The sequence below is a fragment of the Adiantum capillus-veneris genome, chromosome 21 (assembly GCF_014529385.1).
Source record: "Adiantum capillus-veneris isolate H3 chromosome 21, ASM1452938v2, whole genome shotgun sequence".
Classification (NCBI taxonomy): Eukaryota; Viridiplantae; Streptophyta; class Polypodiopsida; order Polypodiales; family Pteridaceae; genus Adiantum; species Adiantum capillus-veneris.
The window spans coordinates 59235979-59380157 of record NC_140951.1 but is presented as its reverse complement, the minus strand read 5'-3'; positions in this window follow the sequence as shown (position 1 = coordinate 59380157).

Below are 144179 nucleotides of genomic sequence, written 5' to 3'. Positions count from 1 at the left end.
TTTGTAGGGTCCATAGCTATCCCATGTGCACTAATAAGGTGTCCCAATAAAATGCCATAGGAAACTCCAAACACACACTTGCGAGCATTCAATGCAATGGAATTCTCTCGACACTTTTGAAACACATAGTGGAGGGCTTTAAGAAAATTCGCTCGAGTGGTCCCCACTCCTATGTCATCCATAAATATTTTGAGAAAGTCTATAAGGTCATCACGAAAACTCTCATGCTTGTACTTTTGATAAGACGCCCCAGCATTGCATAACCCAAACGGCATGACATGATATGCAAATGTCCCAAAGATGGTAGTAAAAGTGGTTTTAAGCTTATCTTCATCAGCTACAACCATCTGGTTGTATCCTGAGAACCCATCCATAAATCCATAAATCTCCCTCCCAGCTAAAGCATCTAAAATCTGATCAATAAAAGGCAAAGGGTAGTAGTCTTTGATGGTAGCGTTATTAAGTTGTTTATAATCAACACATATATGAAGCTGTTTATTTTTCTTAGGTACAACAACAATAGGGGAAACCCACTCAGTGTTATCCACGGGAAAGCTTAACCCGACTTCTAAAAGTTTTTTATTCTCCATATAAACCCCCTCTCTATAATGGTCCGGTAACCAACGTTGACGTTGACGCACAGGGACAACACCAGGCTTAAGTGGGATGCGATGCACAACCAACTCGGGTGGGAAACCTTTCAACTCCGTGTAATCCCATGCAAAAATTTCATGGTACTCGTGACATAAACAAATAACCTCCTCCCTTAATGGTGACTCTAAAGAAGCGCCCAAAAGCACAACTTTGTCCTCCCCTTTTATAGGAACCCTCATAGTGTCTTCCTCTCTAGCCAAAGGTGGAGTCTCCTCGTTTTCATCAAGGGCAATCTCAATAGCATCAAGGTAAATATAATAAGAACTATGTGTACAAGAAGAAGTAGAACTACGGTCATCATCAACATCACTCTCAATTTTTGAAGTAACCCCAGGACTCGTAATAGAAGAAGGGTAAGCTGGCACAACTATCCGTGAAGATCCCCTACCCAACAACAACTGTCCTCTAGGGATATCAATAACCCAATCGGTCCGCCATATCCAAGGTCTCCCCAAAAGAAGCTGGTACTGCCCAGTTCCCGCACTAAGCCGCAAAACATAACAATCAATCTCCACAGTTCGGCCTGCCACATTAATGGGCAAATCTTGGATGAAACCCTCAGCACTCACAGAATGGTGATCACCCATGCGTAACCCAGTAACAAGAACCCCATTAAAAGATAAGACAAGCTTGGAAAAGGTTGTGTAACTCAAAACATTGACGCCCGACCCGCCATCAACTATAGTATGTGGGATCACAAGTTGGTGGATCATGCACTCCACTCGGGGACACTCTTGCTCAGCAAGAAGGAAATCCACCTTTTGAACAGTAGGAAGAATAGGACTCACCCTCTTTGAATTACCCAAATCTCTATAGTACCTTCTCAAAAGGGCACGGCTAGAAGGAGAAGTGAGAAGGTATTGTGGTAGGGACATGGTAAACTCCACTCGATTAAGAGTAGCAACAAGGTCAAAAGAAGGTATAGGAGGGAATAAATTACTTGGGGTAGGGTGAATACGAACATGACGAGGTTGGGGCAAAGGGTCGAGAACGGGAACAGTAACACGGGTGGGTGGGTGGGTAGCAACATCGGGTGTAGGGTCTCTCTCCTCCTCAACAATTTTCTCTTTTCCCTTTCGTGTAATGGCATGCACAGGTAATGCAACAGAATCAATCATATTAACTGATGGATTATTGGTTGCTGTGGGTGCCAAACTAGAAGAAGCCATGGTTGGAGATCTAGGAGATCCTCTTTGTAAAAGTGTCCAACTAGGGCCTGAAGGTTTCTCATTCCCGCTACGATGGTTCATGGGGCCTGGTAGTGGTATTGTAGAATTGTTATTCATCATGTGGTGCATCTTATTATAGCAATTTTATTTAGTATGCCCCTTTCCCAAACATTTCTCATAAGTGCAGATGACTGTGGGACAGTCTTTGGAAAGATGGCCGGGTACGCCACAAGCACGCCACACAATCTTAGTGGGATTAGGCTCAAGGCGGCAAGCGGACAACAAATTTTGTTGGCGCTTCAAAAAGTTCACATCTAGAGTCATAGCTTTTATGCTTTCATTTAACTGGTTCATGTAATTAGTCATCATGTCTTTCAAGTCCCCAATACTAGATGCAGTGCTCTCATAACCATCCCCACCCTTGTGATGCATGGAAGGTGCAGTGGTAGAAATAGATTGAGGATAAGTCACAAAAGGTGTAGCTTGAAGTTGGAGTGGGGTAACAGGTGGTAATTGAAGAGGTGGTGTCGATTGTAATTGGGGTACATAAGATGGGGCTGGTAAAGATAAACTCAGAGTGGACATGGGTAAAGAGTGTGGTGTTAGCCATGGGTAATACGATGGAGATGGTGTCACAACTAGTTGTGGTTCATAAGCGCACCTGTAGAAACTCTCCACTTTAACAACAGATGTGATAGCAATATCTAAATCTTGTGGAGTTTGAGCCCTCACTAAAATTTGAATACTAGGATGCAACCCCCTAAGAAATGATTCCATGATGGTAAGCGGATCAATGTTAAAAGTGGGAGTATAATGGTCGATAAAATTCTTGAACCTGGGGGCGGCTTGCTCGATGCTTTAATGCGGATAATTTTGCTTAAAGGAGCGTAACTGCTCAAAAAATGAGAAAAAGTTTGGAGGTTTGCGAAAAGTGGCTACGAATTTTTGCTCAAAATCGGCAAAACTAGGAATAGAATTTGTTCTGCTTGGAAAACCAATTCGAATCTTCCCCTTTTAGTGTGGTGCTAAAATAAGTCATTACATGTCCCTCCTCGACAATATGTGATGTAAGACAAGCAATTCTAAAATTGTTTACATGGGCAGCAGGATCTTCCAAGGGTGACCCATGAAATGTCGGGAGTGGGATGAGTGGGGCATCAGGGCAAGCAAGATTAGCTGGTAACACTAGGGGTGACTGGATTGCAAAGGGTTGGGCCATGATGGAACTATGGACAGAAAGTGAGGTACCCGACGGACCTATCCCTGGTGGAGTTGATACTTTTGGAATCTGTTGTTTTGAAGGAGTTGCAGGGCTAGAATGCCCTTGTAATGCTTTTTCCTTTTCCCTTCTATGATATCTCTTAGCTCGCTCACTCTTTCTAAGATGTTCTCGCCACTCTTTATCACTGTGCATACGTCCCCTTCCAAGTAGGTTCGTGTCGCGGAACCTCGACTAAGTCAAGGTCCCACCCGGTATGCCACTATCTGATAAATATCTGGATGGGCAAGGCAAAGAGGACAAAGACCCAAAAAAACCCCCAGATACCCAACGAAGGTATATGATAAGTGCAATATGAACCCCCCCAAAACCCAATGAGAAAGATGGAGGGAACTTAGAGATAAAATAATGTGCTAAATGTCCGTTGCAGGGGAGCACTAGAGTGGTTGGATTATAGAAACACTTGCAAATAACAAACACGACACGGACACAAATATAGTGATGATTTGTAACAAAATGTTATAGTGAATGCTGGTGAACCAACACAATGAGAATATACACAAATTGTGTTTATATTATGATGTCTAAGCGTAAATCACTTTTATATTATGATGTCTAAGCGTAAATTGCTTTTATAAATTTTGCTTTGTTTTTATATCAAAATGGAGCGAAGAAAAGAAAACTTAGCTTTGAAATCACTGCGTCGAAAGTTGAAACTCGATTGCGAGGCTTAGAGTGATTCTCACGACCCTCAAGGATTAAATTTTACAAAGGTTCACTATTTTTGTTAAATTACAATTTTTCACGGAAGTTTGCTACGAGTGGCTATATGAAAACGATAGTGCGTGAAGTGTGCGAATATCTATGCAAGGAGTCTTCACTTTAATGGTTATCGTTGCGCCGTCTCTTGTGTGGTTTGACGGTAGTCCAAGATTCGATGGCCGTCTTTGTAATAATGCTTGAAATCTGCGAGTAAAATAAAAAACTAGTGGGAGAGAACCTCTCACCGTTTGACGTTGAGCCACTCTCTCCCCTTTAATTTGAATGCAACTTCGCACTCTCTCAATCACGCTTTGGCACTTTAACGCTCTCTCTTCCTCTCGGACCCAACACTGAGAGAACTTCTCTCTCTCTCTCTCTCACCTCGCTCGTTTGTGCTCAATGCAAAGCCCTCTCTCTCTCTCTCTCTCTTCCAATCACTCTTTTCTCTCTTTTAAACCCGTTCAGAGACTCTATCTCTCTCTTTTGTGGGGACCCTCCCTTGGAGGGGGTTTAATTATCAAGTATTGGGTCTCTTTTTATAACAAATTAACTCTGCAAAACAGATCTCTCTCTCTCTCTCTCTTTGTCGTGAACACAGGGAGACCCTCGACCTCTTCCTTTCGATTTTGCTGCAGCCCACAGGGGCTCGCTCTTTCTCTCCTCATCTGCTACAGAGAGCTACAGGCTCTCTTTCTCTCCCATGCTCGATTTCACCTGGAGAGACTATCTCTCTCTCTCTCTCTCTCCTCTTTTCTTGGCCCTTCTTTCTATCTCTCTCTCTGGCTCTCTTCATCAACAAAGGGGCAGCCCTCTCAGGCACTCTCTCTTTCTCTCCAAAGCACTGCAGAGAGACAAACTCTCTCTTTCTCTCTCCCCTTGCTCTCGGCAGCCCACAAACGAGCCCCCTCTCTTTCTCGATTTGCTACAGGGCAATACTCTCTCTCTTCGTTTTGATTCTCAGCAGGGCCAAGTCCTCTTTCTCCCTCCCTCGATTTCCCACAGGAGAGGATCTCTCTATGTCTCCTTGTTTCTCCACACAAAATGCTACAGGCTCCCTCTCTTGCTTTGTTTATGCTCAAGGCAAAGCCCACGCTATGCAAGAAGCAGAGAGGTTTCCTCTCTTGATATTCTCATCTCTTATGCACACACACACACACACACACACACTCACACAATACTTGAGGTGCTCAAGATTGCTCACAGCATGCTCTCTCTCAGCAGAGCTGGCCAGGCACAAATGGAACCCCATCTCCCTCTTCTCTCCCACGAGCATACACGAGCCCTCAAAGGCATCCCTTCATTTTATTTTATTTTGTTATCATGCCTGCTCTAAAACTCCAACCTTATAACTTTGTAAATGGAATGAGCACTTGAAATCAAAATGTACACTACAAGCATCATTTTGGTATTTCATCATTTTGGTATTTCATGTTGATACGTGTCGCGACCATCATTTGCGATCCTTCTGTAACTTTGAGTTTCTCGAGCACTGCAAAAACGACCAACCTTCCTCGACCAGGATTAAGCACAACATCTCAAACAATCACAATATTGACAGTGATAATGCTGATGCAAACAAATTCAACAGAGTGGCGGTGACAAAAATGCGTATGCATGCCCTGGTGCAATGATGCGGGGATATAAAGATAGCCTTTGCTCTTGAAAAAAAATGCAACAACTAACCTGGAAATCTTGTATAGGTGTTTTTTTGATTGTCCAGGCTATAGGCCAATGTTTTTACCAAGCTACAAAAATAGTTAAATATTTCATCTTGTAGTTAGGCGCACATAATAAAAATGCTAAATATATAGTGCATGCCATGCAGAAGTGCCATACAAAAGTATTATGGAGAGTTGGCGCTATGGTCTCTCTAGAAATTATAAGAAATGGAAAACGTGCCCTACCTATAGGATTTATATATTGGACCAAGCAAACACATAGGCACGGGGAATCGGATGCTTATACCAGATTTTTCAATGTTGTTGAGCTAGAGTTGTGGTTGCGCAGTCAAAACATTCACTGTTGTAAATATATGTCCTTTCTCTCTCACACAAAATAGGAGTTAAGACAAATACAAAAGATGCAGGATATAGATTAAACTTAAAGAGAAGCAGAGATAATTTTATGTTCTATGTCATAGACGGTGTAGGAGTTAGTGTAGTGATGAGTTCTTAGTTTGAAAGCCCCAATGGAACTTAGTGAAGCATGTCACTGCCATGAACCATCCTAAAAATTCCTACAAATCTGCCCGATAGTTCCTCACTAGCAAATTGTACACCCGTCCCACATTCCCTCCCACATCTGCCTTTCTCCAACATCCCCTTACTCTCTCGTTTCTAGCCTGCTTATGACATGTTGGGTATGAGAACTTTCAAGATGTTGAGAACCATCGATTACAAACCAGGAAATTCCAAAGCAAATGAGAGAAAAATGAAGCACATAATGCTAAGGAGGCATTAATGAGCTTGTACCATTGCACATTGGAAAAGTTCTATAGTCCAACACTCACATAATGGGTGTCTTATCTAATGATTTTATGACTAGTACCAAAGTATCTTATGCTTGTGATCCCAATAGGGTGTTTTTGACCATGCCAACTTCTTTGTTGGTCCAAATCCCTAGCCCCCTCTCTATCTCATGTGCATGTACTAGGCACATAGAAAGCGTAGAACTAGAAAATGTGAGTAACCATCTCTCTCTCTCTCTCTCTCTCTCTCTCACACACACACACACACACACACACACACACACACACACACAGAGTACTGGTAATGATACTACTATACTACTATACTAGACTAGTAGTATTGGTGTTGTATTGGTACTGGTACTTACTAGTATGGTACTGGTACTGATACATGTGCGCGCACGCACACACACACACACACACACACACACACACACACACACACACACACACACACACACACACACACACACACACACACAAGGCAACGTGTACAAGGATGCGCTGCTGCATCATCCCCCTCTTGAAGCCGGGCCCGCCATATGGCTGTGAAGGAAGGTGGCCACTTACTCCAAACCCTATAAAAAGGTGAGCTTTACATGCTCACTTAGCACTGGTGGTGTGTGTGTATACTTGGGACTTGTTAGTACATCAGAACTGTGAGAGTTTTACCTGCAAAGGGGTAGTGTTAAGTCTTGGATCTATGGCAAAGGGCAAAGATAAGCAGGCTATCGTGGAGATGGTTGCTCCGATTCAATCTCATGTGACTTTTGGCATTGAAATGGACTGCTGTCCGTACTGTTTGATGGGTTGTGATTCACTTGTTGGTATGGTAATATTCCTCATACATATGCCGATAGAAGTACTTGAATGGAAACTTCTGCTGAACCGTTTTGTATTTATGGCACTGGTCATTTTTTACTCACCTTGCGAAGTTAGGAATTTCTTTTAAATGTCTTATCATATGCATGTGTATGAGCACCCTTTCGGTGTCTGCGGTTTTGGTCTATAATTCCCGTTCGAGTTGAGGGATATCTGTCAAGTATTTTTACGTTTTGTCATAAAGCATGTAAAGAAACATTGAAAGGTTGTATCTTCTTTCAAATACTAGATAATTGTGACCTTGAAAGTTGGGTTAAAAAAAAAAGGGGGTGTAATGTTAGAAGTTTTGCTTAAATATCTGGTGTATAACCCTATATAGTGGGGTTGACCCCCTTGTGGGGTGTGAGACAACGGCCTGTATGTTCTGGTAAGGCTGCTGTGGCGGTTATACTACAGGTGATGTGCCTCTTGGTTGGTTATCTAACTTACCATTCTTGCTCGAAAACGGTCCATGCTGTTGTGTTTATGGATCTTGGGGAAAATTGATTAAATGGGCTGTCTGAATGGTTGGTTATGATGGATGGTGGCCGAATATGGTTATGGTTATGGTGAGGTTGTGGAGTATGGTAGTATGGTTGTAAATGGGATGCTCATGAGGCCGGATGTGGTTGCTTATTACATCGAAGTTATGGGCCTTTGCGGTACACGTCCTTGACTTTTTGAACAAATGAGGAAATATGGAATATCCCATCTATATGTATTATGATTTGGGGAATTAACACTTATATTTACATGTGGTCTTTGACGCCGACTAAAGGGGTGTAGGACTTATTTACTAATGTGTTTTTATGTTGCCGGTGACTCCAAAGTATACGTTGACCGCACTTATGAGTACTGTCAGTGACCCAGAAAAATAGCGGCAATTAATGCCAAACTCTGTAAAGGCAAGAAACATGTATATGTGGCCCACTTTGAGGATAAATTGCCTCATAAAACTCGTCTCCGGCCTTATCTCATGAGATCTTGTAAAGCACAAGGGGTTCCATATGGTTTTCCCCCCTGTAAATGAAACCATTTTTGAATATATGATTAGCTTTACCTTTCTTATTATTTATCTTTGAAAGCAATTAAGTTGGGTGACATCTTTAACATGTGGGATACCCATGCATCACCTGCATACGGTGCCAATGCTAACTGAAAGTTGTGTTGTTTCCAAGGATGCAGGTGAGGGTTACCTTCTCAACTATGGTTTTGAAAGTTCCTTGGCTTGAAGATGGTGGATTTATATATCTTCAGGCTCTTGATTCTGTTGTACTTGTGTATAAAGTCCATTCTTTACTATGAATGGGAATTATACAACCTTTTCATTGACATAGTTTCTAGTGTCTTTTGTAATTTGAAAGGATTCTTTGGTGCTTATGTTATATTGTTATTGGAACACACACTCACTCAGTCACACACAAATGATCCTTTTTCATCTCTTCGTATCCATTGGAGCAAGGGGTGTGTTTGATCTCAGGCACCTTGAGGAGGTTGTGCACCACACTCTGGTGTTTCATGTGTTGACACTCTACGGTGCAGTTCATCATTAAAGCCCTCTATCTCTTCTTGCATTGCATGAATGGAGACCTTCATCTTTCATTCATTGTATCCAAACCCCTTTTCCCACTTGCAATCTATCATTGAGGTTTATAGCAACATGCCCTGCTCCCTACTCCTTGAACTCCAAGGGTTGAATCACCCTTTCACACCCTTGTCTCCATCACTCGATGATATTGAAGTAGCCAGTAATCAACTATTTACTAAAAGAGATAACGGACTACATGAGAGAGAGAGAGAGAGAGAGAGAGAGAGAGAGAGAGAGAGAGAGAGAGAGAGAGAGAGAGAGAGAGAGAGAGAGAGAGAGAGAGAGACCTCTTACTCGATGCTTGAGAATCCATCTTGAGGAGGCAAAGTACAGAACGTCAATTGTAGAGGGGAGTAATGATGCCAATGATGATGGGTCGATCGCTTTATTTTTATTTATTAGTGTTTATAGACAAACCTGCTTTTCAAAAATAACATGGCTATTGCTTTTCAATGATAGCAGGATTGTTGCCTTTTGATGATAGTTATTACGCTCTTGAACGCAAGGTGGTAGCACTGTTTTTTGGGTCAATATCCAACATTGGATTAAGCTCCATTCTATGCTTAGGATTGAGCCAAATGGCTTAATCCCCCGGAATTATTTGAAAAAAGGACCTTTGACTTACCAAGTAAAGACTTGAAGGTGAAGCAAATTGCCCTTCTTTTATTATATTGTTTCAAGGAGATTTCCTTGTGATGAATAGGGTAAAGTGGTCAATAAAAAGCCACCCCCTAGAAGGGGGGACACAACTAGCCCTAGCATAAGTACATTAGCGCACTAGGTGAAGTACCCAAAATATGGAGTGGTTGGGTGGTTTAGAGCATTACACACTGCATCTTGACTGTCAAATATAGAGTTATATCCCCCGCGGTGCAACAAATGTCTTCTTGCCCCTCCGTGGTTTGCTTTCCACTCTTGGGATTGTGCTCCGCTTTGAATGCACCTCTCCAAGCCAAAAATGGTGCAACGCCCTCTAAGTGTTGCCCTCTAAGCAAGAAGCATCCTTTCTTAGACAGACTGAACTTGGTCCCTATACCCTAGTGGTAACACTGGTGGCACTTGCTATAGCCAGGAGAAGGTAGAAATTGATACTCCCCCTCTTGGTTACCCCCTTCTACGATGTTTTCTCTCTCATTCTTCTTCTTCTTCTCACTCAAGCTTCCCTCTTATTCTTCTTCTTCTTCTCACTCAAGCTTCCCTCAAGGAAAATCCACCCTCTAGCAGGTTGACCCCCCTTTCTACGACATTTCTTCTCTTCTTCTCTCAGGCAACAAGTTTCTATCTGCTTGGAGCCTCCCCTCTCTCTCTTTTTATCTCTCTCTTAGTATCTCACTAAATCTTTCTAACTCTTATGTAGATTCTGTGTGTTGCATGAGTCTAGACTAAAGTGGTTGTGCACATATGTGCTAACATGAGTTCAATACATATTCCTGTCTTGCCTATCAACATCACAAAAGGTAGAAGCTGGGATGCAAAATTTGAGCGATAGGGATTTGGAGGTTGTGGAGGACACCAAATGCAGCAAGCACGATGCAAGGGTGGTTAAATGCATTCCCTTTTCAACAAGATTTTGCATTGGGAGAGAGAATCCCAATAGCAGTTCACAAATGCTGGACTACCAAAGGTCAACGTTGGAGGTGTGAGACATAATGAGGTATGCCAAGTCTCACAAGAACATAGCTTTATCCTTTGATGAAGAGGCCACATTTACAGATTATAAGGGAGCACTTGGATCCCATATTAAAACCTTTGTCCAAGGTCCTCTCTCTCTCTCTCTCTATGGAAATCATGTCCATGGTCCCTTCTCCAACAAACCAAAAGGCATTACCAGTGCTCACCACCATGTTCTTCCTCACCTTGCTCCTCCTCCTATGCCAAGTATGGTAACCGCATGGATTCCGTGTCTATGATCGATACCTTGGTGCCACTTTCTTGCCCATCATCCACATATCACATGAGTTGAGTGTACCATCATTGACATCCTCCCCACTTTCCCTTTTGCATCCATCCATGGGCTCAAGGAATGACTAGAATGTTCTATCTTCCTCTCTTGCTTTGACATGCATGATATCCTCCGACTTCTTTCCAAATAAAGCATGCCTTTCACCTCAAGTGCATCAATACATGGCTTAGCAGCCACTACACCTACCCTTTATGCTGAAACAGAAGTGAGGCTAATACTGTTTTCATTGTGGAGGATTCTTCCTCTCTAGTTAACACAACATCGATGAATTTGGTTGAAATTTCAATGCAAGGAAGCCATCGGTAGTTAGTGGGTGTGATTCAAATCTTGAAGCCTCAAAGAATTGAATTTCAATAGTTGCACGTTTTCCATCAACCAAAGTCTGACAACAAGACACAAGTATTAGAAGATCATGAGTCATGTGCCAACGCTCTTCAACAAGCACCATGTTGCTTTATCATGGACATGTCGTCACATCCTTCCTACTTAAGAACCTAGGACAATTTTCTACCTTGGCTGTCAGACTTCAAGAAGGAGCTACTAGCATCATCAAGCTCAAGCAACATGGACATACCACAATAATATCAAGCTAAAAAATCATGTTATGTTTGTATCACATTGATTGGCATCACAAAAGGTAGAAGCCAAATGTTGAAATCAAGCAACATGGATTTTGAGGTTGCAGAGGATGCAAAATGCAACATACAAAATCAAGATGAGAGAAAAAACAAGTCCTTTTTTACAAGCAAGTAAGGGAGATTTTGAATTGAGGAGGGAGAACCCCAATAAAAGTTTGCAATTATACGGGATCACTTGGAGCAAATAGTACAACCTTTGTACAATATCCTCTGTGTGTGTGTGTGTGTGTGTGTGTGTGTGTGTGACAACCATGTCTATCATGGCCGCTTCTCTAGCATGCCAAAATGCATTGCCAGCTCACCACCTCCCCTCACCTTTATCCTCTATGCCAAGCTTTGTAAACTCCATGGAATTGATCTTTTCCTGATGATGCTCCCCTATCCCTCATCCACAAATGTGATTTTGATGTCAATCGGGCCATCAATGACTTCCTCCCCAATTTCTCTTTTGCATCCCTCCATGGGATCAAGGAAGGACTTGAGTATGTTGTCTGCCTGTTTCACTTTGATATCCGTAGTATCCTCCAAATTCTTCTCAATGCAAGCATGCCCTTCACCTCAAGTGTATCCATACATGGCTTAGCAACCACTCCATCTACCCTTTATGCCAAAACAATTTTGAGGTTGATAATGTTTTCATTGAGGAGGATCTTTCATTTGTAGTTAAGTGCAGCATTGATGAACCCAATGAAAATTCCAATGCAAGGAGGCCATTGTCGATCGAGTGTAGTCCAAATGCTAAAGCCTCTACAAGAATCAAGAGTAAATTTTAGGTTTATGTGCAAAGAGAGGTTGAAAACTTGAGAATGCAACCAAGTGTGGATGATCCCAAAAAGAGCAGACAAGGAATTGAGCTTATGGAAGTCTATTAGTAGAAAAATGAGGCATGAGAAATACATTTTGACGAAAAAGAGTTTACTAAATTCTTTGAGAATCACATTATCATCATAGATGCTCTATCTCAACATCCGTTGAGTGTCTTTATATTGTTGGATGCACTCTTTCTGAGCTCTCAACTCAATGTGGGTCTCGACAAAGGAGCACTTCAAAGTAACAATGCTGGATGTGAGGACATTGACATTGTTAGAAACTGTGCACTCAAGTCTAACAACAAGACACAAGCATAGGAAGATCAAGAATTGGGTGTGAAGTTGCCAACACTCTTCAACAAGCACTTGTTGCTCCTCCATTGTGGACATGTCCTCACATACTTGTTAAGTATGGAGCCTGATTTACCCTTGTAATTTTATGTGGTAAAAGCGCACATTTGTAAGGCCCCCATTATGAGGAGAAGCCATCATGCATAAAGGAAAATCATTCGTTGGAAACCAAAATTTTCATGGCCAAAAACCAGGGGCAACTTTAGGGGCCTCGGGGGCTTCCGCCCCCGAGACCTTTTTTTCCATGCCGGAATATTCCTTTTCGCCGGAATATTATGGCCGGACGGAGGCCAAAAAGTGGTCAGAAAACAACTGGTTGGTTGGCCGGTGGCCGGTAGTCAATGGCCGCTGGCTGGTGGCCGAATTCAATGGCCGGTGGCTGAATTCAAAAGCGGACTTGTCTTCTCAAGGGCAGCCACACATGGGCGGATTGAAGGGTCTGATTTGGACTTATTCACACAAGGGTGGCTACACATGGCTGCCTCTCATAAGAGAGGGCAGCCCTTTTGGCCTATAAAAGGAGGCCATTTCTACACACATATCATAGTGTGAAGTTGATGCAACAAGGTGAGTGTGAGGTGGTGAGAGTGAAGCAAGGCAGGAGCTCCATTAAGGGTATAATCCCTTTGTAAACTACTTCTTGTTTTGAAGTACTAAAGCCATTGAATGGCTGCTTTCCCGTGGACGTAGCCCACATTAGGTGAACCACGTATATCGTGTGTACTCTCTCTCTCTCTCTCTCTACTCTATAATCTCGTGTATGTAAATCTGTCTCTCCCCATTAAGTAATCTACTCAATTATCTATTTAGCTACGTTTTATTTCCTAACAACTGGTATCAGAGCAAGGTTTGCTCGTAGCTAAGTTATCTCAAGGAAAGGATTCCTTGAATTGAGTGGGAGTTATGGCGGAGGAAGGGAAGCTCATGATTGAGAAGTTCAACGGCAAAAACTACCAACATTGGAAGATGCAGATTGAAGACTATCTCTACCAAAAGGACCTCTATTTGCCACTAGGTGGTCTTGCAAAGAAGCCTGCAACGATGGCAGATGAAGCATGGATTGTCCTTGATCGAAAGGCACTGGGAACAATCCGGTTAATCTTGGCGTCAACGGTGGCCTTCAATGTTTCGGAGATGAAGACCACGGAGGACTTGATGAAGTCACTTGACGACTTCTACGAGAAACCATCGGCATCCAATAAGGTATTTCTTATGAAGCGCTTGTTCAATCTAAAGATGGCAGAGAATGGTTCAGTTGCAGAACACCTAAATGACTTTAACACAAACATAAGTCAACTTTGATCGGTGAAAATCAATTTCGATGACGAAGTGCGAGCTCTCCTTATACTATCATCTCTACCGGATAGTTGGGACAGCCTTGTGATGGCTGTAATTAATTCTATTTCTGGCACAAATACTCTTAAGTTTGATGATGTTGTGGGTTTTCTCCTACGAGAGGAAATAAAAAGGAGAAGCACAGGAGAATCATCAAGTGCTGCACTGTCAGTGGAAACAAGAGGAAGGCCTAAGGAGAGGTTCAAAAACCAAAAGAGTCATGATCGCTTAAGGTGGAGCAAGTCACGCACAAAGTCAGTTCTTGAATGTTGGAACTACGGCAAGAAGGGCCACGTCAAGAAGGATTGCTGGTCCAAGAAGAAGAAGGAGACAGAGTCTCAAGACAATAAGCCAACATCGGAGGCCAATGTGGCAGGTAAAGTAGAGCAAGATGCTCTAATTCTCTCATTAGACAATGTGTCTAATTCTTGGATAGTAGATTCCGGGGCTTCATTCCATGCGACATCACACAAGCAACATTTCCAAGACTACACCACATGTAATTTTGGGTATGTATACTTGGGAGATGATGAAGCTTGTGAGATTGTTGGCAAAGGTACAGTTTCTGTCAAAACTGCTAACGGAAATGAATGGAAGCTTAAAGATGTTAGGCATGTTCCTTCTCTTCGCAAAAATTTTATCTCTACAGGACAATTGGACGATGAAGGTCACAACATTGCATTCGGAAACAAACGGTGGAAGATCTCAAAGGGATCTTTGGTGGTTTCCAAGGGAGAAAAGGTCGGTACACTTTACTTGTGTACTGTTAGCACACAACCTTCAGCTTGTGCAGCAACTACAGAAGTTGACAGTGTAGTGTGGCACTACCGGCTTGGGCGTATGAGTGCCAAAGGAATGCAAATCCTTCAAACAAAGAAGCTTATACCAGGTTTGAAAGAAGTGGACTTAGAGTTCTGTGAAGATTGTGTTTATGGTAAACAAAAGAGGGTAAAATTTCAAAAATCAAGAAATGAAAGAAAAAATAAAAAACTTGAGTTGGTTCATGCTGATGTTTGGGGTCCTGCAAGTACACCATCACTTGGTGGCTCATTGTACTATGTAACATTTATAGACGATGCCACTAGAAAAACATGGATTTATGTCATGAAGAATAAATCCGATGTATTTTCCATATTTCAAAGGTGGAAAGCCTTTGTGGAGAATGAAACAGGTACCAAGGTTAAATGCCTCAGATCCGACAATGGAGGCGAATATTGCAGCCAAGCTTTTGAAAGCTTTTGTGCTAGCAATGGCATTCGGAGGCAAAGGACAACCCCAAGGACACCTCAACAAAATGGGATTTTGAAAAGGATGAACAGGACAATCATGGAGCGAGCACGAAGCATGCGGCTACATGCAGGCCTACCGCTTGAGCTTTGGGCCGAAGCTGTAAGTACGTCTGTGTACTTAATCACTCGGTCACCCTCAACGGCATTGGATGGGGGAGTTCCAGAAGAGGCATGGACATGTAAACCGGTGAATTATGCATTTCTCAAAGTGTTTGGGTGTGAGGCTTTCATGCACATAGATAGAAGCCTAAGATCAAAGCTAGATGCAAAGTCTAAAAAGTGTTTCTTCATTGGCTATGGAGAAGCTGACTTTGGGTATCGCCTATGGAATCCTGAAGATGGTAAAATCTTAAGGAGTAGGGATGTAATTTTTAACGAACAAAATATGTACAAAGATTACTTGGAAAGAAAACAAACAAAAGAAACAGGTGATGATACATGGAGCTTGAAGACGGTGAAGACTCAAGGACTACAAACGGTGACAATGTGCAACAACGTCAACCAAATGAGGAGCCTCAACCTATTCCCCGAAGATCTATAAGAGCAAGTAGACCTCCAGAAAGGTTTGTTCCTTCCTTCAACCATCTCTTGATCTCAGATTTTGGAGAGCCAGAATCATACGAAGAAGCTATGCAACATGAATCCAAAGAAGAATGGACGAAGAGCATGCAAGTGGAGATGGAATCACTACATCGCAACCAAACATGGGAGTTGGTTGAGTTGCCTAAAGGTAAGCGGGCACTTCAAAACAAATGGGTGTACAAGTTGAAGGAAGAAGAAGGTGGGAAGAAAAGGTACAAGTCTAGGCTTGTGGTAAAAGGGTTTTCTCAAAAGAAAGGTATTGACTTCAATGAAATATTTTCTCCTGTTGTAAAAATGAACTCAATCAAGCTTGTCTTAAAGTCATGATCTAAATCTCGAGCAAATGGATGTAAATACGGCATTCCCTCACGGTGACTTAGAGGAGGAAATCTACCTGCTTCAACCAAAGGGGTATGAAGTAAAAGGTAAGGAGAAAATGGTTTGCAGATTAAAGAAGAGCTTGTATGGTTTAAAACAAGCATCAAGACAATGGTACTTGAAGTTTGATTGATGGATGTTGGATCATGGATTCACAAGATGCAACTCCGATCATTGCGTCTACACGAAGAATTTGGGAGATGGGAAATTCATCATCTTAATGTTATATGTTGATGACATGTTGATTGCAAGTGCTAACATGCAGGACATCAAAGACCTAAAAGAGGAGCTATCTAAATCTTTTTTAATGAAAGATTTAGGTGCTGCAAAGAGGATACTTGGTATGAAAATATCAAGGGACAGAACGAAGAAGACAATAAAGCTATCTCAAGAAGATTACATCAAGAAGGTACTAGAAAGGTTTGCAATGCAAAATGCAAAACCAGTTTCTACACCTTTGGCTGGTCATTTTAAAGTAACGAAGGATATGTGTCCAAAGACACAAGAGGAGATAGCTTATATGTCTAAAGTTCTATATGCTGCAGGGGTAGGTTCTCTAATGTATGCTATGGTCTGGACAAGGCCAGACATTGCACATGCAGTGGGAGTTGTGAGTAGGTTCATGGACAACCCAGGTAAAGAGCATTGGCAAGGTGTGAAGTGGATACTTAGGTATCTAAAAGGGACAACAACAAATGCTTTGTATTTTGGAGGAACTGATATTTTTCTAGAAGGGTATGCTGATGCAGATATGGCAGGTGACAAAGATACTCGAAGGAGCACTACTGGCTATGTGTTCATGGTTGGAGGCACAGCAGTAAGCTGGGCTTCAAAGCTACAGAAAGTGGTTTCACTTTCTACCATGGTTTCACAGCAGTAAGCTGGGCTTCAAAGCTACAGAAAGTGGTTTCACTTTCTACCATGGAATCAGAGTATGTAGCAATGAGGGAGGCAAGCAAAGAAATTTTGTGGCTTCACAGATTCTTAGAAGAGATTGGATTCAAACAAGACAATTGTGTCTTGTACAGTGATAGCCAAAGCGCTATCCATCTTGCGAAGAAGTCAGCCTTTCATTCAAGGACAAAGCACATTGAGGTGAGATATCTACGCACTCTTTTGGAAGAGGGACAGCTAAAGCTAGGAAAGGTGCATACAAGTGAAAATCCTGCAGACATGTTTACAAAGGTGGTCAACAAGGAGAAGTTGAGCTTTTGCTCATCTTCAATCGGCATTCAAGGATAAGAAGCCAGGATGGAGAGCAGTCACACAGGTTTGGTTTGGAGATCAGTCTCCAAGTGGGAGATTGTTAAGTATGGAGCTTGATTTACCCTTGTAAGTTTCTGTGGTAAAAGCGCACATTTGTAAGGCCCCCATTATGAAGAGAAGCCATCGTGTGTAAAGAAAAATCACTCGCTGGAAACCAAATTTTCACGGTGGCCAAAAACCAGGGACAACTTTAGGGGCCTCGGGGGTGGAAGCCCCCGAGACTTTTTTTTCCTCGCTGGAATATTCCTTTTCGCCGGAATATTATGGCCGGCCTACGGCCGGAAAGTGGTCGGAAAACAACCGGTTGGTTGGCCGAATTCAATGGCCGGTGGCCGAATTCAAAAGCGGACTTGTCTTCTCAAGGGCGGTCACACATGGGTGGATTGAAGGGTCCGATTTGGACTTATTCACACAAGGGCGGCTACACATGCCTCTCATAAGAGAGGGCAGGCCTTTTGGCCTATAAAAGGAGGCCATTTCTACACACATTTCATAGTGTGAAGTTGATGCAACAAGGTGAGTGTGGGGTGGTTAGAGTGAAGCAAGGCGGGAGCTCCATTAAGGGTATAATCCCTTTGTAAACTACTTCTTGTTTTGAAGTACTAAAGCCATTGAGTGGCTGCTTTCCCGTGGACGTAGCCCACATTGGGTGAACCACGTATATCGTGTGTACTCTCTCTCTCTCTCTCTCTCTCTCTCTACTCTATAATCTCGTGTATGTAAATTTGTCTCTCTCCATTAAGTAATCTACTCAATTATCTATTTAGCTACGTCTTATTTCCTAACAATACTTCCATCTCAAGAATGCAAGACAATTTTCTATCTTGAGTGTGAGCCTCAAGGAAGAAAGTGTTAGCATCATCGAGATCAAGCAACATGGATTTACTAACAAGACTATCAAGCTCAGAAATTCAAAACATATTCCTATCATGGCTATTAGCATCACGAAGGCAGAAGTTGGGCTATTGAATTTCAGTGAAAAGGGTTTTGAGGTTGCGAAGGACATGAAGTGCAGCAAGTAGTATGCAAGAGGAAAGGAAAAGAAATTCATTTTTATAGACATGCAAGCTTTTTGTAATGAGATTTTGTATGAGGAGGGAGAACTAATAGTAGTTTGCAAATCATGCCTGCCTTTTGGAGATCAGTGATGGAGGTGTCATGCAACAAGAGGTATGCCGAGTCTAGCAAGAACAGGGCTTTGTCCTTTGATGAAGAGTCCAAAATTTCATATTATATAGGAGCACTTGGAGTCCATATTATGACCTTTGTACAAGGTCCTATGTGTGTGTGTGTGAACCATGTCCTTTATGGAGGCTTCTCTAGGCCATCCAAAGGAATTTCCAAGCATTGCATAGCCTCAATATTTACAATCCAAATGATCTTTAACTCAATGCCACTTCCCTACCTCTCCTCCTTCCCCCATCCACATACGTGATTCTCGCATCCACCATGCCAACATTGATGTCCTCCCCAATTTTTCTTTTGCATCCCTCCATGGGCACAAGGGAGGTTTTGAGTGTGTTTTCTACCTCTTTTGCTTTGACATCCACAATATCCTTTGACTTCTTTCAAAATGCAAGCACGCGTTTCACTCAAGTTCTTTGATACATGGCTTAGGAGCCATTCCACATGCCCTTTTGTCAAAATAGAGTTGAGACTGAAACTATTTTCATTTTGTAGAATTTGTCATTTATAGTTAAGTGCAACGTTGACGAACCTAGTTGAAATAATTACAATACAAGGAGGCCACCATCAATTAGGCATAATTCAAAGAGATGTGTGACATAAGGATCTCATTGAAACCAGGGGTGGCAAAACCAATGTGGCATTGATGCTTGATTTTGTATTTGTGGTTGTTGACAATCTGTTGGCCCAAAATGGTGTAGAGTGATTGCAAAATTACTCTACACCAAAAAAAAGTGAGACATGATGGTAATGTTATAGTTTTAAGAGTTTGTCTAGCTCCAACTCAATATCTTTATATGTTGAAATAGCACCCTACAAGTGCTATTTAGACATATTCCAAAGTGTTCTTGGTGGTAAAGTATTGTAACCTCTAAAATTTATGTGCTATAGAACTAAACTCCATTTTTTTTTGAAAAACCATTCTTAATGTTGTGATTATTTTTAGCATCTCACTTAGTCTCTATCCTCTCTCTCTCACTCACTCTCTCTCTCTCTCTCTCTCTCTCTCTCACTCACTCACTCACTCACACACACACACACACACACACACACACACACACACACACACACACATTGTCACTTGCCTTTATGTTTTCAACATAGTAGGAATGCTATACTAAACCCTAAAAAGTTGTCTTTTTGGCTATATTTATCCACTGTAGCCCTACACTACTCTTAAGTTGGTGTCCATCGTGTGTTAGAACCCTTATAAGGGTTATAATGGTTGCAAGGGCAACAAAAAAATGTGGTAAAAATGTTTTGGGCATAACTTACCCTGTCATGAGGCGCAATGATTAGCTCCGTTCTACTGTGGTGGGCTGCATCAAGGGCGGCTACTCAGTTTCGGTTCCCCATGGGGAGCGTGCTCTACTGAGTGCGATATGCACGCTACATGCTTTGAGTGGTGGTGGTCCCCCTTATTCTATTTAAAGAGGTGAGGGTGCATTCTGCCCCTCACTTAGCTTGGTGTGTTTTACTTGCATTAAGTAATAGGACTGTGTGTTTGTTTATTCTCTGCTGCACCGAACATGGAACTTGCTACCCAACCAACACAGGTTGGCCACTAAGCTTGTTATTAAGGTTTTCTTTTTTGTATTTAAACTGGCTAGGGTAATCACTGTCGTTTGATACCTGGTAAGGCCCATTGATTGGGTTGACAATACATTGGATGGTTTAAATTACACATGCATGGTCTCACTCTGGGTTTTGATTTAGATTGACCAAGCATATTACAACTCTGTGATTTTTTGGCTTTTCGGTGTTTTACTATTCATATAGTATTGGGGTATGTTGTTACTGCATGGCTTGGCAATGTAGGGCCCTGTTGTTGATAGCATGATGTAATATTGATGCTGCTAAATCTGTGGGATGGGGAGATTATCCTACGTATTTATTGGTTTTTTGACTATTAGATGTTGCAGGTCGTGCAATATTACAATTTGATTAATGGGGTTTTGCCCTAGATGTGTACTGCGATTGGGTTTTTAAAAAATGGTTGGGGCTTTTTGTGGATACCCCTGCTGCTTAAACACCATAATCATTCAAAGGAACCTCTATTGAGGGTGGGTATACACCGGGTGTCTTCTGGTTTTAGACTCGTTTATTGGTTACAGTGCGCACACTGTTCTGGCTTATGGTAAATTGGGGGGCTTGGCACGCCTGACGGATATTGAATCATTTTTTAGTTATTTGGTTTTGGGTTTTTGGCCCAAAAGCTTACAGATATTGGGCTTATTTTGTTAAAAATTGTCTTGTTAAGGTATTATAGTACTTTTGCATTCACAATGACAGGTAAAGTTGGAAACTAAAACCATAATGGCACTTATTCCTTTGACTTCATGGTTTGACTTGAGGTCTGTCTTGATACCACAAGGCCCTTGCAAGGGCTCCTTGCCGCTTGGTATGCTAAGAGATGTATAAGGTAAGTGATATACAAACCGGGGGAAGATTTGGATTCCATGTACCATGATGGGCATAAACTGTATCTAACCTAAACAAACATAAACGAACTTGTTACTTTTTGAACTATAAATGGAATTTTCTAACGCTTCTTTTATAGCTTCATGTGGTGGAGCTACATTAATCTAGAAAGATAACTTATAAACTGATAAAAATGTTGATGGGGATTAAGACACTTGGATTAGAAGGGTGATGTCCTAATCGAAATAATATTTTTTTGATTGAAACTTTGGGGGTTTTTTAATTAAAAAAAAGAACATTCTTTTAACACATAAATACTTTGGACTAAGCTTGTAAGTTTAGAAAAAGTTTTTAAGATGGACATGGATAACAACTGGTATAGTCCATTGATACCTGTAAAACACGTCCAAGACTAACATATCTGTTATGTTGTTTGGATGGAGGCAGGTAAGGACTCTATCTTATCTTGGAAAGTTTTTTTGGCTTATAGCGGTTGTCCCCATTTGATTAAACATACACCTAGTGTAGGGGAAGTAATTCTAATATCTGTATACTGGAATGAGGCTTCATTCTTATAAACATTGTATAAAGATAATTCTAAGACTGAGTTGTTTTTGTACTTATCTTTTCCCTTTCTCTGGAGCCAGTTGTCTTTTGAATGTAAAACTTCAATTATGTTAAAACAACTACACACACACACACACACACACACACACACACACACACACACACACACAAAAAGTCTACCCTTTGTCTCTCCTTCTCTCTCTCTCTCTCTCTCTCTCTCTCTCTCTCTCTCTTTCCCTCTACTTTGTCTTTCGAAGACCATAAGGAAACTCCCCTTTTCTTTTTACACAAACCTCCACCTAGCTTTGAAATTTGAAGGGCAACTCCACTTCTATGCTTTATTTTAAAGAGCTTTAGGAAATACCAAACTCTTGATGCTTCTATGAGTCGAGAAATGTTGAGTGAAAACCTCACGTTAGACACCTCCATTCATCGTTGTCTTCCTAGCCCCCATATAAAGAAATACTGTCATTTTTTTGAAATAGGCCTACCAAACAATGTGATTCAATGCATGTATCTTGTAATGCATCTATAGCATGTAAATCCTCATATGGTAACAACACTTTTCCATCCATAGTTGTCACTCTCTTGATAGGCCAACAAACTAGATTGATGCTGCGTACATCAAATTTTGCAGAAATAGTAGCCTCACTAGCATAGGATGTTTGAATACCAATACCGATGTTATCTTCACCTAGCTCACCAAAGTTTACAAAATGAAATGGACACATACATGACAACCGCTTCGGCTACTAGATTTGTTTTGCTTTCAACTCAAAATTGAACCCTCTTGTCCTTCCAAACCTCCCTATAGCTCATTCCATCATATTGTGCCTCCAATGCTCCCATTCCTTTGTGAGCCTCATACATAGAAACCCCTTCATAGTGCATCTCATCCATATGTTGTAGCAACCCAATACACCATTTCACAATACTGTCAAAATCATCTCCCATTGTCAATGCATACATTATTGGGAATGGAATGAGTACTTCCTTGACACCAATACATTGCCTTCCCCAATAAGCATGCTAGAACAATATTCATTTGGGTTTGTTTTACATACACTCCCAATGGAAAACTTTTGTGTGGCTACAAACATGCATACTCATCACCTTAATTAAAACCCATACCTGCAAGAAGGTTTCAACAATTATTTGTTAAGAAAACCATCACAAGATATCTTGACATTTACATGGCAAGTGTGTTAGTACAATTGCTTTGTACTTGTACATTGACCATCCTATGGCCATCTTGTTGTTTATGTAATTTCACAAGAAACTTAGAAAAAAAATTTCATGTGGCCATAGTGTGCTCTATGTAGATGCAACAAAGGAAACCCATACTGCCTTAGGAGGGTAAACTTGTCAAGCTTTCTAGATAGGTCATGGAGATTATATGTGCATTCTATGGCCCTAGGGCCAAAGGGTTCTATATGTAGGTGTGAGATGTGCCCCTCATTGCCCAAAAGGTAAGCAAAAAGGATACCCTATGGCCCTTAGGCCATAGGTTGCTCTATGTTGGTGCATGAAAGGATACCTTTAAAGCCAACAAGTATCACAAAGGGACATCTTATGACCTTAGGGGCATAGGTTGATTTTTGTGGGTATTTCATGAAGAGTACATTTAGATTCCTCAAGGTCACCTCACATTAGTGAGTACATATTTAGATGTTTTTTTAATGACTATATACACATCCTATGACCTTAGGGCCATAGGGTACTATATGTAGGTATTTCAGCAAGAGTACATATAGATTCCTCAAGGTCACCTCACGGTGAGTATATATGTAGGTGTTTCATGATGAATATGTATACATCATATGGCCTTAGGGCCATCGGGTGCTACATGTAGGTGTTTCATGATTATAAGTATGTATATCTCCTATGGCGTTAGGGCCATGGAGTGCTCTATATAGGAGTTTCATGATGAGTATGCATAGGTCCTATGGCCTTAGGGACATAGGGTGCTATATGTAGTTGTTGATAAGTATGTATACATCCAATGACCTTAGGGACATAGGGTACTACATGTAGGTGTTGCATGATGACTATGTATACATCCTATGGACTTAGGGCCATATGATGCTTTATGTAGGTTTTTTGTATTGAGTAAATATACATCCTATGGCCTTACGGACACATGGCACTACACGTGTTTGTTTCATGATCAATATATATACATCCTCCGGCATCAAGACCATAGGGCACTATATGTGGTTGTTTCATGATGGATATATATACATCCTATGGCATGAGGGCCATAGGTCACTATATGTAGTTATTTCACGATTAGTATTTAACTTAGTATGGCCTTAGGGCCATAGGATGCTATATGTAAACGTTTCACGATGAGTATGTATACATCCTATGGCCTTAGGGTAAGTCCATATGATGTTATATGTAGGTTGTTCATGATGAGTATGTATACATCCTATGAACCTAGGCCATAAGATGCTTTATGTAGGTGGTTTATGTTGAGTATATATACATCTTGTGGCCTTTAGTCCATATGATGTTTTATGCAAGTGTTTTGTGTTGGGTCAATAGGTGGGCCAAGAAGGGCACCATAATGCTGCTTATCAGGCATCCCAAAGATAGACCCTATGGACCTAGGTCCATGCGCTCATGTTGCATGTCCAAATATGCATACATTTTTGCCCATAATGTCATATAAGTGATTTACATTTGGATTGTAAGTTTAATCTTGTAAAATGTACAAAATGATTTAAAAAAAGTGCAAGCAAGAGCCTACAAGCATGTATGGGGCTACATAATTAGGGGGGTTGTCAGCCATGCAGGCTCCTGATTGGGAGCAAGTGTTTTATGTAAATCCATCAGTAGGGGATGATGCCATTTGAGCCATGCTATTGCAAAAGGGGAAGGGCAGCCATTATATGAGGCCAGTGTATTGTGCAAGCCGAGTGAAGTTGATAGCAGAGAGAAATTTCTTGGAAGTAGAGCTAGTGATGGCCAATGTAATATTTGCTTGTCGACGATTCGTCATTACTTGCTATCACAACCTTTTGTTTTCTTGAGGAGTTCTGCCTTTTTTCCATAGTTAATTAATGGTACTAACATGTCAAATGTGGTGAAGAAATGGGTAATTGAGCTGCAAGAGTTCGAGTTCTCTTTTTTAGTGGAAGACAGTACAAGAGCTACCCTAGCTGATTTGTTGACTTACAAGGAGAATCCCCTCCTTGTTAAGGAAGAGGTGGTGAGAAGGGTAGTTGAAGAAGTGACATAGATCAGCAATGCACATGTGTTGTTCTTTGATGGCTCATACAGAAAGAGCCATTATGCATCTTCAGGGGGTATAGCACTTTATGATCCAGAGGAGAAGCTAGTATGCAAGACAGGGTTCAAATTGGATGTGCATAGTAACAATGAGGCTGAATATGCTACTTTGAAAGCTGGATTACACATTTGTTTGAAGCATGGGATTAAAAGGTTGAGCATAAAAGGTGATGACTTGTAAGTTGTGAAGCAAGCGTTGGGTGTGTGGAAGAGCAAGAACACCTCATTGAAGGAAATGTGTTTCAGAATTAAAGGCCTGTTAAAAAGGTTCAAAGCATGGAGCATTAGACACATTGAACATGCTCTAAATGGAGAGGCACATGAAGCAGCTCAAAGCATGATTGGGGAGCTATTTGTGTTGAGGAACAATTTACCTCTTTATCATGGCCGGGACAGTTTGGCTCAAGAAGAGGAGTTTTTGCTAACAGGAATCATTCCAAAGGACATTCAGAAGTCTAAGAAGTATGGTTTTGTGCGTAGAGCATACAGGTACAAATTGATTGGTGATGTCTTATACATGAAAGGGGCTGATCTCGTGTTGAGATGTGTACCTTGAAGGCGCATGTGGTGGACATTTTGCTTTAAAGATCACCTTGCATAAGATCTTGCAAGAGGGGTATGTATGTCCTAGTTTGCATAAGGATGTTCACCATTGGTGTAGGTCTTGCAATAGGTGTCAAGCATTTGGGAAGAGAGTGTTGAATCCAGAGCTACGAAAAGCCATTATGGCGTTTGATGTGTTTGAAAAGTGGGGGATTGATGCAATAGTCCCGTTACCACTTGAGTCCTTGTGGAGACCACAGAATGGGTGAGTCCAGTAGTAGTCAGTCCAAAGAAGGATGGGAAGTGGAGGATTTGTGTAGATTTTAAACCCTTAAATGCAGCCACTAAGAAGAACCCATATCCTCTTCCATTCATATCAGATCTTGGATTCTGTGGCAGGTTATGAGAGGTACAGTGTATGTGATGGTTTTTCAGGCTATTTTCAATTGAAGATTGCTCTTAAAGACCGAACAAAGACAACTTTTATTACGCTGTTGCAAGTTAGGGGTGCCATTGGAGCTACTTTCGGATAAGGGGCCAGGATTTAGAGCTAAACTGCTAGACTTTTATGCGTGAAGATGAAGATTAGGCACCATCATACCACTCCTTATTATCCGTAGTGTAATGGCTTAAATGAAAGATTCAATGGTGAGTTGGTGCAAATTCTTTCGAAAGTGACATAGCACCAGGGAAAGAATTGGGATTTGGAATTGCCTAGTGCATTATGGGCTTACCGTACTTCAGTGAAGACGGGTACAGGGTTTACTTCATTTCATTTGGTATATGGAAAGGAAGCATTATTGCTTGTGGAAGTGGAGTTTCCTGTAGTCAAGATGTTAGAAAAGTTGCTTGGGCCGCCTAGTGATGCATTCAAAGAGAGGCTCTTACAGTTACAAGAGGTTCAGCTGGATAGGATGAGTGCACTGGAACATTATGGGCTCTTCTTCTTCCCGTGAACAAGAGAGAAGAGCTTATGGAGATGGTGATGAAGATCTTGTATCACTCCGTATAATATGTACATATTGACTTGAGGTAGAGGATGCAATTGACAGCACTGAAAACTGATCACTAATTGTCTTATAGGCACTGCAGGAAGCCAGAATGATGCCCAAGACAACTACTAGCACCCCCTTCTTAGCTAGGAATAGCTCCATGCTTTTTGGAACTTTTCAAAAAACAAGGCTTGGCTTTTGGTGGTCAACTCTCCCACTTACCATTCAATTTTTACAGTAAAAATTCACTAACCGACTAGTATTCCTGCAATTAATAAAACCGATACTAGACTATGTTGCACCGTGATGCTCTGACATAATTATGACTTTCTCGTATTTCCTTGGCATATTTACGATACTGCTTTTTAAAAATTAATTCTCGTAATAATCTTGTTTGATCCCGTTTTTTCTCTAGGTAGTCATTTTTAAATCTGACAGAGACTTAAAATAATATTTTTATGCTTAGGTCATCCTAAAAAGCACGTTACTTTTCAAAATTGCCAAAAAGCACAAAAAGCTAAAAATAGCATAAAAAGCCTTTTTTTTAGATGAAATTTCCTAAAATTGAACCACGGGTTTTCCTCCTCCACTGAAATAATAAAGCGGATTTGTTTTTTTACTAAAAAGCACTAAACATCATGAAAAGCTAAAAATAGTATATAAATGCTTGAAAAGCAGATTGTTTACAAAATTGAACAATAGCTTCCCCGAAACTTATAGATTAAGGATCCAACCCTACTTTTTGCAAACAAGCACCTAAAAGCATGAAAAAACTTAAAAAAAAAAAAAAAACTGAAGCAAATGTCCATATGAGCTAATGGAACATGGAAACGACATTGTTTTTCATTTTAAAACCTTACAATACTGTTAAACAGGCATTTTAACACTAGTTTTGTAATTTGACACTCAAATGTCCTAGGACATCAAAGTGTCCTGCTTTTTCATCAAACTTTGATATTTATTTCTATAAGCTAACAATTGACTTTTCATCTCTTGCTCTTTGTGTGCATAGGTTATGAGGTGAAAAAAGTACACCATTTTTTTCCACGTCAAAATATGTACTAAAGCAGAAGATATATGATAAGTTTTACAATGAAAATTCACACAAATTTTGAGTTGTTTTTGGGTTAAAAAACATAAAAACTCTATAACTTCCTAAAGAAATTATATTTTTCAAACGTATAAATCCATATTGATAGCAAATGCCATCTTGAATGGATAAAATTATATTTGAAACCTATATTTATTATTTACTATAAGTAGTAAATGATAATTTTATTTTTGTAAAATGTTGTTTAAGAGGTAATTTTCAGCCTTTTAAAGCTCTTTTCAAACAATTCATGCTATTTTTTTGCAAATTCATGTTCTAAGCTAAATCTAGGGGTTAAAACCAAGATACTACATAGTTTTTGGAAACTTTAGAAAGCATAAATACTCTAAATACATTTGGATTTTGAAATTTATGAGATACTCTTTATAGTTGATATACCCTTTTCATCTAAAAACCCAATTAAATGAGTATTCAAATATCCCAAATGCCTTGTTATCAAGGAATTACCTATACTTTACTGGTTTTGTTACATTTTCAAGTATTACATGGTGTTTTCTATCTACTATCTTGTACATAAAATATCAAGAATTTTTGGCGTGCTTAGTGTTACAAAAAAGGAAAAAGTACCTCATTTAGTTTCTTTAATGCTCTTCAATTATAATCTCCCTTGGAATTTACAATCATGCATATATATATATAACTTTAATGCACGGATATAGTGTGTTTTACTTTGTATATGATCCAATTTATAAAACATGCTTGTTTGACCCACATAGCTAGGTATAATTAAATACAGATGTAAAGTTTTTTTCTTTGAGTAAAAGACTACATAATCACATAGCATTGATATAAAAGAGAAATCTAAAATTTTCTCTTAGGCCTTTTTAAAAAAAATTTGACTCCTATGGTGCCTATTCTTTGCAATTATGTGTCAATTTGGTTATCCTTGTAGGCTCAAATATGTAAGGAGATAATTTTTAAGAACTTTATTACTGGTGTACAAATGCTTCTTAAAGGGAATTGTATAGATTCTTTATTTCAAGCACATGGGATTTTTTTGAAAATTAAGAAAAAAGGACGCTAAAGTGCTCTTTTTTGTACCAAACTAGTGTTAAACCGAAATCTAGCAAAATCTACCAAACTAGTGTTAAACCAAAATCTAGTAAAATCTACCAAACTAGTGTTAAACCAAAATCTAGTAAAATCTACTAAACTAGTGTTAAACCAAAACCTAGCAAAACGAATTGAAGATCTTACAATAGGATCAATGGTTGTGGATGCACCACGTGGCATAGTTCATCGGTTTGGAGTATCTCGACACTACGAGTGGAATGACACCCATGAAGCAAATTTCAAACCCGGGACCAAAATTTGCATAGTAAAAAAAGCACTAAAAATAGCCAAAATTGATCAATTTTCCTCAAAAAATGTGCACTATTTTTTTGCTTGATACCGATCAAGAGGCTTGAAAATCCGTTTTCGCAAAGCTTGGGTTTTCCTTTAGCTTTGAATGTGTGGTATAGAAATACACTCAAACGTGTCCGTACTCTTGCCTTTTATGTCTCTTGTGACACAATCGCGCCTGCATATTCAAGTGTGTGAGTGGTAGGTTGGACACTTGGCTCATCGGAATCGATGTTGAATCTCCACCCTCCTCCTCGTCATCTGATTTATCATCCCTAATTGTATCCCCGGACTCTGGCAATGGTTTGATGCAAACATATTTCCATTCTTCAATGTGCATTCTCTTCCTGCATCTTCTCCACAAACCACACATACACGGATCACAAAAGCATGAAAGTGATCGAAAGCGTATGGCGGTGCGGTTGTCCTCTGAATAGCCATCAGCACAATGAAATGAGTGTGAACCAACGATGCGCTCATAGTCCCATTGCAGATTGCGCTGCACTTCATCCGCGCCAATAAGCCAAAAGACTCTTTGCGTATTACACCTCTGAGACTGTTCTCTTGGCTGAAAAGTTGCTTTCAAAAAGTTGACAACATCGGCTGCGCACTTCATACGCCAGCCATCTGGTTCAATTCCTCATGCGTCAAAGTTCTCTTGACTGTCCCTACCCCATCATGCTCACCTTTTCCATGGCCAGATGCAGAGAAGTTATGCATCATGTGCAAGCCTATCATTTGATAGTACCTGGCCACAAAATAGTAAGGTCTACGGGCCTTGAATTGTGAAGCAACACCATATAACCAAACCCAATGTTGTTGCAAAGAATGTCCTCGTTCTTTCAACCACTTGTCATGCAGCAAGAAACAATGTTGTACAAACAATGTGTCATGTTGCTTGTCATCCGATATGTAGAAGTGTAGAGTCTTTTGTGTACCACCTGCTGCATTTCTTAAATAAGTGATGTGCACAAGTATTGTGACTTGGGTAGACCACCAATGCATTGACTGAATTTCATTCTGAACTTTAAAGGAATAATTCTCCGCAAAGTCAATAACAGATACTACAACGTTGCTAGGAAAATTCTGCAAACAGTCCTTGAATTGTTGGATTGCCAGCGGAAGACAAAGTTGTGCCTGATGAAGCCTGTTAGATGGGCTGAAAATAGGCTAAGAAAAGTCCCACTTTTCATCCGTTGCACAATCAAGTCACCTTCTCACTCCCACCTTCATGAACCTGTCATGTTCCAACCTCCATGAAAACCTTCACAGACACCTCCTTGATATCCTCTGCTATCTCATCTGGACAACATGTCAACCTCCGTACTCCACATTGTGAGCAGTCCCCCATCAAGCATTTCTTTGCATGGTATTCACAATTTGGAGGCTTTGGGCACATGATAGATTCGCACATACTGGTGATGTGCTGACACACTTCTTGGTTTGCAAAACACGTTCCTCTCTCATCACCTCTGCAACAAACGGAGCAAGTGCAAAGGTGACCTTTCCCTTGGTGCCCAAACTTGTTCTGCCGCATTTGATTAAGGGCCTCTTTGAAATAGAGCATCTGCACATGAACCACACAGCAGCAAGTATTTCTGTCCTTCAACTTCCGTACAAAGTATGGCTTCAATGCCTTGAAGCATCTAAGAGACACTACCACTATTGGGTGAGCCTTCTTGAATCTTTGGTACAGCTCAACCTATGGCACGGAAACAAAACGATTCAGAAAAAAACCAACTTCATGGTACTGGTAAAATTCCACTACTGCAGTAGTGCCAAAACTGGCTTTAGACAGTTCCCAATATGGTACCGTAGATTTGGTACTGTCGGTAGGCTTTAGTACTCTATAGATATTATTTGGTACTCTACATATAGGCTTTGGTACTATCAGAAGTGTGGGGTATCCTGTAAATAGACTTTGGTCCTATAGTGGTAGGCTTTGGTACTCTATAGATAGGATCTGGTACTCTTTAGAGAGGATTTGGTACTCTATAGATAGTCTTTGGTGGTATCCAATGAGTTTGTTACTCTAAATATAGGCTTTGGTACTATCAGAAGTGTGGGGTACCTTGTAAATAGACTTTGGTCCTATAGTGGTAGGCTTTGGTACTCTACAGATAGGATCAGGTACTCTTCAGAGAGGATTTGGTACTCTACAGATAGTCTTTGGTGGTATCCTATGAGTTTGGTACTCTATAAATAAACTTTGGTTCTCTATACATAGGCATTGGTACTGGATAAATAGGTTTTGGTACTCTGTCGAGAGGGTTTGAAACTCTATGGATAGGCTTTGGCACTCGATCGCTAGGATTTTGTACTCGATATACCGGATTTGGTACTCTACAAATCTGAGTTGGTACTCCATAGATAGGCTTTGGTACTCAATATACCGGATTTGGTACTCTATATATGTGCTTTGGTACTCCATAGATAGCCTTTGGTACTCGATAGACAGTATTTGGTACTCTACATATAGGCTTTGGTACTATCAGAAGTGTGGGGTACCCTGTAAATAGACTTTGGTCCTTTAGTGATAGCCTTTGGTACTCTACATATAGGATTTGGTTCTCTACAGAGAATATTTGGTACTCTACAGATAGTCTTTGGTGGTATCCGATGAGTTTGGTACTCTGTAAATAGTTTTTGGTTCTCTATACATAGGCATTGGTACTGGATAAATAGGTATTGGTACTCTATCGAGAGGGTTTGAAACTCTATGGATAGGCTTTGGCACTCGATCGCTAGGATTTTGTACTCGATATACCGGATTTGGTACTCTACAAATCTGAGTTGGTACTCCATAGATAGGCTTTGGTACTCAATATACCGGATTTGGTACTCTATATATGTGCTTTGGTACTCCATAGATAGCCTTTGGTACTCGATAGACAGTATTTGGTACTCTACATATAGGCTTTGGTACTATCAGAAGTGTGGGGTACCCTCTAAATAGACTTTGGTCCTTTAGTGATAGCCTTTGGTACTCTACATATAGGATTTGGTTCTCTACAGAGAATATTTGGTACTCTACAGATAGTCTTTGGTGGTATCCGATGAGTTTGGTACTCTGTAAATAGTTTTTGGTTCTCTATACATAGGCATTGGTACTGGATAAATAGGTATTGGTACTCTATCGAGAGGCTTTGAAACTCTATGGATAGGCTTTGGCACTCGATTTCTAGGATTTTGTACTCGATATATCGGATTTGGTACTCTACAGATCTGCTTTGGTACTCCATACATAGGCTTTGGTACTCGATACACGGGATTTGGTACTCTATAGATGTGCTTTGGTACTCCATAGATAGCCTTTGGTACTCGATAGATAGGATTTGGTATTCTACATATAGGCTTTCGTACTATCAGAAGTGTGGGGTACCCTGTAAATAGATCCTGGTTCTATAGTGATAGTATTTGGTACTCTACAGAGAGGCTTTGGTGGTATCCGTTGAGTTTGGTACTCTGTAAATAGACTTTGGTTCTCTATACATAGGCATTGGTACTGGATAATTAGGTTTTGGTACTCTAGAGAGAGGCTTTTAAACTCTATGGATAGGCTTTGGCACTCGATAGCGAGGATTTGGTACTTTATAGATATATAGATATTCTTTGGTAATGTAAACACCCTCTGCCGTACAGCAGACTACCAAATTTGGTATTGTCTGGACCAAATAAGCCTTAAGTAGCACCAAACAAGATGTACAATTACTAGAAGTTGTTGGTACCTGAGATTCATCGAGTAGATGTATAGGATGTTTGACGACACTTTTCCTTCCAATTCTCATCTTGCATATGTCTTTCTTGTTGGGTGAAACTCTGCTCTCTGATGTCCAAAAGGCATATACCAAATCTCTTATTTCATTGGTAATAACGGTTCCTCGTGGCAATTGTCTCTTACAAGCACTCAATGGCAACACTTCGTATTCATCTTTATTCTCTAGCCGTGAGCTTGCTGCAGCTATATTCCTTCGATGGATCCCTAGGATACTAGCCATTCTGGATTGGTTTACTAATTGTGAGTTTGTACTATTGTTCAGAATCATTGCCAAAGAGCTTCTCTTTACAAAAAATTCACTTGTTGAATCAGGGACCTTGATTTGAGTCAACGTGTTGCGCACACCCGATACAACAATGTCTTCGACTTTGCTGAAATTTGATGGTTGCAGCAAGGAAAATGTTTGGTGGTCCAGGAGTTGCTGGAATATTTCCTTCTTCTCATTCTTTGCGATCCCTATTGTTTGCTTGCGCCAACATCAAGCCACCGCTGCACAAATGTTCTTTCTTGATCTGGCTTCCCGTAATCCAAGAGCAGACGTAGGATGTATTTCCTTGCTTCTCTATGCGCGTTTCTTTGCAGCCCAATAATCACAAAGAAAAGCCTGATTATCGGTACATGCAGCTGGAATACTAGTGCTAATGGAATTGATGTGCATCTGTTGAACATTGCTTGGGCCACCTTGTAACTCGTCAAAAGAGAGGAACTGTGTGTCACCTTCCATCTCGTCGATAGAGAGGAGCTGTGCATCACCTTCTACCTCGTTGAAAGAGAGGTCCTGAGCATCACCTTCTATCTCATCGAAAGAAAGGTCCTAAGCATCACCAAGCCAGTAATCTCCTGCGCTACTATCCATTTGCAAATAGAGAGAGAGAGAGAGAGAGAGAGAGAGAGAGAGAGAGAGAGAGAGAGAGAGAGAGAGAGAGAGAGAGAGAGAGAGAGAGAGAGAGAGAGAGCTCGAACACAGTAGCTTGGTGGCTATGGAGGCGGCAAGGAAGGCGAGAAGGTTCAAAACTGAGAGAGAGACACACAGGGAGAGGGACGTGCGAGGGAGGTAGGGAGAGAGAGAGAGAGAGAGGTGCTGGAGTGAAAGCCCCCAACCGTAACCCCACCCCCCAGCCCCGCCGTCACCCCCCACCTCTTCTTAGGATTGCATGCTTCTAAAGTTAAAAAAACGTCCACTTTAAAAAGAAGTTTATTTGCCCTCCCCAATTCCAAAAAAATGCCCATGGTTTTTACACACAAGAATCACCAAGCATATGTTGTGTCAAGGACACTCCTTTTTGTACCACCAAACCATGCTTTGACCCCTCTATAAGCTGCCCAAAAGTAACATCTGCCTTCCTGCTTGTCAGATCCTCCTTCAAGTCATAGCTTAATTGCCCATCCCCTAGTGGAAAATCTGAAACATGAAACTTGCGACGAGCCCTCCTTTTCCTCTTGGCCTTGACATCCTCGCCTTCATGGCTCTTTCCCTTCTTCTTACTAGGACCTGGGGCACTTCTTTTTTCCTTGTCCTATGTGGTCCTCTTCCCAATAGGCATCACTAATGTATCCTCTAGCTTTGATGCCTTCTCCAAGGTGACTACACTTATCACTTTTGTCTTTCCCTTTTCCTCTTGGATTAATCCACTGGTTCCTTCCTCTCCCTTAATTTCGATGCCATAATCATTTGACCTTGTTAGCACCTGTCTTGGAAATGGATACATGTCTCCCCCCATCCTTGGTGGCTTATCACATTGCGGGCTGACGTGTCCCAACTCTCCACAATTATAACATGTGGGCGTCTGCCTCCAGAACCTACCATTGCTTTATCCAACACCATTACTGGTTCTTTCTTCACCTCCTGGCTGATTTGCAAACCTCCCTCGACCTTAATTATTTCCCACATTACTTAACATGTTTAGGCTGAGATTCTTCATTAAATCTACCCCTTGCCTCATGTCTTGCCTTAGCCCATCATCTTGCACTACTGTAGTGACCACTGGTGGCATAACCTAAGGAGTAACAGAAACCACTGGTTCATGATGAACCCCTGGTATGCAACCTTGCAAAGAGTCCATAGGCTGAAATGCAGGCCTCCTGGGCGAAGACTCCACCCCTAGTTGGCTCATTTTTCTCAGCTTCCACTCTTTGTTCCTTGCCACCTCCAATGCATCTTCATATGTTCTAGGCTTCTTTAGCTCCACTCTCCAGCGTATATTCTCCCAAAGACCAGCCAAGAACCTGTCCTTCTTCATCATGTTAGGTGGAGGTACTTGTGGTGCTAAGGCCTTGCACATCCTCTTCCATGCGAATGAAAACTTACGTATGTACGCATCTACTGGCTCACCTTCCTTTTGCACCAAACCTTGTGCTTCTTGCCACACTTTGTCAGGATCTTCTGTCTTCACAAAATTCACTTCCAATCCATGCCTTATATTGTCCCAACTTAACCTTACAGGTGGATCAGCCACATGCAACTCCTCTTCAAATGCTTTGGACCAAACTCGTGCATCACTCTTCAAAACAATCTAGAGAAGACGTAACATCTGTGCCAGATCATGAATCTGATTGCTAATGCAGGCAACCTCCATCTTTTCCAAAAAGTCTTCCACATCTTCATCACTTCTTCCATGAAATTTCAGATAAGAGAAAGCCATGGCTACCCAAGTTACGATGCTTTGAGAACCCCTTCGAGCACATGTGCAAGAACCCAAAACTTTTGACTTACGCAATCCCTAGAAACTTCAATGGAGCTTGTTTTTAGATAAGGACAAACACATGCACATCAAATGAGTTTTCATAGTTAATCATTGGAATTACAACAGTCAAAGGGCATTCCAGTATCTCTCTTGATCTTCTTGGCCCGAACATAAAGACTATGCGCTGCTGGAAAAAAATATTCCTGGACACATGAACATTTATTTGGATTCTTTGTGTTAAATGAAAAGGAGTGAATTGAGGTCTGTTTTGATTATCCATTAAAGCCAACCATGCAGCTCCCAAGAAGGCACATTGATTTTGCCAAAATTTCAGTAGCATAACAGCATAAATGGCTCAAAAGACCAAAAAACCAACCATCACAACTTGGAAAAATTTTGGCAGAGTTTCCCCAGAATTAGAGCAGTAAGAACCCAAAATATAGATTGTATATGTATGCATAACGTGCCAAAAATAGAACCCGAGCATCAAGTAGGAATCATTAGTACACAGCCTATGGCGAGGTCATGAAAAGTGTGCTCCAGCCACCTGTATCGTCGAAAGGATCTCACATTTGAGAATCCCCCAGCTCAATAAAACCTCACGCTATCGACCCTCTCACGAAAGCTTATGCAAATCTCGTATTGTCAAGTCTCAAAAATGACTATCTTCTAGACCAAGTTTCAAAAATGGCTGGGACTGCCAAATAAAACCAAGTATGGCTCCACAAAGGCGTACAATGGCAGTTTCCACAAGTAATGTACAATACCAGCAGACAATGCGCTCAAACAGGCGCCAAATAATGCATACCCATGGCAACTGCAAGTGACTTCCACTTGCCAATATATCACTTCACTCCAGCTACTTGTACCTGTGTAAATCACTTGTACCTGTACCTGTCCCTGTAACCTGTAACCTCTAACCTCTAACCTCTAACCTCTAACCTCTAACCTGTAATCTGTAATCTGCAATCTGTACTCCCGAAGCTGAAGGTACTCGAAGAAGATCCTTCATGGGGGCGCCAAAAGAATGTGAGCGGGATGGTAACACACACAACGCCTCTATAATTTCTCGACACACACTCTTAGGATGATACAAACACACACTATGGGGCACCACTCGACTTACACAACCCACCTAGCCGAGACATGGCACACACCGATGGAGTGAGAGGAGAAAGACTATCCATTTGCCCACTCCAGACAGAGAGAGAGAGAGACACACACACACACCCAAAAAACTCAGCTCAAAAGAGGATAATTTTTTATGTTTAGATACAATTGAGCTTGGGCCAACACCAATGGGGCAAATAGCTCACACAATATGGATAAAATATGTCAGATACAATCACAAATTGGAGCAGAGGCTTCGCTCATAGGAGAAACTTACACAGTCAAAACAGTAGAAAAATAGTGAGGAATTTGGAAAAATGGACAGCGCTATCGTGTCCAGAACGGCCCAAAACTCCAGTTTACAATGTCAAAGTGCTCAAATCCGACCTCGAATGAGCAGTTTATGGCCAAAACAGGCTCTAAAAACAGCAAAAACTCAGTTGTAGCTGTTCCTCCTCTTCTCTCCACGTTTTTTCTGGTCTTCTCTTAGGTTTTTCAGTTCCCACACTTATCTTTATTACTTGGACACCTTTGGCCTTTTAGTTGACCTCAAACGGACCCCGAACAGGCCAAAAACTGACCACGCAGTGCATAGTTGTCACCCTGTTGGATCCATCTGCACACCTGCTGGCACTCAACTTTTTCCAATAATGCATCCCACAACCACGTGAAGTGGACCCCAAATACAATTCTCATGATGACCTTTCTACATAATTATCACAATAAAACACCCACGTTGTGTCCGTACTTATCCACGTGCAAATATTGACCCCATTCGACCTCCTGACGCCACTAGATGCCATCTGACGCACCTGCTTACCTCATATCGTCAGCCCACGGATAGCTTCCTCAAGAAGTTTTGCGTGCTACCAACTCCTCATTATTATAGAAAAAACCCACTGGTAGTGGTGATAGTGAAAATCGATGCACTATATACATGTTGTCCTACTTGTACACATGTGGGCCCCACGTAACCACCTGGCTCTGGAAAATGGGAAATTTTTTATTTGATGCACCATTCATGTGTATGCATATATGCGCAATCAATTCTTCCAAAAAACTCCTAACACTGTGAGCAGGAGACCGGGAACATACTCTATGAGGCGCCACCTAACACTAGTCAACCGGTTAAGGGTTTAAAGACTGTGGGTCCCACTTAGAACTATGCTTCGAAACTATTCTCTAAAGCCAGTGTCCCGGTCTTTCCATAGAATCAAAAAACCTTATGTTAGGACGTGTGTGTAGCTGTTTTACCATAAATAATAAGACATAATTGAACTTTTTACATCAAACGACAGATGGCTTGAGAGAGAAGGAATGATAAGTACAAAAATAACTCAGTCTTAGAATCATCTTTGTACAATGTTTATATGAATGAAGTTTCATTCTAGTATACAGATATCATAAGTACTTCCCTTGTCAAAAGTGTTTGTGTAATCATGTAAGGACAACTGCTTAAAGGCAAAAAAAACCTCCAAAGATAAGATAGAGTCCTTACCTGCATCCATCCAAACAAGACAATAGATATGTTAGCCTTGAATGTGTTTTATAGGTATCATGTGGACTATACCAGTTGTTATCCATGTCCATCTTTAACAAGTTTTTTTTTTAAAAAACTTCAAGCCTTTGTCCAAAAATTTTACTTTATTACCCAAAGTGTAAAGTATTTTAGAAGGTCATACTACCTTTAGAACTAGCTCCATTGATGAAGCTTCATATCCACTTTGCTATAAAGAAAAGGCCATATAAATGATATTTATTTTAAGAATAATCAACAAGTTTTTTAGTATTTACAGATAAAGGTTAACCCTAATTAGGGTCCTCTCCTTACTCAAGTGTTACTTACCTTCATTCTTCGACGAGTAAGCCTATTAGCAGAGGCCTTTAGATATAAGCCCGATGTCAAGCTAGACCAAGTGTGAAAGATTGAGTGTGTGCTCTCAAAAAGGTATAGTTAGTATGCCACAAGCCAATCGGCTAACCACCAATCCATGTATAATATTGCACCACAGTAAGCAGTAGCGGCCTTTCCATATAGACTTAGCCAACCCATATGATGTATTATACCTATATTAAATAGCAAGGAACGTTACACCTCAGAAGTGCCATATTTTTCCACAACCCACCACATGGTGGTTTTAATTTCATCAGGCTGTACAGCTGATTATACCCCCCAAAAAAATCTCCAAATTTTTGCTTAAGTGCCATTATCAAAACACAGCGCAGAAAATTGGGTAATAAGGCTGTCAAATGTATTTTTGTTGGTTATAGTGCTGAAAGCAAAGGTTACAGGTTGTATCATCCGCAAACAAAACATATTTTGGTTTCATGGGATGTAGTGTTTGTGGAAGATTCTGTTTAGCCCTTGCTATCATGTACTAGAGACAGTAATGTAAGCTCACAGGACATTTATGACAGTTTGTTGCCTCTTTTGAGTGGTGGAAATACAAATGTAAGTTCCAATGAGGCAAATGTACAGCCTATGGGGATTTCTGAAAATGTTACAGATCAGCCTATTACTGATGCAGATGTACATGATGTACTTGATGAGGAAAGGGCTGAAAATGAGCAGGCTAGAGGTATGCCAAAATGACTGGTGAACACTTTGCGTGACAGTAAATTGGATGCACCTTTGTCTAGTCGTACTCGTTCAAGCTCTTTCCATGCATCTTATGCATCAGATTGTCTAGCTTACATGATGTTGAGAAGCCTCTGTCTTTTGATGAAGCACAGAATTCAGAAAATTGGATGGCTTCCATGCAATCAGAATATGATGCACTTATAAGAAATGACACATGGACTTTATGTGATTTACCTCCTGGCGAAAAGGCCATTGTTACAAAGTGGGTTTACAAGTTGAAACGCAAGCCGGATGGTGAGATCGATTGCCATAAGGCTCAAGTTGTTGCAAAAGGTTATGCATAGAAAAAAGGCATAGATTATGAAGAGACTTTTTCTCACACTTGTCGTATGACTACTGTGAATTTTCTATGTGCATTGGCAGCTCATTTTGGTTGGGATGTACATCAATCAGACATTGTTACTGCTTTCTTGAATGGTGACATATTTGAGGAAGTTTATGTAACGCAGCCTCGCGGTTTTTTCATAAAAGGACAAGAGGACAAAGTGTGCAGATGTAAGAAGGCTTTGTATGGGTTGAAGCAATCTCCTCGTGCTTGGTATGAGAAAGCTGACACTCATTTGGTTAAACGAGGCTTTCGTAACAGTCCAACAGAAAGCACATTGTATGTAAAGCATGAGGGTGATGTACTTCTCATTGTGGTTCTTTACGTCGATGATTTGTTGATCACTGGACCAAACGAGAGACATATTTCTGAATTTAAGGCTGATTTGAATGCTACTTTGAAGATGAAAGATTTGGGGCTGTTGCATCATTACTTGGGTATACAGTTTAAGGAGTGTGATGGTGGTATTTCCTTGTGTCAGAAAAGTTACATAGAGACATTGCTATGCAAGTTTGGACTTGAGGATTTCAAACCTACTGCCACTCCCATAGAAATAGGTTTGAAGTTGAGTCTACATGATGCTGGCGATCTTGCTGATGTCACTCTTTACCAAAATGTTGTTGGCTGCCTCATTTATATATGCAACATGAGGCCAGATATTTTGTTTGCAGTCTCACAGGTCAACAAATTTATGCATAGCCCAAGGTCTAAGCATTGGCAGGCTGTCAAGAGGATTTTCCGCTACCTTAGTGACACTTTACATCTTGGCTTGTTTTATCCCAAGGGGGGATCATTTCCATCAGACTTACATGCTTTTTCGAACTCAGATTGGGCTGGTTGTTTTGACACGCGAGTGTCCACAAGTGGTTTTTGTTTCATGCTTGGCAGTTCATGTATATCATGGTTGAGCAAGAAGCAACCTACTGTGGCCACTTCGAGTTGTGAGGCTGAGTACAGAGCAGTCTTCACAGCTACTGTTGAGTGTGTATGGCTCAGACTCCTTATGGCTAATTTGTGTGTTGGACAGGACACTGCCAACACTATCTACACTGATAATCAAAGCGCATTGGCAGTTGCGAGGAACCCAGTTTTTCATGCTCGCACAAAGCACATTGAGGTGCATTACCACTATGTCAGGGAGTGGCTCTCAGCAGGAGAGATCATCTTGGCTTATGTGCCAACACAGGACAATCTTGCAGATCTTTTCACAAAGGCATTGTCTCGTGAGAAGCTTGAAGCTTTCCACAAAGCTTTGGGCTTACTCCCCTTTGTGGACTGATCATGTCCTTAGGGCATGGCACTTCCCTTTACTCATGTGCAAGATGTCATTCACCGCATCACTCCAGGGGGGATTTGTTACCATATACATGTGATAGTGATGTGTGTGAACACACTAGGACCGCCGGGGCATTTTTTCCCTCTTTCGGAGGTTTTTTCCCCCGAGCATTGTATATATGCCCATCACTCTAGGGCTATCTATCTTTCCATTGCATACTAAGTAACACACTCTCTATTGTGTGCCTTGAGCTTCCTTCGTCTTCTCCAAGCTGTGTGCGTTTCTCTGCAACCCTAATTCCAACAAAGAGACTAGGGCTAAGATGCGAATGATGATTGTTGGCAAAATTATTCATCTTGAAGAAAATCTTAGTTTCTCTGCAACCCTAATTCCAACAAAGAGACTAGGGCTAAGATGCGAATGATGATTGTTGGCAAAATTATTCATCTTGAAGAAAATCTTAGTTGCTCAGATCCTCCTCTCATGTTGAAGGTACTCCTTACCCTGAAAGAAAATCTCAAACAAGAAGCTAGTAGTGCCCTTGTCTATACTAGAGAGTTCTTGGCTGGAAAGCTAGATAGACCCACAAAAAACATGTTTGATCTCCTAAAAAAGAAAAATTCTAAGGAGTTTAACCCCTTTTTGAAAACTAATTCATGCTTTATAGCAAGGACTCATCAGGAGGACCTGTCCAATGCTCACGGTTATTTTGCTCATATCTTCTTTGACCCCCCTAAGAGAACCAGGGCTATCCAAGAAGCTAGAGCACAAATTGCTCTAAAAAGAAAGAAAACTATTCCTACTTAAAGTAAAAAGATTCTAGATCAGCCCATCTCCCAGGAGGAGATTAGAGAATCCATCTCTAAGATGAAAACTGGAAAATCACCTGGGATAGATATTATCCCTAATTGTGATTAGGTGAATGTGATAATAAACATTTCTTGTGATCACAATGTTTATTATCACATTCACATAATCACACTTAACATGATCACAAAAAAGCCGATTAGTGGTGATGTGGAAACCCACCAAAACCCCATCAATGTATGTGTTTTTCCTAATGAGCTTATTGGGAAGCTATGTGAACTCTAAACCATGCCTTCCAAGAAAACAAGAAATATGAGCGGGCTTATTGAATTGGACAATTTCTATACGTTAAGGGGAAGTCACTTGAATATTTAACGTGATCGTGTATTTTGAAATGTGATCACTCAACATTATTAACATGTTCACATATTTGTGATCATGTTAATGAAATCCCTGGCTATTGCTTCACATGCTCTTGGGTGGCTGATCAAAGACACAATAAATGAGGGGATGATTAAAGGTATTAACATACAAGGGGATTCTTGTGCTCTCTATCTTCAACAATTTGTTGATGATATAAATGCTCTTATGCGGGCAGATAGTGGTTCAATTGAAGGGTTTCTTGACTGTCTTAACCTATTTTGTCATGCTAGTGGATCTATCATCAACCACTCAAAGACAGGTTCAAGTCCATTAATGGGAAGACACCAACCTTAGTAAGCAATGCAGGGTGTCAGACTATTTCATATGGCTAGGTTTTTAGGCTATTGGAAACTCCCATGGGATTTAGGGTTACTATGGAATAGAGATGGAAGTGGGTCCTTGACAAATTCACAATGAAAGTGTATCAATGGCATAACACGTAGCCTACTCTCTCTTCTAGAGTTTTTGTGACAAATCACTACTTGTTTCCTACATTAATTTACTTCATCTCCTGATGGAAACCTTCAAAGTTGCAACTCAATCAAGGCATCCAACTTGCTAGAAGATTTCTATGGTAATGTATGAACATTAAGCGAGTGATACTTGCCAAGCAAAGAAAATGGTGCAAAAAGAGAAATAAGAGGGGGGGTGGGGGGGGGGGGGGGGACCAAAAATGAACATTAAACGTGTTTTTCTTATATTAAGCTCATAAATAGTGTTAATCATATTTCAAGAGATGGAGGTTTATAAATAAGGGTTGAGGGTTAAAAAGCCAATGAGGGTACAAAAGTGAGGATTAAGAGGACGATAGAGGGATTTTTGGTACAAGGAAGTAAATACTGACACTTTTTGGTACAAAGTGCACCCATTGGGGGAGTAATATCAAGATAAGAAAAGCTTAAAAGAAGGGTCAAGGCACGAATTAAAAAATCTTGGGGGGAGACTCATTTAAGAGAGGCTAAAAAATGGGTTTTTTTTTTTAAGTGACTCAAAACTAGAGAAGTAAAGTCTAAACCCAAAGGAAGGGATAAAGAAGGATTTTAGGTATACCAAGGAGGTTTTGAAGAGGTCAGGGAGGGGCGCGGGAATTAGAGGTTAGTATTTTTTTACATTGGGCGCATTGAGCCAACATACAAGGGGTTTGGGGAGGTGGATAATTCCAATGTGGTGCTAAGGTGAAGAGTGAGAGGTTTAATCAAGGTAGGAGAGGGATTAAGGTTGCGAGTAAAGGGTGAAATGGGAATTTTGACGACAATTGGGGAGCCTTTTGAATTGGGCTTATTGTTTAAGAGAGAGGCTCTATCTTTGTAAGAGATGAGGGAAAAACAAGTTTGAAGGAGAGCTTGGGGATAGCCTCTTGCTCTTAGTCTTTAGAAGAAAAGAAATCGAATGGTAATAAATCCCTCCATAGAGCTCTCTCTAATAATATATCTTTCAAGCTCTGCAATGATAAAAGCGACCTTTTGGTGGTTGGGGTGCCAAGATTGCCAGGGAATGTAGTTGTAAGAGTTAAGACTTTTTTGAAAGCAATCAGAATCAAGAATTCTTGAACGAGAAAAGGAAGGTCCTTTGAAGAAATGTATGTAAAGGATGGAAGCTTCTATGGTAGAAATGATAGATGAAATTTTCATATGGTTTTGGAGAGGTGAACCGTAAAGCTTGAGTATTTTTTCAAGTCTAAGAAGGGAGCCCTGCCAAAAGCCAAAGGCATCATCAATGAAACTTTTGAAATAGAGGAGAGAGGGATGGGAGGGAAGGTTAATACTATCCTCCAAGTGACAAAGAAATAGGCAAGCATATACTGCAGCAAAGTTCAAACCCATGGTGGTACCTTTGATTTGGCACCAACATTTACCCTAGAAGGAGATGTAGTGGTGGTTAAGGACAAGAGAGGCCAAAGAGAGGATGCGATTCATTTTGGTGGAGGAAAAAAAATGTTGCATAAAGATAGAGAGGGCAAGCAAACATTGTGAAATGGGAATGCTTGGGTATAGTGATTCTACATCAAAGGTGAAGAGGAGAACATTTGAAGGAAGGGCAAGAGATAAGATATCCTTGATGAGTGAACAAGGGTCCTGAAGGTGTTGCTTTTTTGTGATAAGGATAGGGAGAAGTTGTAAGTGGAGCCATTTAGAGGCATGCTCTAGAACATAACCCCTATAAGAGCAAATGGAGCGTCCTACTAAGGAGGGTTTGTGTATTTTAGGAAGCAAAAAAAAGGGACAAGGTTTAGGTTCAAAAGAAGGCGGCCTCATGATGAAATCCTGTTCTTTAGAATAAATAAGAACGTAATTGGTAAGAATGGAGGAGAGAAGAGAGGAGACGAAGGAGAGGGAATCTGAGGCCACAGGCATATAGGTAGAGGAATCTAGGAGATGCTTATAGGCTTCCTCTACATACCGGGTCTTAGATAGGATGACGGGTCCTAATTTTTTGTCAGCTGGCTTGATGATAATGGAAGGATTGTTTTTTAAAGAAAGGAGGGCTTTCTTTAAAAAGGAAGGGGGTGAGAAGTGACTAGAAGAGAAAGAAGTTTTCCAAAGGGTGTTTAGGTGTGGAGAGAGAGAAGAGAATATTTTTGAGATTTAGAGAATGAGCAGGGGGGTACCAAGAGGCATTGGGGAGGGAGTAAGGATTTGAGGGTGGGGATACATCTTTAAAAAAGAGCTTGAGTTGGTAGCTTCTTTCCAAGTTAGAAAAAGAGCATAAGAGGAAGGAGAGAGTGGGGGGGGGGGGGGGGGGGGGGGGGGCGGGGGGGGAGGATTATTTAAGGCCTAAACCAAGGGGTTTATTTTCACAATGAGAGAGAGTACGATTAGAGAGGTTGTGGCAAGCCAGGTTAGTGACCTTATTTTCTAGCGCATAAACAGATTGATTTCCTAGAACTATTACCTTAAAAAGAGAAGGGTTACTAAGAGGAAGCCAATACTTGAATCTTCTTCTTGCAACACCAAAAGGAGGAGTGTAGAGGGGTGCAATAGGGGAGAAAGTAGGAAAAAAGGGAGGAGGGGTCCAAAGAAGAGGAAATAGAGGTGGTTTAGAAAAGAGCAGATGGAACCACAAAGTAGGGTGCTCAACCTCTACTTTCCACTCCATTGTAGGTTTTTTTGAAAATCTTGGTTTTTTAGGAAGGTTGGATGGGCGATGGGGAGAATTGGGGGGAAGAGGTAACCGCTTGGAGAGGGGTGGCTACAAACTAGAGAGGCATTAAGGGGGTATTTGGGAGATTTGAGAAAGTGCAAGATGGGTAGGGGAAGAAGGGCCTATGGCGGTGGGGTTTTTTCCAAGCACGGTGGTGGAGGGAGGGGGAGAGGGAGAAGGAGACATGTTTAGGGTTTAGGGTTGGGGTGGGTATTTTACAAGGGGGGATTTATGCTTAGCAAGGGAAGATGCAGATTGCGAGAAAGGAGATTTTTTGAAAGAAAAGGGTTTTTTGCCGGAAGGGGGTTTACAAAAGTTTGAAGGTGTCTTTTGGGAGAGGAGTTTGCTCATTTGAGTGGTGACCTCATGTTGAACGAGTTCACTCACGGTGTCTTCTTTGGGTAATGCCATTGCTTTGGCAAAGAGAGTTTCCTGGGATCTCTTTCTAGCATTGTGAGCGGCCGATTCAATGGAAGTAGCTAAATGTGCTTGTAGGATGGAATTTTGAACAAAAGAGTCTAGCTCCAAGAGAGAAGAATTCTTCCACATCACAAGTTGATTGGCCCAAGCTTCGGGTTGAACTCTAGGAAAGGATATGGGTGTGTGTTTACACTTACTTATGCTTGTTTGAGATTACAGCCCGGATGTTCGAGTTTACAAAATTTATCTGAGTTTACTTTTTTAAAATCGAACGGTGTCATGCACATCTGCTTTTGTGCGTGGATTTCTCCTTTGTGGATCCCATGACGCGGTCTTCATTCAAGAATATGTGTTCTTTAGTCCTGAGGGGATTCCCCAAAGGGGTGAGGCTTTAGTGATGCCTCCCCTATTTTCTAATGAAAAGAAGAGGTTTTAATGCTTCTTCTTTTTTTGCAAAACTCACAATTTGTGAGTGAATTTTATTAAGCACAACATAAAATTACAAAACAACCTCAAGCTCAAGCCGAGCCTTAAGGTGCTGATGATTACAAGTTGGATGTCTATAACCTCTCATCAAGGCTTAACCCCCGGCTTAACAAGATAAACAATACTCATTGCAAAGATAAGCAACTATATTCACATGCACTAAATTATGGAAAGGAGACTCTTGAGCCATCTATATCTAGTTATTAAATATCAAGATGAATGTGGTGGCTATCCAAGTGGCTATTGCCTTGAACTACGGGAGACAAACAAGGTGGCCTTGAGCACTTTCATGATGCATGATGCCTTAAACTACAGGCGACCAGTGAGGGTGCTAGGTCAAGTGCTACCTTGAACAAGCCCTACCTTGATATGAGGGTGTCCTTCTCTATGGGAATAGAAAAAAAAAGAGTGCTCCATCTTGTTTGCGACAAAATAGAGTTTTGTACACCTGTAGATCAAAATTATCATGAGCTGTTAAATCTTGGAAGTGCTCCTACATGGGAAAACATTAATGCAGAGACAAACCACGTAGAGTAAGGAAATCTTGAAGTAAAGCATTCCAAGCAGCAAACAAGATGAGGTTGCTGCAGATAGAGAGTGTGTGAAGGGTTGAACAACTTGCAAGATGAAAAACATGCCCTATCAACTGCAACAATCACTAGCCTTGGACACATGGCTCAACGATTGGTGTCGGAGGTATCATTTTCATTGTATTAGAGGCACCACTTCTCCCACCTAATCCAAGAACAATTGAAGGCATTGCACTAGCCCTCTCCACTGTTGCCTTGCTCCCAGTGTTTTCCCTCCCAAACTATCCTAGCTAGAGTAGAGTTGCACAACACCTCCATTCCACCCTTGCATAGACATTGAGCTCCACATGTATAGTATCTTTTGCATTATTTAACCATACATTTTTGGTATCCTTTGATGTGGTGTATTGGAATGTTCTCATGATCTGTCTACATGACCTCTCTCTCTCTCTCTCTCTCTCTCTCTCTCTCTCTCTCTCTCTCTCTCTCTCTCTCTCTCTCTCTCTCTCTCTCTCTCTCTCTCTCTCTCTCCCCCACCACCCCCAAAAGAATGCATTGGCCATAGTTGACCCAGCCCTTGGATACAATCATTGGAGATACGTTATAATAGCATAATTTTGCATTAGTTGACACTATTTATGTACGTTTTTTAAGCAGATATTGAAAACTACTTTTTCTTTATAGGACTTTATGGAAAATCAAATGGAACATGTTACCATATATATGTGGGTAGTGATGTGTTTGGCACACACTTAGGACCGTCGAGGCATTTTTTCCCCCATTAGGAGGTTTTTTCCCCCGTGCATTGTATATACGTCCATCACTCTAGGGCTATCTTATCTTTCCATTGCACACTAAGTAATACACCCTCTATTGTGTGCCTTGAGCTTCCTTCATCTTCTCCAAGTTGTGTGTGTTTTCTTGCAATCCTAATTCCAGCAATTGGTATCAAAGCAGGTTGCATCCTCCCGAGCTTAGTCGCTAGCAGCTCCAAGACATGCTCACTCATTTTCTCCGATTGAGGTTTGGCGAGCATCAGTAGGTGGAAAAAAACTTTGGGCAAGCTTGTAGAGCTTGGTCTACTCAGATTTTTGATTTGGGCTCATTTTGATCTTCGTTTAGGTAATACTACGTAGGCTATTTCATCATTTTGTGCAAGATTTCTATCAGTGCCATTTTTTGCATAGATGCAGGCATTCCCAATGGCTGAGAAAAACATAGATGTGTTCAAGATGTTTGATGTTGAGGATAGATTGGATGGGGACAATTACCCTATATGGGCTTATATGATGCAACATGTCCTTGTGTCAAATGGCATTGGAATGTTGTGCAGGGCATTCATGTACATCTTGGTTCTAAGGATGTACGCAATGTTGAGAATGTTGCAGGTTTTGGTGGCAGGATTGCTGTTGCTAGAGATGTTTTTCCTATGGCTGAGCAAGCTCATTGGGATGTTAGAGATGCACAGGCTCATTCATTGATTGCGTTGTCTATGAAGCGTACTATTACTCCTCATATTCCTCTAACAAACTCTACAAAACAGGCTTGGGATATTCTCGTTGGTCTTTATGCAAGTTGCAATAAGACAAAAATTGCATTGCTGCGTAAAGAACTGGAGTCAAAGATTATGCATGAGGAAGATAAAATGGACACTTTCTTTGCTAGTGTCAAGGATATAAATGAGTAACTTATTTCTGCACGCAAAGTCATTTTTTGACAATTCCCTTGTGCTGAGTAATTTTGATGATTTGCTAGATTCTTAACAAACTTTTGCTAGTACTTGGAGACCCAAGGAAATTTTGAAGTTGTCAAGTTTGATGCATTATTCACATTGCAAGAATCACTTTCTAGAAAAAATAGGGCTAAACAGCGTGCAGTGGAACAGGATATTATTGCTACTCAAATAAAAGGTAGTAACAGCAATGTAACCACTTCTCATGGCTCTTCTGTGAGAGTGGAAAATATTTTGTTCCTAATGCTTCTTCTGGCAGCACTTTGTCTAGGAATTCTGGTGATAAGGGCAAAAGGAAGATGTGTTTCCATTACTGTAAAATCTAATGATCACTTGATTAATAAGTGTCTGAAATTGAAGGAAAAAGAGGCTAAGAAGAAAGAGGTTGGGTCAACTACAAGGTCCAATACAAGTGCAACTATTGTAGAGTCTTCTTTGAAAGGAGATTGTGATGCTGATGTAGATGCAGCGTGGCCTTTTAGTGTCGAGTGTACTTATGATCCTACTATCTACGATGCATGCATGTCAGCTACTGTAGATTCACATGTGTGGTATTTTGATAGTGATGCTACAAAGCACATTACTTTACATCATGATTTGTTTACCTCTCTTGAGTGTGTCCTTCATGAGAATATCGTCACTTGTACCAACAATGCCTCTTATCCGATTCAGGGAGTTGGAAAGATTGTGCTTACTATTGCAAATATCAGTTCTTTCACACTTGTTGATGAATTGTATGTACTTGGGATTGAAAAGAATCTTTTATCTATGTCTGCACTTGCTAGACTTGGTCTTGTTGTCAAATTTATGGGTGACATATGTAAAGTTCATGATCTCAATTTTGGTGATGAAATTGTTGCATCTGGCCTTTTGTGTTGTGGGTTGTAAAAGCTCACTTTGTATGAAAAGTGTGGGCAAAATTTTGCAAATGCAATTGTGGATTATAAGGCTGTTTTAGATGCAAAACTTTGGCATGCACGTTTTGGGCATCTGAATTTTGTCAGTTTGCTACATTTGCAAAAATCTACTATACTTTCTTCTTTTTTGCCTCTCGAAGAACCTGTCAAACATGTTTGCGAAGGTTGTATTTTGGGTAAGATGCAGCGTTTAAAGTTTCCAAAGAATGGTTCAGTTAGGGCCATATGCAGGCAGCAGCTTATGCATAGTGATGTTTGTGGGCCCATGCAAACACTGTTACCTTTACTTTGTGACTTTTTCATTGATGATTACTTCAAGCATACATCGGTGCATTCGCTGAAAATTCTAAAGTGCTTATGTGCTTCAAACAATTTCTGGCTATGGCTGAAAATGTCTCAAAACCTACAATGGGAACCTTTCCATTCAAATCCAGAGGGGAGTATATGTCTCATGAATTTAATGCATTTCTGGATAATCATGGGATAAAACACCAATGCAGAGTACCGTATACGCCTTAGTAAAATGGTTTTTCTGAGAGGAAAAATAGGTCACTTCTGAAAATGGCATGATGTATGGTCAAAAGTCAAGCTTTGCCTCATTTGTTTTGGCTTGAGGCCATCATGTGTGCCACTTATGTACTTAACAGGTGTCCTACAAAAGCCTTGCAGTCTATCACTCCATATGAAGCATGGCATGGTAGAAATCTTTCTATTGAGCACATGGCATGATAGAAAGCTATTTACTGAGCACAAGCATGTTTTTGGATGTTTGTCTTATACTTTGGCGCCACAAACGTAGCACAAAAAAATGGATGATAAGTTTGTCAAATGTATTATGTTGGTTATACTGCTGAAAGCAAAGGTTACAAGTTGTACCATCCGCAAACAAAGTGTATCTTGGTTTCACGAGATGTTGCATGTGTGGAAGATTATGTTCATCCCTTGATGTCATGTACTAGAGATAGTAATGTAAGTTCACTGGACATTTATGACACTTTGTTGCATCTTTTCAGTGGTGGATGTTCAAATGTAAATTCCAATGAGGCAAATGTACAGCTTATGGGGGTTTCTAAAAATGTTACAGATCAGCCTATTACTAATGTAGATGTACATGATGCACTTCATGAGGAAAGGGGTGAGAATGAGTAGGCTAGAGGTATGCCAAAATGGTTGGTGCATACTTTGCATGACAATAAATTGGATGCACCTTTGTCTAGTTGTACTCATTTAGGTTCTTGCCATGCATCTTATGGATCATATTATTATGCTTTGGTTGTGTCTAGCTATGTTATGTTGAGGAGCTGTATTTTTTTATGAATCACAGAAATCAAAAAAATGGATGACTGCCATGCAATCGAAATATGATGCACTTATATTCTGGCTACCATGCAATCAAAATATGATGCACTTATAGAAAACGACATATGGACTTTATGTGATTTGCCTCTTGGAAAAAAGGTCATTAGTACGAAGTGGGTTTACAAGTTGAAACACAAGCAGGATGATGAAATTGAACATTATAAGGCTTGACTTGTTGCAAAGGGTTATGCACAACAAAAAGGCATAGATTATGAAGAGACTTTTTCTCCCACTTGTCGTATGACTACTGTGAATTTTCCATGTGCATTGGCAGCTCATTTTGTTTGCAATGTACATCAGTCAGACAATGTTATTGCTTTCTTGAATGGTAACATATTGAAGGAAGTTTATGTAACGCAGCCTCATGATTTTCTCATAAAAGGGCAGGAAGTTAAACTCAAACATTATACATCAGCTCATTTTGGTTTCGATGTACGTTATTGCTTTCTTGAATGGTAGAATACTTGAGGAATTTTATGTAACGCACCCTTGCGATTTTGTCATTAAAGGGTAGGAAGATAAAGTGTGCAAATGTAAGAAAGCTTAGTATGGGTTGAAGTAATCTCCTCTTGCTTGGTATGATAAGGTTGACACTCATTTGGTCATACAAAGCTTTTGTAACAGTTCAAAAAAAAACTCATTGTATATAAAGTGTGAGGGTGATGTACTTCTCATTGTTGTTCTCTATGTGGATGATCTGTTGATTGCTGGACCAAATGAGAGACATATTACTGAATTTTAGGCTGATTTGAATGCTACTTTCATAATGAAAGATTTGGGGTTGTTGCATCATTACTTGGGCATACATTTTAAGCAGTGTGATGGTGGTATTTCCTTGTGTCAGACAAGTTACATAACGACATTGCTATGTAAGTTTGGACTTGCCACTCCCATAGAAATAGGTTTGAAATTGAGTCTTACATGATGCTAATGATCTTGCCTATGTCTTTCTTTACCAAAAATGCCTTACTTATGTATGCAACACGAGGTCGTATATTCATTTTGCAGTCTCACAAGTCAATAGATTTATGCATAGCCTAGGTTCTAAGAATTAGAGAGATGTCAAGAGGATTTTTTGCTACTTGAGTGGCACTTTACATCTTGGCTTGTTTTATCCCAAGGGGGAATCATTTTTGCCAGATTTACATGCTTTTTTGAACTCAAATTGGGCCGATTGTTTTGACACACGAGCGTCCACAGGTCGTTTTTGTTTCATGCTCGGTTGTTTTGAAACATGAGTTGTTTTGACACACGAGCGTCCACATGTCGTTTTTGTTTCACGCTCGGTAGTTCATTTATCTCATGGCTCAGCAACCTACTATGGCCACTTCTAATTGTGGGGATGATTACAAGGTAGTATTCACAGCTACGGTTGAGTGTGAATGGCTCAGATGCCTTATGGATGATTTGGGTGCTGGACAAGACACTCCCAACACCATCTATACTAATAGTTATAGCACATTGGCATTTAGGAGGAGCCCAGTTTCTCATGCTCGCAAAAATCACATTGAGGTGCATTACCAATACGTCAGGGAGAGGCTCTCAACAGGAGAGATCAACTTGGCTTATGTGCCAACATTGGACAACCTTCCAGATCTTTTCACAAAGGCATTGTCTCATGAGAAGTTCAAAGCTTTCCATAAATCTTTGGGCTTACTCCCCTTTGTGAATTGATCATGTCCTCAAGGCAATGCACTTCCCTATACTCTATTGTCCTTCGTTCACACCACATTACTCCAAGGGGGGATTTGTAACCATATACATGTGGTAGTGATGTGTGTGAATACACTTAGGACCGTCGCGGCTTTTTTGTCCTCACTAGGAGGTATTTTCCCCTGTGCATTGTATATACACCCATCACTCTAGGGCTATCTTTCCATTGCAGACTAATTAATACACTCTTTGTTGTGTGCCTTGAGCTTCCTTTGTCTTCTCCAAGCTGTGTGTGTTTTCCTGCAACCCTAATTCCAACAAAACTCACGTCCAAAGGGGGTCCACCAAAGTGTCCAAGAGTAGGAGTTTTTGCTTTGTTGGACTTTATAGGAATCAAATGAAAATCTTGTCCAAAGGGGGTCCAATAGTAGCATTTGCATGGCTTAGCTTGCACAAACTACCTTCCAAGATAAAAAAAAAGTGACGTCAGCAAGTGACCCTACAAATGTGAAGACTCTTGACATCCCTCAAACCGGTAACTTTGAACTAAATATTTATATTATTTAATACATGTTAAAAAATTCAAAACAATCAACTACTTGATCCCGAGGCATGGTGTCATGCAGCAAAGCATGTTGGATTTCAAAAATGGTACGCATTGAGGTATTGTGGTTAGCAATTGAAAGAGAGGCACAAAGTGTATACAACTCAATAAGGGGCATTCATTTGAAACCTATTGAGGGTGTAAACCTGGACTCATTCTTAGAAGATGGTAAGCAACAACACAGGAATAACTCTTTTTATTATGATCTTGGAGAGAAAAAGGAAGCATCAATGGAGGTGAGCAAGCATTGACACACGCAGAACAATAATGCCTTTGCAGGTAATAAACATTGTCTGAGCCTTAGTATATTAATATAGACCTAACAAAAGTATAAGTTTCATGGAAAATCATTTTGAGACCTAATAAAACACAAATTATTTTAGACAACTTAATAAATGTAACTTCAACAAAAAAGGTTCTCAAAGTCTATACATGCTAGTCGATGAGAAGTATTTAGATACAATCTTCAACCCTCCGCAATGGGCACATATCTTCAAAAAAACCATTTACACAACCATCCTTCTTAGAGGATAGCAAGCGCACCATTCCTCCAAATGTCTATTCATTGCTTGTTTCTATAATGAAGAAGGGCCATCCACCGACAAAAATGGCCATTAGATTAGCATGAAAGGACACTTGCTTTGATCCACTCCAGGAGAGTGAATGGAAAAAACAAGAGGATGGCACGCCATGGAGAGGTAAAATCAAGCATTATTGTTAACTATGGTGAAACATAAGTAGAAATTCACATAGACAAGGGAACATCTACATGAATAGAGACAAGACAAGGATCCTTCTCCTTCACTTATTATGCGGAACAAGATTACAATGGGTTTATCTAGGGAATTGAACATCATAAATTTTGAGACGAGATTGTGTGAGACTCCCAAGATAGCCACACAAATATTCAGGTCAAAAACAGACTTTAGACTTTTAACCTTTTAAGTAAGGGCTAAAATAAGTAATGGTTGGATATGCTCCACAAATACCATTGGACTACCCAGTTCCATGCTTTCTTGTATCGCCTTAGTGGTTAAAACCACTATTTGATCCACCAACATTGCCTATTTTTCCTCCATACTCTCAACCTGCTCCTTTACGGTTCTGTTCTGAGCACGCAATTCCTTTGCTTCTAGCATTATCTCCTTGTCCTCTGCTTTGAGAAACACCTTAGTGAGATCTCTAATTGGCTTCTGCATCCAATCACCAAGCATCTTTTTGACATCTCTCCACAGCCCTTTCAGCTTCTCTTGCAACCAGTGCTTTAGTTCTTCTACCTCATCTGTATTCAAGACTAGTCCTTGCATCTTTGTACTCTCCTCCAATACTTCCTTCTCTAGAGCACTTAAAGCATGTACCTAATCCTGAAAAGTGTATTTTCCACCTGTACCTTTTTGAATTCCATCTGCAACTCGATCATCCATGCCATCACATCCGTCTCAATAGCATCCATCTATGCCTAAAACTCATTCAAGGTAACCTTGAATTTTCTCAACCTTGGACACCTTCATCTTCTTAGTCTCTCTTTCCAATTTTTCCACACACTTCTGCGATTCCCTATAATTTTGATCCGCCATCTACATGGCTTCCAATGTATCTATTTTTTGTTCTGCTCTATCCTTTGTAGCCTCCATGTCATCCTTTTTCTTCAAAATGAAATTCTCAATAGACTGAACACAGTCCATTGCATCCTCCACATCATGGTAGAAAATCCACCATTAGAGACATCCAATTCCTGCACATGAGCTTCAACAAACTTAGGTTGCTTTTTCTTCTTGAAAAACTTAATTTTCTTCCGCGACTTCTTTCCCTCAGTATTTTCTACATCCAGAATGGTGAGGCGGTCTGGGGCGCGCAACAAGAAGAGTGGCCTCCAAGCACTCTTCTAGGCTCCCATGCTGCTCAATTGGGTTGGGGTTGGAAAAAAACAACAAACACACACACAAACCCGCAACCTAACCCTACACAAATTTGGGGCACCACCTAGTTTTGGATGCGAACTAGGACGCATAGAGAGAGAGAGAGAGAGAGAGAGAGAGAGAGAGAGAGAGAGAGAGAGAGAGAGAGAGAGAGAGAGAGAGAGAGAGAGAGAGAGAGAGAGAGAGAGAGAGAGAGTGCTCGGGCTGCTTTGAAACGTATCGACAATGATCAAGCAAACACAATTATATATTTAAGAAAGAGAGAGAAAGGGGGAGGGGGTGCTTGTTGCATTAATACCTTCTTACAAATCTGTCATGACAAATCAAAGTGAGATTAGTATTTGTTCAACATAGCTTGCGTAAATTTCACCACAACACATCACAAGAAAAGCCACCCCAATCACTGTCTTAAGGCCAAGGGAGTCCTCTCCACCCTGTCGCCCTCTTACAGTATGTGAGATTTATGACTAGATTGATGACAACACCAGAGACAAGCTATCAAGAACTTAACAAAAAACACCAAGACACTTACGCATCATTGTTGTCCATTACTTCACGTTGGAAGGGAGACAAAGTATCCAAGCTTAGACCAAATCCACCCTCCTTGATTCAGCAAATGTTGGGCTTACACTAGTAGGAGGAATGATAGATTTCCTACTCTCAATTGAATGATCACTCTCTCTCTTCTAATGGCATAGAGTTCCCTTGCTAATCCCCTATTACAACACATGCACATGCATAAGACAATGAGCTTCCACTCAAGAGCTCCTTCTAGAGAGGTTGAGCTTGGCTTCTCAAGCTATAGCATAGTGCTCTTGCTTATGGCTCCCCCCTTTTTGTGCTAGCTACACCCTCCTTTTATAGCAATTTTGAAGGTTAGGGTTACTCCTCTAACCATGGTTGGGTTAGATTTTCAGCAATTTATCTAATTTCTTTTGCTTGGAATTATCAAGAAGTTGGTGGGGAAAGAGAGAGGAGAGAAATGGAGGTGATAGGACTTTTCATAGTAGGTTAGTGTTAGTAGAGTTAGTATTAATTTACAAATGGAATTGGATATTTACAATGGGAGTATCCATGTAGGATACAAATAAGGAAGAAAAACTCTTAAGAGGTAAGAAAAGGTGGATTTCTTACAAGGTTGATGCTCCAAGTGTCTTGAGTAGGGTCAATTTTGACGCTTGTTGACGGTCCACTAGCTTTGACGGTACATTTTTCTCCACTCTTGACCTCCCTTGAGAGACAAGGTAATTGAAGCTGAGTAATCAACCACCATGATGTTGTCTTTTAAGAGAAGAGGCTGAATTTTGTGGTTTTTTTGATAGATATGGGTAATTTGGAGGAGGAAAAATGAGACTAGGTGGTCAATTTTGGAATGGAATTGTGTGTGGGAGGTATGAGTTCACCATGGTTTCTCTTATTCTTCAAGGTTGAGGAGAAGGTGAGTAGGGTGCAGAGAGGAGTGGTGAGAGAGGTGGGGATGATGAGTGGAGAAGTGTGTGTGAAAGAGGAAAATGATAAAGTGGAAGAGAGAGTGTGGCTGCATAGCATGGGAAAACTGGGGTCCACTAATAAAATCATAGCTCATAGCTCGTAGCTCAAAAAAATATGAAAAAATTTGAGGCAAAAGCTCAGCCCACGAGCTACAACTTTTGTTTGTATCACTTTTTCAAATTCGGAGAGCAAGTGAACTTTAAAAATTCAGCAAAACCGACCGTTGTTTTCCACTGCACAAGGTCCTTGTGGGGTCCTTCTTTGGATGATTCTTTTGAATACCTCCAAGAGTGAGCCCTCCATAGTGCATGTATGCATGCCACCTACCCTTGACCTTATTTGGTAGGTCTATAATTGAAGATATTATTGAGATCATGATATAAGTGAATAGTACAACTAAGAAAATCAAATATTGAGGGGTCTAAAAAATATGTACATGTCAAATATAAATAATATAAGTGGAAAAAATATAAAGGGGTCAAAAGAAATCTCTCTCATTATGAGGCTACCATAAAAAGATAAATATTTTTGGTGTTCTAATTTTTTAGAAAAAAAAACAAAATAGATGTAGGAAGGGAAAAATCACAATAGTGAAAAAATATACACATAAATAAAACTAGTTTTTTTGGATTTTTGTTGGGGTGGAGTTACACCAAATATAAGAGAAGCTTACATGAAAATATTTCTATATGGAATAAAGAGTATGAAAATGGTAAGAAAAATTGTGGTAATGGTGAGGCAATGTACATAGCATAAATAACACACACCTAGGTAGAAATATTTAAATAAAATACCAAAATAATTATCAAAAATCCCTATATTTAGGCCATATACAATGAAATATTTACACACAAAGAGGCCATAATATACTTTTATTTTTTTATTTTTTTTATTTTTTGGGCTCAACTAGACCAGTGACTAGCTAGCTGAGGGTTTTTTAAGAAGATATGGGAAAAGCCCCCTAAGTCACACGCACCTATATACAGTGAAAGGGTGAGGGTAACCACAGTGTTTGAGTGATTTGATAGGGTGAGATAACTCACTATGGCAATTACAGAGAGCCGAAAAACGGCTATCATTAGCCCTCCCCCAGGATGATGGTATATTCATGTACCATCATAAAGCATCTTTTCCAAAGAGAGTGCTTCAGAGTCCTTGACGAGATCTTCATTGTTTGGCCCCTCAGAATTTTGGTTGGAGTTACACTCATGCTTCATGTAACAATACTTACATGAGACAGCGGCCTTTGGACAGATATTTGGTAGATCCTTTGGTAGAAGGCGACTCAAATAGGGCTTCAAGCGATACCCGTTTACCTTCCTGGAGTGCTCTTTACCATTCAAGTCCATAAGCTGATAGTAACTAGAATTGAAAGCCTTCTTGACTATGTATGGCCCTTGCCATCTAGTTTCAAACTTGTCATCAAAACGATTGTCAAGTCAATTGTCATACCTTAGCACAAGCTCTCCTTCCTTGATGCCTTTGTCCTTCAGTTTCTTGTCGTGCGTTTCTTTCGCTTGTGTGGCTTTCCTCTTGTAGCACTCATATGCTGCTTCTCTTTTCCACTCAAGCTCCACTAACGTAAGAAGTCAATCCATCCATACCTCTTGATCATCTTGTGCTCCTTTGCCATGAAGTCGCATTGTTGGAATGTTGAGCTCGATAGGCTGCAAAGCCTCTTTACCATAGACCAAGTGAAATGGTGTGAACTCCATGGCTTCCCTATATGTGGTTCGATATGCCCACAAGGCACCATCCAAGAAGTCATCCCATAATTTTGTCTTGTTTTGCACCATCTTTCTAATGATTCCTGCAATGACACCATTAGCCTTCTCCACCAAACCATTTGACTGTGGGTAGTATGGTGTGCTATGACGATGTAGAATGTGAAGCTCTTCACAAACTTCTGTGAGAAATCCCTTTCTAAACCCTGGACCATTATCAGAAACAATCTCCAAAGGTGTGCCAAATCTACAACAAATGTGAGTGTAGACGAATTTGCTCACTGTCCTCTCATTTACCTTTGCCACACTTTGTGCTTCCACCCACCTAGTCATATAGTCTACAGCCACTAGAATGTAGAGTTTACCATTTTTTGTCCTAGGCAGAGGACCCATAGCATCAATGCCCCACTTTTCAAAGGGTCCATTTGCAAGCACTATTTGCCTCGGGCCATGCACCAACCTTCTATTTCCATTTATCTGACAATTGTGACAGCTTTTACACCAATGTTGAACATCCACATGCAAGCTTGGCCAAACATACCCCGCAAGCAAAATCTTCTTCACAGTTGATTCTTGGGCAAAATGACCACCACATGCCTCTTCATGAAAACCTTTTAGAATGGCTAGAATTTCCTCGATAGTTGGTACTCTTTTGCACACTTTATCCTTCCCTCTTTGATAGAGGGAGCCTTCTAGGAAGAGATACATGCTTGCCTTCTTCATGAGTCTCCTCTTCTGAGCCTTCGTGAAGTCTTGTGGAAACTCGCCCTCCAAAATGTAGCTAATAATGGGAGTCAATGACTCCAATCCCTGGTATCTCGGTTGCTTGACAGTTGCTGCCACCATGATGACCTGCACTTCTTTCTCAACACATGTAACTACTTGCTGTGCAAGTAAATCGGCATCTTCATTCTGTTTCCTACGAATATGATATAGTTGCACTTCTTCAAATTGATTAAACAATCTACGAATGGCATGAACTTTTGTCCGTAAGCTTTCATTCTTGCATGCCCAAATACCTAAAATCTGTTTAACAATGAGAAGTGCATCTCCCTTTACCATGAGGCGTTGTATCCCTTGGCCAATGCACATCTTCAAACCATGAAGTAGTGTGTCGTATTCTGCTTCATTGTTGCTAATTGAACATGGTAGATTGACCTTCTCTTTCATGACCACCTCTCCACTTGGGTTGAGCAACACTAGCCCTCCCCCTGCTTTTCCTGTGGCTCGACGAAAAGCTCCATCAAAGAACAAGGTAAAAGCATTAGGAATACTTTTTGGTGGTGGCAATGGTAGGGTCTTTACTTCAGGCACCTTAATCTCCTTTTCATGCACCCTATAAGTGAGAATCCGTGCCAATTGTGCACGCACACTATCTTCTACCTTGAAAGAGTATTGAAACTCTTGCAACTCCATAATCCACTTTGAGATCCTAGTACTAAGATTCATTTGAGATGACACCCAAGGGAACAAATTCTCTGCGGTGAGGATTACAAAAGGTTTTGGTAGCAGGTAGGATCTAAACTTTCTCACCGCAAACATGAGAGAAAGCATCATGAGTTCTGCTTCTGTGTAGTCTCTCTCCAAAGCATTCATGACCCTACTAGCAAAGTAGATGGGTCGCATCCTTGTACTGTGGGGATCTTGTTGTAGCAACACAGCACCAATTGTTTCCCTTCCAACACTAGAGCTAACAAAGAATGTGTACTCCCAACAAGGAGGCATGAGTGTTGGTAGCTCTGACAAAATGACTTTAATGTTACAAAAGTACTCTTCAAGCTCATCAGACCATGCAAATTCTACTTGTTGTGTCAACTTTTGCAAAGGATGAAGCAACTCCAAAGCTAAGTGAATAAAGTGTGACATATACTTCACTTTTTGAATGAATGATATGACCTCTTTGAGATTCTTGGGTGAGGGGAGCTCAATAAGAGCCTTTGCCTTTGAAGGATCCACCTCAATGCCTTTATAGGAAACTTTGTGACCAAGCAAGATCACTTCATCCTCAGCTATGTGGCACTTGTCGGGGTTGAGTTGACCTCCCATGTCGTAGAGCTTCTTTAAACCTTCTTCTACCCTTTGTAGATGCAATGATTTTGAGCTATAAATGCAGAAATCATCAATGAACACCCTAATTGACTTTCCAAAAAATGCTTGAAACACCATGTTCATGAAACGTTGGAATGTTGCAGGAGCATTTGTCAGACCAAATGGCATGACTCTAAAAGCATGACAACCCCAAGGAGTGATAAAGGTTGTTTTCAATTGATCTTCCAATGCGATACCTATTTGAAAGTAGCCTGAGTAGACATCACACACAGTGTACTTCTCATGACCAGCTACCTCATTTAGTATCTCATCCTGAAATGGGAGGGGAAAGTGATCTCTTTTGGTTGCCTCATTGAGTGGACGGTAATCCACACACACCCTCCACTTTCCGTTTTTCTTAGGAGTGACAACAACGGGAGAGACCCACTCTGAATTCTCCACTGGATAAATGAAACCTGCTGCTAGAAGCTTTCTTACCTCCTTGAGTAAAGCCTGCTCCTTGATGACTCCTAGCCTTCGTAGCTTCGGAGCTTTAGGTGTGGCCTCTGGCTTCAACTCAATTTTGTGTTGAACAGCATCTACTCCACGCACATCGGTGTAGTCTTTAGCAAAAATCCTAGAAAATTTCCTTAGCACACATTTGAACTCCTCTCTTTCATCCTTTGTAAGTGTTGTTGATAGAATACCTTCCAGCATCCCTTCATCTTGAACACCTTCGTTCTCTTGAGGACCTACCTCCTCCAAGCCTTGACAAGAGGTCTCTTGGTTGCTTGGCTTAAACCTTACCCCCATGACTTCGATGGAAGACTCCTCTTCAGTAATGCTGCCGCTACTTTCTTCTTCTGAAGTGCTATCGGTCCAACCTTCTTCCGTCTCACTTTGAGATGATTCTTCATGGAGCTCCTCTTGGCGTTGCTCCTTCATGTCAAAGACAACCTTCTTATGATTGTCATTCCTGCAAATTAATTTCCCACTCTCCCAATCCTGCAAAGCTCGCCTTTTCATTAGCCATGGTCTTCCTAGGATAAATGGATAACCACTTCCCTTGGTCGACATAACATAAAAATCCACCGCTTTCTTAATGCCAAAGGCCTCTACAAAGACATTTTTACAAATGCCTACACACCTAGCCTTGCTATTGTTTGCCATCTTGACTTTGATTCCAGGTGTCTCCTGGATGTGCATGCCTAGTCTTTGCATGAGTTCCTCTGTCATGATGCAAATTTGTGCACCCCCATCCACTAGACCTTTCCTAACCAATCTTCCTTTGATGTAACAGTCTAGCACCGGTGTAATGTCCTCATTCATTTCAGCTTGTGCAATTTTTACAACAGGAAAACTCTCTTTTACCTTTCTCCTAGTGCTAACTGCCTTTGTTAAATCCCTCCTAACTTGTGGGCATAATGCAAGAAACTGAGGCCATGAGATATCAGGACCCTTACCTCACATGTCTTCCAACAGGTTGTATGGAGCCATACCATGTCCAAGAGGGAAGTCTTGGAGATTGATACGACGTCGAGTCCTCTTAGCTTCCTTGGTCTCCTTTGCCTTCTTGCCTTGTCCATGGTCACTCTGTGATGGGACACCCTCTTTCTCTTTACCTTTTCCTCGGCCACGCTTAATGCCATTTGCTTCCATGTCAACCTCATTTGAGTTTGTCACCTCTACCACATGCACAGTTGGATCTGGCAAAGGTGGAACTCCTTCTACCCCTTGTGGAGGTGGTCTTGGTCCATTTGGTCTTTGTAGAAGCCTTGGTTGTTGACCAGCTCCTTCTCCTGCATTCATCACTGGGTAATTCAAGTTAGGTCTCCCTGGCTCTCCACGGGGCCAAGGACAATTATACATCCCATGTCCAGATTCTCCGCAATTCCAACATTGCAAGACTCTCCTAGGTCGTGGATCTCGCTCTTCAGACTTCTTTGCTTGTCCCTTCGGACCTACAGCTTGTGTAAGGTGAATTGACAGGCTGCTTAAAGATTCATTTAACTTCTCAATCACTTCCGCCGTTACCTCAGGAAGCTCCCTCGATGTTGATGCTTGTGACTTACCTTTGGGTCGAAGACCTTCTATTGGAACCTCTCCCCTTAAGCACTTGAGTTTCCTATATTTCTCAGCAGCCCTAGTTTCAGCTGCATCAAAGGTAGCAGGTGCACCCGCCTCAACTTTTACCTTAAGGTCAGGAAAGAGTCCGGCTATGAACCTCTCCTTCTTTAGAAATTCTGCACCATCACCAAGGTTAGCAACATTTCGTATCCATAGAGCCCAAAGACGTAGAAACTCTTGCTTGTACAAGTAGTAGTCATCTAAGTCTTTTTGTTTATGAGAAACAATGTCTTGCCATAATTTTTGAGTGTTTTGGGGATCAAAGAAGTATTTTTTCAAACGATTCAAAACTTATGTGTAATTCCCCTTAACTTCCTCAGGCAAAGAGTCAAACCAAGTGCTAGCATCTTTCCTAAGGACCACCTCAAACATTTCTACACGTTCTTGATTAGTTACTATCCTCTTGATACGGCAAGACATCTTGAAATTTGCTAAAAATAATTCTGCATCCTCTCCAGGCTCTCCAAAGAAAAGAGGATATCCAAACATTTGGCGTTGGCTCTCCATTATTATGAAAGATTACAACACGAGTTACAATAAGGGATACAATAGAGATTTAGAACCACTCGCCTGCAAATGAAGAAGTAAGAAAATACCACTCTAGGTTTTCTTCTTCAGCTATCCAAGCTTCAATGAGGTCTCGATTTGTTTGATCAAAACAAAAAGGTAGACTATTGATGAGCTCTAAGAAGGGTTGAAATTCTTCAAAGCTAAGGCGATCAACAGAAATCTCTAGAACTTCATTTTCTGGATCCAAAAGAGCAACCACGTCCCAAGTGATAAATTGCACTTGCTCTACAATTCCCAACGCACAAGCGGTTTGTATAAAAACTAGATCTTCATGCTCGTCGAAGGCCGTGAGAAAGTAGCAATTGACTAGGAGCTCCTTTCCTTCGAGTTCCACATAGTCGGAGTGAGGCAACCTTCTCACAATTTCATAAAGAACATCCTCATCAAGTCCAATCAAGTTTGCAAGATTTAAAGACTCCACTTCTGCTACAAAATTCCTGGACAAAAACTCCTTAGGATTATGGTTAAATCATTCAAAAGCATAAAGAGATTTACAATGTCTCTATGAACAAAGTGTCATAGAAAGTAGAGAAGGATGAGAATTTATACAAATTTGCAATCTTCTCTATGCTCTCTTTATTAAGACAAGCTCTGAATAGCTCCCTATCTCCTTTGTTGAAAGCGAAAGGAAGACTATTAATAAGACGCAAATGAGGGAAAAATTCACCAAATGTGAGTCTATGAAGCATGAACTCTGGCCGCAAGTTTCCTAAAGAGTCTTCCTCAATGGTGAAATGCACTCGCCAAACGCCAAATTTCACTCTATTTACCAATCTTAGGGCGCACACTAGTTGGATGAATGCGCGGTCTTCCTTAGTGCCCAACAACAAGAGGAAAATGGAATCCACGCGTAGGACCTTCCGTCTTAACTTCACCACCCTCTTGTTATGAGGGAGACGCCTTACTACTTGCTCCTGCAACTCAATTGGTAATAGAGCTAGATCTCTAAGGATTGAACTTTCACTGCACACACATTCCTAGTTAGAACAAATGATCGTTTTTTTGTTTCTTGTAACAACTTGGACAAAGAAAAAACAAACATACACACTATTTTGCCGGGCTGCACTTCATTTTAAAATAAAATGAACACATGTACATCAAAAGAAGTGTGGTAGTTGATGAGAGGTAAAATGACAGGGTTTGGTGATGCAAGAATTTCTCCTACTCTTTGGGCGCCAAACATGAACACCATACGTTGTTGAAAATGGATTTTCCTACTAATTGCAATGTTTATTCTAATGTGTGGAGTGAAATGGAAGGGGAAAACCTCTATTCCTGGGCCATTATCCATGGTCTATGCATGACCTAATGCTTAAAAAAAAACAAAAATATAGACGTCCAAACTAAGGTCGTACCTAATAAGAGGCAAAATAAAAGGATTTACTGAAGCGTTTATCTCGGCCAACCTAAGAGGACCTAAAATTCTACGAATGACACGTTGAAATTGCAACTTAGTACTAACAATTATGTGTACCTTTTGCCTTGCAATGGGAATGAAGGGATCATACAAATTCTCGTGATTCATGCAAGCTACTTGATTATGCTAAAGGTTGAGCCTTCACAAAACATACACAAGCCTGTCCTCAGTGGGGGCACCAATTTGAGGCGGTCTGGGGCGGGCAACAAGAAGAGTGGCCTCCAAGCACTCTTCTAGGCTCCCATGCTGCTCAATTGGGTTGGGGTTGGAAAAAAACAACAAACACACACACAAACCCGCAACCTAACCCTACACAAATTTGGGGCACCACCTAGTTTTGGATGCAAACTAGGACGCGTAGAGAGAGAGAGAGAGAGAGAGAGAGAGAGAGAGAGAGAGAGAGAGAGAGAGAGAGAGAGAGAGAGATAGTGCTCGCGCTGCTTTGAAACGTATCGACAATGATCAAGCAAACACAATTATATATTTAAGAAAGAGAGAGAAAGGGGGAGGGGGTGCTTGTTGCATTAATACCTTCTTACAAATCTGTCATGACAAATCAAAGTGAGATTAGTATTTGTTCAACATAGCTTGCGTAAATTTCACCACAACACATCACAAGAAAAGCCACCCCAATCACTGTCTTAAGGCCAGGGGAGTCCTCTCCACCCTGTCGCCCTCTTACAGTATGTGGGATTTATGGCTAGATTGATGACAACACCAGAGACAAGCTATCAAGAACTTAAAAAAAAACACCAAGACACTTACGCATCATTGTTGTCCATTACTTCACGTTGGAAGGGAGACAAAGTATCCAAGCTTAGACCAAATCCACCCTCCTTGATTCAGCAAATGTTGGGCTTACACTAGTAGGAGAAATGATAGATTTCCTACTCTCAATTGAATGATCACTCTCTCTCTTCTAATGGCATAGAGTTCCCTTGCTAATCCCCTATTACAACACATGCACATGCATAAAACAATGAGCTTCCACTCAAGAGCTCCTTCTAGAGAGGTTGAGCTTGGCTTCTCAAGCTATAGCATAGTGCTCTTGCTTATGGCTCCCCCCTTTTTGTGCTAGCTACACCCTCCTTTTATAGCAATTTTGAAGGCTAGGGTTACTCCTCTAACCATGGTTGGGTTAGATTTTCAGCAATTTATCTAATTTCTTTTGCTTGGAATTATCAAGAAGTTGGTGGGGAAAGAGAGAGGAGAGAAATGGAGGTGATAGGACTTTTCATAGTGGGTTAGTGTTAGTAGAGTTAGTATTAATTTACAAATGGAATTGGATATTTACAATGGGAGTATCCATGTAGGATACAAATAAGGAAGAAAAACTCTTAAGAGGTAAGAAAAGGTGGATTTCTTACAAGGTTGATGCTCCAAGTGTCTTGAGTAGGGTCAATTTTGACGCTTGTTGACGGTCCACTAGCTTTGACGGTACATTTTTCTCCACTCTTGACCTCCCTTGAGAGACAAGGTAATTAAAGCTGAGTAATCAACCACCATGATGCTGTTTTTTAAGAGAAGAGGCTGAATTTTGTGGTTTTTTTGATAGATATGGGTAATTTGGAGGAGGAAAAATGAGACTAGGTGGTCAATTTTGGAATGGAATTGTGTGTGGGAGGTATGAGTTCACCATGGTTTCTCTTATTCTTCAGGGTTGAGGAGAAGGTGAGTAGGGTGCAGAGAGGAGTGGTGAGAGAGGTGGGGATGATGAGTGGAGAAGTGTGTGTGAAAGAGGAAAATGATAAAGTGGAAGAGAGAGTGTGGCTGCATAGCATGGGAAAACTGGGGTCCACTAATAAAATCATAGCTCACAGCTCGTAGCTCAAAAAAATATGAAAAAATTTGAGGCAAAAGCTCAGCCCACGAGCTACAACTTTTGTTTGTATCACTTTTTCAAATTCGGAGAGCAAGTGAACTTTAAAAATTCAGCAAAACCGACCGTTTTTTTCCACTGCACAAGGTCCTTGTGGGGTCCTTCTTTGGATGATTCTTTTGAATACCTCCAAGAGTGAGCCCTCCATAGTGCATGTATGCATGCCACCTACCCTTGACCTTATTTGGTAGGTCTATAATTGAAGATATTGTTGAGATCATGATATAAGTGAATAGTACAACTAAGAAAATCAAATATTGAGGAGTCTAAAAAATATGTACATGTCAAATATAAATAATATAAGTGGAAAAAATATAAAGGGGTCAAAAGAAATCTCTCTCATTATGAGGCTACCATAAAAAGATAAATATTTTTGGTGTTCTAATTTTTTAGAAAAAAAAAACAAAATAGTTGTAGGAAGGGAAAAATCACAATAGTGAAAAAATATACACATAAATAAAACTAGTTTTTTTGGATTTTTGTTGGGGTGGAGTTACACCAAATATAAGAGAAGCTTACATGAAAATATTTCTATATGGAATAAAGAGTATGAAAAATGGTAAGAAAAATTGTGGTAATGGTGAGGCAATGTACATAGCATAAATAACACACACCTAGGTAGAAATATTTAAATAAAATACCAAAATAATTATAAAAAATCCCTATATTTAGGCCATATATACAATGAAATATTTACACACAAAGAGGCCATAATATACTTTTATTTTTTTATTTTTTTATTTTTTTGGCTCAACTAGCCCAGTGACTAGCTAGCTAAGGGTTTTTTAAGAAGATATGGGAAAAGCCCCCTAACTCACACGCACCTATATACAATGAATGGGTGAGGGTAACCACAGTGTTTGAGTGATTTGATAGGGTGAGATAACTCACTATGGCAATTACAGAGAGCCGAAAAACGGCTATCAATGGGAGATTCCATTTTTGGTGGAATACCCTCTATCTTAGTAATATCCACCTTGCTTGGCTATGTTTTTGCCTAGCTAAGTCTCCTTTTCTTCTCAGCACCAGACTCCACTATGATCTTCCGCACTTTTTGAACACTTCTTGAAACAAAAACATATAAACCTACTAAATAAGGAGTTCATCGATTTAAGTGCATATTTTGATGCTTATCCATCTGATTATACACAGGTAATCTCTGAAAAACCCCAATCCATTGGCACATTCCTCTTTGCTATGAAAAATGGTTGAAAAGCATCCTTGCTAATGTATGTATTATTGGCCATCAAGCATACTCGTTCAAGATAACACGTAATATGCCTCCTTCATAGCAAATCCAAATGTTGCACCATATAGTAATTTTTCAACCCTTGTGCCCCAAATTCTTTGTGCATGACCTGATTGTTACCTTCATCATCGGGGAATCTTCCACCAAAGGCAAGACAAACACATTGGACACTACCTTAGGAATTATTTTCACACCTTCTAACGTATCCCCTTCTCCTCGCTGCAACAAACCCATAATATCTGTTGCATTGTCTGCTACCACCCCCAAGCTTTCCATGGTTTGATTGAAATTTCCCATAAACCAATATGCTTCAGCCATGCAGCCATACTTGGGTTAGCTGTGTTAATTTGTGACTCCACCAAGCTACCTTGCACTTCATCACCCCCTTCTTCTACATCTATGACTATTGCCATCGCACATGCCATTGCAATTCCCATTTTCACCATTGCTTCCTCCTTTGCCTTATGTGATGTTTCCATGGGGGAAGATATACCTAGTGCAAAAGTGTCACCCACTGCAAAACTCTCACCCGAACTAGCCCACAGTTTTAGAAGTTATCTCGGATAGGGCATATCCGCTTCCACCATATTTAACTCCCCCTGTAAATATCCCTCCTTGGGTATGCTCCATGTAATCAACTTGAGCAAAAATCCATTTATTGGATTTAGTACATTTGTACCAAAATAATCTCTTAATCTAAATGTGCCTTGCCCAAGATCTGCAATGATCCGATACGGCCCAATGTATCGTAATTTAAGCTTACCAAGATAAGGCACCAATTTGGATTTATATACCATAACCCATTCATTCACTTTAAACGCCTTGAACTTCACATGTCTACTCACCCAAGCTTGCCATTGTTTCAGCATGACTTCCACATTGTAAGAGCTAATAGCCCGATACTCCTCCAACTTTAGTAATTGATTTCTTCTATGTTCCAAATACTCTTCTGGACTCATCCAATGTTGTGCTACTATCCTCATGATCATAACAAGATACTTCATAGGGACTACTGCCTCTCTAGACCATACACTAGCCTCCAATGATTCATACCTATTGCAACTGTATAAGTTGTCCTGAAGGACCATAATGCAGAATCAAGTTTATCATCCCAATCCTTCTTGTTGTCATACACAAACTTCTTTAAAATATTTAGAAACCCTTATTAGAACTTTTCACATGTCCATTTGCATGTGGATGATACGGCATCGACTTCTTATGCATCATCATTTATATAGCAGTCAACTCTTCAATAATTGAATTCATAAAATGTGTTTCCAATCAAAAACTAGTTCAATGAGATATCCAAACCTCTTGATAATATTTTGATAACCTAAATCTTGGTACACTAGCTGCCTTATTATCTTTCAATGCTTTTGCCTCCACCCATATTGTGGCATAATCTATAGCCACTAGTATGTATCTACTCCCAACCTTAGGCTTAATGTGTCCAACAAAGTCGAGCCCCCATTTCTAAAATGGCTCCAAGGGAATAATTGGATTATCCGACATCCAATCAGTAGGTGTTGGTTGACCTATTTTCTAGCACTACCAACATCCTTTCACATACACATGTGCATCTCTGAGAGCTGTTATCCGCCATACAAAAGCCTGCATTATATTTTTTCATGTTATTTCTCCTAAGAATTGTCCTCCCAAACTTCCATATTGAGCCTCTTTTAACACCACATTTTGTTCCTCATCAGACACACATCACACAAGCAATCACCAAACATGGTCGAGTCCTTAAAAGAAACTGCCTCCTTTGGTCCACTATCAACCCCTATGGATCCCTTAAAAAGGCCAAAAACTAATCATACCATCCTTCATTGTGCAGTTGGGTGGGAGTAATCTCACTTTGAACTTGAATATTGAATATTTGAGCATCAGATGACTCATTTGAAATTCCTTCAAGTGGGTCACCATGCTCCACCCTGCTTTAAAAATCCACCACATCATGCAACCTTCCTTGTGTATGAACAATAAGAAAATAAAACTCCTTCAATAACAACATCCATCTTGCCAATCTTCCAATTAGTTGAGGTTTCCTCATAAGATACATCAACGCCTGATTATCCACATGAAAAATTACTCTATTTCTCAAAAGGTAACGACAAAATTTTTGCACAGCATATACCATTCCCAAGGCTTCTTGTTTCCTCATAAGATACAGCAACACCTGATTATCCACATGAAAAATTACTCTATTGATAAAAAAGGTAACGACAAAATTTTCACACAGCATAAACCATTCCCAAGGCTTCTTGTTTCGTCACCGAGTAATTCTTCTCTGCTAATGAAATTAGCTTACTTTCATAATAGATAGGACTGAACCATCCATGCCTTACCTCTTGCATTAAAACTATACCCACTACAACATCTGAAACATCAACAAACACATGAAAAGAAAATTCCCAATTTTGGGAATGCAATATAGGGGCTACCACCAACATCTTTTTCACTTTCTTGAATGCTCTATCCTATGCAGGTTCCCAAAAATAATCCACATTCTTCTTTGTGAGACTAGCCAATGGTGCCATAACATCCTCTAGGTATTGTAAATTCAAATCATGCCACTTAATCTCCTTGTTAAACCTCTGCAACTCTTTCAAATTCCTTGGTATAGGTACTTTTCGAATTATTGTAATTTTATCAGGATCAATAGAAATACCCTCTATTGAAATCACATTTCCCAACAACTTTCCTCTAGTCAATGCAATGCTATATCTAAGGAAATTAAGGACATCCAAAACATCCAACAATGGATCAAACATTTCCTTAAATGCTCCAAATGTTCCAGCTTCCTGCCATAAACATAGAAGTCATCCATGAACACCTTCATGAAATCTGTGAGTAAGGTTCAAAAGTCTTATTTGATGCCTTTGAATACTCTTGTGGTCCATTGTTCAATCCGAAGCTCATTACCTTGCAGGCAAAAGCTCCCCATTCTGTAATAAACGTTGTTTTTGAAATATCCTCCTTTGCCATTGAAATTTGATTATATCCAAAAAAAACCATCTAAAAAGCTATACATCTCTTTGCATGCAACCTCATCTAAGAGAGTATTAATAAAGTGTAATGGAACTGGATCTAATAATGTGGCAACATTTATTTTTTTCTAATACACACATATCCTAAGCTTTCTTGTCTTTTTAGGCACCACCACAATGGGTGATAACCATTTGGCTGACTCGATTGGTTTTATCAATCCTACATTCAACAACTTCTCCAATTCTTCCTTAACTTGATTTTCATAGTTAGGATTAATTTTGTACCTCTTCTAAACCACTAGGAGAACATCCTTCTTAATGTTGATGTGATGTTGACATACTTTCAGATCCATTCTTGACACATCCAAATACTCCCAAGCAAAATTACTAAACTCCAACAACAATTCCCACAACTGCTTAAAATCTTCATCAATGTAAACATTTACTTTGGTCATCTTTGGCACTTACTCAATCCCCAAATTCAAGTCCTGTAGATCATCCTCTTGAACTCAAGTAATCCGCTCCATAGTATCTCATACACAACTTCTACCTTCTTTATTGCTTGTTCTAGATCTGCTTTTGATTCATTCATATTCAACTCTTGACCTATCAATTCTTCATTTGTGACCTGTTGAACATCCTCCCCATCCAACTTCTTTACATTCTCACTCTAGCATTAGTCCACATCCATTTTTCCCATCATCCAATATCTATCCATAATTTTGGCAACATCAATTTCAAATACAAGAATCCTATCGAACTAGACTGAAGAAATAGATCCTCTTCATTATCTGTAACATTTGCCTCCAACTAAATAAATTGCACGTATAATGATTTTATTGTTTTATCCACTTTGATTTCATTCTTCATGCTACACTTGATTTACTTTTTCCCCTTACAAAAAATCGCCTCATTAGTTTCCCAATCCTTCTTAAGCTTCACGACTTAGAACAGAGGTCACCCTAGTAACATGGAATAAGCATCCCATGTATCCATAATTCTTAAGACCACAAACTTAACTTGGAAGGTCAATTCCAAAATTATAATCTCTTGCCCTCTCAGCAACCAAATTGACCAAATCCTTCGCTAGACCACCATCTTTACCTCCCAAAATCCTCCGATGGTCTGCCATCCTTCATTTTCTTGTATTCCAATTTCGGGAGGATATTAATCCCTGAACCCCCATCCGAAAGCACATTCTTGAATCTCTTATTTGATATTCCACTTGAACAGTAGGTACTGGAAAATCAACATCCTCTGCTTCCAATCCATAAGACTCAATATCTAACTTTTCTTGTTGAAGTATGTCCATCTTCCTCATCATTATTTCCTTAAACATTGCAGATGTATCCAATAGCTGCCCAATTGTGATGTGCAGCAGTCATTCAGTAATTCTTGAAAAAACTCATCCATATCTTGGTTATCTTCTGCAATATCATGCTCAACCTTTTTTTAGAACTTTCTGCAACTTCTTCATAACTTCATCCCGAACCTCCTTCTAATCTTCCCAATTCAATGGTGGCTTGAGCTTAGCTTTAGACCTCATCACTACCATAACTTTCCCTTTAACACTTTTTGTTAAACAAGTGGAGCGGTCATAGGACATCAAGATTCCCTTGGTGCTAGTTTTTTCCTCGGGGATTATCTCCGTAACTACCAAGTTTGCTTGTGGTACGGGCGGATCTTCTTGCCTTATTATTGGATGTTCAAAATCAGGAGGCCCCCTTGGTGGTGGAACTTGATTCCCATAGTTCCTCAACCATGGAGGTAAACCCCCTCTTCCTCTACCATGTTGATATTGTGGTGGCATGTTATTCCGCCTTGGTGGATATCCTATTTTCCCTACCGGTTGGAGGTCTCCAATTCCTCCTTTGATCCTGTGGATACCAATTTTGGTTCGTTCTTTCCTGCTAGGTCGTTGGTACATTTCCTCTGAACTTTGGATTATACCAACAATTTGTTATCTCATGTCTCGACTTAACACAAATCTCACAAAATGGCTTGGTATCCTTACTATCTTGAGTCCCCATATTCTTCAATTGTTGAAGCAAAGAACTAAGCTCTCCTACTTCCTCTTTCTTCTTTTTCAACTTCTCACAATCATTTCTAAATTTCTTATCTTGCTTCCCCTTCTTCTTTTCCTTTCTTCATTTTTTGGAATCCTCATTCTCATCCTCAAAGTCTTCCTCTAAGTATGTTCCCGATCTGAATCATCCTTCTCATCTTTTGAATCCAAATCCAAATCCATATTTAATCCCCCTATTCCTATAAGCCTCAACCTTTTTTCAACTCTGACTACCAAATCAACTGACCCATCAACTCCTTCGGCCACATCATAGCTTGCCAATGCATTCTTCAACTCCTTTCTTAATCCCCGCATAAAATATCCTTCCACCATGTCATTGGTTGTTCATTCATCCACTTCCAAACTATTCAAGATTGTTTCAAAGTTTTGTGCATTATCCTCCACTTTAAGCTTCTTATGTTTTATTGTTTTGATCTTTCTCAACAATTCATTTAGCATCTTCTCTCTTTGGTATCATCCTAAAAATGCAACCTTTAGTGCATCAAAAGTTGCAAAAGTATTTTCTCAGAACTTGTAAAGCCACTGCAAGGCCTCCCTTCCAAGGTTGCATGTAACTGCTGCAATTTCTCTGGATCCCCATATAGGAGGTTGTATCTGTTGGCCACCCATTTTGTTCAGAACTAATCAATATGGAAATCAGGTTCTTCATTCTTTTTTCCGTTGAATGTCTCAAATTTTCATCTTTAGATTCGAGATTTGGTTTGGTGCTACAGTCATATTCCTTGGTACAGGTTAGTTCCCTAAAGTTTTTGGATTAAACACCAACTACCCTCTTGATGTAAGTGCCGCTTATCTAGCAATTGGGGAACAAAGAGCATGGTGCCTTGCCCTCTGTTCTCTTTAAAATACTTTCTCCTCCATATCTACCTAAAAATCTTCTTCAACCTCTTTGTCTATTGGTGTCCAATCTGCATCCTCCCTATCATACTCAAATGGGTCGGGTTGGTCAGATGGATAGCTATGCTCCTCCCATCCACTGTTCTCATCTCCCCCTTTTGCTGGCTTTGGGCTATAGAATGCGTGAAATACATCACCTAACCTTTTATTTCCTAGTGAGTGGCATAAAATGGTAACCATCTTTTTGCAACATTTGTCAGCCTACTCAACGTCCTTTTCCTCATATGTGTATATATTTTTCTACGCTATTAAATTATCTAGAGTAAATTCCCCCTCTTCGTTTAACCTTTGTGGTGACACATACATTATACTCTTTCCAAAAATGTCACCTTAGTCATATATTTATATTACCACCCTTTTCTTTTTTGCTTTGTAAATAGAATAAGCATACAATAACCAACTATATACCCCCAAACTTTCTTACCTCTTGTGAATTAGTAGTAGAAAAATAATATATCCATCTTCCACCCCATATAGATAAATTCCCATGGAATCAACTCTCCACTTGTCTTTACCAAAGATTATGGTCCCTCTCTACAAGTCTTCTATGCCCCCTACATAGGTGGCCCAATATCTCTTAAGAATATACATATAGTTTCTCTCCTTTCAAAAAGACTCCAATTGTATATTATTTTCACAAGAAAATAATATTGGGCCCTCCTCTATTTGTTTAAGCATCATAGCCTTTTGAAAAAGCATGATTCCCCTTGGATGCATACAAGCAAAGGGCCCATACAAGAAGACTTGGAAGCAAAAGGTTCCCTAGCCTAGTGTGGACCTTCCAAAATGAATTCCTTGGTGAATGGGCGTGAAGAATATTCCAAATTCATATCAAACATGTTGAGAAGGTCAATTTTGCCTTTTGAAGCATGTCATTCCGAGCTACAGGTAAAAAGTTATGGTCAAAATAGTGTAAATCTATCAGACTCGCAGCAAAAGGGAACTGTAAATCAAGTAAATCAAGAGGGTGAGATCTTATTTTTCCCCTACTCATCTTTTAGAAGAGCAATGAGTGTTCAAGGTCACTTGCATGTGATGGGACCAACCTAAAGATGCTTTCTAAATGCCAAGACAGACAAGTTGAGATACCCCGCAGGAGCCACCCGTAGGGCCTCATGGTGGGGCCCACCTACATTATGCACCCCTATGGAGCCTTCACGGTCTAAAATGATATTTTTGGTGAATAAATAGTCCCTTTTATGTCCAATATTCAATGAGTGTTCAAAGGACACTTAATTAGGTCTAATCACTTACTCTAATTAAGTGTAGCATAATCCCACTCCTACACAACTATAAATAGCCCCCCTTGGAGAGACTCAAGGACACACACCTATATTTTCAACTTCATGTTGTTTCTTGATTAATAGTAGAGAAAACCCCAACTCTCCCTCTTTCACATCCTCCCTCCTAACCCTCCTCTTTGGAGGAAGTGCAACTCTATTCTCCACTCTTTCCATTCTACAATCTCTTACTCCATCAACCCAATAAATCATTTGTAGCACCTCAATAACTTGTAAATACATCATGATCTCTCTCATGGTTATGTTAATGATCATGAAATCATCTTCAAAACTTTCAAGTGTCGCAATTCGTGATGGTTAGCCAGCGTCTGTCCTCCCCTTAAAAGGTGTGCGAGAAATCAAGTAAGTGTTTTATTCTCAATTTACCATTGGTTTGTTTCTCCACACTTATTCAATTGGTCTAAAGAAATTTCTCACTCCAACTCTCTTTTGCTTCATTACATATGCATGTGGCTACCTCTCATGGTGATTTTATTTGCGTCACGGCATTGTATAGATGGAGATGAGCTCTCTATGCAAAGTGTGTTAGTTTGATGTAAGTGATTCTCTTGTGTGTTTGAGAAGCAAGTCTTGTGCGCATGATTTTTTTGATGAGTGCTTGAGAGAGGAAGAGTTTGGATGTATTATGGGTATTCTTATGGGGAGAAGGTGAATGCTATTCCACAAATTGCATATTTCATTTTGATGCACGGCATTGGGTTGCATAATCGTTGATGGTGTTCAAGTGTCCAAAGTGTATATAGAGTAAGGGGGTTTTCAAAGTGTGTTGCTTGAGTGGGTGAGTGCAAGTGTTATTTTGATTGGTTTTCTTCTCCACTCCCAAAAGAAGGTGGTGCCCCAAGTAGTGTGCGTACCTCTTTACGAACATTTTGTGAGGGTAGGCCCATTGGTTTGGGTTTAGATGCCCCATTTCAAAAAGCTCGCCCTCATAAAGTGGTGCCTTCACTGAGGAACATATTTCCAAGTTACCTTCAAATTTTTTAGTGATGAACAATGGAGTTCCCATCTATCCATTTCATTTTTCACAACACATTAGAGTAAATGTTCACATAGATAGAAAAGTCTTTTTCCAGCAACGCATTGTTTTTATGTTTGGTGCAGAAAGACTTAGAGAAATACTGGCATCACCCAATCCAATTATACTTCCAATCATCAATTATGAAACTTCTTTTGATGTTCACGTTTTCATTTTGTTTTAAAGGCAGGAACAAGGAGTGGTGAAGGGGTGCTCAAGGGCCATATGAAGGAACAAGGTCTTCAAACCAACAACGAGGAGTAGCACATGAATCACGATCAAAACAATGAACCTTTTAGGCCTATTGCTCGGCAATCCATTCATATAATCATTGCAACTAAGTTTAGGTTTCAATCTATCATAAGGAGGATATTTGGATCCACTCGCCTCAATGAAATCAATGCTTCAATTAATCCATTTATTCTACCTATGATAAAGAACGAATTAACAATGGATGTGTACATTTTCATTTTAATGTAATCAGATTTATAGTGTCAACAATCTTGTGCGGCCCGTAAGAGAAAAGTTTCTTTTAAAAAAAGAAATCTCAAAAAGTCTAAACAAAATGTCAAGTTCTTTTCCCACGTTCTATGCAAGAAGTGGGGAAGATGCACAAGAGTTTCTTGACAAATTGGAGATAGCACATCTCATATCCGGGAGAGATGAAGAGGAAGTAAAGCTACGAGCCTTCCCGTTGGTTCTAAAAGCAGAAGGCAAACCATGGTATGAGACCTTGCAACCCCAAATCAAGTCCAATTGGGAGAGACTGCGAGCAAGCTTCCTCTCCAAGTTCGGACAAGGTGATACTTCTGAAGGACTATGGAAATGTCTTATTGGACATAAGCAGGTATCACTTGAAGACTATCCCTCTTATGAAGCAACCTTTGTCAATCTATGGGGTAGGTGGGAGGCTACATTAGAAAATCATGGTGGTGCACCTAACTTTCTAAAAAAAGAGAGATTCATGGTTGGCTTGTATCCACTTTTAAAGGTTAAAGTAGAGCTAAAATTCCCATCCACCTTCGAAGAAGCACGTGAGGTAGCCATTATCAAGTTTAGAAAACTACACTTCCAAGCACATAGAGCAAGGGGTTTGAATGAAGTGAGTGAGAGGGAGTCTTCACAAACCATGGAAGCACCAATTAGGGCCCCTCTTGCACAATCTTCACAAATAGGAGATAACTCTCAACAAGAGGTTTTACAAAGGCTAACTCAACAGCTTGAGAACCTCGCTCTGAATCTAGTACAAGGCCTACCTCAACAACGACAACCAAGAGAAGGGAATCGCAATCAACGAAGACAAGCTCAAGAGTTGCGATGTTGGAATTGCAATGAAATGGGCCATGGCATGTACAATTGCCCACATCCAAGGCGACTTCCGGGAGACATATATCCCCCCAAACCGCCTCCTCTCACTGTGCAGCAAGAACTAGCTCAAGGTCCACAAATTCTTCGTCGACCACCACCACCAGCAAATATACCTCCCGTCCCACATGAGGAGGAAGAAAGAGGAGTCAACATCATCAAGCTAGAAGAGGTAATAGATGAGCATACTCTAAACTTTGATGTTATTCCGGCAGAAAAACGCACAAGAGCACATGATAACGATGAAGACATGAGAAGTGAAGGAACAAATTCAACCAGAAGGGACAAGAAGAAGAAGTCAAAGATGGAAGAAGCTGAAAGTAGCAGGAAGAAAAGATCAAGGCGAAGGGAAATTGGTATCAACGACTTCCCATTGGGAAAGGAGCTAGAGCCCTACAACATCCTGGAGGATTTACAAACCCAAAAGCCAAACATTTCATGGCCTCAACTTCTACACTTATCAGCCAAAGTAAGAAGGCAATGGCCAAAGTTGGTAAGTACAAGAATTCCAAAAAAGAAAGCAAATCTTTCCATTAAGGTTGTGGCCTCAAAGCTACAAAAAGATGTGGAACCCATTGTGGATGCTTACATAAGGGGTAAAAAGGTGTCTAATGTATATGTTGATGGTGGAGCCCAAATGTGTGTGATCACGGAAAAATCAATGAACAGGTTAGGGCTTGAAATTACAAAGTCCTCTAATTGTCAAGCTAGGCTAGCCAACAACTCAAGTGTGAAGTGTTTGGGGATCATTGAAAATGTAAAAGTCTCTGTATGTAACATAGATGCACGAGTGGATATGTATGTCATGCCAGCTAAGGGGGAGGGCTATCCCATCATCCTAGGGAGGCCTTGGCTCATTGCTGTGAATGCAGATCAAAAATGGGGAAGTGGTTGATTGATTCTTAAGAAGGGTCAACCGGTGGAAAGAAACTAGATATCAACTATGAAACCACGGTAGATGAAGAGAGCGAGGAGGAGAGTCCTTACTCAAGTGATGATGAAGCATCAACCAGTGAAGAGGAGTCTTCTTTGGAGGTAATGGGAATTGTATTCAACGCCAACACTCAAGATGTTCCTGTAGAAGAAAAGCCAACAGACAATCACACACGAGGGGATGAAAGATGCCACCACCTTGAAGAAGGATTTGAGAAGATGCTTGCAAAAGATCTTACTTGTGAGGAGAAGAGGTCCTACATCAATATGTTAAGGAGGTATCCCAATTTGTTTATCACTGACTACTCACAAATAAGAGGTGTAGATGTAATAGAGCATCGAATTGAATTGAAACCAGGGACCAAACCCGTGGCTCAAAAGTTAAGGCGACTAGGATCTGTGCAACAAAAGGCTCTCCTACAAGAAGTGAATCGACTCTTGAAGGCTGGCTTCATCTATCCAGTATCCAACTCCGAATGGGTATCACCTATTGTAGTCACTCCCAAGAAGAATGGTAAGTGGAGGGTCTGTGTGGATTACAAACCCCTCAACACTGCGAAAAAGAGGGACCACTTCCCTCTCCCTTTCCAAGATGAAATTTTGAATGAAGTAGCAGGTCACGAATGCTACACTGTGTGTGATGGGTATTCAGGATATTTTCAAATTAGACTAGCAGAAGAGGACCAACCAAAAACCACCTTCATCACACCTTGGGGATGTTTTGCAATCAGAGTAATGCCTTTTGGGCTCACCAATGCTCCTAGCACCTTCATGAGATTCACAATATTTGTATTTCAGCCATTCTTTGGAAAATCTATAAGAGTATTTATGGATGATTTCTGTATTTATAGTTGTAGATCACTTCATTGCCAAAAGGTTGAAGAGGGGCTTAAGAGGCTCCATCAATTTGGGGGACAACTCAACCCAGAGAAGTGTCATATCGGTGAATCTCAGGTGGTTTTGCTAGGCCATGTGGTTTCTTCACAAGGAATTCAAGTGGATCCCTCTAAAGTACAGGCCCTTTTGTCATTATCTCCACCAACAACAACTAAGGAGCTAATGACCTTCAACCACAAAGTGAGGTACATGTCTCGCTTCATCCATCTCCTAGCAGAAGCCATCGCCCCTTTGCATAGGTTGGCAAGCCAATCTACATTTGAATGGGGGAGGGAACATGCAAAATGTTTTGAGGAAGTGAAGGGCATTCTTAGCTCTCTCCCAATCCTAATGCCACCAGATCCAAAGGAGACCTACTATGTCACTCCAAGTGTAGGTTTCAAAGCAATTGGTGTTGTTTTGATGCAAAAAGATCCTAAAACATCATACATGAGGCCGATCTATTTTGCAAGCAAGGTGATGACTCCGGCCGAGAAGGGATACACTGAAATGGAGAAAGTGGTCTTTGCAATCTTGTTTGCGGTAAGGAAGTTTCGATCGTATCTTCTCCCTGTGCCATTTGTTTTTCTCACCTTAGAGCACAATCTACCATATGTAGTACAACACATGAGCCTCTCATCTAGAATAGCAAAGTGGGTGCTTGAACTCCAAGAATTTGAATACACTTTCCTTGTAGAAGATAGCACAAGAGCAGGACTTGCAGACATTCTCACCTACAAAGTGAGAGAAAGGGAAGGATCACGACTACAAAGAGAGGAAGGCTCAAAACTGTTCAAAGTGAAGGAGATTGATAATGCCCATACTTTATGCTTTGACGAAGCTTATCAACGCCAACAAGACAAAGCAGCAAGGGGAATCATCATTTTGAACCCACAAAAGGAGGTAATGGTTAGAAAAGGTATCACTCTACCCAGTGTTCACTCTAACAATTAGGCTGAGTATGCTGCTCTAACTCTTGGGTTCGAAGAATGCAAAGAATTAGGCATACAAAGACTTATTATAAAAGGTGATTCTTTGCTAGTGGTCAGGCAAATCCAAGGGACTTGGAGGTGCAAGAATCGTACATTGTTTGAGTGGCTTAGTAGTGTAAGAGCTTTGATGAAGGGTTTTAAAGCAACACAGGTACAACACATTGTGAGAACTCATAACAAGGAAGCAGACTTACTCGCAAATGAAAAGCTTCAAATGGCGGTAGGAGGTGTGAAACTAAATGAACCCAAATATCAAGGTCAAGAGGAGCTAAAAGACATTATCTTCTTTCTACAAGCAGGTGAGTGTCCCAAACACTTAGACAAGGTGCAAAGACATAGACTAGTTAAGAAGGCCACACCTTACCAGTTGATCGGGGATGATTTATATCACAAAGGGAAAGATTTGGTCTTGAGGAGAGTACCAGGTGTGCAAGAGATAGAGAAAATTCTTCTTTCATGTCATGATGATGTCTGTGGTGGTCACTTTTCTCAAGATATTACAAGTAGAAAGATTTTACAAGCAGGGTTTATTTGGCCGAGCTTACATCGTGATGTCCAATATTGGTGTAAGGCATGTAAGCCATGCCAAATTGCTGGGGATAGACGACTAACATATGAGCCTCGAATCCCAATAATATCTTATGGCCCTTTTGAAAAGTGGGGTGTGGATGCAATAGGTCCCCTACCTCGTACTTCTACAGGGAAGGTTTTCATCATCATGGGTGTTGACTACATGACACGATGGGCGGAAGCAACAAGCACAACCCGAATCACAGCTGAAGAGGTATCAAAGTTTATTTTTGATCATATTTGTAGTAGGTTTGGAACACCCCTAGAAATCTTATCAGATCGAGGCCCGGGTTTTAGGGCTGACCTTCTGAATGATCTCTTGAGGAGGTTAAAAGTGAAACACCTGCATTCCACACCCTACTATCCTCAATGCAATGGATTGGTGGAAAATGTGAATGGAATGATATGTAAGATCATTTCTAAGCAGGTTGTGGACCGGCCTAATGATTGGGATCGCCATTTGACGGCTGCTCTTTGGGCGTATAGGACATCTTTCAAGGTATCTACCCAATTCACCCCTTTTCATTTAGTTTATGGACAGGAGGCACTTCTCCCCATTGAGGTAGAGCTCTCAAGCTTGCGCGTTCTTGCAAGAGTGGCAAAAAAACCAAAAGAGGTTCTACATGAAAGGATCTTAGATCTCCAACGACTTGAGCTAGATAGAGAAGAGTCCATTGATCACTACATCACCAAAGCGACAAGCCAAAGGGATAAAATCAACAAGAAGCTCAAGGGGAAAGGATTGAAGGAAGGAATGTTGGTTCTTCGCTATGATAACCGACTTGATACTCGACTTGAATTTTTTTTTTTGCAAAGATGGGAGGGACCTTTTATGATAAAAACAAAGTTTGGAAATGGTAGTTACAGATTAGCAGATTTATCAGGAAAACTCCACAAGACCAGAGTCAATGGATGGAGATTAAAGCCCTACTTTCAACGTATCAATCCGTTGATAGGCAGTCATCTGCCTACATCGTCTAAGCTCCAAATTGACATGGCTCCCTTCGGCTTGGCAAATGCTCCACCTATTTTTAAAGCTTTGATGTGCAAATAAGAACCAACCTTGGAATCTGAACATACCCAAGGCAACCCTCCCATCTCCGATTTATGGGAGTGAGGTAATGAAAAGCAGGTCTAATGGAGTAAAAGAGTACATGACACTCCTCCTATTGAAAAAAAAAAAAGTGGAAAAGGAAAAATGACAAAAAAAAGAGAAAAAAGAAGAAGAAAAAGAAGCAACACCGTCCTCCTAAAGATATGAATATCTCTAGGCTTGGGGGAGGGCTAATATGAGTGGCATAAAATGGTAACCATGTTTTTGCAACATTTGTCAGCCTACTCAACGTCCTTTTCCTCATATGTGTATATATTTTTCTACGCTATTAAGTTATCTAGAGTAAATTCCCCATCTTCGTTTAACCTTTGTGGCGACACATACATTATACTCTTCCCAAAAATGTCACCTTAGTCATATATTTATATTACCACCCTTTTCTTTTTTGCTTTGTAAATAGAATAAGCATACAATAACCAACTATATACCCCCAAAGTTTCTTACCTCTTGTGAATTAGTAGTAGAAAAATAATATATCCATCTTCCACCCCATATAGATAAATTCCCATGGAAATCAACTCTCCACTTGTCTTTACGAAAGATTATGGTCCCTCTCTACAAGTCTTCTATGCCCCCTACATAGGTGGCCCAATATCTCTTAAGAATATACATATAGTTTCTCTCCTTTCAAAAAGACTCCAATTGTATATTATTTTCACAAGAAAATAATATTGGGCCCTCCTCTATTTGTTTAAGCATCATAGCCTTTTGAAAAAGCATGATTCCCCTTGGATGCATACAAGCAAAGGGCCCATACAAGAAGACTTGGAAGCAAAAGGTTCCCTAGCCTAGTGTGGACCTTCCAAACCGAATTCCTTGGTGCATGGACGTGAAGAATATTCCAAATTCATATCAAACATGTTGAGAAGGTCAATTTTTCCTTTTGAAGCATGTCATTCCGAGCTACAGGTAAAAAGTTATGGTCAAAATAGTGTAAATCTGTCAGATTCGCAGCAAAAGGGAACTGTAAATCAAGTAAATCAAGAGGGTGAGATCTTATTTTTCCCCTACTCATCTTTTAGAAGAGCAATGAGTGTTCAAGGTCACTTGCATGTGATGGGACCAACCTAAAGATGCTTTCTAAATGCCAAGACAGACAAGTTGAGATACCCCGCAGGAGCCACCCGTAGGGCCTCATGGTGGGGCCCACCTACATTATGCACCCCTATGGAGCCTTCACTGTTTAAAATGATATTTTTGGTGAATAAATAGTCCCTTTTATGTCCAATATTCAATGAGTGGTCAAAGGACACTTAATTAGGTCTAATCACTTACTCTAATTAAGTGTAGCATAATCCCACTCCTACACAACTATAAATAGCCCCCCTTGGAGAGACTCAAGGACACACACCTATATTTTCAACTTCATGTTGTTTCTTGATCAATAGTAAAGAAAACCCCAACTCTCCCTCTTTCACATCCTCCCTCCTAACCCTCCTCTTTGGAGGAAGTGCAACTCTATTCTCCACTCTTTCCATTCTACAATCTCTTACTCCATCAACCCAATAAATCATTTGTAGCACCTCAATAACTTGTAAATACATCATGATCTCTCTCATGGTTATGTTAATGATCATGAAATCATCTTCAAAACTTTCAAGTGTCGCAATTCGTGATGTTTAGCCAGCGTCTGTCCTCCCCTTTAAAGGTGTGCGAGAAATCAAGTAAGTGTTCTATTCTCAATTTACCATTGGTTTGTTTCTCCACACTTATTCAATTGGTCTAAAGAAATTTCTCACTCCAACTCTCTTTTGCTTCATTACATATGCATGTGGCTACCTCTCATGGTGATTTTATTTGTGTCACGGTATTGTATAGATGGAGATGAGCTCTCTATGCAAAGTGTGTTAGTTTGATGTAAGTGATTCTCTTGTGTGTTTGAGAGGCAAGTCTTGTGCGCATGATTTTTTTGATGAGTGTTTGAGAGAGGAAGAGTTTGGATGTATTATGGGTATTCTTATGGGGAGAAGGTGAATGCTATTCCACAAATTGCATATTTCATTTTGATGCACGGCATTGGGTTGCATAATCGTTGATGGTGTTCAAGTGTCCAAAGTGTATATAGAGTAAGGGGGTTTTCAAAGTGTGTTGCTTGAGTAGGTGAGTGCAAGTGTTGATTTGATTGGTTTCTGTTAACCCTCACGGCACACGGATACCCTATGATCTATAAACGTTGTATTATTTAGAGTCAGGTACCGGGCTTGTCGGACCAATAGGAAAAGGGTAGGAGTGATCGCCGATGAGAGGCGCACTCTAACTGGGACATTCAAGGGATTAGTTGGCTAAGCATGGGCGCCCAAGTGTGAATGGGGTGAACTCATATAAAAGCCAACTAAACCTAATTTTTACTCATTCTCTCATTTGTGCAATAGAAGAGTGCTCTTGCTCTATCTCCATCTCCATCTTCTTCTTCTTCACCTCCTTGTGTGTGTGTGTGTGAGAGAGAGAGAGAGAGGGAGAGTGTGTGTGCGATCGAGCATTACGAAGGCACGACGGGGGCGAGGCGGTTGAGCGCGGCACGACTGCAGCTTCTTCTTCATCGCGGCGAGGAATCCACCACGAAGGCGAGCGTAGAGCGGTGAGTGACACACCCTTTGCTACCTTGAGCTTGCTAGTTTAGGCTTGTTGTGTGCTTGGAGCCGTTTGTGGCTCGCACACGGTGTATTGACAAGTCCCTTGCTTCGACAGTGCGGCAAGGAGCGCACATTTTTGGCGCCGTTGCCGGGGATATGCCCTACACTAAGCTCGGTTAGCACTTTACGCTTTCTTGTGGTGCAATCTCTATCATAGGAAAGGCAGGGAAGGAGTGTGTTTAGTTGTGTGGAGATTTCTGTTTTTTGCGTTTTCTACGTTTTCTGGTTTGCATTGCACAGTTAGCATTTTTTGCATTTAATTTTCAATTTCTGCATTTTCTGCGTTTAATTTTCTGTCAAGTTCCAATTTCAGCAATTTTTTGCATTTTCTGCATTTTCTGTGCTTTTTCAATTTTCTGCATTTCTTGCGTTTTTTCAATTTCTGCAATTTCTGCATTTTCAATTTCTGCGTTTTCAATTTCTGTATTTTCGGCATCAAAAAAATATATATATGTATTTTTTTTTCTGGAAAAAAAAAATTCCGAAAAAAATTTATTTTTTTAAAAAAAATCGGAAAATAAAAACGCGAGTGAGCGGGCGGTGAAATTTTTCGAAAATAAAAAACGTGAGTTATAAAAACGTACGGGTTGGTTTGTATAAAAGTTAGATTGGGATCGAGATCATTTGCCCAAGCCCAAGCCCAGGCCTCAGTCCTCAGTCTTATGATATGTACTAGACTCACTCTTATATATATACCCTACTCCCTCAAGAGAGAATGAGAGCATGTGGGACAAGTCCTCCACTCTCCTCCCTTCTCTTCCCACTTGCACCCTTAGACTTTCTAGTTTGGGCCTATTTCCTTACTGTAAATTGACAGTTTTAGGGATTCCGAGGGCATAGAGTGACCAAACGGAGGGCTGTAAAGCACGGCACGACCCTCTGACCGATACGCTCGTTTTGAGCTATCACACGGCCCATTCCACGACACGCTCTAAAAAATCTAGCAAAAAAAGAAACAAAAAACACGCTAAAAACTAGTCACAAGGCCTCCTAGAGCAGCTTTTTGACACCTTAGGGTATCAAAAGCACATGCACTTACGCTCTGGGCGGGTGCTAGAACACGAGCATATTGAGGGTGCCTCTGTTCATACGGACACCCATTACCCATCCACGATAAGCTCTAGACCCTCAGCGGGGACACAAGGTAGCACCACCCAAGACCCTAAAATAGCCGCTAGTGATTCCTCCTCCGACTCAGAAATCATGGAAGCATACCCTACCCAAAACACTGAGAGAGAAGGCCATGTACCTCCCGAATCTCCACAGCCTAGTACTAGTATGTTCAGCCGTTTCATGGAAACATTAGGTAGAGCTACTCGCTCGGAACCTGATGCAAATGAAGCACACGAAGGGGGTGGGGAAGTGGAATCTCCTTTCACATCGCACGTGGACCCCACACCCCCAAAGAGTGTCCATGTGGATATCCTGCCAACTTCTTACCAAGAAGGCCCTGTTGAGCTGCCTCCTTCAGAAGTTCCCTCTAGAGTACCGTTGGTGACAAGTAAAACCACGGGGAGCAACATTGCTTCTACCTCACAAGAAACCGTTAACACGTCGACTCTAGAAGGATTGTTCATTAATGATCATTGGACATACGACCTCCACATTGAGGTGTTGACGGATCTACACTCTGGCCACGCCTACCATGTAGGATGGATAGAGATTGTACAATCCACCTCTAGTGCCACGAGCATCGAAGATCAACAGAAAATGATCTGTAATGTTATCCATGGCATTATTCAATCAGAAAGGCAAAACCGAGGGGTAAATATACTCTCAACTGGCCCCATGAGATTTCTGGATACGAGCAAGGCTCAACAGCCTACTCTATCACAAATGGAGACTCCTCTAATGAGCCCCATGGACCCATCTTACGTCATTTCACCTGGGGTCTCTATGCAATCTGAGCCTCCGAGCGACAACTTTAGCTCCCCTAACTTGGCTCAACCCTCTATTAAGGAAAACACAGTGCTCACTCCAGGGATAAGCCTGACAGAGAATGTACCGATGACATCTACGGTTAGCGCAGTGCCACTACCTAGTGTCGTAGTACCTAATATGGGGCCTCGACCGTATGTGCCTCTAGCCCCTTATGCACACATGGCCCCCGCACCTCCAATTGTACCACTTGCTTATGCTCCTCGAGTGCCGCTCCCTAGCCCTTATCCGAGTGGACCTATGTCCGGTTATGTTCCATATCCTGCATCATCCACACATATGACAAGACCGGTACCCGTCCCTCTCCCACATATGATTCCAAGAGTACCTCCACCAGCCCTGCCTCCTCACATAGGTGACTTGGCAGCGTTTGCTCAAACCATAGGTCGATCTATCGCGGAAAATATGCGTCATGCATCTGATAGAGAGCCTAGAAGTAAGGCAGTACAAATTGCCAAACTCACGCAAAAATTCAATGGGGACGAAGATGCTAGAAAACACATTGAAGTGTTTGAACAAGTATGTGATTCCTTAGGGGAACGCAACGAACTACATAAGTGCAATGCCTTAAGCTTGACCTTAAGTGGGAAGGCTGGAGATTGGTATAGAACCCTAAGGGTGGACGAGAAAACAATCTACCCTACCCTTCGAAGGTTGTTTCTAAAGGAGTACATACGAGAAGCTGTGCTTTGGGGTGTAGCATCTCAGCTACAGAAGGCCGAACGTAAGGAAGGAGAGTCAGTAAGGGACTTCATTGGTCGTCTAAAGCACTTAAACTCTCGCTGCCCTGTAAATGAGCGCTTCAACAATAACCAACTGCTTGATCGATTCATTCGAGGGTTGAGGAATGAAGGGATCTATAATGGACTAGTGATTAGAGGTATCACAACCTGGGAAGATGTCACTGCCAATGCAATCCAACTAGAGGACAACTTGATGATAGCAGGCATGAGGGTGTCTACTGACACGAGATCCACTAACTCACAAGCCATTGAGTATGAACCCATGACTGCAAAGCCCATTGCCAATGAGCCAAAGGTATTTGAGACATTCTTGACAAACCTCACCAAGGCAATCCAAGAGTCTCTTAAGGATAATCGACCCCCTCAAAATAGTCACATGTATCCAAGAAGGGAGCAACAATGGTGTTCCATTTGCTTAGGTCCACATAGCACTAGTGAGTGCCCTACGTTTAGAGTAAAATTTAATGGAACTTGCAACGCATGTGGTAGGTATGGTCACCAAGGTAAGGATTGTTTAATGATCAAACGTATGATGGCAAATAGACCACCTGTAGCCTGGACGGATGCGCCTCGAGCTCCTGTATTGATGCCTGCTCCACCTGTTGAGCAACTACCACAACACATGGTCCCTAGATCTCAAAATGTTGTACAAGCTACACCGCTACCACCTCCTGTGCTAGGACCGCAGCCCCCGCATCCAAGAGTCGCCCCTATGAACCAAGTGGGTTGCGAGTCATCAAATGCTTATGCAGATGGCTGTGAGGAGGAAATAGACACTAGTATTGCCTACGGTCTTGATACATTGGAAGAGTGTCCTATATACTACATGGAAGATTGTTGGGGACAAGTCAAGCCGGTTTATCAAGCTGCTGCTCTCGCATCCAGAGGTCAAAATATCAACACCCAGGCTAGGAGGCCACCTCTTCAATGCTACGAGTGTGGTGGACCACATCGGGCAGCGGAGTGCCCTATTAGGCTGCAAAAGAATGCTGCACAGATGCAAATGAATCAAGGGAGCATGTCTGCAATGCCAATACTCACATGTAATCGTTGTGGCATAGATCACTTGATTGCCCAATGCCCCTATAACCCAAATGCGCCTAAAATCACACCCCTAAATTTGGTCAAAATTGCTAGTGTGACATCGCCAATACCACCCGTCGCACCCGCTTATGCGATTACACGGTCCATGCTTCAAGGGCCACGCCATATCCTCGAAGAGAGAGATACCGCGTCAGTTATCCAAGCAAAGAAAAAGAAGACACGAAGGAAGAAGTCGCTGAATACGGAAAATTCAAAGCCAAGTTCCAAAACAAACATACGAATAGGAGATGACCCCGTGTATATGAATGACCTCGAGGATGATTCAGATTCAGTCGAGACAATGGAGACTAGAACCAATACCACAAAGGGAAAGACCGACAAAGAAAACCGTAACATGGAACCAAATGAAAACCGAATAAGAGAAAACCATAAAGAGCCTCTAAAAACACCACAAGTGTTTCCAAATCCAATCCAAGACCCCCAAGATAAACCGCAGGGGCAAAAAGGGAAAAATTGTAAAAAGAAGATTGGGACGTACCCAAACCCAGTAGATGAGATTGAGCAGGTGAAACATCTAAGAGGTTTAGTGGAGGAGACTCAAAGGAAACTAGAACCAGAACCCATGCATGTCAAAATTCATGACACAGTGTTTCCCACGCAAGTTCATCCACCCCACATGAACCTTAGACCGTTAGCCATATCTAGTATCATCCAAGAAGGGAGTGAGGACGGGACATCAGAAAGTGAGCATACACCTTTCTTGTTGGAAAGGATGTTTAACGAAGGAATACCTGATCCCATTGAGGAATATGAGATTCCATCCTCACCAGTTCCTAGTCAAGGACCTACACCCTGCAAAACGCCAATGAATGTTGCCAAACTAGTGGACTTCATGTCTTCTGAGGTCCGAACCACGATCATAGCAAAGCTGTATGGAGATCCTGAGTTATTCCTTGCACTTCGAGCATTCCTTAACGGAGAGCTACGAACGGGATTACCGCAGTTTGCGCAACCAAATAGGCCTGACTCGATTATGATTGATGAGGAAAATCATGTGCAATCACTTGACTTAGATGGACACGAGTCTGTGATCGAGGTACCCATTAGCGAATTAGGGCAGTATTTTGAAGGCGACGAGTCTAATGCGACCCTACCCATCACTACCAAGGGATTAACTATAAAGGGAATTCTTGATGGTGGTGCGGGAGTTAGCATCGTTACAAAAGATTGTTGGGAATCCATGGGAAAACCCCGCCTCAGTGTTACTAACATTGTGGTAAAGATGGCAAATGGTACCATAGCCAAACCTATGGGGATGCTCAAGGATCTTAAGATCAAAGTTCTAGGACACAAGGTACGACATACGTTCATTGTAATGGATTTCTCTAAACACCTTATGTCATATGAAATGATTTTAGGACGACCATTCATGAGGGAAGCACAAATGGTTCATGATTGGTCTAAAAATCATGTCTATTTGCAATTCCAAGACTCTGTCCTTAGAGTGGATTTGGTGATTGGTAAGGTACACCCCTTAGGGAGTAAAACCATTATTGATCATCGCTCTGACACCACAGTTCACTCAGCCCTACTACAATATTGTTACACTTGTAAGAAGGATACAGACATTGGCCAAGATTCTCCTTATATGGATATCCTACCTGGGATGACTGATTCGGACAATGTGAATTGGGTCCACCTAGCAGCAACCATAGACACTTGGGGAAATAGGGGGACGACCTGGGTAACACCTAAGGGGGATGAAATGCCTGTACCCTTAAATATGCTACAAGCAATGCATATCGCTTCCGACAAGACTCATCCTAATGTAACGAAGAAAACATACAAGTGGGTCCCTAAAGCTTCTTTAGTGACCATAGCTAGTGCAAAAAAACAGAAGCCTTGTAAGAAACGTACCACTCGCTCCAAGAAAAGTAAGAAAATGTTGCGATGGATCCCTAAACGACTATTGGAAGCCCAAGGCTACTATCAAGGAAATGATCAAATCTGGGTGCCAAAACGTAGATTGTGCTCTTACCTATCACCTGACCCAAGTGAGCCCAATCCCGTAGCTCCAAAACGAATCAATGATCATGGAAAGAAAAAAATCACAGAATACTACACACCCGCTCCCGAGCTAGTTTGGGTACCAAAGAAAGAACGGTTTGTTCCACCTAGCTCAAGAAGGGGGGAGTCCCACGAAGCTTCTAGCTCCTCATGTAATACATCCATAGAGGTAAAAGCTTCTACACAGCCTCCATCTAGAGTAGTGGACCTCCATGAAGCTACAAAAGAATCCACACCTCCCAGTGATCAAGAATCACCTGATGAACCACTTCAAGTTCGATCCTGGGAGAGTACCTTACCACCCTTGCAGCTTGACGAGGCACCTAGGGTAATAGAAAACTACTGGCAAAAATCCTCACCTATTACCAACTGGAACAATTGGTTTCAAAGGGTGACAAGCTCATTTCAAATGGTATGATCTACCCAAGGAAGGGGGGAGTGTTTGCTGACAGTCATCATTCACTTGCTTCCCTCTCAACCTTTCTCCCTGACCTCTATATCTCCAATCTTAGGGAATGTACATATAAAGCTTTATACAAACAGAAAAAAAAAAACAAAAAATAAAGAGCAAGAGCAATTAGCAAACGAGTATGCACATTAAAATTTAAAACATTGACTTAGACCTACACATTCACATCTGGTACAGTGAAACAGAAACCTATGCCATAAAACACCTTTGATCCTCATCACTTGAGTAATGGAGGGTAGGTAAGATTAGTACGATAGGAGTGTTTCTGTTTTAGAGTTGAGAGATTAGCGAAGTTCTCTTTTCCTACTAATGTGCCTCCTGGAGGTATTCCTTTTGTTTCATAGTGTGTACATGAGCGTGTTGCTATTGATAGGATTTGGACCTTCATGGAACCTTTCTCTCGTTCACCCTTCAAATCAAGCGCGACCATCAACACAAACAAGTGTTTCTTGTCCATTAGCATTGCCCTTATCTTTTTGCATCTATGATTGTCTGCTTTGATTGTGATTGGTAGCATAATATTCAGCGCATTGGCTTAGTATCAAACATTTAATTCAATGTAATGTTTTGTCATAATCACTTGTCTAGGTTTAAAAATCAAGCAGTCCGACTAAGCTAGTTTGACCAAGCTAGGTATTAGAGATCTTCTCTTAATACCATGGGGAATGCCTTCCTAATAAGCAATGGTTACTTAGGTTCTTAATCCGATTTAGGCAGCATTGTATGAAATGTACTAAGGCTTTCTAGTGGGCTTAACCCTAGTGACCTTTAGTTTAAGTATTATAAAGGGAGTTTACTAATGTGATGAGCCTGGGGAGGGTAACAGTGTTATATGACCCCCCAAAGTTACAAATTAAAATGCTAAAAATGAACAAACAAAAAATCAAAGTGCCACAATGTAAAATTTTAAGCTGGAAGAGAAATCCCTGCTTAAATTGGTACTTCACTCACATGTATCGCCTATGGTACTAGAGCCCTAGAGGTTCCCAGTGTGGGCGCTTTTCCTTGAAAAGCAAAAAATCCAAGGCATACAAAATAAGCACACACATCATAATTGAATCAATGTGAAAAGACTTTGGGGGGTCAAAGAAAAAGTAATCAGCCAGGCGATGATTTCATGAGAAATTCCTTTTATGGTAGCTTAACTACAAGGTTTTCTAGGTATAGCCTCTAGTCAGCCCTCGAACATCAAATACTTGGCTCTCGCGATTAAACAACTTAATTGACCACAGATACTTAAGAAGCTTACCCATGGTATTAATATTCGATCTCTAGTGCCTTTCGACCGTCAAATTAGCAACCCCAGACTTGTTTAATTTTCTACCTTTACATCTGTTTATGCATTTGATTACATTGCAATTTAATGTTCATTGCTAACAAATTGTTTGAAATTCTTTGACCAATCAATGTGTCTACCTAAAACTGCATATGCTTTTTAAGAGAATGCAATTACTGTGCCAATGTTGTTTGATTTTGCAGTGACTGAAGAAGGCTAAGGACATTCATCTCAAATGCTCTTCCACCTCGACGAAACAGCTTCAACTCAATAGCTTCCGAGGACGGAATCTACATCAGGAAGGGGGGCATGTTAACCCTCACGGCACACGGACACCCTATGATCTATAAACGTTGTATTATTTAGAGTCAGGTACCGGGCTTGCCGGACCAATAGGAAAAGGGTAGGAGTGATCGCCGATGAGAAGCGCACTCTAACTGGGACATTCAAGGGATTAGTTGGCTAAGCATGGGCGCCCAAGTGTGAATGGGGTGAACTCATATAAAAGCCAACTAAACCTAATTTTTACTCATTCTCTCATTTGTGCAATAGAAGAGTGCTCTTGCTCTATCTCCATCTCCATCTTCTTCTTCTTCACCTCCTTGTGTGTGTGTGTGTGTGAGAGAGAGAGAGAGGGAGAGTGTGTGTGCGATCGAGCATTACGAAGGCACGACGGCGGCGAGGCGGTTGAGCGCGGCACGACTGCAGCTTCTTCTTCATCGCGGCGAGGAATCCACCACGAAGGCGAGCGTAGAGCGGTGAGTGACACACCCTTTGCTTCCTTGAGCTTGCTAGTTTAGGCTTGTTGTGTGCTTGGAGCCGTTTGTGGCTCGCACACGGTGTATTGGCAAGTCCCTTGCTTTGACAGTGCGGCAAGGAGCGCACAGTTTCCTTCTCCACTCCCAAAAGAAGGTGGTGCCCCAAGTAGTGTGCGTACCTCTTTACGAACATTTTGTGAGGGTAGGCCCATTGATTTGGGTTTAGAGGCCCCATTTCAAAAAGCTCGCCCTCACTAGGAAATTCCCAAATTCATTAATATGGTGTTCCTTCATTGATTATGCGGAACAAATTTACAACGGGTTTATCTAGGGAATTGAACATCCTAACTTCCGAGATCGCGTGAGACTCCCAAGATAGCCACACCAATATTCAAGTCAAAAAAAAACTTTTGATTTTTAACCTTATAAGTAAGGGCTAAAATAAGTAATGGATGGATATGCCTTTTATAATTATGATCAAGTAGAATTGTATTTGTCAAATTTCTCTAACCTTTGTATGGAAATGCAAGATGCGTGGATCATGGGCATGGATTCATGTGGCAACTGATTCACTACACATACCAAACTGGCATTTTGGTACAATACAAAGGAGATTATAGGATGCTAGCATTTCTTGGGAGACATATGGGCCAGATGGTGACAATCTTTGAAGAGGATGTAGAGTACACTAATAAGCCTCATAGAATCTTAGACCAATAAGTGGTTCGTCTCAGAGAGATGCAAGAGCGTGGAAAGAGGCAAGAGATTGAGATGGCTCATATGGAAGAGGAAGAGCAAACACTCATTAAGAGCCAAGAATTGTAAAGTTGCAACCATAAACCTAGAACTTAGATTAGGAATTCTTATGTGAGCCCTGATCAGCTCTACCTATGAACTTCTTGTAAGCCCATGTGGCCACATTTGATTGCAATTGATTGAAAACTTATTCCTACAAGATGTGCATTGCTTTCAAAGTATTATATTTAATCATTTTTACTACTTGATTCAAAGCTAAAAAATTAAGTGTTTTATGTGCTCGATGGTGAGAGAGAGAGAGAGAGAGAGAGAGAGAGAGAGAGAGAGAGAGTGCGAGTGTGTGTGTGTGTGTGTGTGTGTGTGTATTTTATGTTTTAATCCTAACCACAATTGGAATCATATGCTTAAGTATAATTTAGATTGAAGTTTCAATACATAATAAATTATCTTTATGATCATAAATTACAAAAGAACATAGCATAAATTAGCTTTACAAAGATAAATTCACAAAGAAATTGGATTTTGTAGGAGATGCTTTTTGCCACAAGCATTCCTAGCTGAGGGATGAGAGACTCACCTGCCAACCAACCAGACAACACATAGTTAGAATTAATCATGTATTGAATGGGTGACAGGTGTAAGCGTCCCCCCATCCACATGTTATAGTTGTCACATCTAGCAATGCGTAGCATCTTGCATTCTCCAATAATGAGGTAAATTATCCACAGAGAGAGAGAGAGAGAGAGAGAGAGAGAGAGAGAGAGAGAGAGAGAAATAATCACCATTTAATAGAGATGAGTTTTAACTCCCAACAATCTCTTATTTTGTAATCACACAAGTTGAGAACATCTTCTCAAGACATTGACTTCACAAGAAAAATATTATTGTGAGTATGCATGTATCTATAGATGTAGAGGGTGTGTCCATGAAACTTATAGATTTAAAACCATCACCACGTTTGTAGTATATAATCCCCTATTGTATTTATCACAAAACCCTACATTTCATTGTATGGATGTAACAAATAAACCAATATACATACGCACTATGCACTATGCCAACATTTCTCACTCTGTGTGTGTGTGCACGCACGCATGCGCACATGTCGATTAGAAGTATATTTACTTATAATCTCTAGCTTTGCTTACTTACATTTGAATGAGTGATTGTGTGTGCACATGCGCACACATGAACGCACATGCTCACGGGATTTTATACATGTGCATGCATTTTGTTAGGTATAGTGTATTTTCAAGTGAGGGTGTGTTTTGATTTGCTTGCTTGCTTTTGTGTGTGTGTGTGTATGTGTGTGTGTGTGCACGCAAGTATGCGCACATACGTGCACACGCACGTATACCCATGGATGTGCGAATACATATGAAAATATTTGTAAAAAAATTGCAACAATTTCTTCACAAAATTTAAAATTGATGACAAAACGATGAATTAAACAACACCTTTGAAGTTGTGGCAAGAAGTAATGCCATGTTGCAAATCACCTCCAAGACTGTGATGTCCAAGGGGTACCTTGCTGAGTGACTGATATAGTGCTACAATTTATACTTTGATTGGCTTCACAACATATGTAGCTATCATAGAATTATGCTAAATTGAAAGTAAGCAAATAGTCTTTCAAGCTCTACTATGTAGTACAACTCAAGCTTGTGTATACTCAAGGCTCTCTTGGTTGGCAGCCATCACTCTTCTTCTCCTTTTATCCTCATATGTACTCAATCTATTGAAGAGTAGAGTGACCTATTATTAGATACACCAATTTCTGTTTTGCATAGAGACAATATTGTAAAAGTGTGTGTGTGTGTGTACATGTGAGAAGGAGAGAGAATGATAAAAGACAACAAAGCTGCAATCCGTTTCCTCCTCTTTTAGCAATACCCTTTTCTTTAAAAATCAATGCCTACGAAGGAGTTGTGTGTGTATGTGTGTCCAAAACTTCTTTTGTTTGGTGTGCATGAGAGCTAGAGGGAGAAGTTTTTAGAGGGTAGGGAAAGTAGTTTACCATCTTTTGTCTTTGTTTGAAAATAAAAAGTATAGGTGATGGTCCTACATGTTTCCTTGTCAATGCAACCACTACATTTTAAAACAAGTGAAAGATATTCAAAAAAGTATTTGGAGATCCTATTTGTACCCATACCAAGCTCCTAATGGCTCTACTTTCACTTTTCAATACACAGAATCTTCCCAAGATGCTTCAGCATCTCCAATTAGCTTCAAAAGCATTCCTAATGCCTAGGATTTGACCTCAGCACGTAGAGACTATAAAGAGAAGCTTAACCACTAGGCTATTCGCCTTGGCTGCCCTTAGGGGATCCCTTGAGCACTAAAAAAAAAGGAAATACTCCCCCCCCCCCGGCCCTTTCTCCTTTCCCTTTTTTTTTCCCCACCCTTCCCTTTTCCTTTCTTCCCCCCTCCCCCCCCCCCCCCCCCCCCCCCCCCCAAAACTAATTAATGGTTTCTAAAAAACTTGTTTTGGGGACCTACTTGGGAAATACTCCCCCCCCCCCCCCCCCCCCCCAACAAACTAATTAATGGTTTCTAAAAAACTTGTTTTGGGGACCTACTTGTACCCTTCCAATTTGTGTAGAAAGAAATTGAGAGCTTTCTCAAGGCCTTGAACGGCTGCACTTATATGACTTTCTTTTTTGTGCATCTAGTGAAAAGGTAGTTTTAATGAGCCTTCAAAATGCAAACTAGGGCCACCATTCAAATTTGAGGATTGGGTGAGAGTCACACCCAAAAAAAAAGCAAATAATAATAAGATATCCACCAAAAAAAGGGGGGAGGGGAGGGTCTCCTAACTTTGAGAGTGAGTATGTGTGTGTGTGTTTTTTTTTTTTTGGAGCTTTGTAAAACGTCAAAAGCTAGAGAGAGAGTGTGTGTGTGTGTGTATACATATGCAAATCATACTCTCACCATTTTTGTGAATCAAATAAATTGATATAAGTTTAATATTTATTAATACAATTTCATATAATAATTGTAAAAAAAGTGGTGATGGTCTAACTCACTCTCTATAGAACATGGGTATGTGTGCATGTGCGTGATGCATTTTTGTACATGAGGTCCTTTTCAATTTTTTACTTTTATTTTCTTTTTTTGTGGCCCTCCCCCATCCCTAGGGAAAGATCAACATGGTGGGGGGTGAGTCCACCATGCGGATCTCCCCCCCCACTAAGAAATTCTATTAGCATATTTTTATCAATCTTTAAACAAGGAAATTCATTACGTTTCAAAAATTCAAGAATGTTACTTGTAATTCTATTTTGATTAAAACCATTCTTTGTAAACAATGATATAAGATGCATTACATCCGTGTATGCTATTGAAGTGTTTGATGCATTATAAATAATTGACATTACTTGAGATATACACACTTTATCTACCATTTTCTTAGGTCTATTGCTAAAAGCATGTATAAATGAGACACTTGAACAAGGAAGCATTTCTTTTTTCCAAGCTGTGGATGTTTCATAATTACCAATAAAGGGTTGAGTAAGTGAAATATAAGTGTTAAGTAAGTGGTATCATAAGTGTTTGTGGTATTCTTTATGGTAATGATATCCAATGGGTATATGGTCCCCACATTTGTGTGATCAATGTGATTTGTAAGTCCTAAACTTTGCAGCACAAATTCATTGTTAACAAACAACAAGTCATCCATAAACCTAAATGAGAGAAGGAAAGCTTTTAGTCTATTACTATAATTTAATCGCGATAAACGTCGAATAAAATCTAATTCAAACCATGCCAAATACAAATTACACCACAATAAGGAACAAGAATATCCCGTAGGGATTCCCTTAATTTGTTTGACTACATTGAAACCTAATTTGGTATAGCAATTATGTAAGACAAATGCATTGATGCTAATAAAATCATCAAAATGAATAGATATCTCTTTTTGTTTCTTAGTGAGAATATAAGTGCTTCTAGAATTTTTTAACCCTTTATAACCTAAGGTGTTTATTACTTTCAATATGTTTTTAAGAGACTCAATCAAGCTATTGGGACCATAATGAGGAATAGCTTCATAGCAGGATTTTATATCGAAAGTATGTAGGCTAAATATTGTTTTAGGTAAATTAATTAGACAATCATATTGATTTTGAATAATCCAATAAGCATTGGTGTGAATGTGTGTGAATGTATATATTTTGTTGTGTAAAGACTCAATGTATTCTAAAAGGCCATTATTTATTGTCTTTAATAACTTAGTTAGAACTGATGTAACATTGGAAAACATGCATCCATGTGCATTAGTGATCCAACGAAAGTCATTTTTATGAATTTTAAAATTTCCCGTTAGGTATGGAAATGCATAATGCAAAGGTGAATCAATACTATTATTCAGAGAGAATTTACAAATTACTTCAAATATAGTATTTTCCTCTACCATGGAGTATTCGAATTCACTAGAAGATATCCTTAATTTAGCGGCATTTCTAATGAGTTTTTTACAAATAAAAGTGGGTGTTTGGACTGACTTATCCAATCCACAAATGAAAAGATGAGTAGTAAGATAAGCAATCTCATCTAATAAATCTTTATTTCTATACCAAGATTTTTGATTCTGTCTATGATTGGGAAAAATGGCAGAGAATTCTCTCATAACTATCTTTGTTATAAATATATGATGTGCTACAGACTCATTGATGCACATTAATTTAGACACTTTTGGCCAACAATCACATAATTCATTAATGATTGCTTTTGGATTCAATGGTTCATATAGAATATGATTTAAGCCTTTACTAACCACTTCTTTAAGCAATGGATGTCTACATATCTCTTGGTTTGTAGTTACTACATGGCAACCATAGTAATCAAAATTTTTGAGAAATGGTTTAAATCTTTTTGAAGTGGAACAAACACATTCTACTAGTGGGAAAGAGAAGTTGCAAAAAGTTTCTAAGGGTTTGTATAGTAAGTAGGATAAGTTTTTAGTGTATTTCTATGCAAACCCAATGTTTAATTCCTTAAATGTTTTGTTGATATTAAATTCTTTCAAAACCTCTTTAAACACAGTTTCAGGGGATAAAAAATCAAAGAACTTATTAACAAATAGGACATGAACAAATCTCTTACTACGTTTCTTCTTGGTGGAAAAAGAAAAGAGATGATTAGCTTTTCTAGTTAAGAAGCGAACCTGGTCATCATCATCATTGAAATCCAAAGCTTTCGAAGTTTCTCCCAATTCCTCTGATCCACGAAACTGTCTTGGCTTTTTGGTAGTGGATTGCTTACTTCTAGGGGTATAAGGAAGCCTTTTGAATGAATATTTGTTTTTAGAAGGATTAAGAATAGACTCAATGGTGTTTGCAATAGGAGTATTTACTAGCTTTGGAAGTAATGGAGTACTGGGACTATAGAGGACTAGGCCACGGGCTGCCTCTAGCATATGCTCATGAAACCAAAAGTATACAATAAGAGCAGTTCTTACCTCAATGGGAATAGTTGCTACCCACCCAATGAATATATAGACTTGTGCTGGTCCAGAAGAGAATGAGAAACATTTGGATAAATTTTGAAGACAAACCATAAAAGATGGTCTAGCCAAAGGATAGAGGCTGTGCAAGATGAGTTAGGGTCCGCCCTCTTGCATTGACATTTTAAAAAGGGTCTAAAGGTATTCCAACAATTCTTAAGGAATTTTTTTGGATCCTTGGATTTCTCTTGGTTAATGGGCCCTTTCGTTCGTGCTATAAGTGCCAAATTAGAGCATTTAGAAGAATCTATATCAGAAAGCTTGATTTGGCTAAGCTCAAAAAAGAAATCAGAAGATAGTAAGTACTTTGCTTGGATAGCAGTGGCTTTACAATTCTCTACAAGATCAGGGGAGATGCTACAAATAAGGGCTAAGAATTCTAGTAAGAAAGGAGCCCTATGATTGATGAGCTCAAAATCCCATAGCTTGTGATCAAGTCGAATAGAGTCCAATTCGACTTGTCTAGGAGGAATTAAAGGAACTAAACTAGAGAAAGCTACAGAGATGTTTTTAGACGGAGATAAGTCAGAAGAATGAAAAGCTAGACTAGACAATGCTTCTTTCTCTTCAAGGTCCAATAAGTCTAAATCCAAGAGAGGGTTGACACCTTCCACTTGAGATTTAAGCTCTATAGGAATAGATGGAATACCATTTATTTGTAAAAGCTTATTTACAATATTAGGTAAGGATGAAAAGTAAAAATTCAAATCACAAGAACCTTGGCAATCTATTAATGATAACGAGATTAATAGCTTATTAAATGCCTCAAGACAATCACTGGGTTTTTTTCGTGATGTTACAAGAAGAGAAATCCAATCATTTATAAATGCAATGCTAAGGGCAAACAGGGTTTTGTTTTCACATGATAATTTTTCAAAATCTAGGAGTTTCTTATGAAAATCAGGGCCCTTAAAACAAGATAAAATGCATTGTGTACCAATGGGAGGAATGGGAATAGGAGCTTTAGCAACAGCATACCCAAGTTTAACCAATGATGGAATCCATTTCTCCTAAATAATACATGTAAACAGTTAGATCTCTAAACAAATTTCAACTAAATTGACACTTAAGCATATGATACTAGCCCGACCAAAGGCTAGTTAGGCAGCACGGTGTGTGTGTTTTATGTTTTAATCCTAACCACAATTGGAATCATATGATTAAGTATAATTTAGATTGAAGTTTCAATACATAATAAATTATCTTTATGATCATAAATTACAAAAGAACATAGCATTAATCAGCTTTACAAAGATAAATTCACAAAGAAATTGGATTTTGTAGGAGATTCTTTTTGTCACAAGCATTCCTAGTTGAGGGATTAGAGACTCACCTGCCAACCAACCAGACAACACATAGTTAGAATTAACCATGTATTGAATGGGTGACAGGTGTAAGCGTCCCCCCATCCACATGTTATAGTTGTCACATCTAGCAATGCGTAGCATCTTGCATTCTCCAATAATGAGGTAAATTATCCACACACACACACACACACACACACACAGAGAGAGAGAGAGAGAGAGAGAGAGAGAGAGAGAGAGAGAGAGAGAGAGAGAAATAATCACCATTTAATAGAGATGAGTTTTAACTCCCAACAATCTCTTATTTTGTAATCACACAAGTTGAGAACATCTTCTCAAGACATTGAATTCACAAGAAAAAATATTATTGTGAGTATGCATGTATCTATAGATGTAGAGGGTGTGTCCATGAAACTTATAGATTTAAAACCATCACCACGTTTGTAGTATATAATCCCCTATTGTATTTATCACAAAACCCTACATTTCATTGTATGGATGTAACAAATAAACCAATATACATACGCACTATGCACTATGACAACATTTCTCACTGTGTGTGTGTGTGTGCACGCACGTGCACATGTCGATAAGAAGCATATTTAATTATAATCTCTAGCTTTGCTTACTTACATTTGAATGAGTGATTGTGTGTGCACACGCGCACACATGAACGCACATGCGCACAGGATTTTATACATGTGCATGCATTTTGTTAGGTATAGTGTATTTTCAAGTGAGGGTGTGTTTTGATTTTCTTGCTTGATTTTGTGTGTGTGTGTGTGTGTGTATGTGTGTGAGTGTGCACGCGTACATGCGCACGTACGTGCATACGCACGTATGTACCCATGGATGTGCGAATACATATGAAAACATTTCTACAAAAATTACAACAATTTCTTCACAAAATTAAAAATTGATGACAAAACGATGAATTAAACAACACCTTTGAGGTACCTTGATGACTGATATAGTGCTACAATGTATACTTTGATTGGCTTCACAACATATGTAGCTATCATAGAATTATGCTAAATCGAAAGTAAGCAAATAGTCTTTCAAGCTCTACTATGTAGTACAACTCAAGCTTATGTATACTCAACGCTCTCTTGGTTGGAAACCATCACTCTTCTTCTCCTTTTATCCTCATATGTCCTCAATCTGCCAAAGAGTAGAGTGACCTATTATTAGATACACCAATTTTTGTTTTGCATAGAGACAATATTGTAAGAGTGTGTGTGTGTGTGTGTACATGTGAGAAGGAGAGAGAATGATAAAAGACAACAAAGCTGCGACTCGTTTCCTCCTCTTTTAGCAATACCCTTTTCTTTGAAAATCAATGCCTATGAGGGAGTGGTGTGTGTGTGTGTGTCCAAAACGTCTTTTGTTTGGTGTGCATGAGAGCTAGAGGGAGAAGTTTTTAGAGGGTAGGGAAAGTAGTTTACCATCTTTTGTCTTTGTTTGAAAATAAAAAGTATAGGTGATGGTCCTACATGTTTCTTTGTCAATGCAAGCCACTACATTTTAAACCAAGTGAAAGATATTCAAAAAAGTATTTGGAGATCCTATTTGTACCCTTCCAATTTGTGTAGAAAGAAATTGAGAGCACTTATGACTTTCTTTTTTGTGCATCTAGTGAAAAGGTAGTTTTAATGAGCCTTCAAAATGCAAACTAGGGCCACCATTCAAATTTGAGGGTTGGGTGCGAGCCACACCAAAAAAAATAAAAGCAAATAATAATAAGATACCCACCAAAAAAAGGGGGGGAGGGGGGGTCTCCTAACTTTGAGAGTGTGTGTGTGTGTGTGTGTGTGTTTGTTTGGAGATTTGTAAAATATCAAAAGCTAGTGTGTGTGCGTGTGTGTGTGTGTAGCTATTTTAAATCTTACTTAATAAGACAAAATTGAACTTTTACATTCAAAAGACAACTGGCCAAGGAACAATGCACTGATTTGTAAAAAAATAACTCAGTATTAGAATTATCTAAGTACAATGATTGAAGAAAGAGATCCTCTTTCAGTGGGGTTGGTAGTAAAAAAACTTTCCTGTTCTTCAGTGGATATTTCATAACAATAATGTTGCTTGCCAAAGAAAAGAAACCCTCCAAGATAAGATAGAGTCCTTACATGCATCCATCCAAACAAGAAAACAATTCAGTTAGCTTTGGATGTGTTTTACAGGTATTAATAGACCATATCAGTTATCCATGTCCATCTTATCGGTTTTAGTTACTTTAGACAAGCTAGGTTATTGGTATTTTTAGCAATCTTTTCTTATTCTTTTTTAATGTACTTTCTTACATGGTGAAGTCCATTAAGAGTCAAAACTATTTCAAGATCTATATCTCAGTAACCATATACTTACCTTCAAATTTAGAACAAATAGTATCAAAGGTACTCCTTTAGCTAAGGAGATGTGAAATCCGACTTTTTGTCTATTAATGGTACCAAATGAGGGTGATACCTACCTCACTTTTTTTTAACAAGCTATCAATAAGGTGCTAGCATAACCTGTTAGCATGACTGCTAGGTATACTCTTTTTCGAGTTTCTGTTGAAGCCAAAACACTGCCATATACTTACCTTCATCAACTGTATGAACAGAGAACCACTTCATAAACCATAAGCAAACCCAAAACATTGGGTTATATCCAATCTTTATTTTCAAATATAGATGATGATCCTTTCCTCAGAATGTGAGCAAGCACCGAGATAAAGAGTACTTAGTGCCTCGGTTTTTATACAATCTAGGAATCACATCATTTAAAAAAAAAAACCAGTTATGCCGATACTAGGGAATGTGAGAACCCACAGTAAAGCAGGTTTGAACAGCGCCTTAAAACCCCACTTTTCTGCGAAAAAAAACCAGTTATGCCGAAATAAGGTACAGCATGCAGATGGTGATGCCCTACAGTGTTTTAATAGGAGACCCATATCATATCGCAGCTTTCCAGCCTTGCTGCTCATAGTTCCTTTCCAAAAGAATAGCAAAAAAAGCCTATCTATCAATGTATGCCAAATCCTTCCAACCAATTCCTCTTTTACTGGCCTATTATGTGCCAACTATACATAGTATGAAGAGCCGATAGGCCCCGGCAGTTTACCAAATTAATCAGCATCACTATTTTACCCCAAAAAAATACATAGCAGAGAGATGTATGTGTTGCATGCAGTCTCTTTTCAGAAAACCAGTAGGCAGAAACACCTCGACTGTAATCCAGCAGTGGATATCAATTCCTTTTAGCAACCAATTCCTATGCAAATAACATGCTGTAGTTGATGTTTAAGAATAGCCAATAAGCCAAACCACCCATCATGCTTCCATCCACGTACTTATTCATTTAAGCATCCGGCTGCTTTTTATAGAGCCATTTACAAAAGCCTGTGGCGAGACCCGGCTATCTATGCAGAAAAAAACACTGCGGAAATAACCTATATATGGTATTCTCCTGCACATGAATTAAAAAAACCTCCTTTCCTATGTTTATATGTAGTTAATGAGTTCGACAGTTTCTAGTTACTTTCTTCCACAAAGTAGCAGAACACCCATTAATCATCAGTATATGCCATGGTATTACCTCTATTCCTTTTCAATGCCCGGCTCAAGAGGAGCCAGTCAATCCCAAAAAAACAGTCGGTCTCTGACAGTAAGTCATAAAGGAGGCAAAAGAGAGTTTAGGTAAACCATAGTACCTAAGGAGAGTTGCAAGCTCCATAGCTTTAGGAAGTTCAAGTAGTAATGACACAGAGCGGGATAACCACAACCAAAAACTGAATCTCAAGCTAAATGAGGGCTAAGGAGTGCCCTCACCTTAGTATTTATAGGTTGGTTTGCACGCCTCCTCAGCGCCCGAAGTGAAAGAGCAGAGCCACCCCTTGCTGTGAGAGCCCCTCAGGCGTCAGAAGATATTATTGCCTGGGGAGAGAGCGCCAGTACATGGTCCAAGGGTGGAAGGAGCCGCCTTCCCATTGTAATGATAGCTGAGGATTTCCTCTTGCTCTTTTATAAAAGAGTCCTTATTGTTTTGTCCCATACCAAAGTCGGTGGCACAGTGTAGTAATGAGGGCCCTATTTTGCCAATAGGTGGGGGGGGGGGGGGGGGGGGGGGGGGGGTTTCTTTTAATGGAAAAAACCCATATGAGGAGGAAAAAATTAACTCCATAGTATTTACCACTATGTGTGTGTGTGTGTGTGTGTGTGTGTGTGTGAGAGAGAGAGAGAGAGAGAGAGAGAGAGAGAGAGAGAGAGAGAGAGAGAGAGAGGTATAGAGAAGAGAGATAGAGAGAAGTGTATGGAACGAGCTTTTCTTGCTAAAATTGGTAAGCAATAATTAAAAACCTCACTTGAAACCCCTACTGCAACCACATTAATGGCACTTGTGTTGCAGCAACTCCCCACTTTTGTGCTTGAGATGATAATGGAGGCATATGAGATTCCCTTCCCCTTGTCAAGTTATACACACCACACCAATCTCCCTCCTATTGTTGTTGCCCACTCTTATGGACAAGGCAAGCCCTATGTCCAGGGTGGCAATGCGCTACAAAGGCATAGTGAAAGAGCAACAGCAACAACACTAGGTGAAGGTGACCATGGCCACTGCCAAGAAGGATGCTATGAGTAGAAATTGGATTAGGCGCCACAACCATCGATAGCACATGCTAGCCATTGCCATGTTGAAAGTTCTAGCAAGGGTTAATTCCCCCCGTGCTCAAGCTCATGCTCATGGCATCCATTATGGCCCTATGGCCAAGTGTAATAGGTAAGCTACCAACATTTATTAAAGTGCAAGACCCACCCAACCTTCGTTTACAAAATAAGCCTTGTTGCACCCATGATATCCTATTCTCATCACCCTATTCATAATTTGGAGTAGCAAGATAGGGTCTTTGAGGAAACTAGGACTGGATGTTGGACATGTAAAAGAAGATGACGTTAAACATGGCATACACCACCTAAGGATGCATTGCATGTATGTATGATGTTGCAGTAGGTAAGCTACCAACATTTTTTAAAGCACAAGACCCACCCAAGCTTTGTTTACAAAATGTGCCTTGTATGCACCCACGATACCCTGGTCTCATCACCCCATTCATAAGCTGGAGTAGAAAGATGGGGTCTTTGAGGAAACTAGGAATGGATGTTGGACATGTAAAAGATGACGTTGTATTTAGTCTATTTAGTCGAGTCTGATTAGCATTCTGTGTATATTTAATGTAGTCTCATTAATATTGTGGATATTCATTTAAATACTTAGCTCATTATCGGTTACCATTATGGATTGCTTATGGACGCCCCTATTTACTTGATTGTCTTCAAATTTCACATGTATGAGTGACCCTTGTCATTTCTTTCCAATTAATGAGTCATTATCAAAAACATGGGTGCGTGATTGACGAACTAAAAAGGAAAAAGAATTAGGTGAGTTTCTATTCCAATGAGGATCATGATGCTCTTCAAGGTAATGACCATACACAAGGATGATTGACACATAATGAATTAGAGTGGATTCTGATGAGCCCCCTCCGCCCACAAGGTGGTCACGTTATTTTGCAATCCTTAGGATATCAGTATTCTATGATTCAATTGTGCCTCCTCCAATATCTGTTAAAGTTTGTCAATTTTGTTGCTGCATAGAAGACCATATCACAACACAAAACCTCAAAAGAAGAAATTGCAGAAATTCCTTGGTGTTTGGCCGTACAATGACTCTACAAGTTCCTACCTGGAAGTTGCGTAGGTTGAGATTTCTTGCATTTAAATTATACGGCTCTCAAAATAGCAACAATCCATTGATGTCCAAAATAATTGGTCTCTGCAAGCATTTTGCAAAACAAATAAGTAGTTAGACAGTAGGATGACTTTCATATTCTTTTACTTTGGTTATTATCAAAACAATCATGTCAATGTCTAGCAAAGCTCCATATTGGGTTTGACCGGTGTGGAGACATCCTCAACCTTGTTCTCCTCCCTCCTTTGTGCTTTTATTACATGATTACTCTTCTCCTCAGTCCTTCCATGTGTTTGGTCTATCACCTCCTCTTCATCTTGTCCCTTCTCAATCGATCTTATAGACTTTGAGGACTCGTGGAGGTTCATTTGATTGGGTCCCTCACTGGCCATTGTTATCTCTACAATATGGTCATCCAACAAGGTGTCTTTTGCATCCATACTTAGATGATGTGAAATAGAAAGCAGATGCTTGATAAGGGTGGCACGGTTCGATGCATGTACTATAATATGTACTTATCCCACTTTGTAAAAGAAAAATGGAAACAAAAAGGAACTGAGAGAGATTTTTATTGCAACAATCGCCATGTTATAGTAATGCTTTGCAAAATGCCTACCTTAAACATGAATGGTTATAGTGCAAAGAAGCTTTGTAGTATGTACAAAGAAGCTATGTAGTATGTACAAAGAAGAATTTTGTAGTGCTTTACAGAATTCCTACCTTTGACATGAATAGCTCTAGTGCAAAGAAGCTTTGTAGTATGTACTCAGCATGTAGGAGGCATCTCCATTAACACGAGTTTGCATTCATCTTTTTTGGAAATGTGACTTCTTCTATGGGAGCCTTGTACATTTTGCAACTTTTACACGGCTTGCCAAATGCATGCAAGAGTCTTTTTATGCAGCTGCAAGTAGACAATTTTGGAAGTAAATCAAAAATGTCACTGCATGCAAACCATATCCAGCATCAATCCAAATTCAAATTCTAAATACTCATACTCATAATTCTGGATGGGTTCCTCAAATTGAGTTCAGAGTCTAGACAGCTGGCTTATCAAGCTCAATGCAAACCAGGATCTAGTTGTGGTTGCACTCATATGGAAAAATTATTTTTGTGACTTGCAGCATTGAACAGTAGGCAAACCACTTCTCTCATGTGCCATGAGGGATCCATTTCAAGTTGACTTTGTTCAAGAAGTTGGCTCTTGGTCAAAGTACAAATCAGTAAATGGAAGTTATTCTCTAATCTAAAGCTTGAAGCCAAGTATGTTGAAGGATGTCAACGTGCCAAGTGATAGTCTCCTTGAAGCATCTGCTAGTGGTACATTTGCTATCAATCCATCTTTCCTTGATTATAAGATTTCATCGTTCCTCACATCAATTTCTTCTGTTACTGAGTTGTAGCTTTTAATCTCTTCTTCAAAAGCAACTGTTAGTTTTTCTTTATCTTTCTTCTTCCTCTCCTCTACATGTAGGTTTTCTTGCTCAGTTCTAGCCTTGATGGAGGTATAAGCAAAATGTCCATCATTTTATTGCATATACATTGGTTACAAGCAATTTATTATATCTCCATCCCAGTCTCTTCAAGCTTTTGTTGTCTTTGTCCATTCTGGTTATCATTTGTGCATGTGTTGCAACAATAGTTATATCATTGAAGCATTCAAGAAAAAAATATTTTGTTGCCTCTTGAATTGCCAACAGTGCAACAAGCTTCCATCTCATTGTGCTAAAACATGCCTCTTCACATATTGACCTGAATAGCCTCTAAAATCTTTGGTACAATAAGCTCAATGCATTTCTGAGCCTTCCTGATTTTCTTGAACAAGTTAAGGTTTCTTTGTAACCTCTTCATCCTTGGAGCCTTCAAAATTTTCATAGGCTTTTCAGGTCACTTCTTCTTGCTAGCCGACCTGCCCCCTACTTCAGCAGCTAAGCATGGACCTTTGCCAGCCTTCCTAGTAGGAGCCTTTGTTCTTGCCATTGTCTTGCTTAGGGTATAATCTCTCTCTCTCTCTCTCTCTCTCTCTCTCTCTCTCTCTCTCTCTCTCTCTCTCTCTCTCTCTCTCTCTCTCTCTCTCTCTCTCTCTCTCTCTCTCTCTCTCTCTCTCTCTCTCTCTATCTATCTATCTATCTATCTCTATCTCTATCTGTATATGTATATGTGATCCGTTAGACCAAATCACAAAAATTAAGTAGTGTTGTGCGATGCATTGAATGATCGTATGCTATGATTAGCATGTTGACATGTGTGACTCTTTAATTTTCCATAATAGCATGTTGACATGTGTGACTCTTTAATTTTCCATAATAGCATGCATGGTGCCAACAGTCTAATCAATTATTGTGTTGGCGGGGGGGAAGAGAGAGAGAGAGAGAGAGAGAGAGAGAGAGAGAGAGAGAGAGAGAGAGAGAGTTGGCGTCTATGGGGCTAACACACAGGAAGAGCCCAATTTTTGTAATACTTATTTTGACAAACTTGTTTTAATTATTTTGGGACTCGATTGAGTTTCCAAATTGTATTTTAGTAAGTATGCAGAATCTCTAACCCCACAGTAGATGGTAGGATGTAATTTTGATGAGTTAGAACCTCCAAGGCTGAGGTATAAAAGCCAATTTTTGTAAACCTAAAACAACTTTTGAAAGAATCAACTTTTGAGCTCCACTAAGTATACATGATTGCGTGTTGTGTGTTGAGAGAGAGTGAGGTCTTCTTCTTCTCCCTATGCGCTCTATGGTGGCTTCATTGCAAAGGCAACTTCACCATTGTGTTAGCAACGGCAAGAGCTACACTTCAATGCCAAGTTTGCGCGGTTTGGTTCTCTTCACGAAGAGCTCTTCCATGAGATTTGAGGTGATTTTTCTCTCCACCATGCATCTGTTTAGTGATTGTTCTATGTCAGTATGATCATGACGGGATGAGCAACACCTTAGACCTAAGCATGTCAAGAATCAATGACCTGTAAATTTTGGCTTGTCTTTATATGCAATTTTTGCATCGGTTGTTTATGGATATTAATTTGGGTTAGAGACCATAGGATGGTGTCCTTTAGGTGTGAAGAGGTTAGCCCTTGAGTTTTGTGACAATTCATTAGCTTGTGTTTTGGTGAGCATTGGCTTCATAAGGAAGGTAGTGGTTGTGTTTTCTTAGTGCCTTCATTTGATTTCCTTGGATAGTGTTTGTCTTAGAAGGTCAAGTAGGTGATTGACAACCATCTATTTGTTTCCATGCGCCTACGGGTCAAGCTTCATCCTTGGTTGACATCTTGTTGTTTAGCCTAGTTCTCACTTTGCTAGCAATTGCGAGTAGTGTGTCTTCTCGACAACATTGGTGCTGCTACCGGGGACGAGAGCCCTAGGTAGGTGACCTTAGAATAGTCCTACAATGTAAAATTACCTCCAATTATCGGAGTCATTTTATTTCACTTTAGGAAGAATCGAGGAGTGGGGCTCTTTGGATCTTAGGAGAGTGCTAGGGAGCGTGTGTCTCGCCCGCCGGGATTTTTTGTCATCGGAGTATTAGTCTTAGTTAGTGTCGGTTGGATTGTTAGTGATTTGTGAGAAGATTCAAGCGTCAGCAAGTCCAAAAGAGACAGTGAAGTGTTTTTTTCTACTCATAAATACATGTCCTTATACACGTTTTGTAGGAGTAGTTGTAATAGGACATGTGACTATGATCTAAAGCTATCCATCTTTGAATTTCATGCTTGGTTGAATTTACAATCTTGGAAAAGTTGATTTTTGGAAATAAATTCAATAAACAAGATTCAATAGACAATCGGGCATGGCTGAGTATTGGTGGCTATGAAAGAACACATATACAAGAGATCTGGATGAGAAAAGTGCAATTTTTCATCCAACAGACATCATACGCATATAATGCCTAGGCCCTAGTTGGAGACCAAATTTAATAAAATAGACTGGACTAGAGTGTTTAAAAGGGGTGTTATATCCTAATGGCACCTTGAGACTAGAGTCTTGGCCAGCATTTCGTCCCCAAAAGATAAAAGTTGTGAGTCAAAAGCAAAAAATTAGGAAACTTGTGAATCTATGCATATTTTTGCATGGGAGATTAGTAAAAGTGCCCAATAAGCAATACCAAAGACTAGGGGATTCTTGTGCATGAGTTTGGTACAAAAATTCACCAGTAGACATTTACACGTATAATGTCTTAGGTGTAGAATTAGCAGGTAAATTAGACTATTGACAACTTACCTACAATCTGCTAGTTAAGTGGAACACATGAACCAAGTTTCACTCTTTTTGGGAAATTCCTTGACAAAAGTGAGGATATTGTGAAAATTAGTGATCCAAGTTTTTTTTTGAGCACACGTACATGTTGTAAACATCAAGGGGAACTTGCGACAGAAACAGAAGTCCATTTTGAGGAGCAAAGAGACATTATACGTTGAGGATATTGTGAAAATTAGTGATCCAAGTATTTCTTTGAGCACACATGCATGTTGTAAACATCAAGGGGAGCTTGGGACAGAAACACAACTCCATTTTGAGCAAAGAGACATTATACGCGTATAATGTCTAAAGGCCATATCTTGAGCAGAAAGGTCTCATTTCAGTGAGTTGTTGTAATTAGGAACAACTTCAAAGAAAATAGACAAACATACATTGAAATTGAAGAAACTTAGAGGCTTATAAAGATCTAGAAACGGGATTGAGGAGATGAATGCTTGAATTGATCATATCTAGCTCAATAAGGGTTAGAATTGAGAATTGAGGCTTTCTGGAAGTTTCAAGTGTAGTGAAGACCTCTGGGATAAAACTCATTCCATTCTGAACAAAAGAGATTAGATGCGTATGATGTCTCAAGAGAATTTTTAGAGTCCATATCTGACAAAAGAGCTCACCACAGTGTTAAGCATCCTAAAACAAGCTTGGGGGTCAAGTTTCACCCACTTTGGAGTATTTTTGTCTTAGTAAGCTTCCCCAATAAACCGGGAGCAACCAAGGCTTACAAGTAAGAGATTGACTTATCTACAGGTGCTAGAACCCCCCAAAAAGGCTAAAAGTAGACAAGGCAACCAAGGGGAATGCATGAGTGAAGTTTGATTCAAGACTAAGACTTTAGACATCATACAAGTATGATGTCTACAAGCAATTTTAATGCCTAAATTTGGAATGTGCTAATCCAAGAGTCTTCTTTATGACCCTAGCATTCCACCTACCTTGATGGATCAAAGATTGGAACTCAAATAAGAATCTTTTCTTTGTATGCAGTAGTACTTGGCAAACAATTTGTTAGCAAAAGATTTGTAGAATCTGAAGTTTTGTGCAGACACCAAAGAACCAAGAATCCCTCAATTTGATAGTTAGTTGGGAATGCAAAGCACTCCACCATTCTGAAGAGTAGCAAAGAGAGAAGAGACAAAGGATAAACTGCAAGCAGGCTTCTAAGGCGAGAGGTTTTGGTTGATAGTTGTTGAGCAAAGAGTTTGATGAATTTGAGATCAAGAAGGTGCATCCAAGGAGAAAAGACGGTGGTAGTAGATTAGACTAGCTTAGTGTCAAATGAGGAGAGTGTGAACTAGGCAAGGATTGATCCACTAGCACCAATTATAGAGGACAATAGTCATACTAACACCTCTTTAGAGCAGTCTTTTTACCTCATGGCTGACCAAAACATCAATGTTAACCAACAAAACCAAGCGGGAAGAGGTAGCACCTCTAGGAATCCCACTCGTGCAACAAGGTATACAACCCTATACTTAGATGGACCAAATGCCCATGGAGCTCTGGTATATGCCGATGCAAGGGGACGTAAAAACATATGCATAGAGGAAAAACTAGCCGATGGAGTGGAATCCCTTCTAGTATACGATGATGGGGATAGATTTTGTGATGATGAGGGAACCCTGGGGGATTCACCATGGAAAACTTACTGCACCACGTAAGTGCAAGGGAGGGGGGTTTTTTTACAAGTCACATAAGCGTATAAGTTAGGGGCAGGTCCCCCAATAATTTATCTCCCAAGCTTAAAAATAAGGGAGGGGGTATAATATTTATTGGTTTGGGGGGGGGGGGGGGGGGAGTGAGAAAAGGGAAAAATGAGAGGAAGTTTTTGTGCTTCAAAATCATGGCTTCCCAAAAGAGTCTGCCCTTGAACTTTTGAGTCAATAGCTACAAAGATCCATGCAAGAACTTACATTTTTTTGTATCAATTGCTTGTTTTGTGATTATAGTTCATTTGTTGACGGATGAAATCTATAAAGAGTTTATATAGATGAAAATTTACACAAAGAACCTAGCACAACTATATGACCATGTTTTTTGAGTAATTTAGATGGGGCAGAATTACACAAAGAACCTAGCACAACTATATGACCATGTTTTTTTGAGTAATTTAGATGGGGCAGAATTGGATGAGTAGCTAGAGTGCAAGTTGAACAGGTACATAGTTTGAAAGTCAAACTAAAACACATTGAGGGTACATCTAGTTATCAACATAAGTGGTTCCTTATTACATTGCCAGTCACTATGCTACACGCTCTTTGACTAGTTTAATTACTCAGTTAGATCATATGAGACCTACATTTTATATGTAAGATAGGGGTATGATAATTTTCTGCATTAATTGCCGTATGACAAAAAGATACATAAAGTAGTGACAAACCAAGGAGTTGTAGGAATCTACGAGTACTAAAATGGTAGGGCCAAAACAAATTTCAAGTGTCTACGCTTTTAAGTTAAGCATGGAAAATACCTTATACTTGTTCTTGTATGAATTAGGTGAAGGGAGTCTCATAATATGTTGACAAGTATGGACGGGAGTATGCGCCGATAGAAAAAGAGAAAGTAGCGAGAATGATAGGAATTGGAGTAATTCCAACAGATCGAGTTGCAACTCAAGGCCCAAACCCTACCCCTAGCAAGTCTACAAATCCCTTTGAAGAAGTGGAAGATACGGCTAGGTTTACATCTAGTCAAGCTAAAGTGGTTGAAACACCAATTTTTCCTTCATATTTGAACCCAAACCCTGAAACTTTGCAATCCTGGTTGCTCCCACAGTGGTGATGGAACAGGAATTTATAAAGGAGAAATCCCTATCACAACAGGACCATATGTAAACCCATAGTGCACCAATGTCCACTTATTCTTACTCTTATCCCAAGGAGGGCAAAGGACCGGCGATGATGCTGACCACAGCAAGATTTCCTTATATGGAAAGGATGGAGACAAAAACAAGTTTTGTAATACAACCACTTGTTATTAGAGCCTATAGAGGATACGGGGTGGAAGAAGCATGTGATGCTAGATCGAGACATGAACAAGGACCTATAGGAGGAGAGGGACGAGAAGGTTCTACAATCAGGCTAGTAGATCACAGACATGCTAGACCCTCTCAAGTCTAAAAATGGGTTAACAAGAAATATTCAGAGGAAAGAGACCCTAGAGACCACATGGCACCATTCTTGAGAGTAATCCGAGCAAAGGAGGTTAGGGACTTTGATACCCTGTTTGTCGGATTTGGACTCACCTTAGAGGAAGATGGTGCCACCTGGTTTGATTCTGTTGAAAGACGGGATTTTGAAACCATCCATTTGATGAATTTTTGGAGGAATTCTCTCAAAGAGGAATAGCTCACAATACAATTTCAGAAATCCATAAGTTCAACCAGAAAGAGGGAGAATCTTTTAGAAAACCAGTCTTACGATTGAAATGATACATAAAATTCTTCCCAGTAGAAGAATAACCCACTCAATCTTGATATTCATCCAAGGATTGAGAAATGCGGATCTTCAAAAGGATTTGCATATGAAGAAGAGATCAACTCTGAATGAGTTGACCAAGGAAGCTCTATACTTAATAGACAATTGTGCAGTCTACAAGGAAGGACTTAGATGATGATTTTTCATCACAGCATAGTGGAACTAGGTCTGTGAATTCTGTACAAAAGAGTGAAGCAGTTGGGAGTCAGGAACAACTAATTTCATAAGTGCTCAAAAGAATAAGCCCATTTGCAAAGCCACAGGGTAAGCAAGCAAAATAGTGTGCCATTGAGCAAAAATGGACCAATCATGCAACAGAGGAGTGTTACTTTAACAAAGGATATGTGAGAGAGAGAGAGAGAGACAAGATGTCCCTCCAACCCAAGTAGCACCTCATCAAGTCCCACCAATGCCTAGGTATGCAATAAGGAACTTGTCAGGACCTGTAGGGGTTGAACAGGCACAACCAGTCTTGGGGCAACAACCACCCCTTCTAGGAGAGAGACCAGCGGGTGCAAGGTATACACCTACCATAGAGGAACCAAAGGAACTATCATTAGTGCATGTGATTGCATATTATGAAGAGCCAAGTGGATATGGGGCGAGCAAAGTATACTATACACCCGAAGAGGCGAGAGCACCAAAACCATGGAGAGTGAGTGGAAATGTTGGACATGTGCGATGAACATCAAAGTTCTCTCATCTAAGCTATATCTACTATCATTTCAACATACACACATTGGCTCACTCTGTTGATCTACACGCAGTCGTATCGGCCTACATGTAAATCCCGTTGACAACATTGTATGGTCTGTAAAGCTCCAAGCGTCATGCTAGTGTTAGCCATCGTACGGTTAACAATCCTTGCTACAAATGTTCCCACTGCAGAAGCTGCTAGGTCGGGCCTCAACAGTAACAAATCAAACATGAGACGCCGAACATTGATGAAATCTGCACAAGGCTAGCTGTACTTGCCTCCCCTGTGCTATCTGCAAAAATTGCATCCTCAAGACTACACATTGTGTATAGATGTGTCAACATCGACACTAGGGAAGCTACGTCCCTCTCACCCATAGGCAAAACTGTGCATCTTGGCACCAACTCATGAGCCTCTAACATGAGCATGTCAAAAAACTCCATATCTGTCAGCTCTGTCTGTGTCTCTAGGGAGTAGACCTACTCTACCTCTACCTGCACAAAGTCGTAAAACACCTGCTATGTCTCACTAGAGCACTACCACTCTATCTCTGTCTCCACAGAGTCTACTAGCATGTCCTGCACAGCTAAATGCTCTGTCTCTTGAGCATGATGGAGATCACTAGCAAAAAAAACACGTCTCATCTCTCGCTCAAAGCATGCTAGCAACAAAATCAAGACTTTACTGTCACGAACCTCAAACACATGCATAGGATATACTAGGCCGCTGCAGGCTCCTCTGGTAATCACTAGTGAACCGCAATGCATCTAGAAAAATTGCTCTCTAATCAGTACCTAACAACCAAAAGCTGCCAACTGTCTCACTGAGATCAAGCTCTGTCTCAGTTGAGGAATGTAGTGCACATGTTGTAGCATGTATGACGCACTACTGGGCAATGACAAACAAACATCTCCTGCACCCTCTATGTCAAACGCCGAACCATTGTCCAAGTGCACACAGCCAAGTCTCCCACTAGAAAATGTGCTAAACCACTCACAACATGGTGTGACATGGAAAACTTCATCGCTATCTAGTAACCACTCTGGAGAAACTGTGCTAACCATAGACAAATCTGCAAGAGGTACACTGGAGGCAAGCGTGACATCACTTTCACAGGCATAGATCTCCACTGGAATTGCCTCTCTAACATGTGTCAAAGCCATATGTGCATCTCGCATACATCTTCGTCGTTGTCTCATACGTCTTAAACAATGGTGTCTAATGTGCCATGTGTGACCGTAATGCCAACAACACATGTATCAACAAGAACGAGACTGCCGTCTCTCAATGTCACACATGTCTACTGCCATAAGTGAATGCCAAAATGGCACAAAGTGGGAGATCACTCGACCATTATGCTAATCAATCATAAACCAACCAGTAGCTCAATAGTGAAAATCTGTAACCTTTTCTTGGCCCTATCTCAAAATATGCATCGATATGAGAACATGAAACAAAATCAAAGGAAACCTGTAACCACTATGAGCATACCATAAATGTATGACTAGGAACCAAAGTATGGCAAGAAATCTGAAGAAAGATTGATTGAATCTCCCTTGTAAATTGAGCAAAACCTCAAGTACAATCTCAACCATAAACCATGCCAAATTGGCAACAAAGTGGGAGGTAACTTGACCACTACACAATGCTCAAAAGAATGATGAATCACATCAGAACTGATGCTCACATATGCCTAAAAGAAACTCCACAATCTGCAAACTTTGCAAGCATCAACTGGGACAAACTGCTCAACTGAGCGTAAAGCACATAACCATATACGCAAGTAGAGAGCAAACTAGCTCAAAACTCATCCCACAAGAGAAACTACCTGCAAAATATCTGCAAAAACCTCTGAAACCTGTGACTGTCTATCTATAGTTACACAAGCATACACAATCATAATCCTCACTCCTACGAGAGTGGGTACAAGAACACCAAACTGTGTCCAAACTGACAAAACTTGTCAAAATTGTCAAAGTGAGAGTAAGCACTAGATCACTGTCAAAGTGGGAATATATCGACCACTGTAGAAGATGGCATAACACTGCAAACTTTTATGGCGAGAAGAAGGGGAAAAATGAATCGAATTTCCTTTGCAAGATGAGTCAAAAATCAACGCAAACCGCAAGCCAAAAAACTGCAGATAACTGCCAGAGTGGGAGTCAACTCGACCACTAAACCATCAAAGAACAAACTGTAACTACGTGCAAACCATGGCGAGAATTTGGGAAAAATCCGGTAGAGTTTCCCCTAGAAACTGAGTAAAAACTCAAAAAATCTCACCAAATCTCATGAAAACTATACACACAGTGTCTCAGTAAACAGATCCACAAATGGTCTAAATACGTTGCCAAAAGCTTGGCAAATTGGCTCACTCCTGATCGAGTGGCTCTATGGACGTGTACATGTTCAAGAACACCTGTAAACTTGTAAATCTGCTACCTGCAAGCTATCTCATGTCAAGTTGTATCCACATATGCATACATAGCATCAAACTGCACTAAATTGTGCAAAAAACTGCTCTCTCGTGTTCCACACAAGTTGCTCGCAACTTGTAAGCAAAACCGTTGAAGAACTAGCAACTACTACCTCATCGATCGGTAACATGTCAATCAAAAACTTTGTCCAAGAGCTGTGTGCGCTCAAAAAAAAGAACCTACTCTGGAATGGTCAGTCAGAGCCGTATGTGTCGGTATGTGCCATCAAAGTCGAAACTGGAGAAAATTGTCAAAGTTGTAAAGCCAAGGATGGCCGTCGGAGCCATCTTCCACCGTCGGGTGGGACTGCCAAATGCTATGGCCACCTATGTTCGAAGTTGGTGTCGAGTCGTAGAGGCCGAGTCGGATCGGTGTTGAAACCCGATACCAATGCAGAGCAGCAAATCAATGATATCGGTGTCGTGTCTTGTCGTCGGAGTGGCTAGCCGAATAGCCATAGATGATGCTAGAAGACCAAACTTGGGTCGATGCCGGATAACGCCGGGCTTACTCGCCCGCACGTAGCCAGTGTGTTCTCACACAGTTCGCTTTCTCTCAATTTCCTTTCACTCTCCAAGCAGTTGTACACCAAACTGTCTTGAAAAACACAGTCTCTGTGTTTTGGAATTTCGATCCACTTGTACTCCAAATCAAAAAACAATTTCTTCTACAAAGTTGTAGATCTTAAAGAGATCTACATTTTGATTAAAAAAAAGGTTTTAAAATCGAAGCTTCCTAGCTCAAGTTATGGCAAAAATACTGAACATTTGTCAAGCTGTTAAACGTGAGAGACCTGCTTCTCAGTGTCCCTAGCTCACAAAAAACTTGATCTCTCTCTCCCCTTTTGCCTGGTGGAGTGTAAGCTCCCGTTACCTTGATCTTTGAGATCTACTTTTTGAATTTGTGTCGAACCACCTCCGATCTGACGCCACCAAGCATCGAACTCCGTCGCCACCGAGAGATCGTCGTTGCCGCCTAGCCGTAGATCTAATACCAATTGATGAGTGCACATGTGCGCAAATGCGTGCGTGCATGCGCGGTGCGGTGGGTGCAGGGAAGGGGGAAGAGCACAAGCCGGTGTCGGTGGAGCAGCCTCACAAGACTTAAGATGGAAGCTCCTTATTCTCATATGTAATGAAGAATAAGGGTATGTACACACGTGGACGGGCATCAGGACAGTGGACGTCCCGCAGGCAGGTGAAAGGGGGAGCGCCCTTACCCCAACACAGAAAACAAAAAAGTGATACCTATACAAGTTGTCACGAGAGTGCAAGCGCAGAGGGTGAGAGAAGAATCATTGATTAAATAACCCCAAATAGATATGCCTAGTGTCAAGAGGAAAAGTCAACAAAACACGTGGAAGGCTAGGAAAGCACGTATGAAGACCAAGAAGGAACGTGAGCAAATGGCCCTAAAGGAAGAGATAAAAAGAACCAGGTAAAAATTAGAGAGATTGGATGGTCAAACTAATCCAGGAATAGGAATTCCAAAGACCAGAGAACCCAACAGAGGATCAATGCTAGTTGAAAAATTGAATGAGCCCCTTGATGCACTTATGAAAGCCTATGAAGTGCAACTTCACATGAGCTAGAATAAGGAACACAAATGGATAACTTATCCCTATGCAAACTTGGAGATGTGCTCGAAAATTATCCAAACTCCCCAAACTTTGCTGGAACCACCTGAAGGTAAACCAAAGACTGGGGTAGAAGTCCCAATTCCAACACCTATCACTCCATTTGGGCATGAAACAAAAAAACAGATAAGGAATCCCCATTGAATTAGAAAATCCCACGATAGCAATGAATACCACAGATCCAGCGTCTAAGGAATTCCATTCTACAATACATGAGGCCTATAGAGAGGACCACGACTTAGCCGAGATTTGGAGACAGATAAGGGAAGCAAAGGAAGCAGTGGGGCTGAGTCAGAGAGTTAACCAAATCAGTATAGGGAGTGATGTTATTCTTCCACCATTAGAGGAATTTGAAGCAAGAGCCCAAGTGGATCTGGATATTTGCTCTTATTGGGGGGATATAGGACCCTTATGATCTTTAGATAGTCAACCTCAATCTTTGAAAACCCTACCTTCATACATGGGTGAGTACAAAGCAAGGTCTGATGTGAAGGTCGTGCCACACAAAGACTTTCTTCAAAAAGGATGATGGACTCAAAAGGGCTGATAGACATATTATCAACACCGTTGACTTACACCATCACATTAATCAAGCTTCTTAGGATAAGACCAAACATGTGGGCAATTGTTGGGAAATTCTTAGAGAAGTTTGGAGTCAAGGATTCAAGAAGGGATTTGAGAACTAGAAAAACCTCAATTGAACACAAGGCATGTGCCCTTAAAGTGTAACAACAATGGAAATTCTCGATAGCAGAGCTGGTGTTGCTATTGCCACCAAGGAGATTTGGAAAAAATGGGGGAAACAGCCTTGAAAGCTACCAGGATGAAATTGCAACTAGCCGATGAATATATTGAGAGGCCCCTAGGCCTTCTAGAGAAAGTGATTGTGAATTATTGCGATATTGATATGAGCATACTTTTTCTATAGTGGATTTTGTCAAGAAGAAAAATTATGACATCATACTTGGATGACCCTTCATGAGACAACTCAAGATGGTTCAAGACTGCAGGTATGATCACATATACCTAAGGCACTTGGAAACCACAACACGCCTAAATCAAAGACCACAGATACAAAAACATGAATAGAACACCAGTGGAATAATTTGATTTAGGTACATTAGCAGGGTTGGAGCTTCCAACTTGGTTAGGCAAGCCCAAAGAGCTATAGATGTGCAGCACATCAAATTGTGGAAGCTTGTAGTGAGAAGAGATTGTATATTGGAAAGAGAACTTGAAGATGAGGAATACATTCCTGAGCCTTTTCCAGAAGAGGACCCATATACTAGCAACCCTAGATGTGTGTGCTATTTCATACGCCCCACTGTAAAGTTCTGTGATAAGGACGGAAATGATGTGGTTCCTTACTATATGGTCAATATGGTGCAAGGGGGAGACCGAGAGAAACCCTCACAACAACCTAGGAGTGATGAGATGGAGAAGCAAGTAGAAGAAGAGTTTTACAACTCTCCAAAGCAATTTGAATGCAAAGATGATGCGGACAATGAGTGCTCAGACAACCTGAGGGACCAAGAGGAAACAGGAGTAGATGTCCGGTTTTACGAGTTTTCAAACCAAAAACCTAAATGTCAAGAGCACTACAAGAAAAAAAGAGCTAAAAAGAGAAAGAGAGAACCCATGCCTAGATAAGGGACAATTTTTTTTATGCTTGTAAAAGTTGACAATTGTATCAAAAGAGCAAAATATTAGGGAAATAATCTCAGACCCTAGATCCAAAAACAAAAGCAAGGATGAAAAAACAAGCTCAAGAGTCTGAAACAAAACCCAAGGAAACAAAGGAACTTGGGTAGGATAAAAGTGGAGAGACTAAGCGGACCAAGGTAGAGAGAAAAGAGAAGTACAGAGAGATTAAGAAAACTCTCAGGAAGTATGGACAACAGAAGTAGAGAGTGGTGAAGAAAAAAACGAGAAGAATGAGGACAAAATGAGTGTGCCATCCCACTACAAAAAGTTCACCATACAAGACAGGAAAATAGTGATGATGCAACCTCTCCGGGGGCAAAAGGACAAGGAGTCCTACAATGGACCCAAGGATGCAAAAAAGATAGACTTGGCAAAACCAGGAGAAGAGACATGACCAGCCTACATTGCAAGAGAAATAGCACGAAAAGACTCGAATTCACTCAATCCAACTGAGGAGTAAGCCTAAAAGTTGTATGAACCAGTGGTTAAGCTCAAGGATACTTCAAGGTAAAAATTTCAAGAAGTTGACCAAAACTCATATTATTTACTTTTTCTTGACTTTTTAGGCCAAACTGTTAAGTATGGAGCCTGATTTACCCTTGTAATTTTTTGTGGTAAAAGCGCACATTTGTAAGGCCCCCATTATGAGGACAAGCCATCGTGCGTGAAGGAAAATCACTCACCGGAAACCAAAATTTTCACGGACAAGAATCAGGGGCAACTTTAGAGGCCTCGGGGGCGGAGGCCCCCGAGACTTTTTTTTTCGCCGGAATATTATGGCCGGACGGCAGCCGGAAAGTGGTCGGAAAACAACCGGTTGGTTGGCCGGTGGCCGGTAGTCAATGGCCGATCGCCGGTGGTCGGAAGTCAATGGCCGGTGGCCGGTGGTCGGAAGTCAATGGACGGTGGCCGGTGGCCGAATTCAAAAGCGGACTTGTCTTCTCAAGGGCGGCCACACATGGGCGGATTGGAGGGTCTGATTTGGACTTATTCGCACAAGGGCGGCTACACATGGCTGTCTCTCATAAGAGAGGGCAGCCCTTTTGGCCTATAAAAGGAGGCCATTTCTACACACATTTCATAGTGTGAAGTTGATGCAACAAGGTGAGTGTGAGGTGGTGAGAGTGAAGCAAGGCGGGAGATCTATCAAGGGTTTAATCCCTTTGTAAACTACTTCTTCTTTTGAAGTGCTAAAGCCATTGAGTGGCTGCTTTCCCGTGGACGTAACCCACATTGGGTAAACCACGTATATCGTGTGTACTCTCTCTCTCTCTCTCTACTCTATAATCTCTTGTGTGTGAAATCTATTATTCTCCATTAAGTAATCTACTCAAAAATCTATTTAGCTACGTTGACGGGAGCAAAGCGAACCCCGAACCCCCGACGGCTTCTAAAACATCGGGGACCGAATGGCACGCCTCGAGCCTATCATGGTAAAGCAAACAGGGGGCACCACCTAGCTTCAGCGGCTAGGACGCAAACAACACACCACCATAACAAAGTTTTCATCCAAGAGAGATGGATGCTTGGGAGTAATGATGAAGAGGAAAGGGAATGAGATCAAGTGAGAGAGAGAGAGAGAGTGAGGGAGGGGGTATAGCGGCTTAGTACTTACGCATCACAAAAGGATGGCGAATCCGCACACCCTTCACACATACACAAGCTCACTCCAAAAACACAAGACTGGGTGTCGATTCCGCACACCTCACATGGGCAAAAAATTGCAAGAAAACATACTCACAAAACCTCAAGCTTTATTTAGAGAATTAGGCGATGAAATGGGGAGCATAGGGTAAGGGAATGAGAAGGGAGAGAGTGGTAGAGCACATGGCGGATAGGTGGGAGTTGATGGCAAAGACTCGCACAAGGATTATGGCCATCATCCTTCATTTAGTTGCCCTTCATCTTCCATAGCCAAGGGTGTAGAGGTCATGCTCAAGACAAGCATGGTGATTGCGGTGATGGTGATGGTGTGGGTGTGTGTGTGTGCACTAGGCACACACAGTGCATAGTGTGTTCTTTGGTGATGTTGTGTGTTTAGTTAGTGTGATGGTGGACCCTCTTTATATAGGGAAGGAGGGGGGAGGAATTTTAGAATTTAGAAATGAAGAAATCATTATCTACATAGGCCATGTGACTGTGGGCCCCACTTGTCTGGCTGTGTGTATATGTGCCAGAACAGCAGTCTCATGAGAGAGAGACTAAGAGAGAGAGATGGGTTGATGAAAAAAGTGAGAGGTGACATGGAGAATAAAGTAATTACAAGAGGGGAGAGAGGGGAGTGTGTTCAGAGGTGAATCTGTGTGCAGATGTGTGTGAACACAAGAAAAATCAGGTAACCACCGGGTGGGGATGGGTCTGTGGACACCTTTTTCAATGAAACTGAGTGTGTGTGAGTGTGGGGGAGGTTATTTAGCTACAAGACAAGAGACATGGCGCCCTTTAGAGAGAGAGGGGGGTATTTGGGTCATGGGATATGATAGGAGAGAGAAAGAGGGGGTGGGGTATACTATTTTGGAAGATAGGGTAAGTTGCATGTGAGTTAGGGTGCCCTCATCTCTTGCCCATTCTCTGGCTCATCATGTTCTGCAGCTCGTTAGACTGTTTAATTGATAAAGCCAGTAATCAAAAAAAAATTAAGATCACACATAACTTATTGTGTGCAAGGGTGCACTCCCACCGGTAAAATCGACTATTTCCCGACTCCTTTCCCAGGCTCTTACCAAGCCCTTGAGTACTCGGATCGACAACACCTCAACTTCTCTCCTACCAACCTTGACAAACGGGGAAAGAGGGCGATCTTGAGAGAGCATGTGAGAGAGAATGCAAGCGAGCGAGTGAGAGATAGAGAGAGCGAGTGAGAGTGAGCAGGTTTTGCAATCCGACATACGCGCCTTGACATCGATGATTTGCCACCGCCTTGGCGTTCCACCATTCCGACACTTGGTTTCGACACCGTTTTTTTGCCATGGCAATTCCCCTACGGCTATTCGGCTAGCCACTCCCGTCTGGCGGCCGGGAATGACATTGACATCGGTGATTAAAGCCGTTTTGACACTAATTCTCACGTTTCGGCATTGGCTCAACATTACTCCCATTACGGGCGAATTTTCAACATCCGATCAGATACCAATTTAACGTTAACGACATTTTCCCGCGATCGATTGTTGTACTTGCCACACGCATGGGTGAGGTGCCTCTACCATAGAGGAGTGACACCCGGCTTTGGCATCCAGTGCACCAATTATGCTCTACGGCACGATTTTGACTACGACACCTTTGGCGGCTATTCGACTAGCGCATTTCCGCCCAGCGATGAAAATCGGCACATAGCGACACCGACACGCAGGTTACAGGTTATAGGGGGCTTTTTAGCCCGTTTACACACAGATTCTCCAAGTTTCCAGACACAGTGCTTTCACAGGCAGTTTAGTAGTCTTTTCGATAGCAGTTTCTCTGCGGTCGATGCATGGACAGATGCATTTTTGTGTGAACATACCTAGTGCTACTGAGATTTTTATAGAGCAGATATCCCTGCAAGGATCATTTTTACTACATGCAGTAGTTCTTGGCGCCTGTTTGACCGTAATTCACTCATGTACGTTGAGTTGCGGACACTACCCCACTATACTACGTGTGGAGCCATTTTTTGGCTAGTTTCGCAATTTTCCCAACCGTTTCTGAGACTCGGACCGGAAGACACCCTTTTTGAGACTGTGGCTAGTCCTTTTGTGTATGCATTAGCCTTTGGAGAATTGATAGCATGAGGTTTTCTTTGAGCTAGGATATTCTTGAATGTTGAGATACTTTCGGTGATACATGTAGCTGGAGTTTCCCTTTATGCTTTTGACGTCGAGTTGGCAGTCACACAGTAGTGGTTCTGTGCACTATATGCAAGTGATTGTTCTTTTGAGCAGTTTATGCATTTTTGAGTTGAGTTCTAACTCCTCATACAAAGGAGACACTGATGGATTTTTCTCGCGAGTCCATTTTATGTGTTCTTGGCAGTTCTAGTTGTTCTTACACAGTAATTACATTTTGGTTTGAGTTTTTGCTCATATTCTAGGGGAAACTCTGTTGAAATTGTCCTGGGCAATTCGCCATAAAGTTTTTGGCTACATTCTCTTGATCGTGGCTACGAGTAGTGCTTTCAAAAGAAAAGAGTACTACATCAAAAAGTTTGATGGCTCAAACTTTGTCATTTGGTGGCGGCGTATGCAAGATGTTTTGATCAACAAAGGCTTGATAGCACCCTTGCATGCAAGAAGAGAGAATGTATACATGAATGATGAGTAAGATGACTTGAATGAGTATGTTACGGTGACCATTTTCCTGCACCTTGGTGAATTCATTTACTTTACCATAATGGATAAGAGAAACGCCAAAGATTTATGGGATTCAGGTTTGGGATGGCATCAATGCCTCGAACAAGGTTTTCTTGATGAAGAAATTGATGCACATGAATATGAAAGAAGGCAGTAATGTTAGTTTTGATTTGAATGAGTTCAACAACGTGTTTTCACAGCTTACTTCAAAAGGTCTCAATTTTGATGATAAAATGAAGGCCATTTTCTTGCTATGTTCGCTACCATCATCATGGAATACTTTCAACAGAGCCATAAGGAATTTGTGCACCAATGCAAGCTAGATTTCAGTAGTGTTGGGAGTGTGTTGCTCACTGAGGATATTTGACATCAATCTCTTTATGCGAGTGGGCATGGTGATGCATATGTGGCTAGTGGCAATCGTGACAAACAAAAGAAGTGTGGTCGTAGTCGCAATCATTCACAGGATTGCAAAATGTGGAGTGTTACTACTACCATAAAAAGGGACATTTGAAGAAAGATTGCCACACAATGCAGTGTGATAAGAGCAAAGAGAAAGCATAAATCTGACAAACCTAAAAACAGTGTGAAGATTGAAGAGCTTAATGTGGTTGAGTCGCCAGCCATTGAAAAAGATTCTGAAGTGTCAAATGATGTGTTGATTTTCACATGGGATTCGAGTCCTGATGCATTGTTATATCTCATGATGAGTGTTATGCGTAGAATTTAATTGTAGACTCGGGTGCTAGCTTTCATGCGACTCCTCACAAGGAGTGGTTTTCTACGTACGCTGCCATGCATGGCACGGTGAAGCTAAGCAATTCTTATGAGCTTGATATATGCGGTGTGGGCAGCATCAAGTTCTCTATGCATAATGGCACTGAGTTTATGCTGCATAATGTCAGACATGTATCCAAATTGACAAAGAGTTTGATGTCAGTTAAACAGCTGGATGATTTGGGTTACACTACCATATTTGCTCATGGTTCTTGGATTATCAAGAAGGGAAATCTGGTCATGCTTAAAGGCCAAAAGTCTGGCTCATTGTACTCACTTTACGTCTCTTCTGTGAAAAAGATTTCTATTTATGTAGCCGAGCTGCCGTCTACAGAGTTGTGGCATAGCCGGCTAGGACATATGAGTCAAAAGGGAATGAAAGTCTTGCAGCATTGTGGTCCCTGTGTTAGATTATTCTAACTTCTCTTTATGTGCGCATTGTATCTATGGCAAACAAACTAGGTTGATATCATCAACTTTGGACAAAGAGTTAGGGAGTCCTTTAGATCTCGTTCATAGCGACTTGTGCGGACCTATGCTAATCAAGTCTCTAGGGGGAGTGTTATACTTCCTTATGTTCATATATGACTCTAGTAGAAAGGTGTGGATTTATCTGTTAGACAAGGTGAACTAGAACCTAGGAGTCCACCTCCCAACCACCAACTATATAGAATGGCCCCTGGCCCTTTGCCCTAGTTGGACTCCCTTTCCACACTGCCTATCCCGGCCTTGCCCTTGTCTATTCCGGCCTTGCCGATGTCCTGACATTACTCCCCCCTTAAGAAGAGATTTCATCCTCGAAAACAAAAGTGGGAAACTTCTTCTTAAGAACACTAATGTTTTCCCAAGTGGCACCTTCCTCAGGTCGATCTTTCCACTTTATTAAGGCTTGTTGACGTACATGATGACGCGTACGTAACTCATGATAATCGAGAGCACGTTTAGGTTCATGCGGTAAGGTAGGAGGTTCAATGAAATCTACCAAAATCTGTTGGCCAATGACATTGTCATCCCCATGTCACCGCTTACGTAAATGGCTTACATGAAACATCGGATGAATACGAGAATGTGCAGGTAGCAATAATTTGTAGGCACGATCACCTACTCACTTGAGTATTTTGAAAGGCCCACAATATCGGGGAGATAATTTAGGTGTTGGCCCAGTTTTCAGACCTTTTGAATGTTATGGCACACGTAAAAATACTTCCTCCCGTTCCTCGAAGGTAACTTGCCGACGTTTCTCATCAGTATACTTCTTATACCGATCCTGCGCTTGTCGGACATTCTGACGAGTGAGTCTCAGCATATCCATGTGGTCTTGGAGAAAATCCTTAACCTGTTGGAGCTTTTCGGTTGCCAACCCCACCGTAACAGGTGACCTAGGTTGAAACCCATACATGAGCATGATAGGACTAAATCCAGTTGTGACATGCTTAGCACTATTGTAGGCAAACTCGAGAATAGGTAAGGATTTTTGAGATTCAAAGTCAAACAACAACCTTGTAATGAGGTGAAATTTCAACTGTAAGGCAGAAATCAGGAGGAGAATTTATTTTGCAACCAGTCTTAAAAAATGGGGGAAATGCCGCTTATACACACACAAAGTTGAAGGTTGACCATCATAAAACCGTGCAGAGCTTGCATCAAAAGATGTACCCAGAGCTGCTGAGGGTCTTTCTCTTCCTCCTCATGAGCCAAAAATGGTGCTAGTGGTCGTCATCTCCCCTCTTTCTCTCACGCGTTGTCTCCTTCCCTCTCTGCATGCTGCCATGATTTAGTTCATGCAGTGTGCACACTTAGGTCAATGAAAGGAGTGGTTAGAACTGAAGTCATGACCGCCCAATAATTTTGACCATCCACTAAACCTTTTTTAAAAAAACATCCATCTAAGCACTCATTCACCCCCCCTTCTCAACTCCTTGATCGCCCGCCACGAACACCATCAACAAAGAAAAGAAAAAAATGTGGCTTTCCATCATCAACGGTCTTTGCAACCACCTTCAAAATCTCTCGATTGCCCACCAAAAGCTAAGGCCATTGCCTAGCCCAAGGTCGATTCACTTACATAACCTTTCACCTAGCTCACAACTCCTAAGAACCAACCCAAAACTGCTCAAGCAAGCCATGGTCAATTACTTTCGTCAATAAGAAGCTTCACTTCTTCTTCAAGGCAAATCAAAAATCCAAAACCGTACTACAGACTATGAAAGGTGTATTTAAGATTACATAGTCAAAAGCTTTTGAATTGCTTGACTGCCATTGCTTTGGGGACACGAGAGAGTGGATGTCGGTGTCGGAAGGCTGACCACTGAGATCATAGCATAATCCTTTATTACCCTCGAGGAATGACATCCACGGGGCACCTTCTTACTCTGGCTCATGAAAAACTTCAATACAGGTGAGCAACATTTGGCATATCTTATATAACATTGCGTAGGAGAGATCCGGTAGACTCTTGAAGAAAGACATGGCACCCTTTAGGGTTTTCACCATGTATTCCTTTGTGGCTTGTCCTTTCTCTAGAGCTAGCAGTCTTGGGTAGTTCAACCAGGTTGGCCGCTTCTTGGTCAGTGCCTCATGCTCTTGCCAAGTCCTTACTCTAGGTACAATACAAAAAGTGGGATCTCTTTTGCAGGGCTGCAGGTGCTCTTGTGAACATAATCAAATACCTCGGATTCTTGTTCAACCATCTCAACCTCCACTTTGGGTGGTCTTTATCTGCGCCAATTGCTCTATAGACTAATTGCTCAATGGTTCATCATTCTCAACCGGACTTGGTGCACCATATTTCTAGACGGCATGCCGTCACCGTTCGTCAAGCTAAGTACCCATTTATTTTTGCTTATTCCTTTATTTTTATTTCTTAGCATTACCCTGCATATCATCATATACATATACACTCACAACCCTTTATTAAAAGACAATTAAAAAAAGGGGAAAATACTAATATATAAAAAAAAAGCAAGCAATCATGGCACGATTGTTGAGCAACTCGCTAATCTGCAACAATATCTCACTTATGAACACATGCAAAGGCAAGAGCTTGAAGATAAATTACTGCATTCTGCACACATAAAATCTTCACCATCACCAAAAAAAAACAAAAGTAGCAAAAAAGCCTTCACTTTCAAGGATTTTCAATGGCCAATCTAATGGAGTCACCCAAAATCCAAACCAAAGACCTTTCAACAACAACCGCCCCAACGGTGCTACAATTAACCTCATTGAATATGTTAATCCCAATGACAATGAAGTGGGAGCTAATTATGGTGAGGGATACGATCCTAAGTATGAATATCACAATTACAACCCATCTTTAGGTACTCCTATATCTGCTCAGACTTTGTTTAAAGTGTAAGGCATAGTCAAGGGTGAAAGTGTCACCATTCTTTTAGATGATGGCAATAGCCAGGATTTTATTTATGCACGATTGCACAACAACTCTCTCTCTCCTAAATTACTTAACCTCACAAAGTCATGACTATTTCAAGATTCTTGGCACCAGACCCAACAAAGGAGAGCTACATGATATTCTCCAAGCCCGCCTTCTCGCAAAGGAACTTAGGGATTCACTTCTTTCTCGTTCTTTGGATTCCTCCTCTCTTATGAGAGAGAGTCTTCTTTTGGGAGTCTCATGAAGAGGCCTCCTAATCTCTCTCCTCTTGGAGAGGAACATAAGCACGAAGTTGTTGGGTAACTTCGGCTTGCAAAGTAGGGTTGCCCATAGCTTGATGCAACCTAGTAACAAGATAATTGATAAACATGGGGGCATCATCATTAGCACCTTCATGTGCAGAATCAAAGTTATCAATGTTCATTCTACTCTCTTGGTTATTGTCAGCCATGCTAATTATACTTATGTGTTTACTTAGTGTATCCTTTGGCAATTCAAAACCTTAGTTGCTACTCCTCTTAGCCTTTGAAAATAAGCACTTAAGTATCTATACCCATGGCTCGAATTGGTTAATTATAGAGAGTAGTAGAGTGGGTCTATCATAGCAGAATTGTCGAGGGATAGCTCCTTTCAGACTTCTTATGGCTCAATAATGGTAAAGCCGTAGGCAAGTCTAAAAAAACCCCATTATTAAGACCGAAGCTCCCGAGGTGTGCACCATATCCCACATAGTGGGCTCAACAAAACCGATAATAGATTCCAGTCCCACTTAACCTAATATAATTAACAAAATCAACCATTAATAGGCTACTTAAGGACCTCTCTTCTTAAGCAAGAAAAGAGAAACCAAATGCTCTAATACCAATGTAATGGAAATGGCCTATGAACTTTGAGGATAGCGGAATTAAGAGAATTAAAGTGATGGTTCTTGTGAGATCGCTTTGAGAACATAGAGGGTGAACTTAATTGATGGTAGCAACATAAACATAGTACTTAATTAACTTGGCATGAACAATACTTTTACAAGAGAGAGAGAATTAGAGAACATAACAATAGTTGAGTACCGGATTTACTTGGAGTCGGTCCCCCCTCCAAAAGGCGTTTGTATTATAGATTCTCCCATCAAGAGAGACTTGGTACAATACAATCTTTGCGTTCCTTGTCACCTTGGTTGTGCTATGAATATGGAAAGCTTCAAGAATCACGAGCATAACACAAACTATGCAAAAAGCATTAGCTATCCCAAGCCTCAGTCCCAAGGCCTCAAACACCTTCGAAGGTGGAGAGAGCTAGCAAGGAATGAGGGTAGGGAAGAGAAAGAAGAATCATCCATAGGAGAAAGGAATAGTTCCTCACTTATCATCACTCTTATTGCTTAGCATAGCCTAATAGCATGTAATGAAGATGAAGAAGATGGCAAACTTAAGCATTGAAGCATGGATCTTGGTTGGATTTACATTCCATAGCCAAGAGTGTTGGTGTAGGCTGTCAACTTCTCAACAAGCTTGGAGAAGGAGATGGAGCTCTTGCACTTTGCACTCCACACTATGAGAGAATGTGTGTGTGTGGGGGAGAGTATACCCTCTCTCTCTCTCTCTCTCTCTCTCTCTCTCTCTCTCTCTCTCTCTCTCTCTCTCTCTCTCTGTTATTTAATTATATCATTTGGACATGTGTCCTCTTTGCACTCCACACTATGAGAGAATGTGTGTGTGTGGGGGAGAGTATACCCTCTCTCCCTCTCCCTCTCTCTCTCTCTCTCTCTCTCTCTCTCTCTCTCTCTCTCTCTCTCTCTCTCTCTCTCTCGTGTTATTTAATTATATCATTTGGACATGTTTCCTCTTTTCTTCTTTGAGAGAAAGAACTTAATTATTTATTTTTATGCATCTAAATTCTCATTGGACCCCTTTAAAGCCTATCCAATAGAATTCAAGCATATCACGAGGGCCACATGTGGAGGATTTTGACATGTGTCTTTTATGCTTATGAATTCATTTGGTTTCAATTGAACACTTCAAGCACATAGTCAATTAAGCATGGAAATCATTTATGCCTCTTGAGAGTTTATCTTTGAATTGGACACTTCAAGAACCTTAGTCATTTAAGCATAAAAATCACCTCAATCTTTGGGCAAGGTTCGCACGAACACTTAGCAAGCCAACAAGCACCTCATGCTTGGGTAGGATTTTTACCTCAAGGTCAGCCCTAGCTTGCCTAAGGTCAAAGGACTTTTTAACACTAACTTTTGGAGGTCTTTAATGAAGCTAACTCTAAGGTGTTTTAAGCTCCATTAGGTGCACGTTTCTCTTTGATAGACTACCTTCTTTTGGACCCCTATTGAGATGTAAGCATCTCTCGTCTTGGTCCATTGCAGAGTTAAATCTAAAAGAACTTATTGCACATTGCTCTTTGGTAGACCGTCTCCTTTTGGACCTCTATTGAGATGCAACCATTTCTCCTTTTGGTCCCCTGTTGAGAAAGGTCTAGCAGCACATATCTATATCCTAACTCTTGTTTCCCTTTTATCTTCCCATATTAAATTATCAGTGTAATATGAGAAAATCATTTGGTAAAGTTAGATATTATGTTTTTTGACAAGGATCAACAATGGCCAATGCATGTTTTCTCATTCTTCTAGATGCCCATCCATTTCAAAGAATGCATGTATTGGGCTTGAAATTGTGGGGGCAGCATTGTATTCTTCTCTCCCATAATCTTTTTCAGGGCAAGGGTATACTTGTCCTACACACATGGTGCCAATGATGATTCAAATCTTTGACATAAACAAATTGATCTAATTATAAATTGAATACTTTGATGCTACTTATAGGATGAAGAAGTTGTGACATCAAAGCAATAGGAACATTGTACGATGATTTCTTTCCAACTCTCCTATCAATCTCTCCCTACATCCAACTATAAACAGCACATGGTAGCTTTGCCATGAGCCTCCTTCGAATCAAGTCCCATTGCCTGCACCATCCACATCATGACTGTGTAAGAGGTATCCACATAACCTATGTTATTCAATCGGCATGGGATTGAAAAACAAAGCTTCAAGACAAAATGATTTCAAAGCTGGTCAAGTACCACCATCAAAAGGATCTTACTTGTTTATACACATGACAATGCGCAACATATCAGCCTCGTTCGAAGAGTCTACTATCACTAGTTCAACTTGAACTGTTGGGTACAGATTGATGTCTTTCTTGTAAGCAACACCTAAAGCCAACAAAAAGCACACATGGTAAGTGCAATGAACACATATGTCGGTTTAAACCATTAACACTATTACTTACTCTCTTTTAGTATTCCCATCCATGCGGCAACCTATGATTTCCATCCCAAGTGTACAACATTTTGCCGGACAAGTCAGCCCAGCAAGTGTCTTTAATTTCGGCCTCAAACTCATAGATAGTGGTTGCTTGCCATAAGGGATCCCATCCTTGCAAGATGTCATCATCTACATTGATGGAAGGATGGCCTGGTGCATCAAGGGAGCATGTAAAGCATCCCTTAGGCTCGTAATACCCCTCCATCAAGAATGTATCGGCCAATGGTTTTAGCCAATTAGGGTCCTAGCTAACTGTGTTGTTTTCTTCAACTTAGTAAATCGACATAGAGGAACCCAAGGTAATGGAGTCCCGCGCTCCTACTACATGGTCCAATACATGTCAAAACCCACACTTTGCAATAGTTATTGCTCCATTACACTTAAATTCTCTTATGCACCTTTGAGTTTTTAAGATGTTTTGACAACATATCTTGGCAAGCTATAACATCTTTGTTAATTGGAAATTCACCTCCATCATTTGCTCCTGCTGACATGTATGACTCCAGTTCCCTATCATTGATCTCTTCTTCAAAGACTTCAATATCAACAACTTTAGAAGAGGCTCCCTCTTGCACTTTTGTTTTTCCTTTTGCACGTTGTTTTTGTTGTCGTACCGGGTGGCGATGACACAGTGCTAATTGGCTTGCTCTTGGAAAGCAGGACACTAGCAGATGGAGACATTTATTGTGGTTCTTTACTTGTTGTCCTTGAAACTCGCTTAAAAACAAGCAACACAATACTAGTCCTTTAACAATTTACATGCAAGCAAATGATAATCTAAAACCATTTGAGATAGCATAAAATAATACCATATCGCTTTTAGACCACGCAATAAGATTTTTCTTTGCCTTCTTCAGGGTAGTCATTTCTTTGTTCGTCAAAGGGACATGAGGGAGAGAAGCATCCTTGCCATCATATACTTCTATCATTGACACGTAATAACAACCAAGCGGCAATCTGCTCCCATGAAGATGAGCCAAGTTCAATGTCTTATCGATTTGGCATGAATCAATTGCCTCCCCATTGTAAATGAACTCAACGTAAGTTCCAACATCAAATTTCTTGGGAGGGCCATCTTAAATCTAAATAGAAAATGTGGCATAAGGGCTCTAATTTGTAAAACAATGTTGAAAATGTTATCTCTATCTTTCTTCTCTCTCTATCTCTCTCTTTCCATCCCCGTCCTTCTCTCTCTCTCTCTCTCTCTCTCTCTCTCTCTCTCTCTCTCTCTCTCTCTCTCTCTCTCTCTCTCTCTCGTGCAACCATTTTTTGACCTAGTAGACAACAGCTCACTCTTTTGATCATAACTTCTTCATCCAAACTCCGATTTGAGTGATCTATATTCTCAATTGAAGAACACGATGCCCTCTACGCATTGATGTAAGATAGAAATTTTTAGAGTTATAAAAGGCATTTCTGAAGCAGCATTTTTGAAGTGAGCAGGTTCAAGCAAGTTGACTCTCATCTCTTATTTTACATACAATGTCTTTCGACACTCGCAAGGGTTCTTCTTCTTCAACAAGGTCCACAACCACTGTATAAAATGATCCAAAATCTCCTAAATGTGGAGATAGCAACACAACCACTCAACCAACGACATCAAAAGCCATGATCACGGCATACTTGGTATCATTGCAAGAGACCGTAAACAAACAAGGTGAAGACTTATGGGAACTTGCAATGGACAATGGCACGTTAAGGGTTCTTATGGTTGAGAATGATAATCTCAAGAGGACACTTGAGATGCAAACAACACGTTTGATGCAACTTGAAGAGAAAGTCAAGGAATGTAAACGCTCTTTTGTGGACTTGAATGCTTTGAAGGAGCGCATGAGCAAAGTACAGCATGACCATGTATTGAAAGAGAAGATATTTCACACCATGAGCCGAGATGTATGCTACATGAAAAATATATGCACAAACAAGCCTTGGCTTATGTATGTGGTAGCAATGTGGTTCCTAATTTCTCCCTCATGCAAGCTATGGCTGAAACAAAGAATGTTGAGAATGTGGATGTGGAGGAGTTGAAGGAATGGGAGCGACGTTCCAAGAATTTTGTTATTCGTGGAATTCCCAAAGAGAAGTTAGAGACGCCTCCTTCTCTTGCCATTGTTATCAAAGATTTCTTCAAAACCCACTTTGGGATGTCCGGAGTTATGGTTTATGGAGCACGTAGAGTGGGTAAGCAAGGAGCTCCTCGCTCGTGAGAACGGCCAATTGTATGCACCATGCTAGATGAGACCAAATGAAAGATTATCCTTGATAATAGTTGGATCTATTTAAGGGATACAAAATGTTTTGTATGTGAAGGTCGCATTATTAAGCAACAAAATATACGGCGCAAGGCATATGAGAAAAAGAATAAGAAAAACAAGGAGACTCTCACGAAGAAAATGTGCCCAAGGAGGAGGCAAGTCCCTCGAGCAAATAGGGATGTGTGACCTATGAGACTGTGTTACAATTGAAAATATGCTTTTGAAATTGCAATGGATACCCATGAATTGCGAGGGTTAGCATTGATGAACTACCAAGTAAAGTCAATGTTGTACTTCTTGTTGAAACAGTGGGAGTATGATACACAAAGGATTAACGGTTTGGAGGATTACAATTTACATTCACTGATGTGGTCAAAGAGTCTCAAGAAACAAAGAGGGCAAGGAGGAGTAGCATGTATGGTTAAGAAAGGATTGAAAGATTTTGTATCAATTGTGAAAGATGACAAGTACAAACGTTATATATGGCTGAAAATTATGACACCAAAAAGAGCACCCATTTTTGTAGCCGGTTACTACATTCCTCATCATGATTCCCCCTTTTAAGCTTGCATGGTTAGAGATCGTCCATATTTTGATTTAGAAGAGGACATTGCTTATTTCAAAGATGAAGGTGATGTTATTGTATTTGGGGATATGAATGCTTGCATAAAAACATTGCAACATGATACTCAACAATTTGATATGCCATACATTTCAAGGGAGTTGGAGGAAGTTCACTTGTATGATCGTACTTCAATGGATGAGAAAGAGCCGGATCACTATGGAAAGTTACTTTTATGTATGTGTAACAGCACGGGTATGTTCATTGCCAATGGTGTATCTTTGTGGAGTGGAACCAATGGATTTATATGTAGAAAACATAATGGGGATAGTGTGATTGACTATATGCTACTCTTTGAAGCCATCATGTATCGCATAAAGAGTTTTATGTTTGGCCAAAGGACCCTGGAATCAAACCATCGGACCTTATGTATTGACCTTGCATGTGGAGAATCAACTAAGAATAATAATCTCAGCCAAAGGAAAGAGAAGTTATCACTATGTATGGATTTCAAACTGGCACCAATGTACATTGAAATGGTTGAGCAAAAGTTATGGATGCCAAAGCTTCACTATGGCGTATCATTGGAAACTAAATGGGAAGCTTTCAAGAAAGTTATTTGTTATTGTGCCAAAGAATGCTTTGCCATAAAGCATCTCCATGGATAGATCACGCAGAAGATGGTTTAATAAAGAATGTCAAGATGCTCAAAAGTCCTTGATAAAGCTTGATGCAACTATGGACAAAGACAACTATCAAAGTCATTTGCATGCATACAATGCATTGATTCAAAAGCAGAGAAGAAGATGGGAAGTAAAGCATCAACTTTTTCAAGTCCAAGAAAAGGCATGTGCATGTGGAAGATATTGGAGAAACTTGAGGTGCAAGCGGGTTGAGAATTTTGGTAACTTTAGTCTTGTGAATATACACACACATTGTAGGCAATTATATGAGCAACCAAATGCTGAAAAAATGTCATTTTATGGTTCACTCCCATGTATGCGCTCTTTTTTTTACTATTGAGGATGTATGTGGTGGGCTTGAAAAGTTGGCCACTCGTAAAGCCGGAGATCTTCAAGGTATCAAGCCAGAGATGATCAAATGGATGGGATTTTACCCATGAGTGGATGTGTGATATATTCAACCTTGCACTTCAACACGGTATGCCTTATGATTGGAGTACGAATTGGGTCAAGCCTTTTCATAAAGAAGGGGATGTGAAGAATGTAAACAACTATCGGACTATAATGATTGGGTCTCTTATGGCAAAGTTGTTTGGGTGCATAATAGAGATGAAATTGAGTCATTGGGCTGAAGAGAATGACAAGTGTGCAAAAGGACAAGCGGGTTTTTGTCGATTCCATAGCACCATTGATCATCTTGTCACTTTGTGTTCTCATGGAGGAAAGTCGGTTCAAAGGCAAGCGATTGTATTGTTGTTTTATGCCTTTGATATGATTCCACGTAACAATTTTTGGAGAAGCATGGAAGAACTCCAAGTGCCAAGTGAGTTTATGCTTGCGGTTTCTTGAATCTATGAGAAGGTGATGTGTCAACTATGCATGAGAAGAGGACTTTAAAAAAAAATCATAAACACTATTGGGGTTAAACAAGGATGTCCGTTGTCACCAACTCTCTTTGGTCTATGCATCAATGAATTGGAACAAATGGTACTTGACTTTATGCAAGAAGAAGGCATTGAAGAGGTCAGTATTTGCAATGTGGTAATCATGCTTTTGTTGTATGCGGATGATGTAGTGCTTCTAGCACACACTTTAGAAGATGGACAAATGGTTGTCCTTGACAACTTTTGATTGCATAGTGGGCTGATTGTGAATGAATCCAAAACAAAGGTTATGCTTGTGAAAACAAACAATAAGGAGAAGCCATGCATTGTGTACAACAATGAGACACTTGAAGTTGTTGAGAGATTTAAGTACCTTAGCCTTGAGGTTCCGTCCAATCACAAGTGGCATGAATGTGCTATCTGTTGTTGGGAAGGGGGAAAGAGAGCATATTATGCAGTTGAGAACATGTGTAATGCGGGAAACATCAAGTGTTGGGTTCTCAAGAAGTACCTTTTTGACACATTGGTGACACCAGTTCTTTTTTATGAAGTGTGGAACGGAAGCATCTCAAAGTCTACTTGGAAACAGTTTGAGAATGTCCCAAAACATTTTCTTAAAAACTTTCTCCAAGTTAATACACAAACACCATATATGCTCCTACTTCTTGACTAGACATTCTTAATTTCCTCGCTGAAAGAGGAAACCTTACTCGCCCTTACATGCTTGAGCCTATCCCCTTGTCAGCGATACACACTATCGCAACCATTCGGCTTAGCTCCCACTCCCTTCAATGCGAGACAGGGCGTTGCAGAAATGGAGAAGAGTCAAATCGATTGTGCACATTATGCTCACTGCAAGTTTGAGAGTCTAAGTACCACACACTACTAGAGTGCTCAACTTTTGGTCACATCCGAACTTGCTTCCCTCACATCTTTACCCATGACTTAGACCCACACACTTTCCTCTCCTAGCAATAGTGTGGGCTCGCCATTGCGACTCTCATTACCACAATTTTGGAGCATCAAGAGTCACTCATCAGCCACACACATATTACATCACATGTAACTTTGGTCCATGGGTCATATTTGACCTTCAAGGATGATAATCAAATCTATCTCTATTTTTCTCTCTCTTCTTCTATATCTCTCTCAAGACCCTCCCTTCTCCTCTCTATTATTACTCTCTCTCCCACCCATTGTCCCTCCCCCCCCCCCCCCCCCCCCTCTCTCTCTCTCTCTCTCTCTCTCTCTCTCTCTCTCTCTCTCTCTCTCTCTCTCTCTCTCTGAGTCTCTCTCTCTCTCTCTCTCTCTCTCTCTCTCTCTCTCTCTCTCTCTCTCTCTCTCTCTCTCTCTCTCTCTCTCTCTCTCTCTCTCTCTCTCTCTCTCTCTCTCTCTCTCTCGCCATGAGTCAAGTGGGTGCTAGAGAAAGAGAGAGAGCGAGGAAGAGGAAGAGGAGAAATAGGGTAGAGAGACAAGTTTGAAAACTTTACCTAAAGTTCATCCAACACTTAAAATTTGCAATGTGCAAAACAACATTCTCTCAAGGCCTTTATATAGGCATACACATTCAAACCTTTGATCTCACCCCCTTCCCTTCCCTTCTAAATCTCTATCTCTCTCTATCTATCTATCTCTCTCTCTCTCTCTCTCTCTCTCTCTCTCTCTCTCTCTCTCTCTCTCTCTCTCTCTCTCTCTCTCTCTCTCTCTCTCTCTCTCTCTCTCTCTCTCTCCGCCTTCCCCTCTTTCACTCTCTCTTGCCATGTTGACAAGTGGACGCCCACTTGTCAACAATTGCTTGAGGAGGTGCCCCATTGGTCTGTGTTCGGTGGTGGTGCACCGGCATGCAAGGCCGAACGACAGAGGCAAGAGCTACTGGACAATATGGTTGCACTGCATGGCGATCCTCCCGTTGGCTCTACTTCCACAGCTCCTATGGTGTCTTAGTTGCACTTTGAGGTAGAGGATGAGCACATGTTCGACATGTGTGATGAGTTACTAGCTCATGAGCGCGACGTGTGCAAGGAGGATTGTCAGCCCTGCACTCAAGGGCAGCAAAAATGGAGGATAGATTGATGGAGAGTGTCCGAACACCTCTTTACGACGGTGCACAGTACTCGGTGCTTCGAGCATCGTTGGAAGTCCTCAACTTGCAAGCGAAATTCGGTTGGAGCATGGAGAGAGAGAGAGAGAGAGAGAGAGGGGGGGGGGGGGGGGGGAGAGAGAGAGAGAGAGAGAGAGAGAGAGAGAGAGAGAGAGAGAGAGAGAGAGAGATTGAGGAGGGCCCTTGAAAACTTCAAAACAAGCCTTCACAAAATTACATACAATTTTAATTTAGCACTCTCTCTAGCTTTCTCTCTCTTTATCTCCTTCCATCCTTCAGAGAGAGAGAGAGAGAGAGAGAGAGAGAGAGAGAGAGAGAGAGAGAGAGGACGAGGACCGTAAAAAACTTCAAAACAAGCCTCACAAAAATGCATACAATTTTAATTTAGCACTCTCTCTAGCTTTCTCTCTCTTTATCTCCTTCCATCCTTGATAGAGAGAGAGAGAGAGATTAGAAAGGGAACGAAGGGGGGTGAGATAAGGATGCATCGATTAACTCCCAAGTTAATGAGGCCTTCTTACAACGCCAATGTATCACGGCTTGGAAGGAATCTAGAGGTTCTCGCTTCATCCATTACACCACACACATTGCCCCAAACTACAAATCTCTCTTCTTCTTCTTCGAACGCGGTAACCGAATCCATCCCTACATCCTTGAGCCCATCCCATTGAGCGCGATTTGCACTCCATCCGTCTTAGCTCCCACTCTCTACGCTGCGAGATAGGACATTGGGGCAGTGGCGAGGAGTCTTATCGACTTTGCACCTTATGCCCTCGTCAAGTGCGTGAGAGTGAGTACCACACACTACTTGAGTGCTCAGCTTTTGACCACATTAGGTCCTCCTTCTCCCATATATTCAGCCATGAGCTCTCCCTACATACCTTCCTCTCCCAACCACGATGTGGACTCTATTGCGACGCTCATTTCAGCCATTTTTGAGCATCGAGAGTCACTTATGACCTCCATCACACCATGTGACATGTTCATTTGGTCCCATAGGTCATATTTGACCTCCGACGAAAATAATAGAACTCTCTCTCTCTCTCTCTCTCTCTCTCTCTCTCTCTCTCTGGGTGCTAGTGCCCACTTAACGAGAGAGAGAGAGAGAGAGAGAGAGAGAGAGAGAGTGCTAGTGCCCACTCTCTCTCTCTCTCTCTCTCTCTCTCTCTCTCTCTCTCTCTCTCTCTCTCTCTCTCTCTCTCTCTCTCTCAGTGCAGCCGTTTTTTGACCTAGTAGACAGTAGTCCACTCTTTTGATCATAACTTCTTCATCCGAACTCCGATTTGGGTGATCTATAGCCTCAATCGAAGAGCACGAAGTCCTCTACTCATTGATGTAAAGACAGAAATTTTCAGAGTTATGGAAGGCGTTTCTGTAGCAACATTTCTGAAGTGAACAGGTTCAACAAAATTGATTCTCATCTCCTATTTTACATACAATGTCTTCCGGCACTCGCAAGGGTTCTTCTTCTTCAACAAGGTCTACAACCATTGTGGAAAATGATCCAAAATCTCCTAAGTGTGGAGATAGCAACACAACCACCCAACCAACGACATCGGAAACCATGATCATGGCGTACTTGGTATCATTGCAAGAGACCGTAAATAAACAAGGCGAAGACTTACGAGCACTTGCAATGGAGAATGGCACACTAAGGGTACTTGTGGTTGAGAATGAGAATCTCAAGAGGACACTTGAGATGCAAACAACACGTTTGATGCAACTTGAAGAGGAAGTCAAGGAATGTAAACGCTCTCTTGTGGACTTGAATGCTTTGAAGGAGCGGATGAGCAAAGTAGAGCATGACCATGTATTGAAAGAGGAGAAATTTGACACTATGAGCCGGGATGTATGCGACATGAAAAATGTATGCACAAACAAGTCTTGGGCTGATGTATGTGGTAACAATGTGGTTTCTAATTCCTCACTCATGCAAGCTATGGTTCAAACAAAGAATGTTGAGAATGTAGATGTGGAGGAGTTGAAGGAACGTGAGCGACGTTCCAAGAACATTGTTATTCGTGGAATTCCCGAAGAGAAGTTAGAGACACCTCCTTCTCTTGCCATTGTTATTGAAGATTTCTTCAAAACCCACTTTGGTATGTCCGGAGTTATGGTCTATGGAACACATAGAGTGGGGAAGCAAGGAGCTCCTCGCTCGGGAGAACGGCCAATTGTATGCACCATGTCGGATGAGACCAAGCGAAAGATTATCCTTGATAATAGTTGGATCTACTTGAGGAATACAAAATGTTTTGTATGTGAAGATCGCACTATTAAGCAACAAAATATGCGTCGCAAGGCATATGAGGAAAAGAATAATAAAAACAAGGAAATCTCTCATGAAGAAAATGTGCCCAAGGAGGAGGCAAGTCTCTCAAGCAAATAGGGATGCGTGACCTATGAGACCGAGTTACAATTGAAAATATGCTTTTGGAATTGTAATGGATACCCATGGAATGCGGGGGTTGGCATTGATGAACTAACAAGCAAAGCCGATGTTGTACTTCTTGTTGAAACTTGGGAGCATGATACACAAAGGATTAACGGCTTGGAGGATTACAATGTACATTCATTGATGTGGTCAAAGAATCTCAAGCAACGAAGAGGACAAGGAGGGTTAGCATGTATCGTTAAGAAAGGATTGGAAGATTTTGTATCAATTGTGAAAGATGACAAGTACAAACGTTATGTATGGCTGAAAATTATGACACCAAAAAGAGCACCCATTTTTGTAGCCGGTTGCTACATTCCTCATCATGATTCTCCCTTTTATGCTTGCATGGATAGAGATCAACCATTTTCTGATTTGGAAGAGGACATTGCTTATTTCAAAGGTGAAGGTGATGTTATTGTATTTGGGGATATGAATGCTCGCACAAAAACATTGCAACATGATACTCAACAATTTGATATGCCATACATTTCAAGGGAGTTGGAGGAAGTTCACTTGTATGATCGTACTTCAATGGATGAGAAAGAGCCAGATCACTATGGAAAGTTACTTTTACACATGTGTAATAGCACGGGTATGCTCATTGCCAATGGTGTATCTTTGTGGAGTGGAACCAATGGATTTACATGTAGAAGACATAATGGGGATAGTGTGATTGATTATATGCTACTCTCTGAAGCCATCATGTATCGCATAAAGAGTTTTATGTTTGGTCAATGGACCCGGAATCCGACCATCGCACCTTATGTATTGACCTTTCATGTGGAGAAGCAACTAAGCATGATAATCTCAGCCAAAGGAAAGAGAAGTTATCACTATGTATGGATTTCAAACGGGCACCAATGTACATTGAAATGGTTGAGCAAAAATTATGGATGACAAAGCTTCAATTTTATGCACCATTGGAAACTAAATGGGAAGCTTTCAAGAAAGCTATTTGTTCTTGTGCGGAAGAATGCTTTGCCATAAAGCATCTCCATGGTATCAACAAAGATAGATCACGCAAAAGGTGGTTTGATAAAGAATGTCAAGATGCTCGAAAGTCCTTGATAAAGCTTGATGCAACTATGGACAAAGACAACTATCAAAGTCATTTGCATACATACAAGGCATTGATTCAAAAGAAGAGAAGAAGATGGGAAGTAAAGCAACAAGAATTTCAAGTCCAAGAAAAGGCACATGCATGTGGAAGATTTTGGAGAAACTTGAGAGGCAAGCGGGTTGAGAATTTTGGTAACTTGAGTTTAGTGGATATGTACACACATTGTAGGCAATTATATGAGCAAGAAAATACTGAAAAAATGCAATTTTATGGTTCACTCCCATGTATGCCGTCTTTTTTTACTATTGAGGATGTATGCGGTGGGCTTGAAAAGTTGGCCACTCGCAAAGCGGGAGATCTTCAAGGTATCAAGCCGGAGATGATCAAATGGACGGGAGATTTTACCCATGAGTGGATGTGTGATATGTTCAACCTTGCACTTCAACATGGTATGCCTTATGATTGGAGTACTAATTGGGTTAAGCCTTTGCATAAAGGAGGGGATGTAAAGAATGTAAGCAACTACCGGACTATAATGATTGGGTCTCTTATGGCAAAGTTATTTGGGTGCATAATGGAGATGAAATTGAGTGATTGGGCTGAAGAGAATGACAAGCGTGCAAAGGGACAAGCGGGTTTTCGTCGATGCCATAGCACCATTGATCATCTTGTTACTCTTCGTGTTCTCATGGAGGAAAGTCGGTTGAAAGGCAAGCGATTATATTGTTGTTTTGTGGACTTTAAGAAAGCCTTTGATATGATTCCACGTAACAATTTGTGGAGAAGGATGGAAGAACTCCAAGTGCCAAGTGAGTTTATGCTTGCGGTTTCTCGAATCTATGAGAAGGTGATTTGTCAATTGCGCATGGGAAGAGAAATTTCAGAAATTTTTGTAAGCACTATTGGGGTTAAACAAGGATGTCCATTGTCACCAACTCTCTTTGGTCTATGCATCGATCAATTGGAACAAATGGTACTTGACTTTATGCAAGAAGAAGGCATTGAAGAGGTCACTATTTGCAATGCAGTAATCATGCTTTTGTTGTATGCGGATGATGTAGTGCTTCTAGTACACACTTTAGAAGATGCACAAAAGCTTATGGTTGTCCTTGAGAACTTTTGCTTGCATAGTGGGCTGATTGTAAATGAATCCAAAACAAAGGTTATGCTTGTGAAAACCAACCATAAGGAGAAGCCATGCATTGTGTACAACAACGAGACACTTGAAGTTGTTGAGAGCTTTAAGTACCTTGGCCTTGAGGTTCCATCCAATCACAAGTGGCATGAATGTGCTATGCGTCGTTTGGAAGCGGGAAAGAGAGCATATTATGCATTTGAGAACATGTGTAATGCGGGAAACATCAAGTGTTGGGTTCTCAAGAAGTATCTTTTTGATGCATTGGTGACACCGGTTCTTCTTTATGGAGTTGAAGTGTGGGGTGGGAGCATCTCAAAGTCTACTTGGAAAGAGTTTGAGAATGTCCAAAAGCGTTTTCTTACAAACTTTCTCCAAGTTAAGACACAAATACCATATATGCTCCTACTTCTTGAGTCTGGATCTCTTCCAATTGAGGTTATGGGCATGGAAAGGGTTATGGAGTACATGATAAAGATGCGTCAAAACCCCTCACATCGACTTCCTACAATTGCATGGGAAGCAAGCAAAAAAGTTCAAAAGACGCATAAAAGCAAGATCTTGAGCACGGGATGGATGCAAGACATAAAGAAGTGGTTTGGGAGATGGGATGCATTACACTTGCTACATGATGCTTCAATTGACTCTCAAGTGAATGAAGCTTTTCTACAACGCCAATGTATTACGGCTTGGGAGAAATCCGGTGGGTCACGCTTCATACATTACACCACCTATATTGCCCCCAACTACAAAACCATGTTCTTCGCCGAGAGAGGAAACCGTACTCACACTTACATGCTTGAGCCTATTCCCTTGTCCGCGATACGCACTATCGCAGCAATTCGGCTTAGCTCCCATTTCCTTCGATGCGAGATAGGGCGTTGGGGCAATGGAGAAGAGTCAAATCGATTGTGCACATTATGCTCACTGCAAGTTCGAGAGTCTGAGTACCACACACTACTAGGGTGCTCAGCTTTTGATCACATCCGAACTTGCTTCTCTCACATTTTCAGCCATAACTTAGACCTACACACTTTCCTCTCCCAGCCAAAGTGTGGGCTCTCCATTGCGACTCTCATCACTACAATTTTGGAGCATCGAGAGTCACTCATCAGCCGTACACATACTACATCACATGTAACTTTGGTCCCATAGGTCATATTTGACCTCCGAGGACGATAATAAAATCTATCTATCTATCTCTCTCTCTCTCTCTCGTTAAGTGGGCACTAGCACTCTCTCTCTCTCTCGTTAAGTGGGCACTAGCACCCAGAGAGAGAGAGAGGAGAGAGAGAGAGAGAGAGAGAGAGAGAGAGAGAGAGAGAGAGAGAGAGAGAGAGAGAGAGAGAGAGAGAGAAAGAGGGGGGGGGGGGGGGCTTCAAGTTTAGAATTCTCTCTCTCCTCTCTCTCTCTCTCTCTCTCTCTCTCTCTCTCTCTCTCTCTCTCTCTCTCTCTCTCTTTGTGTGTGTGTGTGTGTGTTATGAAAGAGAGAGAGGATGGAGGGAGAGAGAGAGAGATAGTTACCTCTCTGAACCCTTCACAATTTGATGCAAACTGATGTTAATC